Source organism: Numenius arquata, chromosome Z (assembly GCF_964106895.1).
Source record: "Numenius arquata chromosome Z, bNumArq3.hap1.1, whole genome shotgun sequence".
Lineage (NCBI taxonomy): Eukaryota > Metazoa > Chordata > Aves > Charadriiformes > Scolopacidae > Numenius > Numenius arquata.
In genome coordinates this window covers 11,365,621-11,492,344 of record NC_133616.1, presented here as the reverse complement: position 1 = coordinate 11,492,344, position 126,724 = coordinate 11,365,621, and the positions used below count along the sequence as shown (strand labels likewise).

General features: G+C 46.0%; 1 protein-coding gene across 1 annotated transcript; it reads right to left on the bottom strand.

Moving 5' to 3' along the window:
- Positions 1-45,020: 45,020 nt before the first annotated feature.
- Positions 45,021-120,175, bottom strand: LOC141477545 (phospholipid-transporting ATPase ID-like). The gene is made up of 28 exons (XM_074166754.1): positions 119,678-120,175; positions 112,547-112,625; positions 100,336-100,394; positions 90,194-90,307; positions 87,384-87,482; positions 86,270-86,331; positions 84,634-84,706; positions 84,373-84,443; positions 83,098-83,180; positions 78,919-79,077; positions 77,861-77,949; positions 71,933-72,129; positions 70,579-70,787; positions 68,377-68,420; positions 66,638-66,803; positions 65,652-65,840; positions 64,680-64,795; positions 62,885-63,049; positions 60,374-60,485; positions 59,464-59,569; positions 58,512-58,659; positions 55,211-55,394; positions 53,489-53,712; positions 53,051-53,134; positions 51,908-52,153; positions 50,895-51,033; positions 48,863-48,993; positions 45,021-45,242 (listed from the first exon to the last, which is right to left on the bottom strand). Exons 2-28 carry the CDS (start codon positions 112,587-112,589, stop codon positions 45,021-45,023), a joined length of 3,534 nt encoding a protein of 1,177 aa, XP_074022855.1. The 5' UTR covers positions 112,590-112,625; positions 119,678-120,175.
- Between the last annotated feature and the right edge of the window lie 6,549 nt (positions 120,176-126,724).

Below are 126,724 nucleotides of genomic sequence, written 5' to 3'. Positions count from 1 at the left end.
CAGAAAGTGGCATTCACAGTATCTGTCTTTGCCTACCTTACCCCATCATTTGTGACTATGGGATAAAAATGGATTTTTATCCATTTTTGGATTTAAAAAATCCATTTTTTTTCTTGTGCCTTGCAAAGCTGCAAAGGCACATGGGAACCCAAGAAGGAAATTGAGAAATGTGGGATAACTGAAGTTAGAACGACAGTATAAGCAATGAGACAGCTCCACAGAAAGATCAGGAACTTCACTTCTTTCAGCTTCATGGCGTAAGAATAGCAATTAAAGGATGCTAAAAAAAAAATGATCAAAAGCAGTACTTTCCTCCCACGCATAGTAGTGCTTCTCACAGACACAGGATGATGCCGGCAGAAAAAAAAATTACAAAGATGGAAACGGACCTAGTGTTTACCGTAAACACCCGATGATGTAAAAGTTAATGCTAAAACCATACCAGAAATCATCATGAGACCTGCATGAGGGGCACACTCACCCTCACGTCTGCTTCTGCTAGAATGTTTCACTCAGGATTAGGCTCTGAAGTAGAGAGGTCATAGAATCATAGAATCATAGAATGCGTTGGGTTGGAAGGAATCTTTAGAGATCATCTAGTCCAACCCCCCTGCAGTAAGCAGGGACATCTTTAACTAGACAAGGTTGCTCAGATCCTCGCTAAGCCTGACCTTGAACCTCTCCAGGGATGTGGCCTCCACCACCTCTCTGGGCAACCTGTTCCAGTGTCTCACCACCCTCATTGTAAAGAACTTATTCCTAATGTCTAATCTAAACCTACCCTGCTCTAGTTTAAAACCATTGCCCCTCGTCCTATCGCTACATGCCCTCGCAAACAGTGACCTGGACCACCTGGACCACGTCCAGCTGGACTACTGTGTGACCCTCAAGTCTCCCCCACCCTTCACTCCCCTTCCAGTGACTCCTCTGCCTTACAAGCCTCTGGCTCCTTTCCCGCAGCTGCTGCTGCAGAGGCTGAAAGGAACGAGTCTGTCCTCAGCCTGGTTTGTGGGGAGATCTTTTACATCAGGGATTCTCAAGATCACACTGTTGAAGAACCACCATGGGTAACAGCATCTCCTCACTCTGTGCCTAGCACACACACATACACACGCTGAACGCGGTGTTCAACAGCTGGAGCAGCGTTCGTTTTGCACCTTGTGCACCATTGACAGTACATGTAGCAGCAGGAGACCCTTTTGATCCTGTGTCCACCTCAACATCATGCAAAAAAAGCTAGCCCCCCAGTGCCTACCTCCTCATGCAGGCCTCCCCTGCCCTTCTTACTGCCTTTGTAGCCCATTGTAATGCTTAGATCACATCTCTCCAGGAGGCTTTGCTATATTTTGAGCCTTGCCACAACGCGACCACTTGAGTAGCATCATTTTGAGGATACAGGCCGTGATGACAGCACACTTCACTCCTCAAGCACCGGGTCTCCGCTGCCTCTGGGAAATGGCTGCTTGGAGCCGGCTCCCAGCACCGGCACCGATGTTCCAAGCAGCCCCCGCCAACCAGCAACGCACACCTCACCCCACGTCGGTGCAGAAGCCGCTGCAGGGGTCCAGGCTTGCACAGGCACACACTGGCATTTGACAGCAAAATGCCAGGAGAGCTGACATGCAGCCATTTCCCAGCTGTCCCTCCGGAGCCCTGGATGCAACATGCAACTCTGCGGTTGCACATTTGGTTCCAGCGGCCGCGCAGGCTCCCCAGCTGGACTGGGATCCACTGGCTGCCACAGATGCTGCAGCAGACAGATGCCCCCTCTGCCTGCTCCCAGCACAAAGCTCTGAGGTCCAATATCACAGGCGGCATGCAGCCATCTCCTGCCGGGAGCCATTCTCACAGCTTCCCCACGGATACATATGACTTTTTTTGTGCCCTAGATACCCCTCCGCTCTGCCTTGGGACACCTCTCCTGGCTTCCTCCTTTCTTAGGCATGCAGGGAGGTTGGTAATGGCACTACCAGCGCAGGGATTATTCAGTTCCCATCAGCAGAGCATCCTCCCTGGCTGTACCTCCCCTTGACTCTCCCTCCCCGATTCTGGAAGACTGTAGAAGGATCCTCCCTCTTCCTGCTCTGGGTCTGGTAGGCTGGGGTTGACAATAGGGCATAAAATTCAGCAAGCAGAGTTGTTTCAGATTCTGCTGGCTTTGATCAGCTTTTTGTAAAGCTCTGACGCCGCTTTGCATGCGGAAATTTCCAGACGTGGATAGGCAGTCTGTACCCGAACACTTTTTGCCAAATCAGTTCATTCATTCTTATTTATCATTTGGAATAGCACAAGCCCACAGTGTGCTGAGTCCTGCTCAATCCTACGCACACAACAGCAAACACAGCACCCAGCAACAACCCCTGCCCAGAAAAGCATGTTGTGGAGTACAAGGCAGGGGGGCAGGGAGAACCATGACTGAGCACCAGCTGCATCAGTACAACAGCCATTTTATTTGCAAATGTCATAATCCTTTGCCTTCTCGATACTGACACCATCTGCTGCTACACGGGAGATAGGGGTTGTTTATTCAATCTTGAAGTTCTAAGGGTTACCCGGAGGAGAGGGCCAGACATTTCATTACCTGTGGATGCTTCGTTCCAGACAAGGTAATAGAGGAAATGGCCTCAAGTTGTGCCAGGGGAGGTTTATATTGGATATTAGGAAAAATTTCTTCACTGAAAGGGTTATCAAACATTGGAACAGGCTGTCCAGGGAAGTGGTGGAATTGCCATCCCTGGAGGTACTTAAAGGATGTGTAGATGTAGTGCTGAGGGACATGGTTTAGGGGTGGTTTTGGAAGTGTTATGTTGATGATTGGACTCGATGATCTTAAAGGTCCTTTCCAACCTCGACGATTCTATGATTCATACCCTGTAAGTCCTTGCTGAGCACTATATAGAGGTTCCCAAATCCTTCCTCTATTGTACTGAGGACGCTGTGCTAATTTAAGGGTGGTCAGTGCAGGTCCATGGCTTCTGGAGTACAACCTGCTGCCTCTGCAATGCTGCTGAGAAGGCGCAGAAGCCATCAGAGCTGGCCCCAAACTGCCCTGCAAGGCTCTGCTTCAACTAGGAAGGGGCTGGTGCAAACACCATCCTTGCCTCCAAGTGCTGACACGTTTGATGTGGTGGTCACGTACCACCAGGCATACCCTGCTATCTGTTACCGCTCTGGCCACGCTTTTGGAGTTCCATCACTGATTGATTAATACCCGGCTCTGGTCCGCGCTGTCAGCTGCACACGTGGGGCCACAGGATTCAACACGCAGCGATACAAGTTTCCTCATAAAATGTAATGTAACACTGGGGGAGGCATGCAGAGATTTGATATATAAATTTGATTTAAATGCAAGAAGATTGCACATGTAGCACGGAAGACGAAGATGCAGGAGCAAAATCATCAGAACTGTCAGCTGGAGGCGATGCGGGCTTTTTGGAGGCTGGCCTTTCTGAACACATTACTGATTCTACAAATCTCAGTCACTTCATCTATGAAACTGAAGGCCCAGTAGAAGCCTCTAACGGTGAAGAGTTCTTGCTGCCTCTTTCTGGATGGCTATGGTTTCACTGCCATCATCATCTTCCTCAGATTGACCAAGATCCATCATGTCACTCAAGGGTGAAAGATGGAAAAACAGGGTTAAAAGCTGTGCATTCAGCTTCATAGAGGAACCAGCAAAAAACCCTTTTGTATTGGAGCTGCTTGTTCTTTGAGGGTTGTTCCATGTGAATCCCTGACTCTTACAGAGCGTTTGCATTAACACGCCTGAAGAAACCACAGAACTCTACAAAAGAAGCACAAGCAGAAATGCTTCAAAAAGCAACGGTTTGTGTGAGCTTGCAGGCAGGGCCACAACACAGGCGTCTCTTTGCTCCGCAGGAAGAGATATATTCAGCTTACTCCCTGTAAGTGCACCTCCAGGCAAAAGGGCTGGGAGACAAATCCAAACTGAAAGCCACTCTTCAGACAGAGTGGGGGATCTCAGGGCTCACTGGTTCCAGCATCAGTTTCCAGCACCCCAGCAATGCAGTTCATCCCGGCCCCACCTTTGTCACTCCAAAAGCTGCCAGAAAGTACTGAATGTTTTTTAAAAAAAAAATTAAGAGGAAAATTCCAGAAAGCTGAAGAGCATTCAGGGAGCAGTGAGTGAAGAGGATGGGGCGAGGGGCACAGGATGAGTGGCCTGGGGACCAGCTTGAACCATTGGGGTGAGTAATAAGAGGGTGGAGATGAAGAAACCTGTAAGTTGTTATAGGGTGGGACTAGCTAGTGGTATTTGTTTGGTCATCCATTTATTTCTCGCCAGCTAATACATCTCTGCCAAATTCACACCTTCATTAAATGCTTTAATGAAAGAAAAGGTGTAAAAGGAAATACTAGCTGTTTGACTCATTCTAAACCTCTAGCTCTCCTTCCCTGCCTCAGGGAAAAGGGAGCACAGTGAGGGTGGTCTGCCTGGTCCCCGGGTGAGTATCCCAGCACTCAGTGTTTAAAGGGTGCTGCAGCGAGATAGAAAGACTAAATACTTCCTAAACTTCTGCCTTATCTCAGGCTGGTTCCTCTTGTGATGCTGAACAAACAGTGATTCCTGAAAAGATCACTTCCCTTTTCTTTCCACAATGAGGTGCTGCCTGGGCCAGGGCTTTTTCCAGAGGTTTCCAGGACAGCCTGACTAAGCCCATGATTAATGTATCATTACACCCCAGAACTATAGAGGACTATGATGTGTTCCAAATGGAAACGGCAGCACGTGACCATCAGTCCCAGCCCTTGCGCTCAGGGCAGCACGGGGCCGTGCAGGTCAGGGGCGAGGAGCTTGCCAGCAGAGACCAGAGGGCGCATGAGACAAAAATAAGCAGTAGGTAGTATGTGTATTGCTGCCAGTGACAAAACTAGCATGAAGCAGGTACTGCCCCCTGGTTAGAAGAAAAGAAGCCCCAGCTGTTTTGTGCATTTTGAGATACACAAGACATGAGAAATAGCTCAAGCAGCAGATCTACACCGGCTAACACAGGAGCCGGACAGTGACCGAACCAGTTTCTCCCAATTCTGTGCTCTCTTGCTCCGTGACTCATCATCTGGCATGTGGCACTCAGCAGGAGCCACTTATAGGCCATGACTCACGAGTATCCACCGAGGTGATCTGGGTTGGAACCTGCTCCTTCGCCCAACCAGCCGTCCTCTGCCCCAGCCCCCACTGCATATGCTCCTCATTACTATATGCAAATCCGCAGAGGAGAAAAAAGTCTCTGATGTTTCTAGCTGCTAATATCACACCAAAATTGCTGATGAATTAAACTGCAGACACAATTAATCCTTTCTTATCACAGACACTCTAGTAGCAGCAGCAGCAGGAGGAGGGACTACATTTCCATAGCACCTTTCTGCCTGAGCGCTCTGGAAGCCTACTGGAGATCCTACAAGAGCAGAAATCACACAATTCTTTTCTGAAACATCCATCTGCCTGGGTGCTGGACCCTGGCTGTTTCAGAGTTCCCAGAGCACTCAAGAACCTACACACTGGAGAAAGGAAAAAAAAAAAAAAATCCTACAAGCAAATGAAATTGCCAGGCAGAGTCAGTAGCTGAAGATGCCACACTTAACTCCTCCTTAACTGCATGGCCTTGGCCAGCGCTTAGCTGCAAAGCAGGGCCATCAGCTGGCTGCCTCATCAGCCTGCTGCTTTTACAGACCTGCCTAACTCAGGACCCCAGGAACCAGAGGCTGCAGTTGAGTAGTGACAAAAACATAGGCAGCAGTTGTGGGTGAACCAGAGTCAAAGCCAGCAGAAGTGCCAACTGAAGGTTCTCCCACCAACTTCTATGCCTGGGAGCTGTAAGCTCAGAACTCTCCACCTCAAGAGCCACAGGAGGGCAGGGAATAAAGTGTTCTGCTGAGGGAGTCGGGCATCAAACTCAGCACAGCTTTGTGAATCAAAGCCAGCTCTCTGATCTGTGCCTGCCAGCATACAAGGTGGCAACACTGCTCCCAAAGTCTGTTATATGGCTACAAGCAATGGTGAATGAGTTGCCATTCTTGCTCAGGTGTGCACTGCACAGGTGAAGGCTCACAAGATGACAGCAAGATATGAAGAGGGCACAGACTCTTCATACAGATGGAGATATTCTCAACAGCACTGGAGATTTCAGGAGTTGCTGGGGATCTGAAGCACCCCTAGAATTACTATACTTCGCAAAGACCTCTCAATGAGAGGTCATGAATAACTTCCACTGGGCCCTCAGGGCTTTCCTTGCTAACATTTACTAGACTCTGGCTTCAGACAACTTGGTGCTGCCCAGACCATAGGAAAGGAGAGGCTCTGCTTATGCAAGGTTTATGGGAGGACAATTTCAGAAGCAAGTTTTGTCTGCACAAAAAAACAAACACAAGAGAACAGCTCCATCTCAAGTAGTTCTAGATCCTCCATCACCTTCACAACCTGGGGAAAAGAGATGAGCTAAGCCCTGGAAGGGACAAAGGTCTGTCTTCACAGTGAATAAGATCTCACCCATACATACTCCAGCCACTCCATGGCTGCATATCTTCACTGCTCCTTTCTTTCCATCCAGATTAAAAGTGGTATTGCATTTCTGTCCAGACCACCCCTTGCAGGAATCACAGCTACAAAATTATCCAGAACTCTCCCTGTGAAGCAAAAGCATCAGTGATCACTGGAGAAAGCCCAACAAATGAGGAACTCAGTCTTAAGATAACTCAGTTAAAGAGGCTGTAAAACCATGTTTGCTGCCTATTCAGCCTAGAGCTCCATGAGTGCAGGAATCACTCACTACCAAGTGAAAAACAAATATTTCTGGGATGGAAGATTACAGATGTACATCCCCATGTAGCAACAGAGGAAAAGCAGAACAGGCAGCAAAGATGGCTACAGGAGAGAGTGAAGTAAAACCACAGCAGGGCCAAGTTCTTGAAATAGCTGAAATATCACCCCATGAGCCACTGTAAATAAAGCAGCTAGAGATGTCAAAAAGCCCCAGGAGGATTATTTTCAGGCTTGAACACAGCGGTGGTTCAGTGGCTTGCTGCCAGGAGTAGGTAGCCATGTTCCAGTGAACAGGAGAAGCAATGCAGGTATGGCATTATCTAGCAGCGATGGGCATCAGCTCTGCCAGACAGCCGGAATGCCTGCATCTGCAGAGCTGTATTATTTTTAAATGATGGAATCCTACATGGAATTTAACACACACTGTGTGCAACCGGATCAGGAGCTCCAAAATCAAGCACAAACAGAATACATACCAGCAGCAGCCTGGTTTTATCAGATGTTCCTCTTCACAGTGCACATCCCAATGGTTTTTCAAACAGCAGCTATGTCCAACAGCTGACTCTTGCTAAGACTGCAGGAAACTTTAACCCTTCCTAGCTCTAGGTAGTTCTGCCAAGACCAGAAGCAATAACTAGATACACAGGAAGAAATTTTGTGTCTCTCCAAAGCAGGAACACGCAATAAGCAATTCAATGGTTTGGAGGCTGGCAGCACCCTGATTTGGGGATGATAGCATGCTAGTAAGCAAAAAGGCTGAGTAACAGCCCAATAAAGGCAGCATCTGATGAGACTAATGCATCAAATTTATCCTGCCCTCTGAAGGATACCAGGACCATGTATATCTTTGCTGCTGATATCCTTAAGACCAAAGCCTGGATTTTGCAGTCCCTTGAAGGTAGTTGGAGGAAAAGACCCTGTAGCACAGGTTTGAAAAGGGAATTTGCCTGATTACTGTTAAGACAGTGCATTTCTTGACCCTTTTTTGGCCAGGTTGAACAAATAAGTTCTCTGTAATCAAGGCCAAATGCTGTCTGAATCTCACTTCAGCAGAATTCGGGGTGGGCGAAAAACAAGGCAGAATGATTCCCAGGATGATGGGACAAGAAGCTTCTGAACTGTGAACAAATCCTTGGACCATAGCAAGACCATGCAAGATTAGAAAACACTCTTTGCACTCCACAGAAGGTCTTGACATGACCTCCCTGGCCAAAACATGTCTATTGAGAATGTTTTTCTGAAGAAAGACAAAATCAAGGGCAACTGCTGCTACTAGCTCAGAAGTAGAGAGAGGAGAAAGATGCAATGGACAGATGAACGCATTTAGTCTTCGTGGATCAACTGCTACAGGGAAGTTTTGATTTTAGCACAGGAACACAGATGTCTGTGGACTGAATCAGAAGGGTGAAGCTCCATCCTCCATCTTTGCCAGCAGAGTTCGGATGCTCTGCATGGGGTGTAATAACCCCAAAGTGGGCAAATGAGTGACTGGCTGCTCCATTCTCCCCACCTGTCACAAGCAGTCTCCTCCATAGGGGAACAGTTTACGTATAGAAGCAGGTTTCATAACCCACCCACAGGAAGTTAGGAGCCTATACAATGATAGTGCTACATATTCTTGACATGCCTTATAGTGTCACTTTTTTTTTTTTTTCTCTGAATTCTTGCAAATTTCAGGGCTTGCAACTTCCTGAACCAGTGAGTTCCACATCAAATTACACGCTGCAGTAGTAGTTACCCGTCAGTCCTTTTGAACATATGGGCATTTAATTTCATTGCTTGTCCTTGGGCTAGGGCAGGGAGAGTATCATATTTTCTTCTGCATTTGCCACCCCTCTGAGCAGTCCCAAGCTCTTCATTCTGCTCACGTACAAGAGTATTCCCAGATCCTCCGTCTGGTCCCCAACCTCTCTCCAAGTGTCTTTGTGATGTGTGGGTGTGTTTGTGCGTTCACATGGCCGGCAGCAAGGCAGAACTCAGAGGATCTGGATGAAACCGCAGCATCGATTTACGTAACAGAATATTTTCCATGCAACAGAACTAACAAAAGGGAAGCCAGAACCTTAATAAAATACTTATGAAGCAGCCCAGGCTCTCCTAATGATTACACATACTTTTCTTCTGAGAGGAGAAACTTATCCCTTGCAGGGGCTGGCAACCCAAACCAAACTCGGCTTATAGAGCTCTATTCGGGACAGTTTATTTTAGAATATTGCTCCACAAGACAGCTCATGTGCTAATTAGGCTTGGAATGACTGGGCTCAACAGAGCATTAAGGGTCTAACTAACTAAATCTGATAACCCTGGATTAACCAAGGTCTTCTGCTAAGGAAAGTCTCGCTGGGCTCCAGCGAGAAAACCTATTCACTAGGAGAAAAAAGAAGGTCAAATGGGGATGATCCTTGGCTCTGTACTGGGAGAGCAGGTCAGGGTCCCAGAGGACACACCAAGACTACCGGAGGAATGACCACACTTCAAAGGTGTTCGAGAGAGCTAAGGAGAAAAACACTTTAAGACTGCAGGCTCCCAGATCTTCCTTCCCAGCTGGGACATGCATACATTTGGACCCCTCTTTTCTTGAAGCTGTTGTGTCCTTTCTGCCCATGTCTTGGAGATAAGATTAAGTACCTGCAGCAAGTGGTGATGAAGAATTTACCTCTCCCAAGCCCTTGCACTGAGATGGGCCTCAACTCAACCATGAGGTCTCAAAACTCCACAACTTTGGAACACATACTATAAATACACTGGATAGTCTTATTCACACAAATGCCAAGCCATTTAGGAATATTGCTGGGCTTTGAAGTTTGACAGCAAGATTTGTGGACAGTCACAGTATGTGAAAGTTATTCCTACTATCAGTTTCAAATAATCCTCCTTAATTTCCTGGACTACTTCCATGTTACAAGTAGGGCAGCAGAGAAATCATTATTGTCTTTCTCTAGAGTGTTCATTATTTTGTATCACGAATCCTACAGTTTCCCATTTAACACAAATAATTCCCATTTCTTCAGTCTCTCCTCTTACAAGAGTTTTCCAGGACTTTGTGCAGTTTTATGGGCAGTTTCTCAATTCTCTCCAACTCCTGCAGTCATGCTTCTGAGTTGGGGTGACTAATGGCACACAGTTTCCCAATCAACAATGGGATGTCTCCTGCTTTCTGTATCAACATTAGAAGACTCTGTGCCTTAATTTACATTCCATTTCTTATGCACCCTAACATTCATATGTAGATGTACACTAAGTAAAGTTCCTTATGACCAGGGTGACACCCAGGTACTTTTTGCAGTCTAATGACATCAGTTTAATGACTTGAAATCAATTTAATCCATTTAATGATTTGGAACCTGACAAAGTGCACTTTTGTGACTATCCTATGTTACACACATTTACATAACATAGCATCAAGTTCAAAAAGTCAAGGTATGCAACAAGACTAGGCCAGAACAAACCAGGGGATTTTTCTTATGTATCTGTTCTCTGATGAGAGGAGTTTCTTTTTGCTGCCTGTCGGTTTCCTCCTTCAGGTTACACAAATTCTTGGCATAGGAGTGTGGGGAGAGGTTTTCCATGTTTCCATGCAAATTCTCTTTGTGGTGCACCAAGAGATAAGAAGGTCCTCAATGTCTGACTAAGGTCTGGACTGAAGAATATTTTCCCCAGTAAATTTGCCTCATTAAATCAGTGAGATCTGGTGGCTTGCCTCCATGAAAGAAGATTCCCCTTTTGTTTTGATGGGCAGGCCAAGATGTTGTTGTGGTTTTTCTTTTCAACCTCAACTCATGCCAAGGAGAAAGTAGACAACAAGGCAGTAGATCAAAACACTGGCTGTCATCGAACACACTGTTGTACAAAGGGGAATTACCTTCTGTTACTGTGCCATGAACTGGCTAGCCCTACTGCACCAGGGTCTAAAGACCTCCAGGAATGTCTCAGGTCCCCCTGTGCTCCATCTGCTTCACCTTTCCCCTGATCCAGTCCTACCCCAAAACCCACCAGTCTAAGAGGAAACAGGGAAGGGAAGCACATGGGAATGAAAAGGCTATCAGGCTTACCGTAGTAAGTCATCATCACCACCTTCAGAGTGCCTTATAAATACAGTAATTATAAATAGTAAGTGTCTGCAGAAATGAAAATGAGGCATATGAGATGCAGCTGAAAGCAGGAGGAGATGCCTGGGTAAAGAAGATGATCTCCTCAACAGCCATTTCAAGCACTATGACCTGCAGCTGGAGACAAATCTCTGCAGCAGGTTAAGTTAAATGACACTGACTGTGGACAAGAGAGAACAGCTTGTTGCCAACAGAAAATGGCTAAGTGCAGATGCCTGCTGAAATCCACTTGCTGTTTTTCTGAAGGGTCAAGCTACAATCACTGCTCATGATAAGCCACATCCAGGCAAGAAATTCCTTGGAAATGACCACAACTACTCACGTACTAACAAGAGATGAAGGAGAGGTCAACCAGACTGAGCCAAACCCCAGGACTGATGTGTCACTCCAGGTATTGACCATTATAATAAATTAGGCAAAGCCAGGGAAGACATGCTGTGTGGGCCAACAATATTTTGTGACCACAGGTATGAATTATTTACACCTCCTATTGGATCTTCTCATATATGGGCTTACGACTCTACTACCTGAGTTAGTGGGAAAGGTCTGGGAGTGGAACTAGAGGGAAAAATGCCACGTAAGCAGGCTCTGGAACTACCCTCACTATTAAGAACAGAAAATTGCACTGGTGCAATGGTCCAGATAGTTCATTCTCCCTGCTGAGAGGGACATCTGTGAGGACAGCTATGCTATCTGAGCTACACAGAAGACACATGACAATGCAGCATGAGGCACATGTCCCTGCTCTTCACCATGGGAACCCTAGACAGGCACCTGGTAAACAATTCAGGTAAATTGGACCTACTAGGCAAAAGGAGGCTAAGTAAGGATGCAGTTGCTCCTGAACCAATGCAGGCAGAGCAGAACAGAGAAGAGCCTGCCCACTGAAAGCATTTAGGTTGGATTTTTCCAGAAATGATTGCAGCTGGTGCCAGTTTACGAAGAACAGGGCACAGTTCTGGAGTTTAAACAAAACGATGAGATTAGCCTAACTATGTAAGAAGCAAGGATTCCCTGCTCCCTTAAAGAGTAACACCTGAAGAGCCCATTCCCTAAGGGTCAGAAGGCACTGAGAGAGATGATGTAACTGGTCTGTATTAGACGACGCTCAGGAGCACAATTTTTCCCCAGGGTTGACTGCATTGCAGTTAAGCAACTCATCAGCTCAAACCTCATATGACAACCTGAGTTCTCATGAAAAACTCGTTTTCCTGCAACTGTATGCAGGTCTTTTTCTGACACTGGTATGCAGGAGAGCTCCTGAGCATTTTCCAGAGCCACAGACGCTCAGGTGAGTCTCTTGCACATCTGGGAACCAAGGCGAAGGCAGACTCTCCTAGTCCAGTACCCATCTCCTGTCCCTGTGTCCCACCCTTCGTCAAGAACAGAGCATGGTCTAGTCATGGAGGTGACAGGGGCTCTCAGGGAAGTCTCAGGTGAAAATTTGATGTATATTTGCCAAGGTCTTCCCTACAGGCTCTGATTTTTTTTCCCCCTGTAACTCCTAGCGGAGAGAATCCCCTCTTGCCAGAAGGAACTGCTAGCTCTTATCACTCTGAGGTATCTGTGCCACTGGCCCAAAAGGCACAACAGGGGCATGACACTTGGGCTCTGCTTCCAGGGAACATCTTGCGCTGGAGCAGGGAGGAGGTTTGGTGGTTGTGCCAGTTTCCCATCATTTGCTAAGTGTCAGTATGAAGCACTGCTGCCACACTAATTTTTAATTTATTATTATTTATTATTTATATATTATATATATAATTATATATTATATATTATTATATATTATATATATTATTCTTATATTTTATTTTTTATTTATTATTTATCACTCAAAGGTCCTGCCAGCCCCACACCCTCAGCACTGCACAAAGACCAGCACAGGGTCTCCCTCCCAGCATACTCAGAGGGTGATCCTGAGGCAGAAGATGCCACCACCTTCATTATGGCCATTCACCTACTTTACAGCTGTGTCTCCTGCCTTCCTTCCATTTACCAGAGTTAGCAACCACAGCTGTTTTGTTTTCTTTCTTTTTTTTTTTTTTTTCTTTTTTTCCCTTTCTGCTGATATAACCACCAGCAGCCTCGCCCAGTAAGAAATTAAAAAACACTGTCTGCACGACCCTGGGGCTGCAACACAACTGCGGTGGGGAGAGGAAGAGTCTATGGACGTGCGTGTTCTTGTGCTCATCTTAACAGGTATGTCCCTCCTTTGACCCACTTCTTTCAGAAAACGAACATTAAAATCACTTTCATCAAGAGAGAAAACTGGAGCAGAATCAGGGACCAGAGCCATTTTGACAGCCTGATTCTTCCTCTTTGGAGAGTAACCAACTTTCAGACGAGCGCTGGGGCAGGCAGGGAACCTGCTCAGCAGATAACACGACAAATCCCCTGCTAAGGCTAGTTACCAACACAGCTGTCATTGATCATTGCTATGGATTTCACCCCCTGCCAGCCAAGCTCCCTCAGCTACTTCAAGCATTATCCCGCAGCCTCTCTCATAGCTCTGGAACAGGGTGAACTCCTGGCTCTTTTGGACTTAAGAGACTGAACCACCAGAAATACTTCATCCACCACAAAGCATCACAGGTAGCAGACAACTGAGCTTTCCCACTGCCAGCTGGATTTCAATGGCTCCCACAAACACGGGGGAAAAATCTCATCATCCAGTACGATCCTGAGATTCCACAGCTGACAGGAGGCACCTCCACCTCCAGTCCTCCACCTCTCAACCACCCTCACAGATCTCCGCATCTCTTCTTTTGGTCTGCTTTTCTTGGGCTGAACCATCAGAACCATGCCTACTGAGATGAGTTGTCGCCCAGCACCTACGAAATAGAAGTGACTTTGGCCTGAATGCCCCTTCCCTGAAGGTGTTCAAGGCCAGGCTGGATGGGGCTTTGAGTAACCTAGCCTAGTGGGAGGTGTCCCTGACCACGGCAGGGGGTTGGAATGAGATGATCTTTAAGGTCCCTTCCAACAGCAGAACCACAAAGATGATTAGGGGCCTGGAGCATCTCTCTTATGAGGAAAGTCTGAGGGACTTGGGTCTTTTTAGTCTGGAGAAGAGAAGGCTGAGGGGGGATCTGATCAATGCCTACAAACACTTAAAGGGTGGGTGTCAAGAGGAAGGGCTCAGTCTTTTCAGTGATGCCCAGTGACAGGAAAAGAGGAAATGGGCACAAACTTGTACATGAGAAGTTCCATCTAAACATGAGGAGGAACTTACTCACTTTGAGGGTGGCAGAGCACTGGAACAGACCGCCCAGAGAGGTGGTGGAATCTCCATCTCTGGAGATGTTCAAAACCTGCCTGGGCAAGTTCCTGTGCAACTTGCTTTAGGAGGACCTGCTTTGGCAGGGGGGTTGGACTAGATGATCTCCAGAGGTCCCTTCCAATCCCATGCCATTCTGTGATTCTGTGTGATTCTGTGATTCTATGAATATCTCAAGTTGACCCAATTTGTATTAAACAGAAGGGTAAAAAGAAAACAGCTCTTTAATGAAACCTTTTTAATTTTTAAAGAGCAGATCTCTGCCATATCAAGGAAAACAGTTATAAAGCCAACAAGAACAAAGAGCTTGTTGGAGAAGTACTGAAGAAAAGACTTTGAATCTATATCATAAGTAAATAAAACAACATCTGGAATCACCAAGCAAGGTGAGGAAATTAGAAAAGCATAGCTCCTGACCAACCTGAATGAATAACCGCACCAAGAAGGATATTAGAGGTAAGTAAAACAGCATCTTTGTTGCTCTTTTGGCAAGAACAAGAATATTGAAGCTGCATGAATGACAGGTTAGATAATACAGAGGAAAGAGGGTGAAGAAAAGGAAATGAGCTTTTGAAGTGTAAACCAGTTCAAGAAGATGAATGTCCCTCAAGTCATAGGGACAAAATATTCTTGATTCCAGAAAAATGAAAGAATATCTCCATGATGGCAGTTGGCAAGGGGGCTTTTGACATAATTACCCGTGAATAAAGAAAGGAAGGAAGGGGAGTTGTGTGGCTGGCAGATAATAAAGGTAAGGTATGCACCTGTTCCAAAAGAGGAAGGAAAGCAACCCATGTTAGATTTATCAGCCTGCCTTTAGTACTACATAAGGCTTTCACAAAACATTGGGAAAGAATAATAAGACTGGGAGACAAATGAAAAATGGGGCAAAGCACAACATGGGCTTGCAAAAGGAGGGCTACTGCCTGGCTATCAGGAGTGATACCACAGTGAGATCTTGACTCACCAGGAGTATCAGACTAGAAGAAAATGAAGATGTCTGGGACAGAGAACTAATTTTTTTCTTTGCTATCAGAGCCTCAGACACCTGAGAGGCGGCCAGGGAGCTGTGGGCAGGCTGTTCCTGAGTTCACGGCATATTCTCCTGGGCCACCTGCACTTTCTGCAATGCAGGTCCAGGTCCCTTGGATACAGAGAACCACCTGCATTTTATCTCCAGCATTCTGCATCGATGCAGCGAGGAAGACACACAGCAGCAATAATACCTCCTTCCTCTGAATCATTTTGGTCAGCTCCAGTTGCCAGAAGCTCTCGCCCATCTTTTAAGCATCTCAAGGCAGAGATTATCTGTGCACTCTCACTGCTTAACAGATGCTCTGGTAAGAGTGGCACCTAGGAGTGAGGCACAGCTTGTATGTCCTGGGAAGCGTTCCCACCGCACACAGCCAAGAAGGCTCCATCACCTTCTTTTTATTCCTTTAGGCAAGCATTGTACACACAAACTATACATAATTTTTCTTCCACAGCCCAGTACAAGTATGTGTATCCTGCAGAGGTACATCCTGTTGCATGTCCTGTCCTCTGGCCCACGACGGACCTACAAACACACACGTGCTGTTGTTACCCCCCACCAAGCTCCAGCAGGAGCCTGTTCTGCAGTAGCACCACAAACACAGCATATTCCACTCCCTGCTCCCATCGGGCTGAATGGGACAGAGACCTGCAGACACAGAGAGCATTCCCAGGTCCCAGGGCAAGATTGGGGTGAGATGGATGCCCTATGGTGCTTCCAGGACATTGTCAGAGAACTGTGAGCAGAACACACTCTGCTCCATGCTTTGGCTGGAAGCCTTCTCTTTCCCACCTGGCACGCTGCACCAAAACACCGGGTTTATCTTCTTCACCAGGTGTAAATGCCAGAGAGCCTCGCCACTCCTTAGGGATGGAGAGGGAGCATCCAACAGAGAACCGGCAGCAGCAAAATGGTTCCTTCAGAACATTGCTGCAGAAAAGGCTGAGCTGGGGATCGCTTCCACCTCAGCAAACCCTTTGGGGCTGCACACAGCACTGAGCATCTTGGGGAACACAGTGAGAGGCTGAAGAATAACAGCACAAAGGACACATTTACATTCCCTGACAATGACATCCCTGAATTTCCTCCCTGTGCCCTCTACTGCTGGTGCCTGACCCACAACCCCCTGTTCCTCCAGCTCTGCAACGCCCCTCACACCTCCCTCTTTTGCTCCATGGTTTCTCTACAGCTCTCTGAAACATTTATCATTTTATCTACATTTTTCCTACCATCCTGTAGTCTTGACAGGATAAAGATGCTTTATGTGAATTATTCTTGGTCACTGGAAAACTACAGAAAGCTTTTGTGAATAGGTTAAACTTGCCAAGCTCGCTTTTTAGCAACACCGTTATACAAGGCTGTAGATGTCTGGTGGTAAAAAAGCAGATTTCTGCTTCCCCCATACTCCATATACCCCCATATACCCATGAATCCAGTCCCTGTATGATCTGTTCATCAACAGCCAATGCTAGTCTAACTTCTATTAACACCACATTACCCCAAAACACCTGCAACTGAAACCCCACATGCTCAGCATCTTCCATAAGCCCAAAAGATTGCATTTGGTATTTGTTTATCCCCTTTATATTACTACATTCCCATGTGTACATTCCCCTACAGCCACATCCCTGTACCACACATATTGAAATCTCATTCTTTTATACCTTTGCCTTATTGTTCTCACTGACTGTCATCCTGAACATTGCCCCTCCAGCATTTGTACCCCTGTACCATCATATATCCTCCTCTTTGTTCTTCTGAAACCCTTCTCCCTTTGCATTTGCAGACGCAATTTGATGGAAGGATTTGTGCAGAGGGTGGGGGAGGGAAGAAGAAGGAAGGTGGGGAGGGAAAAGAGGGATTTGGCTATAACAAGACCATGTAATTAAGCTCTAGTAACTGGTACCCAGCCTGGACCACTCATTTCCATAATTAAAAGTAGTAATTCCTCCATTCCTAGATAACCTTTCTCATCTGATCTGTGAAAAGAGGCAAGCAGAAAGCATCCATTTACACAGCCAGCACAGACACACCCTGGAAAACACAAAGGACTCCAGCCGACACAGAATCCATCTATCCGTTAGCAGAAGAGCAGGGTTTTACATGCCACAATATTTCACCCTAATGCCTTTTGAGCAATTGATTTACCAGTATTTATAAAAAAGCCAAAAAAAAAAAAAAGAAAAGCCAAAAGCCACACTGACAGCAGCCTTTCCTCTGTCCGAGTCCTTTGTTTCTGGCTTTTCATGGAAGCGCTGCCTGTCAAAATAGCTTTTGAGCTGCACAGCAGCATCACCGCCAGGGATGCACAGAGAGCATGGTAGCTGGCGGGACCAAAACAATCCATGTGGGCTCGTCTGTCATGGCAGGCACAATGGAGAGCTGTGCGGCGGCATTGTCGGGGCGAAGCACGGCTCGCCTCTGCACAACCAGCCCCGGACATGACAACTGCTATTTCACAGCTACAATGGACAAACACACATTCTGCACAGCAACAGCAGCCTCCTCACTCACTCACTCACATCCCTTATAATCACAGCAGCTCCCAAGCAACGCAGCCTCCAAAGAGACAAAGCAATCCTAAAATCCTTCAGCTTCATCGGGTAGCTGGCAATCTCTACAAAAAAAAAAACAAAACAAAACCCAGCCACTTTGCAGGACAACGAATGGCCTGAAAACCATCCATATGACTAACGCCCACCCCGATCATTTCTCAATCTCACCTTTCCACAGATCCTCTGTTCCCCGTCTCCTCTCACGGAACACGTTCTGCTCCAGCACTGCCGAGCACTCGGATTCCAGCGGGCTCCGTGCTCTCTCACCAGGATGCTGTGGGAAACACAGTGTCGATTTTTTTTTTTTTTTCTAATTTTTTTTTTTTTCTTCACAGCTGCATCCCTGGCAATGCAGAGGGTCTGCGCAATCACATCCCCAGTGCTCCTGCTGCTGCTGCTGCTGCCGCTGTGACGTTGCTGCGTGTGAAGGAGCAAGCATGCCCACAGCACCGCCGTGCCGGCTTGCAATCAGTCCCTGCGGGACCTCAGGCCAGGCAGGGGATGGGAGGGAGCAGAGAAGGAGAGGAGGGGAGAAAAGTCGAGCTGGAAGATGGAGGACGGATTCTCACAGGAACTGAGAAACTGGGAAGGTAGCATGAGGAGAAATATAAGGACCAAAGCCTACGGCATAAAACAGAGCTGCAGCATCTTATTCTGTGATGAGCTTGGGTTTCAGATGCTGTGTGGTTGCAAGCTGTCTGATCTCTTCTCCTGGCTTTGCAAAGGAAAGGAAAGGGAACAGAAGTGCTGTGTTCCTACCATTGGTAATGGCAGCCAGAGCTCTTGCAGATAAAATGCTAGTCTGCAAAGGAACGCTCTGGAGGAGGAGGATGGGAGGACTTATAACTGAGAGATCAGGAAGACTACAAGAAGCTTCTTGAAGCTTCTTTGACGTTTCTATAGTGCCTTGTCCTAAAGAGCTCCATCAACAGTATCTACACAGCATCCCTGAAACACAGCCACCCCCAGAGTGAGACGCAGCCACCGGCACCTCCCCTGGTGCCAAACCCAACTGGCAGGGACAGGATACTGGCAATCCCACAGGGAATCTCAAATCAAGATCCCAGCAACTATTAACTACAGCTTGTGATTAAAGTGCTGCCCATTACTGGTGCTAAATCCCGGCATCTCTGCAAGAAACCCACAGCAGATCTTCCTTCCCAAAACCAGGGATCACCACCTGCAAAAGCCCAGGCTCTCTTGCTACCCTGGGGCCATGTGAAGGGATTTTTCCATCATCCGCCTTTCTGTTCCTGACAGGGCACAGGTAGCTTCACCAAGGGACACTTGTGGCTACTTCTGTTTTTTCCACCACAGCCTGAGCATAACCACACACCCTGGAAACTCAGCTGTGCTCCAGGCAGTGCCAGGGGAAAGGTTTCTAGCACTGGAGCAGCTGCCCTGAGACAACCGTCCCGGAGGAACCACTCACATTATTGCACTTTGCCGTCTACCCTGGCTCCTACAGCCACCACCCTGTGCTGAGCTCAGAAAACGGAGTGTCCACATCGGAAAAAGCAACTCCTACGAGCCCAAACCAAACCCCACCTCCTAAACCAAGGCTCCACGGGGAGAGGGTAGGTCAGAGAAGAGGTAAAAATGTCACAAAAGCACAGTTCAAAGAAATGAAGAACCGTCACATGCCTGAGTGCTTTTTGCTCTATGTCATGATGCACCCAAAGCAGCAAACAAATAAAATAAATACAACAGCCCAGACAATACAATGCTTTGCAGAAGCTTCTGCTGCTGGAGAGGCCAACTTAAAAAGCTTTGCCAGAAAAATGTTAGACTCATTACTGGAAGCAGCTGCCAATTGTCTCAGAATCCCAGACCACTGGGAAACCTTTAAAGTATGTCTTCAGGTAACGTTCAAATAGGATTTCTGACTGAAAACCCAGTGGCTGGTGGGTGGATCCCACCAAGGGCTCCAGAGGCAGGAGGCCAGGGCTATCCCTGGTGCGGAGAGACCCTTCCAGTGAGAAAAGAGAAAGGGCCTTGGACTGGCTGTTGTCTGTGCAGCCCATTCACCATGCACTGGAGCCACCATTGGACATGCGGCTCTGCTACTCACCTCCGAAACACTGGGAACCATCCTTCAGCCCATCCCAAAGCTCAGGCTCTGCAGGTGCCCCTCAAGAGGCCGATGCCTATACCCTATTTGTGGTACTTCATGCTCTCCAGCCCACTGCTTGCCTTTCCTTGGATGCTCAGGACCCACGCCACCACCTGGTCCTGCTCAAGCATCAGGGACAAGCCCCAGGGGGGACACAGGAGTGAGGGACGTACCTCCACGCCTGGCCATTACAGCAAGCAGAAAGCTAGTCCTGCTGGGCTCTGTTCCACTCGAGCTGCTGTAAATGAGACTATTTACTGTACTCCCATTAGCGTGCAGCCCCTGGACCCCCGTAAGGCCAGCCCCATTGTACTGTCAGCGTTAATTAAGGCAGGCTCAAGCAGACATCTCTGGCCTGTTCAGCTGGGACAGTCAGGGAGCAGCAGCGAGGAAGGAGACAGAGAGTCTCAGCTGTGGAGCTCTGTGCAGAACAAGGAGTGTTTGTTACCCAGGAGACTTGTTCCCACAGCAGAGAAGAGAATGGAAACTATTTTGGTGCCCTCCCCAGTCCTCCACGAGCATTGCCAACGCTGACGCCAGGAGGTATAAATGCTGGCAGGCGGAGTGCTTGCCTGCATCCCGGTCCCTGCCACAGGACACTGGCATTAACCACTTCACGGACAGCAATGCCTGCCTTGTCGGGCAGACACACACACTGGAGCAGATGGAGTCAGGGGGCTGTTCTGTTAAAAATCCAGACGGAGCAATGCAGCAGACAAGGGGCTCCTTCAGAACCACTCCGATTCACATAGCTGTTACCAACATAAAGATTTGTATAGAATCATAGAATGGTTAGAGTTGGAAAGAACCTTAAAGATCATCTAGTTCCAACCCCCCCACCATGGGCAGGGACACCTCCCACTAGACCAGGTTGCTCAAAGCCCCATCCAGCCTGGCCTTGAACACCTCCAGAGATGAGATTCTTCCTCCTCAAAACAGTTATTCAGCACCTTCCCCCCACCCCAGGCTCACGCTGCCTTGCACCTCTGCAGCGAGCATCCCTCTGCTGCACCCTCCTCCCAGGATCTGCCCCTCTCAGCAGCATCGGTGAAAACTGACGGGCTGTCCCAAAGCTTTGTATAGGCAGCAGGAGATTACAGGCACTAATGAGAAAGAAGAAAGCAGGGGACTGTCTTCCAGGAGATGACTTGTCTTTGATCGCAGATGAGTTGGTGCGAGAAGTGGAGCTTGGCTGACTCCACAGTCTCTTGCAAGGAGGGGAGCAGGGATACTGCAGTCTGGTGACTGCGCTCCTTAGAGAAGCAAGGCGAGGGAGATGGAGGTGCCAGAAGACGCTTGCCCCTACAGTATCGGGGTCCCTGTCCTGCCTGGCCCAGATAGTTAGGGATAGGTGCTACTGGGCACTGTGGGGTGCAGGTTGGCAGGAGAAAACTGCTTATCAAGCAACGTTGGTCTCATTACCCACAGGCACCCCAGCTGTAGGGCAGGCGTTTTGCCATCTCGTTTCCTTCCCCCAAGCTCCAAGGGTGTGAAAATTCAATGCACAATACATTCTCCCACCCATTAATTCCAGTAAGGAGGCGCATCCTGTTCCCAGTGCTGCAGCAGAGCTCACCACTTCAGGGGAGCCCCATGTGCTGCACTCACACTGGATACAAGCCGTGTGTGTACCTGGAGCACCTGCTGACAACAACCAGGACAGAAATAGATCATATAGGTGGAAAAAAGCCCAAAATATTTCTGTCTTGGCCTTGGGCTCCTTCCTTCACCTGCCTTCATATACCATTGGTTGCTAAGGTCAGCACATTCCCATATACAAGAAGGAAGAAACCCTTCCACTTTTGCTGGAATTGTACAGCAAAATCATCCGCCAGCAGCCCAAGCCTCCCACCTATTTGCTGCAAATCTGCTCCGGTGATCCATGAACTGGAAACAGCTCAGCCCCAGGTCCCAGCCAGCTGCCTGGGCTGTAGCTCTGACACCAAGCACCAGGCTGGAACAGATCTTTAATCACTGTGACATGCAACTTGCCCACCCTTGCAATGGCCAGGCAGCCCCAGGGCTGCCGCCTCTCCACCACAGCTCATGGCTATAACTCAGCACAGGGAGCTGCCTACCACCTTCTCCTAAAAGATGGATATTTTGATGTAGCCCTCAGTACCTTCAGCATCTCCCTGCATCTCAAGAAAGCAAGCTGATCATCCCAGCAGCCAACCTGTGCCCAGCTGTCTGCAGGTGAAACACCACAACCATGCCTAGGCTACAGCTTCTGGCTCATCATGACCCATCTGTAGCATGGCCGTGGGAGGGATGGACATCCTCACTCTTTCCCACATGCTGGACCACTCATGAGCAAGGTGGGAGACACTCAGTGTCTCACTTTCTGATGGCTCACAGCAGAAATCTGAGTCCTTGAGACACAGCAACCCCATCCACCACTGCTGAGGCCGCTTCAGGAAAGCCAGAGAGATGGATGTGGGTCAGAGCTGAACTAAGAGCATGGTCCTGCTCAACTGGAGGAAGGGGGACCAGAACACAGAGGCCATGAGGAAAAGCAGGAGGTGCTGAAAACTTTATAAAAATCCTCAGAAAGAAAACCCAAAATCATTCCCCATCCCTGCCAACCAAGTCTTGCAAGGTCAAACAATATCCCTCTTTCAAACACACAGAGATCAATACAGGCTGATCGTTACCAACATGCGCTTGACAACTTTTCTATTCGGTGGGAACACACATGGGAGTTTTTGAATGAGAGGTCAGAATCAAAGAAGATTGAGAAAAGCAGACATCAGCTTAGTGGTAATGGCTGCCCTGAGTCCTCACATTTCCTCAGAGGGTCACTAACTGATCTCCCCCCCTAAGCCTGCCTGTTGAGGGGATCTGAGACAGAAGCACAGGAGTCTGTGGGGTTATGCCAGCTGCAGACACCTTTCCAACAGCAGGATTGACCAGCCCCCCATGATGATCCTGCCCCAGCAAGCCCTGCCCACTGCCCAGAGCAGCAGCACTGATTTCTTCAGGGCTAGCAACCCAAGGCACAACACCAAATAAGAAAACGGGTTGTGAAGAGAATGGTGTTACTGTTTTTTCCAAGAAATGTGGATATTTCTTGTTGTTTGCTAACCATTTTCTAACAGAATTAATTCCCCAAATTAATTCCTCTGATGTTTAAGAACATTCTCTAAATTTCCAGCTTATCTTCATCCAAGCACAGCTCACCCCTACTCACTCATGTTCCAAAAATGAGCTATAACGTCAGCGTTTATCCAGTCTGTGTTTAAAGTTGTATCATCTGAGTTCTTTAATCACTTCACATTAGGTAGGCTCTTCATTTCTTTGATCATACCAATACCCCTTCTCTGGACCTGACCCAGTTTGCATACAGCCTTCAGAGAGAGACTGGAAATGTACGCAGTCTTCTAAGCAAGGTCTCACCATGCCTTAATACACTAAAATTTCCCCATCTCTGCTACAAATATTTTGTCCACCGTATGACATTTACTTATGAAAATCATAGCTGCACCACACTAGCTGCTCGCCATTATTCTGCACGTCACTGATAGGCCTTCTGTTTTCCCCCCATATCTCTCACTTTCCCCAGTGAGCTCCCAGTTGAGTGGAACTTTTTACTGATTTCTCATGCACGCAACCGTGCAACTTTGAACTATCCAATTCTCATTTGTATTATTCCTTAGGGACAGCCAAGCTGTTCCTGCTGAATAACCCTGAACTGCCTGTGACAATGTTTCCTAGCCTTTTGTCTTCAGGAAACATGACTAGCAGAATCTTACTTTATAATGCTCAAAGCATTATTTGACGTATTGAATAGCTTCCATTTTGAGACTACTCTCTACTAACAACTTCCCTTCAGACCAGTAGTTCCTCTTTCAACATTCCTGTTATCTGCTCCTTAGGATGTTACAGATGCAAGAAGTCTATGTGGGTTCAAGGGGAGGCAGGACAAGCACTTGAGAGATCCATTTCAGGTTACTAAACAGATAAAATATAATAGACTTAGCAAATTCCATGGGGAAAAAAAAATTAAGATATGATATCTGCTTACCCTGCTTCCACTCTTCCCTAACTGACCACCTGTAACCACTTTCAGAAAAATAATACTGGGATGGGTGGTTCCTTCATCCCAATCACTATCTTGATTTCCACCTTCCTGTATTAAGGTCAAAACCTTCCTATTGCTAACGGCTCATGCCTCACTGCCCAGGAACAGAGGCTTTCACAAGCTCCATAAAAAGGCACAACTACCAGATAGGGCCGGTGCTGGCATGGCTTCCCACAGGGCTGGGCTGAGTTCCACATACCTCTACAATACTGAGATGTCGATGGGAAAACCAAACCCAGCCCACAGCCAGCTGTCCATCTCCAGTCCCTTCCAGCCCAGGATTCCAGCATGTTCGTACTCTTTTGTCTAGGAAAGTGCTGCTACCAACATACAGGAAACTGGGGCAACAAGGAGATGTGAATTGCTTGGAAGGCTGTGGGAAAGGGAGAACCAATCCTACAGCCCCAGTGCCGCTCTTTTAGCCCTAATACTTAGTACTGCCCAAGCAAGAGCACAAAGAAATAGCTGAACACTTTTAGGCAGAGGGAAATAAGGACAGAAACAACAGAGCAGCTCCTGAATCACGCCTGAAGTCTCAGCTTCAATCTGATAAACCAAGCTCATAAACCTGTACAGAAAACCCTGAATTACAGCAAAGCGTGGACATAACTGATCCAGCCTGAGATTTCAGAGTATCTGAAGCAGGAGCTCAGCTCTAAAAGCAACCCTGTTTCTTCAAGCACTTGCTCAAATATTGATGATAACAGTGAGTGGGAATATAAACTCTTTCACTAATCAAAGCCTTGGCAAAAGGAACAGAAAGGGTATTATTACAAAAAATATATGCCTTCTAATCTGGCAATCAATTGCTCTGAGCAGTCCATGGTAAAAGTGGATATTAAGGTGTTACTGGCTTCACTCCTGTTAAAATTAGTTTTCAAAATGGGATCAATGCTGCCTCTACAGCACAATTTACCTAAACTATTAGTTTCACCATGACCTAATAGTTCCCCACTGCCATGAAGAAAGCCTTAAGTTGCCACATTACATACTATATTGGAGCTGATGAATTTGGCAGCTACAGTTCTGCTGTATTCACCGGTTTGTATTCTGACCTCAAATAAAAATTACATATTTCCAACTAAGCAGCTGAAAAGCTGCAGGGCTGAGCTGAATCCACAGCCCTGAAATGGTTCACTGCCTACACACAACCACAGCCTGCTGTGTACACAGCACATAGGGATCAAGGAAGGTGACTGCCTGTGGTTCCCATGATGTACACCAAAGTGACATTCCCTGCCCAGTCCGGGGGCATCGCCTGGCTGACTCCAAGTGAGGGTGACAGCACCGCAAACCAGCCTCTGCTCACAGAGAAGGGATGCAGCAGGGAAGGGGCAAGCCGAGGAGAAGAAAAACATCATTGTTGGACAGACGAGAGGCCACATCCAAGAATGGAAAAAGCCTCCTGCCCTCCTGCTTCAGTACTGAGTCATAAATATTCCAGTTTTCCAAGGCAACGGCAAGTATGAAAACTGCTCTGAGTTTCAGGCAGCAAACCCACACTCGCCTCCCTCCGTGCATGCCCAAGCACTTCCCCGCCATCATCGCTCCGAGCAACAGCAAAAGTCAGGCTGCGAGACCTGTCAACTCACCACAAAGCGAGTCCCCAGCAGAACCTCCCCATTCTCAAACATTCCCACCTTTGCAACGAAGCCCAGGGAGCACATAACCACCAGCTGACTTATTAGAGACACGTGATATTAATTATGCTTGTTTACACTGATTTTTTTTCTGAGTTTCTCCATTTACCACCCAAAGTGGACATTGCAGTGCTGCTCTGCAGTGTTACCTGCCCCAGCTGGCTGTGTCTTAGTGGCAAATAAAGCAATGTCAAGACAGCTTGTGCTTCTGCAAAGCAGCTTGTGATTAAAAGAGACTATTGAAGGTACACTCAAACAACAGCCACCAGCAGCAATTGACAAGCACAGGATTCCAGTGCCACCCAACAGACTGCCTGTTCTCCTGGGCACCCAAACCCTAGCAGGCATCTAGAAAAACTGCAAAGGACAGCGAAGGGAGAGCCATCGAAAACTTCTGCTAAAAAAGCCTCTCTAATGCAGGCTAGTAATTAAATCCTGGAGACCCCCATCCACCACTTGTGGATTTAACCTGCTGGCTCTCGGAGCATTTTTTTTTCTACTCTTCATCTCTATCGTCTACAGTACCGGTAATGTTGGCTGGAGGGATAAGGTCTGCACACAAACAGCAAAGTGACATAAGTTATCATCATTACCATGACACCTCACCTAGCACAGATTGCACATCCCCACCCATAATCACCACGTGTGACCGGCTTATTTGGAAGGGATCTGTGGCTACCGCTGATCAAAGGCTAGACTTCAGTAGTTGTGGCATTTTGCTTTGAAGCAGGCAAAAAGTATGTAGGGCAAAAAGTATGTAGGGCTGTATGAACTGGCATGTCATATGCAAGACGTGGAGTAATGCTTCCTCTCTGCCCAGCCCTGGCACATGCCTCCTGGACGTGTCCTGTATGGACAAACTGGTGGGAGTTGAAAGAGAGCAAGGCAAAACAGAGAGGAGAGAACTGCAAAGCAAGAGGGTTAATTCCCAGCAGAAAACTAGGGGGTACATGAAAGCAGTTCTGAAATGTATAAAAGGCTGCTGCCGAGAGCAAGTCAATAAGCTGTTCTCCACATCCCTGACAACAGGAACAGGCTCCCTGAGGGGCAGCCGGGGAAGTTTATGTTAGATACCAGGTATAACAGATAAAACTAGCCATTCATTATTCCACCAAAAAAGCACAGCAGCCAGGAAGTAAGACTGGTTTTCTTAATATTTCACACCGTCTTGTCTGTCTCAGAAACCCTTTATTTATTTAGAGGCATGCATTCCTGTTAATTTTCACAGGCCCTTAGTGTCAGAAATTGGCCAACAATTTTTTTTTCTGGCTTTGCTGCTGAAGAAATGCCCATCTTAGGTTCTTGGCCAGCCCAGTGTGCCATGGCATCAGGAGATACCGATAGAGGGAAGGGACTGGACTGCTAAAATGCAGGATGCAGCAGATAATGTCCCAGCCACTAGGAGCTTCTAGAGAGATGAAACGAAGAAATGCAAGGAATGGCATAGCCTGAGTCCACTACACCTGGGTCAGGAAGACGTAATTATATGGCTTCTGGAGGTCATATTCTTGTATGATTTCTGTTTGACTCAGAGGAGCAGGAAGACTTTAATGCAGGATTAAAAGCTGAAAGTAGTTTATTCTGTGAGGTAGAATACCTGAAGAAACAGAAACACGTTCCTGGACAGGCACAGCAAACCAACAGGTATGGCCTGAAAGTTGAAAAACATGCCATGCCAGCTGATCTGGCAGCTAATCTACCTGGCTGTTAAAAACATGCTCCAGGTTAGGGTTTTTTCCCTAAATGGTATACACTGAGCATCAGCTTTAGAATCATAGAATCATAGAATGGTCAGAGTTGGAAGGGACCTTAAAGATCATCGAGTTCCAACCCCACTAGAGCAGGTTGCTCAAAGCCCCATCCAGCCTGGCCTTAAACACTTCCAGGGATGGGGCATCCACAGCTTCCCTGGGAAACCTGTTCCAGTGTCTCACCACCCTCACAGTAAAGAATTTCTTCCTAATATCTAATCTAAATCTCCCCTCTTTCATTTTAAAACCATTACCCCTCATCCTATCACTACATTCCTTGACAAAGAATCCCTTCCCATCCAGTTGATTCATTCTCCTTTCATCCACCAGAGCGAAGAGACTTTTTCCAAGGTATTCAGTTTTGTTGAAGATGATACTTGACCACAGCTGAAAGCCCTCCTATCTTCCTCCTTGGTTACTTCTTCCCATCTGATTCTGCAGGCTGTCCTGGATCATCAGTCAGCTGTAGGCAATGTCTCCATGTCAGGTCAGCCCACGATTAAACAACGTTGGGCTGTATGTGCTTATCAGTGTACGCTTAATCGGCGCAAAGAGCCTAATCTGCAGCACCTAGCTGCTGTATGGCCAGTTGTGCAAGGTCTACCTCCTCCAAAAGACATGTTCAACCAACGGGCACCCACCCTGTACCCAGGCAGGCACAGAGAGAGACAGAAATGGGAAGTACGTGGCTGCCCACGGCCTGCTACAGTTTTGTCAAGGTTGGAGAAAGACCTACAGCAAAGGAAATGCTATAAGGGATAAAGGGGATCCATGTGTGGGAGGAAATCCTGCCATGTTCTTTAAAATAGAAAATAAAAGCTGGCTGAGGCAAAGCCTCTGGGCACCAGTGAGGAGGCAGGCCATGAAGGCAAAGCAGGTCACAAGGAGATGCGTGACAAACACACCAAGTGGGTGTTCAGTCCATGCTCAGCCTCATGTGAAGCAGAGGAAAGAGCTGGACCACACTGCTCTACAGGGTTCCCCATGGAGACATCTCAGCACTTCAGGAATTGCTGGAAACCATGGTGTGGGGCTTTGGCACCACACAGAAGATGGTGCCAGAGCAAAGTCCAGCACAGAGGTGCTTAAAGATGACAAACAAGGTCATTAGGTTCCCCATGCACCTCAGACACCTTCCAGTCAGGGGAACAAGAGCATGTCAGGGTGGAAAGAGCCCTGAAAGAGCACTCAGGAGTTCTGTAATGTACAACGATACACAGAGCCTTGGCTCAGGCCTAATAATAAGCAGAAACGATGATGACTCAGAGAGCTCCTTTGTTGACTGGACATGGGAGGAGAGCAGGAAGGAGCAGAGGAACAGAGCAGCAGGAAGCCCCTGATGAAGGACTGATTGTCCAGAGCATGTTCCTGGACAAACAGAAACATGCTTTTCATCTCTGTGACATATTTCCATCTCTAGACAATTCTGAAGTCTGTGCTTTCAATACACACCTAAGAAAGTGCTCCATCCTGTGCACAGATCCAGCATATGCCTCTCGAGGCAGGAGAACAGAAGGACTAGCAAGGAAAAGAGAAGACTAGCTAAAAGGTGAGATGGGGAGGAGGGAAGCAAGGGCTGAGCATGTGAGATACAAGGGTCCAAGCCAGAAGACAAGTGGCTGCTCTGCTCTCACCCATTCTCAATGCAATGGCCAGAGAAAACTCTCGGTCATGATGTTCTTACAGGACCCGCTCTCCATCCCTGGGAACATTTGCCAGAATTAGTAATCCCACATCAGAGGAGGTGAAGCATGGAGCGCCAAACAGCACTTGTGACCTTTTTAGCAATTTTTGCACGCCTGCTGCTTTCACAGCAACTTTCTGTATCAGCTTAAAATAAAGCCAGCCATTCTGAAAGAAATGCAGAAGCATCTAGCCCTTCCTCTACACAGACAGAAGCTAGCACAGATGTATTTGGGGATGCAAACGTAGAAGCCAAGGAGCTACAGAGGTGAATTAACACTATGGTCCTGAATTCCAGCATCTGAAAGAGAAGTGTGGTCTCCCCTACCCATGATGCTGTTCCTTTCAACTCAGAACAAATAGATAAGCCCAAGCGCTGTCCCCAGATTTGCAGCCAGGAGACATCTCAGCTCTTTTCCTCTTCTTCTGCGTGCAAGGCTCCATGTATTAAGCCAGGTAACAGCAATGGGCGCCCCACTCCCACGGGGGTAACTTCTACATCCCATATCAGACACGGCAAGAGTGGAGCCACATCATCTATCTGCAAGAGAGAGCATCTCTGTCTTCAGATGGGGCTTCTTTGAGGATCGAGTCCTCCAAGAAGCATTTCTGTGGCCTCTGGGCCCCACACACTGAAGACAAGGACTCATTGGGTTCTACTGCTATTCAGTGGGATCTCCTGTTCTCTAGCACACAGCATGGGCTGATGCTGCAGCAGCATAGGAGCAGCTGAATTGCAGACCTTGCACAAGACTTGACGAACAACAGGCAAAACCCAGCCAGAGGGAAACAAACTACAGCTTCCAGCTTCTCAATGGGATGGTGCATCCAGAACTGGCTACACAGGCCAAGGAGCGTAGCTCCCCAGCAATCTCTGCAGGGTGGTCCGGTTTTCAGCTATAGGCACCGACCACACCGTGAATTTTGGAATTAGACTTTTTAGCGAAGCAGCTAGATCTGGCTACCTTTAATCTACCAGGCTAGATCAAAGCTCAGGTTAACCCCTCCTGGCATTTCCTGTACCTCTCATTAGACCTAGTGATAACGCTCAGAACACACAGGGAAAGCTCAGTTAGCAAATAACCTAATTAGCAGTGAAAGTATCACATCCTCTTGGTGACCAGCACATCAGCTGAACCTGAGAATCACTGTCCTCTGGGGTCAGCAGGGCAGCAAGAAGAGGCAAACATGGGGAGCCCTGCTGGACCCCCTCCCGCTGCCCCCTCCCAGGGGTCCAAGGCAGCTTTCTATGGAAGATTCCCAACACTTTGGCTGAAACGGCGCCAGCATTTGGGCAGGGCTTGGTGTTATTTTTAACACTTGCTCACATAACTCTTTGGATGAATCCTGGGAAGAGCTTGTCACCAAAATAGTATATTGTGGGCACTATTTATACACCCACTGGCAGCACAGCAGGATATGCTAAGGGAGGGAAAGCTAGAGGACCCCCTTCCCTCCTCACAGCTTAGCAACTAGGGATATAGGGGGGCCTTGAAATATAGTTTGTTGTTTGGGCTAGTCCTCAGAAGTAAATCATCACCTGTCTGTCTTGTTTAGGAGACTCTTGTCCACATGGGAGGGAAGCCCAGGTACAGCAAGCTTGGGGAAGATGGATGGCTGTGTGTACAGGGGTAGGCACATCCCAGCTGCTGTGGACTAAAAAAAGGAACGGTTGTGCCTAAACACCAGCTGGGTCAGAAGAAAATGCTTCTGCTGTCTTATTTTATCTATCCGTGGCTACTGCGGGGAAATTCAGCAGGGATAGGATTTCTTGGCCATCACCTCTTTTCCCTGTACGGTTCCAGTAAAGGTGTGCAGCGGTGGGGGAAGGTGAAGCATTAAATGCCAGTGAGGTTCGCTGGAAAGATGGCACTGGACTAACGAGACACACTCTCCTTCATCCCTAGGGACATCCCAGCAGCCTCAGGCCTTTTCATATCAAAACACCTTGCTCTAAGGGACTGAAGTGGGGGGCGGGGAGCGGGGGAGAAGATACCCTTTTGAGACTCCAGGGAAAGGAGGGTCTTCCCCTGTCTGATTTTCTGGGGTAAAAAATAATTTCTCTCAAGCCATTTCCATGCCTATTAAACTTCCTTGATTTTTGTCTTCCATGAGTTTCTTCTCCCTCCTCCTTTCTCCCAAGGCACATTCAGATTGCTCTCTCTACTTTCATGTCACCTGGAGAAGCAGATGACGTGACTTGCAGAACGTGCACAGGATGCTGTACAAGAGCAGAAGGACAGGCTCCAGAGCCCCAGCAGACCACCCCAGAGTAGAAAGGGAGCCAGAGTTTGATTCTCCAGCGTGTAGGTAAAAGCAAAATGGATATATGCATTTTCCTTCCATGTAATAGAAGCTGCAGCCTGAGCAGCATACTGGCTGTTCACCGGAGCCACAGAACAATACAAAATAAAACCACACACACACTACTAATTGCAGCAAGCTCTCCAGGCAGGGGCAGGAACGGCCACAACACTTCTAGCAGAAAAAATGGAAGGGAGCAGCTCCTACCTTGCCAGACACAATCTCCCCAGCCTGCGGGCTCAGCTCACTGCAGCTGGGAGGCTGGCGCGGCAGCAACGGCATGAGAGCAGGGGGAAGAACCCAGCAGGCAGAGCCAGCGATAATCCAAAGGAAAACCAGCTTGTCCCCGTGTCGGCTGAGGGATCAGCGAGCCGTGCCGCAGGCAGGCTCCGCGGGCAGCTCTCCCGCTGCCGCAGGAGGATGGCGGGCAAGAGGCGACATGACGAGGCACTTCTCCCAGATGGGAGCTGGCTCAGGGACTGCTCCCACTGCCCGTCACCTCTCCTCGGGCACAGCCGTGCCAGGCTGCTGGTCCCTCTGGCAGAGCGTGTGGGCAGGAGAGAAAAGCGAGGGCTGTGGGCTGCTGGCAGCGCAAGGGCCAGATTGCTCATGAAAGCCCCAGTGTAAATACGGATGCACTCGGGGAGAGGGCTATGGCAGAAATGCAGCTCCTGACACAGAGAGCCCCATTTACAGCAAGCTGGGAAAGAAGCGAGGGTGATGGGGCTGTGAGGGCAGCTGCCTGCCAGGGGAAGATGTGGGGTGAAGGCACTGCTGGTGAGGGGAGACCCCCCCAGCTCCACGCTCCCTTACATCTCCATACATAGCACCTGGTAATGCAAACCTATGCCATTTTCCATCCCATGCCCCACCTGGGACAGCCCCACACCTTCTCTGGTGCATAGTCCATCGTGCCTGGAAGAAAGGTTGGTTGAAGCATGGCTCCATCCATGTGTGTGAGCAGCTTGTGGTCCACGAGCCCATTCCCATTTTCTCACCATGCTCAGGGGCTCCCCATCTTTGGGACTCACCCTTTCCTTCCAGTTCTCTGCCTTTGACACCACCTGCTGGGACTTTTCTTTCCCTCCCATTCCACGACAACTTACAAGCTGTATTGGAACGGGATTCACACCACATCAAGAAGATGGGGGATGGGGACTGGGCAAAGAAGCAACATGTCAAAGGGTTTGAGGGCTTTACCTCCGTTGTGCCCACAACTGGAACCAGTAGTGGAGGGGGTTTGTAGGTTCCAGCTACTGCCCATTAAACCAGCAGTGACAGACCTCAGCAAGAGGCTGAGAAGGAGCAGTTTCAGGATGCATACCACAGTGGGAACAGCCTATGTTCAGTAAGCTCAGTGCCAAACAGCCATCTAGGTCACGCCAAGGACCTCTGGGTGCAGCCAGTGACAAGGAACAGGAGGTTCATGTAATTACGTAGCAACTAAGGCCTCTTCCATAGAGGCTGGGGCACCTCCTTTGAAACAAATATTGCCTAGCTTCAAAAGAAAAAGCTTGAAAACAATTGACTTAGGCCAATTGCATCAGGGGGTGCTGTTAAAAACCTAGCTTCAAGGAGAGCACAGGGACCCCAAAGTAATAGGTGTATGTCCTGGTGATACCTACCAGAGGGGTAAAGCCACCGGGCACTAAGCCAGCCTGAAATGCTCCCTGTTAATGGGACTACCCAAATTGTACTATCTATTGTCTCCTACCCTTCCACACATCTGGGAAAGCAAGCTTATTCCTCTGTAGTGACAAGCTGGGAACAGGTCTCTCCTGGGGTGAAGCCACTGTACTGACAGGCTGGTTCACTGCTAAGCAAGACAACACTGAAGCCGCATCTTCAACCGCGCTGCTTCTGCAGCCAAACTGGTCCCAGACAGGGAATGGCTAACCACCAGATGATCCCAAAGGGTTCAAAAAATCACTCACAACAGCCCAGGCTCAAAGGAGGCAGCTGAGAGCGTTTAGATCAAGGCTGCAATAAGGCTCACCACATCGGCAGCGACAGCAATCCTGCCACGGCACAAGTGACAGCCCTGCGGCATCCACAGCCTGCCAGGAGCAAGAGTGCCGATCCTGCCCCGGGAACCCTGTCTACAAGCTCTCCCCCTGTGCTTTCTGGCCACACCTGGAGAGACGGAGGAAAGCGATACCCACAGAAAACGGGGTTTAGCAATCGGTACAGCCTGCCCTCCTCTCACTTCGGGAGTTGCCCGTCCCTGCAAGCACTGCTCCACTTCAGCCTGACCCTCTGCCTGCGTTAATCATTCACTGGAGGGATCCAGCCATTACGGTCTGCACCACGTCACGGAAGTTTACTTTTCTAACTCTGCAGCGTAAAACCTCAAGCAGACCACCTCCCTGTTCAGTGCCTCAGTGTCCCCCCCCACCCCTACCCCCACCCCCCCGGCGTGAAATAAGAATCATAACACCTACCAAGTCGCTGCAGATGTTGTAAAGCTAACTTCATTACAGGATGCTGGCAGTCCGTAAACATCAACGAGCATCCTGCGCCACTCGTTTTCCACCCATGGAGCAGAGACTCCTGGCGGCTTTCCCCGGCACCCGAGCTGCTGCGCGAAGCTTTCTCCAGCCTCACCACGGCAGGTACGCTGCAAAGACAAGGATCCCCGTTACGCCCAAAAGCGGGAGCTTCGGTCCCTCCACCGGCTGGGTGCCAGCCATCTGCCAGGCGGGAAGGCGACGCACCAGCCCGAGCCCCAGCCGAGCTGTCAAGGCAGCGGAAGGGCTGGGGCTGTGCAGGGCTCTGGAATTCCAGCAACGCACAAACACCCCTGTCAGCCAGCACCAGGAATGACTCCTCCCTGCCCCGGACCGGGCTGAATCACTGGAAATACCAAAACAACGATGAGGTCACGTTCCCTGCACAAGGAGCCGGAGCCAGATATAGCCGTGTGGAGAAGCCTGCTAAAAAGGGACTGGGCGTACAGGCGGGAGGCTCTGGCAGACAGGCACCCTGGGCATTTGTCTCGTTTAAAAACAGCCTGAGGCTGCCGGGAGACTTCTTTTTTTCTCCCCCCCCCCCCCCCCTTTTTTTTTTCTCTGCAGGGAGCAGGGAACTGGGCAGCACAACAGCGGCTTTAAACTCTTTATCCATCCCACTGAACGAGGCACAAACATTTGAGCTCGCCAGGGTATAGATTTGGGTTGAAGCAAAAAGGCAGAAGTAAAATTATGATCGGATTCTGAGGCCAGTGTTCCCAAAATCTCACTGCAATACCATGCTCAGGCTTAAGCCATTAAGAATACCCCTGCAGCAAGCAGAATGGCAGACAAAAATCATACGCCTGTTACTGCCTGGTTGCTTTTGCTACAGCCTCAGTCAGCTTCCACAAATAAAAAACCATTGGTTTGGTAAATTTTCAACAGGGTGAACGGCAAATAACAGTGCTATAGCTCCTAAAATGAGCATCTAAGGCACTCCATTATCAGAAAATAGACTTCTCAAGGCAGTGGAGTTTCAGCTTTTCCCAGTTCTGAGTGGAGGGAGACTGGAGACATTTTGTTTCTCAGACTGTGAAGGAAATTGCAACATAGGACTTGGAAAGGACAGAGGAATTCACAATAGAATTCGCAATAGCTTGCTCTTTCCCCTCTCTGTAGGATGAGACATTTGGATGGATAACAATAACACCCACAGTTATATGAAGAAGAGTCTCTAAAAATCCAGATTTTGTTCCATTAGGACATAAACCAGACTCCAGTCAGAAGCCAAGGGCGAGCACCACCAGATAGCTAACACCCCAGCATCTCGCCTGGCTGGCTGGGCAGCGGTCACCGGGCTGGCATACTCTGCAACAACCCCATCAGCGTCCATCACACTGAGCTGCTGGCCTCTGCCTGCACCAGCCCCTTTCTCTTCAAGAGCTTTCAGATTTGCAATAAAAGATATAAGAAAATCAGCGGTGGCCTGTGTGTAACTCCCACAGGAGAGCCATTAGACCAGAAGTGCTCGAAACCAAACCAGTTCATTTTCACCCCACTGTTTCAGCACGCTCTGGTGACAAGAACCACCATATTGGGTGACAACAAGAATTATTCTGGTCTAGTGCCCTATCCTTGACATTTTGGCACCAGCATGTACATATCACAGAGCACGGTGTGATCCTCCTAAGGCCACACTCTTCCAGCCTGCAACAATCAGCACTCAAGGAACTTTTAGAGCTGGAGGTTGCACACCGACTACCATGCTTAACAGCCACTGAAACGCATCTCTGCCACCGAGGTGTCTGGTTCCTTTTGCAATCTGTGTGTATTTTCAGCCTTCATGCCATCTCGTAGCAACATGTTCTGCAATTCAACTGTGTTGAAAAAGGACTTCCTTAACTTCCTGCCTAATAAATAATCTTGCTGGATGTGCTGCTTCTGTGCTGTGAGAAATAGCAAAGTTGAGTAAGGTCCTTCCTTACTCAACTTCTCCCCACTGTACACTATTTTATAGGCTTTTACTCTTTCCCACTATCATCTACTTTTCCTTGTTCAATCTCTTTTCCTACAGAAGCTATCCCAGTCCCTTAATCATCCTCATTCCCCTTTTCTGTATCATGTCCAGGTCTATGCCACTCTTTTTGAGAGAGGGTGACCAGACTGTATGTGGTACTCAAGATGCAGGCAGAATACGACTGTATAACTAAGTATACAAGAAGATACACCAGCATTTTTGATTCTTTATTTTCAGTATGAGGTCTGCCTTTTTGGCTACAGCTGAACATTAACCTGATATGCCGAGATAATGATCCACAGTGACTCCAAAGGGCTTCTTGTGGGCAGTGAAAAACTGTTCACAGATCACCATTACATGCATAAAGTTGTGGCATGGAATCCCATTTGCTGTTTTATCATGCTAATAGTTCTGCAAGATACTCCAGTAACTCTTCAGGCAGTTTTCAAACTGACTACCCTGACTAACTTAGAATCATCAGAAAATTGTAGCCCTCACTGCATCTTCCAAACGTTAGATAGCTGGATGTGTTGCACAGCATGTGTTCCACAGAGATTCCCACCAGACCCAGGCGCTGCAGGTACCAGAGCTTTCATGCACTGCAAAGCCTGGCGTTTGACAAGGAGTGCTCTCAGCACAGTGACCAGGAATGCTCCATCTCAGTGGGACATTCCACCACAGCCTTATGCATGGAGCCGTGGAGCTCTAACGCTTGTGGTTTGCACATGAACTTGTGCTGACACAGGGCCATGCACAGCTAGACACCTGTACCAGATACTCCACAGGCTTTGCCAAGCACAGTGTCAGTGCTGTGTGTATGGCAGCACAGCCATTGCAGCAGTAGGATGGCCACACTTCACATCCCGTTGCTGGGATGAGATGAGGAGCAAACCAAATTTGATCTCACACACCACTGTCTGAACCAGTGCCTTGCCCTGACATTCGTGGAGGATCCTGGTGCAGTTTGAACCAGCCATTGTGAAACCAGCCAACAAGAAGTTCTTCTGGTGAAGGTCGTGAACAAGTCGCTCAAGAGACACCACCGCTGTAGTGCATCATTTTCTGCAACGCAATTGGACTAGCAGAGAGTTTGAAAGCATCCTAAGGCAGTGTCCTCCAACAGCAGCCTTTACAGGTTGTGCCAGACAGATGCTGGTGCCAGCAGAACATTTGTGACTGCAGCCCAAGAGTTGTCCATGGGGAGACTGTTGAGACAGGAGCAGTGCTGAGGAGGACACTGAGACTGGTTCCCCCTGCTCCCGACCCCTGGCAATGTGGTTAGCACAACTGATGCCATTTTATAGGTCGAGCAGCCATTTCCTGTGGCCAAGAGGGTCACGTATTCCTTCTCTTCCCCTCATTATCAGGCCCTGAAGGTCCTGTGCACCAACTACACAAATCAGATTTCTTCTTCCCCTTGCTACTGGCCTTAAGGTTCCTGGGTGCCAGGAACCTGTTAAGAAAATAAAAGTTTAATTGTAACTATGATTTAGTGCCACCATCCTTCTGCCAAGGATCCCTAAAAGAACCTGTAAGTGCCGGGTGATGGACACACACTCAATCCACAGCTCCACTGAGGGCTTAGTCGGAAGTGCAGAGTCCAGGGCAAGGCATAAGGGCTACAGAGATGCTCAGCAAATACACACCCCAGGCACAACAGATGTGAATTGTTGAAACCAGTATTCCCAGTCCAGGCAAGCACACACAAGAATGGGAAGAGGAGGGGAAGAAACTGTGGGCTTCAGATAAACAGCAGATATCACAAGTAAAACCCCAACGAGGCTTCTCATTCCAGAATCAGAGGAACAGACGCCTATAGGCAGCAAACCTCAGAAAAAACCCTGCTCTGTGTCCAGGGCTTTGATGAAGAACCAGGAATTAGGTGTTGAGTTGAGCAGAAGGCAGATTGCATAAGGCCATGCAGAGTTGGGGTAACCAGCCTCCCTGAACATCTGGGATGGATACAGCAAGCAGAAAAACTCCTCCCAGTCGAGTTTACCCTGAAGCACTCCAGGTCGAGCTGGCAGACCAGCAGGATCCAATGCCTGGCCCAGATTCCACAGAGCTTACCACAGGAGATAGCATCAGGCAGCTCCAAGTACACACAATATCTTCAACTTCATTTATTCCCAGAGCTCAAAGGTACCCTTGCCACACAGCAGCTTGATGGCATGGGGAAGGGTGAAGGAGACCCTTCATCTATCCCTCGTCTGTTTCACACAAAATACTGCCTGTAATCTCAGCAGAAAGACAGAAAGGAGGTTTCAGTGAACCACTATGTAGTATCCTGGGCTGGAATATTACATTCTCCAGGTCACATGAAAAGAGAACAGATATATTCCTGCACTGCCCAGTCAACAGCTCCACCAACCCATCCAAAAGGCAATACAACCAAGCTACTGAGTAGAGAAAACTCAGGATACCAGTCATCCTGCACAGGAACAAGTGACAGACAGCATCTGCTGCCACAGCAAAAACTGAACCAGAAGCAGAACTGCAGGCAGAATACTGACCAACCATAAAACAGGCTTGCACCTTCTGAATATTCTATGCTCTCTTATCCACAGCCTGAAGGTTTTTGAGGGACGATTGCCAGGAGGTAAGGAAGGCTCTGAAGCAGCTGCTCTAGGTATTGCTGTCTAAGCCCAAAGGATGCAAATGCGAAAAGGATGCTGCCAGCGAAAAGTCACCAGACTGGAACCTGGCCCCACAGCTTCTGTGAAGCACACGAACTACCAGACTCTCAGACTACAATTTTTCAACATGAGAGTACAAATTAGTTTTCTAAATACAGACCTGCACTCTACATGGAATGAATGGCCTGGATGCCTGCAGGGCTGATGGAGGGTAGCACTCTGCTCTAGACGACACAAAAGACTTCAGTTTAAAATTCAGGGCAGCTGCTGACGCCCTGAGTCACCTTGGTCTGCATCCTTCAGGCTCCAGCTCCCTGCTGAACCAGAAGATACTGATCCTCTCTCCCTCTCAGGGGAGGGAGAATGCAATAAAGCTTAGAAGATCCCAGGATCTCTGCCATAAATCCCAAAGTTAAGCAAGGAGAGTGGGGATTGCTCATTGTGTACAAAAGCCAGGCTTCTTTTATGAAGTGCCTAATATGGATGTGGAAGCAGGATGCAGTCAGTAACAAAAACACTGGCCTTCCCTTGAGACACAACCGCTCAGATCAGGCGGCGCTTTGTTGGTGGGGGCGATGCATGGAGATAGCACCTATAGGTCTGCCCCAGCTCCACCTTTGGGTCTGGGAATAAAACCCTCTGGCAGCACAAACAGCAGCACAGCCCTCGCCGGGGCAGAGGCAGCTCCCTAGAGTCTGCATGACGCTTCCAGAGAACCTACGGAAAGCCAGCGGTTGGGTCGTATGTTTTCCTAATTCAGAGGAAGCCTGGCCCGGCTCCGATTTCCCGCAACATCTCTTGGTGTCGGGGCGGGGAGTGGGGGGCCAGAGGGGGTTGGGAATTGGAAAAGGCCAGATCCATTTATAGCTGAAAAGTCTGGCAGAGGACTTGGCGTTGTGCGGAAAGGCAGGGAGCCGACGGCTCGGAACAGGCAGCTCCACTCGGCAGGAGAGGCAGGCTGGGGAAAGAGACAGGGGGTAGGAAAAACCGCTTCCCTTCAAGCTGGGAGCGGCGGGAGGGAGGTTGCTCCTCCGCAGTGCCAGGCAGAGAAAAACACTCTACTTCTGCGTGAATTATAAAAAGTAGGGCAGCAGAAGACTCGCCTTGGAAAAACCGAAGAGCAGCTGAGCGGCAGCTACGGCCAGAAGCGCTGACAGGTCGAGCTCAGGCTGCAGGGCTCTGTGCTCCTCTTCTGAGCCCTGCATCACGTCCACCCTCGCAGCTTACCCAGTCCCCGATCATTGGGACAGGGCTGGAGGTGGCTCCTGGAGAGGGAGCTGAGCTTGGGAACTCACCTTCGCTAGGAGGAATGGCAGCTCCCTCACTGCAGCGTATTTACACCAGCTGACACATCAGTAGATGCAGTAAAAAGCCCTTGCCAGCCCTCATGGAAAAAGCTTGTCCCTGAGGACAAGGCAGCAGTTTAAAGCATCAACACATAAAGACTTATGCTGTGATGACTTCAGCTCCTCCCCACGTTGTCAGGCATGAGAAAGTGAGAGACGAGGGGTATTTATTTAGATCTACACAATTTAGCTATCAGTTGTGCATATTCACAGTGAAGTTTGGAAAAATAACCCCTAAAGCTGCATTAGGGATCACAGAGAGGATGAGGCCATAACAAAAGCACACGCAGCCCAGACAAGGCAGTGGAATACCAGTGCCATTGTACAGGCGCTGACGACAGCAGCATCATACAAAAAAAAATCTGGTCACCCGTGTTTAAAAATGATAAACTCAAGTGAACAGGTGCAGAAAGGGCCTGGGGGAAAGAGAAAACCTATCAAACAAGAAGAAACTTAAGAGCCTGGCTTGTTTAGTGTAGCCAAATGTAGGCAGAGAGCGGATAGGATTGCTCTCTAAATATATCACAGGAGACAAACAAAACTGCTGAAGCAAAAGGATAGTGCTGGCACGACAACAAGAGAATAAATGCACTGTGAACACATTTAGGTTGAGAATTAGAGGGAGAGAAAAAAGTCAACCATCAGAACAGCTTTATCAGTGGTCTGATGGGGTTATCGGACACAGCACCTCTGCCCACAGGTATCCCTTATGCTCCTGGTTTTGTTCCAGCTGGTAATTATCACAGGTCATTATTCAGACGGCTCCTTTCTTGCAACAGACCTTGTTGAGGATCACTCCAGTTGCAGAACCTAGGGCACACATGCAGCGCTGCTTTGCCCTCCCATTCCATAAGATCTGTTCATGACTAAATGACTTCCAGGCTACAGGTCAGCTGAAGAGAGTTGCATGGATGCAAATTGATAAAGTGAGAGCCACTGGGCAGCCTAGCAGGAATGCAGGTGTTGCAGTTAACCATGTGCTTGAGGTGCCTCTGCCCAAAAGCACCTGATTAACACAGTATTAGCAGGAGAGGTTTTGACATGTTACCTTGTTGGATTCAGGGGAGAGAGAAGATGCTCTAAGCCCTCCTCTGCTAAAGTGTAAGAAAAGTAACCATATCATAGAATCATAGAATAGTTTGGGTTGGAAGGGACCTTTACAGGTCATCCAGTTCAATCCACCAGCAATAAGCTCAGAGCCCCATCTAAACTGACCTTGAATGTTTCCAGGGATAGGTATCTACTACCTCTCTTGCCAACCTGTGCCAGTGTTCCACCACCCTCATGGTGAAAAATTTCCTTATATCTAGTCTAATTCTACCTTTTTTAAGTCATCATCACTGGTTATCACCAAAGCATTATCATTCTTGATCCTGAAACTTCTGCCCAGTCTGGCCAATCTTTAGAATCATAGAATGGTTTGGGTTGGAAGGGACCGTAAAGATCGTCGGTTTCCAGCCCCCCTGCCATGGGCAGGGACACCTCCACTAGAGCAGGTTGCTCAAAGCCCCATCCAGCCTGGCTTTGAACACTTCCAAGATGAGGCATCCACCACTTCTCTGGGCAACAAATTCTGCTGGTGCTACAGCAGAAGCACTATATGACCTTCTATATTATGGAAAAATGAGAAAAAAGGTGGGTGGGTTGGGGTGGAAAGGCAAAAAAAAAAAAAAATTCAGGGATTAATTTTTGATATATTGATCAAATCCAAGAGTTTCCTAAATTATCACCATCAAGCATCTGAAACCACCACCACCACCCCCGCGGAACCGAGAAATATCGTGACTCCCCCGCCCACCCCACCCCCCCTGGGCAGTTACCACCCCCTCCCCTGGCTCCAGCCATGGACAAGCCCCCCCATCCCACCGCCGCCCCGTTGTCCCTTACCGGCCGCTGGCCCCGCTCCGCTGTTTACAAGCCGGGCGATGGGGCGGGATCTCGGCATTGTCTGCCTTCCCCCCCCCCGCCCCCTCCCCGGGACTCGGCGTCCTCCCTCTAAGGATGCCTGACGTTTCCTCTAAGTTTCCTCCTTAAAACGTCCCCAAAGAGGAGGTCAAAGTTTGGGAATTTGGTTTGTTTCCCGGCCTGAAAAGCATTAGCGTCTCAGAACCAATACCCCCCACCCCGCTCCCGCTTTCGGAGGTCCAGGATTGACACACACATCTGGTGATAAACTCCTTTGATGAATTAGCAGGCTGGCAAGGAATCAGTCATCCCAATATTTTTTATTTTTTATTTTTAAATTATTTTACAAAATCAGGAGTGATGTAGGACAGACATCACTGTCAGCTGATATGTCTCAAATGCTGATCTTGTCAAACCACTGAAATATTTGTATCTGGCACAAGTTCACGAGCAGATCTATTATCCCCTAGTTGTCCTATGCAGCATTTGCAAGTTCCCTTTGGCCAGAAGGTGAGTGCTTTGCACGTAAACCGTAATGGGGAGGAGAGTGACACAGTCCCAGAGTTGCCGGCAGAAGGTCTGCCCCTGCTGCTCTGTATTACATTCTGCTGCATTACCTGCTAGAACAGCTTTGATTGATAGGGCTTTCGGTCCAGCCCAGTCTGGGTATCCTGGGGACATCAGCCTACCTGCATAGAATCACAGAATCATAGAATGGTTAGAGTTGGAAGGGACCTTAAAGATCATCGAGTTCCAACGCCCCTGCCATGGGCAGGGACACCTCCACTAGAGCAGGTTGCTCAAAGCCCCATCCAGCCTGGCCTTGAACACCTCCAGGGATGGGGCATCCACAACTTCCCTGGGAAACCTGTTCCAGTGCCTCACCACCCTCACAGTAAAGAATTTCTTTCTGGTATCTAATCTAAATCTCCCCTCTTTCATTTTAAAACCATTACCCCTTGTCCTGTCACTATGCTTCCTGACAAAGAGTCCCTCTCTGGCTCTCCTGTAGGCTCCCTTCAGATATTGGAAGGCTTCTATGAGGTCTCCCCGGAGCCTTGTCTTCTCCAGGCTGAACAACCCCAGCTCTCTCAGCCTGTCTTCATAGGGGGGGTGCTCCATCCCTCTGATCATCTTCGTGGCCCTCCGCTGGACCTGTTCCAACAGGTCCATGTCCTTCCTGTGTTGAGGACTCCAAAGATGGACACAAATTCTCCTTTTTCCTCTAGCCCCAGGGAGACTGACTGTGGAAGGGATATAATCCTCATCAGAAAGAGGAGCTGACTGGTAAATCAGAGGGTGGTGACAAGCACCAACTATCACAGTGGTTTCCTCAGCCAGGGCACAGGCTCTCACTTTCCTCAGGTGTCTCCTTGCAGGGGAGATCAGTGGATTAGAATTTGCTCTTTCCTTAGCAAGCAGCTCCTGGCTGCTGAGGTCTGGATCCAGTCCCAGCTCCAGTTTTGCACTGGCTAAGCTGAAATGTAATACCACAGTTTGCAAAGCAGCAGGTGCAACCAGACTTTTTTTTTTTTTTTTTCCTGTGCCCAATTAAACCCAGGGACATGAAACCTTCTATTAGAATTTAAACAGTGTTATACAGCGACTGCCGAAACTGGGACCATGGGCAGCAAAGGTGTTATTGGCAGACGGGATGAAATAGGGGCATGGCTGGCTTGTCGCCATCGTACATTGCCTGCACCGAGAGCTCAGAGACTCAAGGCAGAGAGTTCCCAACAAATAACAGATGGTTACTGTGCAAAAAGAAATCCAATTCAAAACAAGGAAAGGAATCTAAATTTGTATAAAGGAACCGAAAAAAAAAAAAAAAAAAAAAAAAAAACAAAAAACCAGCCAGTGCTGCTCAGTCCTCTGCACAACAAAGCTGCATTTAGACAGCTCAGCATTGCTGGCAGGACAGGCTCCCAGGCTGCCACGCTGGCCTTCCACCCAATAACCCCGCTGATTGTGGAGCTGGTGTAACAAAACAGTGAGCAAATCCCAGTCTTTCGGGATCTACCATGTCTTTGGCGGCGTCTGTGCATCTCAGGTCCCTCTGCTGGCAGCCAGGCTGGTAGGATTTTCAGCTCTCTGCAACTCATGACTGACAGGCGAGCCGTTCCCAAGTGAAGTGTTAGCCTGCACAGAGAAACTCTGCGGAGGTTCCTGAGCCCTAAGTTCCTTCTAAACTTGACTCAAAAACAGCTCATCAACAAGAGGGAGGGACCCATTAGGTCATGCTTTGTCCCTTGGGCTGAGCAACGCACTGGCGGAGTAAAGGGCAGGACACCCTGAGCTAGCCATGAAAAAAACATCTCTGCCTCTGATACTGCTTGCGTGATCTCCATTAAGTCACATCTGCCAGTACCTCAGCCTGTTGTGGTGGGAGAGACACCTGGTGCTGGCAGCTGAGATGAGCCCTAAACCAGGACACGGGCATCTCAGGGCCATATTTTATGGCTTGATCTACATGGGAGCCTGAGCTGCTCCTGCCCTTTTGGTTTAACTCTAAATGAAATGGCTGGTGCCCAACTACAAAACCTGAGAGGGCTCTGAGAGCAACTATCTTTTACAAGAGCAGATTTGCAATGCAGATAAAGCAGGGCAGGCTGATGAACATCAAGTCCTTGTCCCTTAGCCGACTAAGGGTTTCTCTGAGCTTGCAGCACTCTCCAATTGAAGATGAGGGAAGAGGGTGGTGTTTGGGCACTGTCCATCTCTTGAGAAACTGGATTAACTGTTGGTTTGGAAGAAGGTTATTTCCAGCTCATGCTTTCCAAAGTGCCTGGGTACAGTGAAAAGGCTACAAAAGTACCCAAATTACAAAGGTTGGGGATCTGGGGGTTGTGTGGCTGGACCTAAGGCACACCTGGGGTCAATACTGTCACCACAGTAATACGGCCCAGAGTGGACTTATGACAGAAACAAAGGCACGTGAATGAGAAAGATATCGACTTCTCTTTGCTCTGAGGTATGTAGTTAAAGGGAGAAAAAAGAAATTAAAAATAGCGTTATGAACAATCTCAAGGAGCGGAGGTGCCTCCTGCAGCATGCTCTCTCTTGTTCCAGGGAGGCCTTCTGAGATACCATACAACAGTTCTAACTCGCCCTGCCCGCCTTCCCTGGCAGCAGCACAAGTCTTTGGAAAAGAAGCTGGAGTCGGAGCATGCATGTGGGTGAAAGGAAAGACCCAAGTCCTTGATTTGCTAGCCTGGATGACAGACCTCTAGGTGACCACCAGCCTGGTGCTTTACAAGGAGCACAGCCTCCTCTCCTGACAGCCCTTTACTTTGGTTTGCTGTGTTGGGTTTTTGCCTTTTTTTTTTTTTTTTTTTTTTTTTACAGTCCTTTGTGTTTGTATTTCTCACTATTTGGTGAAAATGTTCCCGTTGTGGCAAAAGGTGATTTTGGCCGCATGTTTCTCCCAGACATAATGAGTGCTCCAAAGCCGTGCTGGTGGGAGAAGGCATAGCCGGAGCGGCGAGTGCTGGTTCGGCGCAGGCGTCTCTTTGGTGAGGGTGGAGGTGGCCTCTTTTTGGCTTCTTTGATCTTAAGCAGGACCTGAAGTCAGAAAATAGGATGGAAAAAGCAGGAAATGCATCGTTATTCACAAGCACAGCAAAAGAGGAGCTAAGAAAGGGAAACAGAAGCAGGGGTCCAAAGCCAAAACTGACTGACAAAACAGGGGGGCGTCAGGAGAGGCTGCAGAGCAAGAATGGAATTTACAACACAGGATGGCAGCCTCAGCCTGGTAAAAGAAAAAGCAAATCTTATTCTAAAAGGCGTTAACGGGAGCATCATCTATAAGACTTGGGAGGAGATGATTTTGGTGTATTGCTCCTCACAGCTCTCCGCTGCCTTGGTTGGGGTGTTACTGTAGCTCTTTTAGTCAAACTTTGATTAAAAATATTCTTTTCAGTCAAATAACCCAAAGTGTGATAGTCATCTCAACAACAGTCAAAAGTCCGGAAAACAAATAAGGAAACATTTAAAAATTGGCTTGCTTAATCTAGAAAACAGGCGATTAAAGGGGATCTCCGATATGTAAAAGCTTTTTATGATAAGAATGGTGATCAATAGATTATCATAATCCTTGGCAGAATGGGAAGAACTAATGTACTTTACTTGCAGGTACTGGGCTTTCTGGTCCCACATGGCCACTGAGATTGTCTGCAGACAAGCATCTTTTCAGAAAGGTACCGTCAAAGGCAGGAGGCCAGTACTGAGTGCCAGTGGCTCAGCAGAATCCCCAGCCACCCCTGTCCTTCCTGCTTGGAACAGTGGCAACTGTAGGTTTTTAGAATCACAGAATCATAGAATTGTCTAGGTTGGAGGGGACCTTTAAGATCATCAAGTCCAACCTTCAACCTAATACTGCCAAACACACCACTAAACCATGGCCCTCAGGACTACATCTACCCGACTTTTAAATACCTCCAGGGATGGCAATTCCACCACTCCCCTGGACAGCCTGTTCCAACGCTTGGTAGCCTTTCAGTGAATACATTTTTCTTAATATCCATACTAAACCTCCCCTGGTGTAACTTGAGGCCATTTCCTCTTGTCCCGTTGCTTGTAACTTGGGAGGAGAGACCGATCCCCACATCGCTATAGCCTCCTTTCAGGTAGTTGTAGAGACCGATAAGGTCTCCCCTCAGCCTCCTCTTCTGCAGGCTGAACAACACCAGCTCCCTCAGCCACGCCTCATAAGACTTGTGCTCCAGACCCCTCACCAGTTTTGTTCATAGAATGGTTAGAGTTGGAAGGGACCTTAAAGATCATCTGGTTCCAACCCCCCAGCCATGGGCAGGGACACCTCCACTAGAGCAGGTTGCTCAAAGCCCCATTCAACCTGTCCTTAAACACTTCCAGGGATGGGGCATCCACAACTTCCCTGGGCAACCTGTTCCATTGCTTCACCAGCCTCACAGTAAAGAATTTCCTCCTAATGTCTAACCTAAATCTCCCCTCTTCCAATTTAAAACCATTACCCCTTGTCCTGTCACTACATCTCCTGACAAAGAGTCCCTCTCTGGCTCTCCTGTAGGCTCCCTGCAGATATTGGAAGGCTGCTATGAGGTCTCCGCGGAGCCTTGTCTTCTCCAGGCTGAACAACCCCAGCTCTCTCAGCCTGTCTTCATAGGGGAGGTGCTCCCTCCCTCTGATCATCTTCGTGGCCCTCCGCTGGACCCGTTCCAACAGGTCCATGTCCTTCCTGTGTTGAGGACTCCAGAGCTGGACACAGTACTCCAGGTGGGGTCTCATGAGCGCAGAGTAGAGGGGTAGAATCACCTCCCGTGACCTGCTGGCCACACTTCTCTTGATGCAGCCCAGGATGCAGTTGGCTTTCTGGGCTGCCAGTGCACATTGCCAGCTCATGTTGAGCTTCTCATCCATGAGCACCCCCAAGTTCTTCTCCTCGGGGCTGCTCTCCAGCCATTCTCCGCCCAACCTGTATTTGTGCCTGGGATTGCCATGTCCCAGGTGCAGGACTCTGCACTTGGCCTGGTTGAACTTCATGCGATTTGCACGAGCCCATCTCTCAAGCCTGTCCAGGTCCCTCTGGATGGCATCCCTTCCCTCCAACATGTTGACCATGCCACCGAGCTTGGTGTCGTTGGCAAACTTGCCGAGGGTGCACTCTATCCCCCTGTCCATGTCTCTGACAAAGATGTTGAACAGCACTGGTCCCAGTACCAACCCCTGAAGAGCTCCACTCATCACTGGCCGCCAATTGGACATTGAACCATTGACCACAACCCTTTGAGTGCGGCCATTCAGCCAGTTCCTTATCCACCAAGTAGTCCATCCATCGAACCCATGACTTTCCAAATTTGAGACCAGTGAACTCCATTCACAGTTCTTTGGGCCCAGCCATCCAGCCAGTTTTTTACCCAGAGAAGAGTACTCCCATCCAAGCCATGGGCAGCCAGTTTCTCCAGGAGAAGTCTGTGGGAAACGGTGTTGAAGTCTTTACTAAAATCCAGGTAAACAACGTCCACAGCATTTCCTTCATCCACTAAGCTTGTCACTAGCAGTTCTGGGCTTCTCTAAGCTTCAGGCTTGAACTTGGGTTCATTTTGTACTTCCAGCTGGGGATCTTGATACAGCAGGAAACCCAAACACTCCTCTCATGACAATTTACTTCCCACAGGATGTAGAAAAGTAAAGTAATTTTGCAGTAGAGAGAGATGCTCAACCCAAGCACTTGAGGCTGGGATTCTGGGCCACAGCTGTGTTGGATTTCAACTCAACTGAAGGGTAAACAGCCCATTTTTACATATTTGAGCTGCCTCTAACTGTGTCCTGAGGACCTCCCTACCCTGCAGTCTTCTCTAGCACCCACCTACTCCCTCTGAAACGGTTGGGAATTCCCCTTCACTCATTCCCCACCAGTCCTGGAGTTCCTGGGGAGCTTCACAGGTGCCCCGAGGATGATGACGGCAGCCACTGTGGAGCAGTGAGGAACACGCCCTTGGAAGATGCTCGGAGACACTTGCATCTCGCAGCTCGGTGCAGGAAGAGGAAAGAAGCACCAGGTGGCAGCAGCATTTAGCAGATGCTCTGGTTTGAAAGCCGGCCCGGGGAGCTGTGTTCATACTGATCTTCTGTAGGGGTCCCTTGGCTGTCATGAGCTCTATGCTCTCTGCCCACTCCATCTCTCCCGGCCTCTCTTTGCCCTAATGGCCTCACCTTCGTATTCCTGGGGAGGGCAGGTGGTTTCAGAGCGGGGGATATAACCATTGGCTACAAATGAAGTAAATCCTGAAGTCAAAAAATCCTCAGCAAACACATATACCTGGGTGGAGGGTGAAGGGCTGTGCTCTGCCAGGCTGAAAACCGTATAGCAGCAGGGTAGGAGAACTGAAACTCTCCACTGCTTTGCCACCAAGCCACAGCACTTAAACCTTGCACCTAAAAATAGCGTGGCTTCCTCGGTCCGGTGCAATCCAATCCACATCTAAATAATCTCAGCCCTTGGTCCCAGCTGCAGATGGTTTGCACTGTGCCAAAACCCAAATTCAATCCTCCTTCTCCAGGGAATAGGGGACAGAAGGATGGCAGCACTTTCACCTCCAGGGACATACACTCTGAGCAATGCCAAGCCCCTGCAATACGCCTCCACGGTAAGCTTAGGTGGTAGTAAGCAGGATTTCTGGTTTAATAAGGTATCTCCTTACTTTATCGCTGGGAGTTGGCTTTAACTGAGCCTTCAGGAATCGAAAGCCGACCACAGGCAGCACACAGAGGGTGATGCTGAGGAAGATTGCGAGCCACACGTTTGGTTGGCTGAGGGTGTTTCGAGCCGTACCTGAAAAACAAAAGCATGATTAAAACCCCCGTAACAGCAGCACTCTCACCATCAATAACCTGAACCTTTCAGCCCCTGTGATTCCAAAGCACTTGGTAAACAGGCCAAAATTCAAAGTAGACACCATCTCCAACACTGAAATCAACTTGCCCTAGAGAAGACAGCGATATGAATATGACTGTCTGAGATGAGCAAAGAAAAATGTGATGTCCAGACTCAACTGCAGCGACTACTTAGGGAGACAAGTATGTCAGAGTGAATGACAATTAGACTCCTTACAAAGAGTCAAATCACTGCAAAGGATTGATATAAATGTTCAAGAGACCTTCTTCAGCAGCAGCCCAGCTCTTTCACCTTTTGCCAGGATTCTAGTGCAAAAGGAGGAACACTATTTTCCTACTTTCCAGCATCATTTCCTGAAGGATATGGAGTACTGACTCTGACCGGCCAGTAGACAATAGGATCACAGCCCTCTGTGAGAGGAGCAACACATGGTCTGCGTGTCTGCATGGCCTAATTGGATGCACAAGAAGAGAAACTGCCGTGTGCTGGCATGACACTGCCACCTTCTTGGAAACCAAAGTGCTCACTTCTGGCTCCTCCAAAACTGAAGGAATGTTAAGATAGAACAAACTGTCTGCAAAACCCTCGTTACAAGGCTTACTGACGCTGTTGTTGGCAATAAAGTTGCTGAATGTTTTCTTTCCAGTTGGCCAAATTCTGCTGTAATACAGCTCCACTGACATTAAAGTAAACAAGTTGTCTGAGTCCAGACTAGAAACACTTTCCTTAAAAATGGTTTCAGACTGAGACCTTATTAAGCAGTGCTAAGCATTATGGCTAATTTGACCTATGTGGTATCAAAAGAGCAGCAGATAGAGATATCCCTGGCAAGTGAGTTGCCACCTGTCTCTGGCAATTGAACAGACACTGCCTTCTCTCACTCAGCACTTTTGATACTAAAAGCCATCTTACAGTGGATGTGACCATCTGCCCGGAAAATACATTGCAACTGACCTGCAGCTCAGATATTTCTAAAATGGCCAAGCACCTTGGTATTGCGTTGAAGATAGGCAGAACAAGTCTTGGCTTAACAATTCATGCAGAAATAAAGGCATTGATTAATACACCAACCTGACACTTGAAACAAAAAAGCTCTGGGATTTAAAAAGTAGAGTCTCATAACAATGATCTATTAATATTGGCTATGGATGCACAGAGCATGTTTTTAATAAACATCTGAATTACTTTGCTAAGCTTTCATCTTCCTCCTGGTCAAAGTCTCAGGAGACAGGCTCATGTTATCCTTCCCCTTTTGCATGCATTCAGAAATCTGTCATGAGAGTAACTCCAAAGACCTGGTCATCACTGGGTTTTGGGGTTTTTGTTAGGAATTTGCCATGTAACCTGTCTGAAGGCAGGCAGGCATCACATCATAATCGCATGACATGTTTCTCATGTCTAACTAGATGTTGTACTTGTATGCTTTCCTATGCAAACATGTTAACTTACTTACAAAAGAACACACATCCTTCTGCAAACAAAATGCTCCTAGATATCTGTAAGCATTAGACACCTGGAAACAGAATATAAAAGAGCAGCAGAAAGCATTCCAGCCAGCTCAGTAGGTTTATTTAAAGGATCATTCCTCTGGCTGCATGTGAATGTGCATTCTTATGCACGGAAGTGAACGTGGCACACGTTCACCTGCATGGATGGGATTCAAAATAAGCATTCCAAGCAGCCCTCAGAAATACCCTGGCAGTTCTTGTAGAAAAGGCAAACAATATATTCTGTTATTGCCTCAAGACAGGCAGTAACATGTACTAGAAATACTTGACAGATTTAAGCCCCACAGTATACCCATTTTGAGTGCAATCCAGACTTGTCCCAGAGCTTACCAACGAATGGAAAGGAGGCTGTGAAGATCAGGTACATGCCGTCACTGTACATGGTGAAGGTGATAGCAAAGTAAACAGAAAGGCTGCCCCAGATGAAGAACTGGTTCACGACTGTCCAGTAAGAGGTGTCCAAGCCAATCTGAAAGAATGGAGCAGTACAGCTACTGTCAGTGTCTTAATTATTTATCAGATCTGTGCTGAACAAAAGTGGATATCTTGTTCTTTTCTTTGTACCCCTGCTCCCAAGGCTGTTATTCATTCAAGTCTCAAGAGATACCAAGACATAGATCATAGGATGCTGGAAGACCATTCAAGGCAAGCATTTCTACATTTTCCCTGTTGTTGCAGTCTTCTCAAGGCTTCACTGGTGGCCAGTACTGGAGACAGAATACTAAATTCCAATAAGCCATGCTTATGTCCTCACAACTAAGCTGTGTTCTAGCATTGAAAGTTAGGAGAAGGAGCCTGCAAGACCTCATAGAGCAGAAACCTTTATCTGGGGAGCTAGGATCGATTTATCTTTTCTTGTAAGAAATTTCTCTTATCCTGCTAGTACCTTCTGAATTTTGGACCACCCAACCCTTAGCTATTTCTTCCAGTGAGTGCAGTTCTACCATCTGCATCATGCATGGGGCCAGGCTACAGAGACAGCCTCACAATGGAGACCCTATAAATAACTGCCTGATAGCAGACACTCCTGTGCTACAAATCCATTCCGTAAAACTGGAATGAGTCCTTCTCTACTCCCAGTCTTTACTTTTTTGTCTGCTATGACTGTAAACTTCCCAAGGCAAAGATTCTGCTTTCCTGCCACTCTGATCTTTCATAAAATACGAATCTGTGGTTCTGTTGAACTGAGAAGGGGAATCTGGTGTCAGGAGAGTTTTTTTTTTTGTTTTGCAAAAATGCAAGATGATACAGCAAATACAATGCTATTGAGATCCCAAGTGGCCTTCCAGATGTTGCCTTCAAAAAACAAGTAATTCCTAAAAACACTACCTGGGGTGCCTTACCTGTACAGACACCACAATCAGTAAGCAGGTCTGGGCCATCAGTGCAAAGGACTGGTAGTCAGCAATGGCCTTCCCATCACTTCTCATTGTGTTGTACATGGCCCCATAGGGGATGAAGAAGAGAATGAGGGAGCTGTAGATCCCTTGCAACATGCACTTGACAAACACCATTTTGTTGAAGTAGAGGTTTTGCTGGCCAGGCACATATAGCTGTGGAAACAGCATGCTCCAACGATCATCCACATCCTGAAAGAAGACAGGAGATGGTCAGATTTTCTGGCACCTACCTGACCGACCACACAAGACCACTAGAGTTGCCATGTCCCTGTGGCATGCATTTCCATGAGCAAAAGGCTTAATGCACAATTCACTCGGTTGTGCTGGTGAGTGTGCCGTATCCCAAGGCCACCTAGACACATTTTCCATGTTGAATTTCACCTTTCTTGTGCTGAGAAAGCTGACAAGTGCTGCCAAAAAAAATGCAGGTACACTTCATCTTAAGCAGACTGCATGGTCTGCTCTTCTGAGAGTTGCCTGGAAGCTAAAGAATAGAAAATACCTCCACTGGGTCCACACACGAGCATCGCTGTCCATCTTGGATCCCTTAGGTGTTCAGACCTGAACACTGTGAAGCAAGTCCCTACTTACTTAACTAGCAAAAGGCATACAGGAGCAGATTTATTTCTTCTAGGCCTTGCTAAACAGTAATAGCATAGGAGGTAAAAGTATGCACATGAAATTACTTCAGGAAGACTTCCCCTAGAAAGGTTGAACCTGGAGAACCTGGCTTCAGAGTTCAAGCTCATTCATCGTTCTGTGTGGTCATTAAAATGTCAGGCTTCAGTAACACAGCCAGTAAGATGTGTCTACTTCAGGGGAACATTGCAATGGCAGCTTTTACTGTAGTCAACAGCCTAACTCAGGAGTCTCATCACGCGCTGAAACCCACAGGCCAAATAAGACAACATCTGCTCCCTGGTTTATCCTTTTTTTGTGCTCTCAGGTCTCACTGGCTGGAAACTATGTTAGGAACAACCACAACAGCTAGCCAAAAAGTTGGCTGCTGTTGCTTCATGGAACCAGCTCACAGCACCTGAAGAAAAAACCCATGTAAAAAAATCCATGTGGTGATAGAAACAGTACCTGATCAAAGAGGCTCATTCCTAGCACTGGGAGGGAAGTATATACCAAATTGTAAAGCGTAATGAACCACTCATCATAGACAGTCTGAAAAAAAAAGGAAAAAGAAAAAAAAAAGAGCATGAAGGTAGCAAAAAGTTGCCTTTTCCATCTCTTCAAAAGTGTACACAATTACATGGTGGAACATCTTGGTTCGAGACGCTTATTGAGACCAAAAGTATAAGGTGATCTTAAGCAGGATCCGCCCTCTGGCTCTGGTCCCTTGACTGGCCGCCAGTGTGGGGGAGATTTTCTTTATACTCATACAGCTGAAGAAGACAGACCTGTGTGCCATCCAGTGAGGTTGGGATGATGGCCTAGTTTATTTCCTTTTAAAATGTTTCCAGACACTTTACTTGAAAATGCTGGACATGACCATGAGAAAACAGAAGCTGGACTTACCTGTGCCGAGAAGCCAGAGAAGAAGCCGTACCAGAAATGCACTAACGTGAAGGCAAAATTCTTGTAGAAGAAGTATTTGAGGAACTTGCACATGCGGATGTAGGACCACCGGCCGTGGACCAGGAGCAGGCGCTGCAGGTAACGGAACTGTGCGAAGGAGAAGTCACTGGACAAGACTGCCTGCATGCCCTCCTGGCCACTGATACCAACCCCAATGTGAGCAGCTGCAACGAGAAGGTTATTCATCATGTCATTACAGTGAGAGTTTTCATCACCCCATTCTTTTAAGAGTTCCCTGCACTGGGACAATGTGTTAATTCCTTCCCAGCCTTCATAAAAAGTCACACGTAAAGTTATTTTTTTAAAAAATAAAAATATTTTGTGGCACTAATTCTTTCAGCAGCGTTATGTTTTTGGCTGAGGTGATACATTGCCAGTAACTGTGTTTGTATTATTTGCATGAAATTACACCCTCAGTGACAATTCATGTTTTCTTTCTGAATGTTTTCGAACAGCATAAATGATGTTGTTGACAAAAAAAACCACTTTAATTTATATTTACATGTGAATTGTATTTACATGCATGCATGTCCTTCCAGCTGCCTTAAAATATCACTTCAGACAAGCAAAATCTTCAACCCCGTTATAGATTTCTCAGACACAGTGCTACAAGGCTGACTGTAGCCTTTTTACATTTCCTAGGCTTTATTAGTTCAATCAAATAATTAGATAGAAGAGTCACGTCTTTTTTAATAGTGACTTGGGTTTATTAAACATGGACATAAGTTTAATGTGACAGCTAATTATACAGCTTTAACTAATGAGAACAATCTTCATGGCTGGAGGTTGGTTATATTCAGGGGTTTCCACGGAACAGTGAACTGATAAAATCCCAAAGTCCCAACCCTCTCATGAGGGGCGAGGGGGTAGTTTCTAATTATCATGTACACTTTAACTTGCTTTTCTTATCCTTTCTTTACTGACTGCCTGACTTATCTCCCTTGAAGCTCCCTACTTAGCCTTTTCTTTCTTAATTAAAAGGCTCCACTTAATCAATTCTTGCAAATTAACACAAGGAAGATTAGCAATAGGCCCTTCTGAATAATCTTAATTTAATTATACCTAGTTAGGGGATTTTTTTCATAAATTGAGTGAGGTAACGCAGCATCAAATGATGCTCAAGGACAAAGGGGCCTAGAAGCCCATGATTTATAACTCAAGGGAGATAATTGGTCCTACCACATGGAAGTGTTAAAAAAAATCTTCTAACATTATACAAACTATTTACAGGCAAGAAAATTTTCTTTCTGCATTGTGGACAGGCCCTCTCTGAAACATACTTGTTTGTTCTTTGTATTGCCCTTGTGATGGTGGCCATGCAGAGACATGGGCGGACACATCATAGCCCCGGTGGGCTTTTGTCTATTCTAAGGTAGAAACAGAGAAATAGGCAATAAGTGCAGCCTTAGCTTCCTGCGATTCTGGAGGTGGGAGCAAAGGAAGAGCCCTGCTGTGTGTCCTAGAAGGCAGGAGGCACACGTAGCCTATAGTGGCAGGGCTGTGCAGAAACTGGACAAAACTTGGGAGACAGCCACTTGGTGCCACAAAGAGGGTGGTACAGAAGACACTTAGATACATGTTCCCGCTGCTCAGCCACCTCAGATAGCAAACACATCAGAGAGTCAGTGTGCTAGAGCGTGTCAGCTGTCGTCCATCACTCACTTTTGATCATGCTGACATCGTTGGCTCCATCTCCAATTGCCAGAGTCACAGCCTTCTTGTACTTCTTCACCAGCTCCACCACCTGGGCCTTCTGCAGTGGAGTCACCCGGCAGCAGATCACCACTTTGCACATGCAGGCAGTTCTCACCAGCTCCAGCTCCAAATTCCCTTCCAGCGCATAAGCCTGCAAAGAAGGAGCAAAGGGGGTGTTCAGGTCAGACCAGCAGCAGCTGGAGGCCTGACAAAGAGGATGTAGGTGAATCCATCCATTTGGTCACCAGGAGCATCCCTACCCCACAACATCATGCTACCCAGCGTACACCTACCAGGTCCAGCTTGCACCTTGTGCGTATCACAGCTGGATTTGCACAACAGCTGCCCTGGCTGATGTAACCTGACAGTGCATTAAAAGTGCCAAACAACAGGAGCACTAAATTAACGAAGCTGCTGCTGGGCCTGAGACAGCCCTGCGTATCTCCATGCGAGAGAGTCTCTGCTTATCCCTCTCTGTTTATTTTTTAAGCTCTGGGAGATCTGTGGTTTAAATAGAAGAGACTTCAATTTGGGAGTACTTAATTAAAAAAAAAAATATGGAAAAGGCTGAGCTCAGGTGGGCATGACAAAGCAAAACACACAGCCGGGGAGAAGGCAACTTTGCTCTGAGTGCTGAACCTTTAAATCAGTCAGCTGTGTTATTTCTATTCAGGAAGCACAGAGAAAAATTTGATGTCTGGTCACCCCTCCAGGGAGGGAGCAGTGTTAGCTTTTCATTTTTCTTTCAGATCATGCTTTTCGGCTCTGTTCTTTGGTGTCTCTTCTCAGTGGACATGCATGGAAGGAATCTACAGGGCTCACTCCTCCTCAGAGCCATTAGAGCAGGCCTTTCTGCATAAGGCAGACAATCCTTAGGCCAGATACCCTTTCTTCTTGAAAGGGAGAGCTGTGAGTCACCAGCTCCCCCACTTCCCTCCCATCAGTGGCAGGCAGGCTTGGTCAACAAGAGAGACCTTCTCATGGTTTAGCTTTAGTACCGGCCCGTCACAGCTATTAGAGATGGCTTTTCCCACAACATCCTTGCTGCACAGCACTGGCAAAATGTTATCACATAGTCTATTAAAGGTACTGGACACAAATCATCTAGTATGATGCTGCCGTTACAGATGCTGATGTGCTTCTGCTCACTCGTTTTGTTTAAGCGAGACTACCATCCCACCCACCTGCACACAGGGGTACGGCACTGAACAGATGCTGCCTGTGAGTGGGACAGTATCAGCACTGTCACCATTGTTGAGGGTCTAGGTTCATATAAAGAAATAACATATAGTTTTGTCCCCACTGTCCTTGTGGTCCACACCCAGGAGAAAGCCATGGTCTGGGTGAGACTGGCTGTGTCCACTCTGTTGCAGCCCATGTGGGCTGGCTGCTCCCACACAGCCCAGATTTGAATTTATTTGTGTGGGACACACCTCCTTGCCAGGGTGTGGGTGAGCATGTGGTTTTCCAGGAGTGTAAAGAAAGCTTCGTCACCACTGCCAGTGGTGCTTTTATAGCACAGAACATGGGGTCTGTCCTGCAGGCTGAAGGGATGGAGTAGGAACAGAGAAGGTCATCCCATCTTCTGGCTGGGATGTCAGAGGATTCACCCATGCAGACACACCGAACTTGATAGAGCTCTTATCTGTTTTGCAGAGGGGATCTAAAGGGGATTAAGGCCCTGGAGTTAAAGAGGGAGTGAGAGTAAAAGAGGGATAGAGTTTGCCTGACAGTATAGTCACTGCCTGAAAGTGTCCCCTATAGTCCAGGATCTGTATACCTGGCACACAAGACAAAAATAGAGCAACATGATATTTTTTTAATAGTAGTTTGCAGCGCTGGTATAGAGTTGGGAGTCAAATTTTCTGGACTGCTACCAAGTAGCAACCACAGGGAACAGAAGCGTCTTGTCTGTGAAAGGCAGCGCCTCCCAGCTCTTTCGACCTCTTTCCTATTTGCTTCCCCGTCAATCTGGGAAAGCAAAATACAACAGACAAATAAGCCTGATGTAGTCTAAGCCTTCCTCCCAGACAGGCTGAAATTTAACTAAATTGTTTTTTTCTCTAACCTGTTCTAAAAAATTTCCAAGGATGGAAAATCTGTTCCGGTACTTCGCTATTCTGACCAGGAAGAACATCTAATCCCAAACTCTCATGGCTCAGTTAAATTCCATTATTTTGTTTACCCATTATTATTTGAAGAGTATTACCAACTCTGATCAGTATTCTCTAGGTTCAGAAATCCCAACTCTCTCAATTTTCCCCTATGCTCCCTATGGTCTCCAGATCATGCATGACCACTCTTAGAGTTTTCTTTGTAGTCTCTCTAGTTGGTCTGCATTTTCTCAAAGAAAACGGCCAAAATAAGTTGAATTATTTCAGCTAAGACTTTACCATTGCTAAATGAAGCAGGAAGCTTTCTTCACAAGTCTGACAGATGATGCTCTTAAATACCTGTCTTTGATTTTGTATGTGTGTAGTCAATTATGTGGAAGTGGAGTAACAATGCATTTGTACTTACTGAATCGCATCTCCATTTTTCCAAAGTATTTATCCGATTTGCTAAAATTGTTTTCAAACCTAATCTTGAACTCCATCATGCCTGCAGTTTCTCCCAGCCTGGTGTTATCTGCTCTCTTCTCAAGCAGTTAATGAAAACAGTGAATATCAAATAGATGTGGGATAGCCCTCTGCAGGTGCCACTTCACTGTTGTTTAGATAATAGTAAGCCCTTAGGAACCATACTTTCCAAACAGTCTTGCCTCTGACACTTAACAATTTCATCTATACCATATTACTTCAATTTGCTTGGAAGAACATCATGGGAGAGAACATCAAACCATTTATTAGTTAAGTTATAAGATATATATCCTATCTGTTACATACATCAGTTATCAGATAAATTTTTTAGAATGTGTTCTTGACACACTTGAAACCCAAGTCTGATGTTATCTTCTTGCTGCATCCATAACCCACCTGATTATTTTTCTGGTATCTTTCTGGAAATGAAAATTGATCCAGCTACTCTGCCTCTCCTCTAACATTTGTTCCTCTAACATTAGGGCCAACTCTTCCCTGTTCAGTCTTCTGAAACCTTGTCCATCACCTTTGATGTCTCACATAGCTACTGAACCTGATCTTCAGTTAGGAAAAAAAAATCCAGACCTCTAGAGCTACATTTTTAAAACACTTTCAGAGTTCCAGCATGTCCCTATCCCATTAAGTTCTTAAGAGAACTCAGCCTTAACCTGACTCTGAACCTTCCTTACCAGGCTGTGGCCAGTGATAACCAGACCATACGCCCCATTTGCTTGCTCATCAGGTACAATTTTTGGTTTTTTTGAAGACTTTTCAAACTGAATGTTGATTTCATCACTGTCCAGAAAGGAGTCAGGCTTCATCTTTTTCCTCGCATTCCTAAAAAAAATGCAGAATAAAAATGAAAAGCTTGTGAATATTTGTTTTGTTAAATCAACTTCATGAAAATATGAAATTGATGCTTCCCTTTGATAGTTTACTTCCATTTTCTCTGTACCCCTACAACAACATGCATACTTTTGCTGCTGTTTATGCAGACCACCAACATGTTTCTGAAACTCTAAGTAAATTTGTGCTGAACCTGTGCTGATTTAAAGTTGAACAAACCATCTGAATGCCATGAAGGACAGTATCCCGAAGGGCATCCCAATTTTCTGTGCCTATTGCCTGACAACCACCTACTTCAACAGAAATGAACTGAGAAGCTATTCCATTTTCCACCTATACGTAAGGACTTGTGTCTATTGAGGAGGTTATGGGGTAGCACAGATTTCCAGATAATGCTGGAAAAGGACCATATCCAGACAAAGGACTGCAACGTGGAGGAATGGCAATAGCAGTAGAGCAACAGCATAGGTCAATCCTGGGGCCAAAGGCTTTGTGGCTGCAGATCGCTTGTTGGACATCAGCTGATATTGCCTGGCTGACTCTGCTTTCTTACACATTTACATAGACTTGAGCTCTTGGATCAAGAAACTTCACAGTTTATCCTCAGAAGAGATTTGTGTACTATGTTGCTGCTGGCTTTCCCAGGGAGCCAGATAGTCGTTATCTAAGGTCCCTGAATGAACTGCACCAGGTAAAGCCCACAGGAAAAAAAAGGTGGAATAGCACAAAATACAAAATGCTGTTCCATTCCAGTGTCATTGCACAGCAAGGAAGCTGTATATTCCAGCCATTTACCTCAGCTCATTAAGTACGTCATCAGATGTGCGGCCTTCAATAACGAAAACATCTTCCATGTCATCATTCAGCAAGTTGCAGGAGTAACCGATATTCATTGCTGTCTCTGTGAAAGATAAACCAGGAAGATGACCTGTTTTAGCAGCCCCAAACTCACACAGCATCTCTGTGGCCTTTTTGCACACAAGACAAAAGGACAAAAGCTCTCTTTCTTACTGAAAAGAGCTCTGAGCCTTTCAGAGTCAACAGTTTTAGAGAACCAGGAGAGTCACCTTGGTGGACATAGCAGCAAATCTCCCTTAACTTGGTTTTACAAGGCCACAGAAAAAAATAATTCTACTAAAATGAAAAAGCTCAAAACACCCTTTGTCCAAAATACTTGGAGGAACAAAAAACATTTCATGTTGATTCAAAATTTTTTTTCACGATAATTTGGCTTTCCCTTCTCCTACCCCTAGAAAAGCCCCAAACCATAGTTCTGAAGAAGCATATCAAGACATTTTGTTCTGAAATTAAAAAGTATTTTGGTATTTCATAAGCAAAACTATTACATTTCAGAACATGTCAAAATGAAACATTTCATTTTTTTCAAAAATTCTCTGCTTATTTCTTAGATGAAAATATTTGCAAACAGTTTTGGCCTCCCTGGAGCACCATTGTTTCAGTGAAGCTGCTATTTCTCCAAAAGAATTTATTGGAGTCTGTTCTCTTTTCTTTCCAATTTAATGTTTTCTCCAAAAGCCTATATTTCTTCCATTTCTATTCTGGATCATTAATGCTAGGACCAAATTGAAACAAACCCACCATCCACTTTAGTATTAGAGCTCCTGAAAGAATGAGAACATGGGTCTTAGCAGAACCAGCCACTGGTGGGAGAGAAGAGAAGCATCCGAATCTGTAGCCTCTTTACCTTGTTTGTCTCCAGTAAGAACCCATATTTTAATATTGGCTTTGGCAAGAGTCTCAATTGTCTGTGGGACTCCGTCTTGTAACTTGTCCTCAATCGCTGTGGCACCTAGCAGCTTAACAGAAAACAGCAGGGAAATGGTTAAATCTTCCCATTGCTAGCAAAGGAGAAAGCATTAGACCTCCAGGTAAGTACTCATGCAAACTCAAATGAAATCCAGGAGTAAGGTTGTACTGATTTTTCACTCATCCTCAGCATATTTAACGTACAGAGTAGAGCCCTGATCCTGCAAATGTTATAGTCTCTAATCCCTCAGGCTCAGATGGATCATGAACATGCATGAAATTATTGGCCAACGTGTTTGCAGACCAACAGGTTGTGTTCTTCCACCTGTGCCCTTCACAGCAGATAGAGTTCTCACTGAGGGACCGAGATGGCTGTGGATCCCCAAACCTCCATACACATCCTCTAGTGCAGACCTTGATCCCAGCCATATTGCAATGCAACAGTCATATGGCTGCTAAGCATCTTCTCAAGCCCACAACAGACCTGTCCACACCCCTGCTCTACACTGTCGCACAAACCTTCACTATTTTAAACTTACTGCTTTTCCTGCATTTTGGAGATATCTGGTGGCTTTAACCTACTGTCAAAGGGACATGAAGGTTTCACTGCTAGCTCTGATTTAGACAGCATCTGCTACCACCTACCTCCTGCTGTTGGGAGACTAAATTGAGGGGTTGGCTTTAAGCCCAAGATCCCTTTTGGCTTCCTGGAATGTTCGTCATTCATCAACTATGACTGCTATCAGCTCTGAGGGAACTTCTCCACAGGGTCCTCAAAACTGCACAATCCACATTTTACAGCAGTAGTCCCTGGTCCAGCTAGTGAGACCTTAAATGCTTGTAGTATACAAAGTCCCCTCCTGGAATAGCTGCTTGTCCTTGGCAGCCTGAGCCTGAGCTGGGAGACCAAAGGTGGACACTAAGGTCAAATGTGCCCAGGAACAGAGAACAAGGGCATGTGTTCCCCACAGCTGCAGAAAGGCACAATAGTATTGTTGACAGGCCTTTGCCTGTCTGCCCATCACCTGGTGTAAGAGCAGCTGGAAGGACAGTCATGATGCCTTCCTGACCATGGATCTTCCTTAGACTTTAGGTAAAGCAATGATAAATAGTATTTTCACTAATCTTCACTGAATATAACCACCTTCCAGTCCTATTCCCCCTTGTCCTTATATTCTTACTGTCCCTAAGGACCCTTATCAGGAGTCTGCCACACAGAGGGACTTCTGCTCTTGCCCATCAACCTGACTATGATACTTGACAGTCCTCTGCACCTCCACAATACCTTTCTATTTCCTTGCTAACTCTGGCTCTCACACCCATTCTCTGTCACAAGCCAGGCTTTCCTACACCCACCCTCTGTCTGTCCCTCCAGCACCTTTGGGAAGTAAAGTCACTCTGTACGGAGTACAGAGAAGGGTCTGGTGTAGAATGCTTTCTTCTGAGCCACACTTCTTCCTACTGTGAGCCTATGACCTCTTCTCTACTCAGGCCAAAAGCTTCATAAACCTTCCTTGCAAACACCTGGCTCCTTTACATCCTAAATCTCCATGTCTTTCCTGCTTTAGACATAGTCCACGCAGCACTTGCACGATCCATTCTCTGGACTGGAGGATTAGCATTTTTCCACACCAGACCTGGAAGGGCAGTAGGCTCAGCTCCATGGGCTCTGCAACTTCCAGGGGTGATCAGCTCCTCAACTCAGGCTTGCTTCTTCCCAGGCCCTGCTGGCATCCTGAGCGTGGGGCTAATGGAAGTGCAACTGTGTGGCTCCCAGGGTTTCTGAGATTTCAGAAACACGGTGCTGTGAGTGAAAAAGCTGAGTTGCTTCCCCTCAGATCCCACACATCCTTTTCATTCATTATTCACAGCTCTAAAACACAGGCAGACCCCCAGGGCATTCAAAAAGCTGTAACAACACTCATGGAGAAAAGAATGACTTGAAGATCACAGTTCAGTCCTATTTCAAATTGACACAAACATGCTCATGGACATCATCTCCCCATCCTGCCCAGGGCTGCAAGAACAAAGAAGACACTCTCTGATATGGAGGGACACTGGGGATTATTCAGTGCCTGCCGTTTCAAAGACAAGAAAATAAATAGATCAGCCATTTGCACATGCAAAGGATAGCGATGAAATATTTGTGTCCACGTCATCTCCCTCAGGCTCTGATATGTCACTTCATCACGAGAAAGCTACCCTGACACCCACATTAGTTAAAATAAAACCATTCCCCTGCACTGGTGGGTGACAGCCCGGTTACGGGCTCCTGACGGAGGTGCCAGTGAAAACCCAGGACTGCCATATTCCTAACTGCTCCCATCACACAACCCACTGAGATGTTTGCAAAGCAACGTTTACCGAAGTCATACTGAGCTGTTTATTGACAAACCAGCAGCCTCACTGCCTCCCCCAGAGCTTGGCCCAGATTCCCTGAAAAACCAACCATTAGATCTTTTTCAATCTCTTCATATAACTCCGACAATTTATCTTCCCGTCCTTCCAAGGCAGTGCTTGCTTCATGGTGACGCCTGATCCAGTCCTGAAAGTAGTCTTCGTCCAGGTTTTTATAGGCCACCACGAGTGTCCTCAGAGCTTCACCAGCAAACTCCTGTGAGAAAGGGGCGAGGCAGAAAAGGTCAAAAAAGAACAGTCTGCTCACGTGGGCTTACAAAGGACCCTTGGAAAGCAAACGGCTATTTGTAAAAGCTTCTTGCCTACAGGCTGCAGAGAAAAAGTGAAAAAAATCACACTTTAGACCACAAACCTCAGGGTACTTTTTAAATACTAATTCCAGACCATTTTATCATTGCCATCCACAGTCCTCACAAAGAACATATTCAAAAGGGCTTTCCTACTTTCTGGCTTTAAAGCTTGACATTGACCAGGTAGTTGTTTCCCAGGTATGTATTTCTCAACATAATGTTCAGAACAGTAAGACTTGAATAAACACTGAACACAGCCTTGAATTTTGGACCTGGGCTCAACATTTTTAGGGCACAAATGCTGGCTGAAATGCACAGCGTGAGCACAGTCGGTCATGACACCTCAGCAAGCCCTTCTAAGCGTGCCTTCTGCAGATGCATGATTGACAGTTTCAATCTCAGTGTTTGGCAGGAAAACAGAGATCTCATTGAGAAAAGTGAGGCATTCCCTCAGACTTGAAGTAAAGGTGCATCAGGAACAGGTTACATCCACTGCTCTGCTCTGCCTTCTCCTTCGCCAGCAACTTTCTCTGCTTCCCCCAGGCAGTGAGCAAGATGTTTGTGCTATTGCACAACCCCTCTAGCAAAACTTTCTGTTATCTATGCTGTTATCTCAGCATTGCACCAGCAGGATCTGGCACCACAAGGGGGAGCAAATATTGGCCAAAACATCCACTTGTGTGAGCAACAACTGCCCAGTGCATACCAGCAACAACACAAAAGACCACAAGTTTGCCTGACGCATTTTCCTTGCTGCCCAGTCAATATGCCCTGACATGACCTAGAAGAAGGGGAGGTGAGCAGGTCCCAGCAGAGGGATCACAGTCACTGCAGATCTGAATTGAATTCAAGGAGGTGAACAATTCTGTGGTCCTTTGCTGATCAACTGAGTTATTCTGATCCAAGGCATGCTGGAATGCATCAGGTGCCTGGGTTGTAGATCAACAGCAGAATCACAGAATCTTCTTGGTTGGAAGGGACCTTTGAGATCATCGAGTCCAACCACAAAAAAAAAAAACCAAACAAAAAACCAAACACCAAAACCAAAACAAAAACAAAAACCACACAAAACAAACACCCACAACCACACACCACACCCACCCACAAACAGACGCAAACCAACAGTCTCGGGCACACAGCAGACCTGGATGGAAATTTAGTTGCTAAAACACAGATTGTGTAGTGCCATTTCAGGTGATTCATCTCTTATACTTGGCCTCCAGCTCCTGCTCCAGAGGAATACAAAGCTTCTGAATGTCCTGCATTGTATTTGCCATTGGTGTCCAGATGTCCCAGATATCCTAGAGCAGTTCAAATGGCACCTGGTGCGCAAGCTTAGGCAACTGATTTGAGACCTGAGGCTATATTAATTTCTCCCTCCATTCCCCACCAAAAAAAAAAAAAAAAAAATTAAAAAACTTGTGCTTGAGTGCCACTTCTAAAACCTGTTTTTTATCTCAATACAAAGTACATTTCCATACCTGGAGAAAAGGAAATCATCAAATGCAGAGATGTTGTGCAGAAGGAAACACTTACATTCAGGTGTTCCGTGGTCTCCTCTTTGAGAGAGTCGCAGGATGAATGAAGCAGTTCATAAAGAATGGTGTCAGCTCCCTTGCAGTACAAAGTCAAGTCACCTTCTGGACTCCGCACTATGAGGAAGAGGAAGAGAAATGCTACAAATCCCAGACTGAGTCACCTGGGATTCACAGCATTTTCATCAAAACAAATAAAGGTTTTTAGAGGTGTCTAAACTCCGCCAAATGTTGGCAACCTCCCAGGAATCAAGACGAGCTTTGCTTAGAACAGAAGATAATACACCTACTCTCCACATTAGTGGTAGCAGAACAGGGAACTGTACCCAGATTGCATTGGTCTGAGCAGATGCTCTGTTCAACTACTTGGTTCCTACAGGCAACACTTCAGGCTGCATTCAAAAGTCAAGAATAAGTTGTTCTTAGGGAACTGGTCCTGTTGCTCCTATTGCTCCTACCAGTAAAGGTACTACCACTCTCTTTCTACAGTCATGAAATTCCAATTCCTGAAATATCTAAGGATATTGGGGGGTTAATAAAAGCTACACAGCTTTCTTGAATCATTTCTCCTTTTTCATTTCAGGAGAGTGGGCTTCTCTCCTCGTTCTTGTGTTCTTCTTTCCTATATTTGCAGATTTTGCTGGTAATTTTGAAGCTGATTAGAAGGCAGGCCTTTCCTGCCTTACTATGAGGGAGGTAAAATAAGCAAAAGGCTTAGCGTCTTCAGAGGGCTGCTCCATCATAGTGGTCCAGATTTTAAGATGTTCTCCTGTCGGCCTAAGTTAAATATTTATCTAGCACTGTTGCTGTCTAATTGGAAAGTCAAGGTAGCCCATCTCGAGTACTTAGAAGTAAATGTTATTCAGAAGGCATTGCAAAGGATGTCTCCTAGGAAAAGGCATCACAGCAGAACAAGGGCCAACTTGAGAGCCTATAAAATGAAGAACGAAAGAATGGAGTGAAGGGAACATACCAATAACAGACATTCGCTTGCGAACATTGTTGAAGTCAAGAATAGCCAGGAGTTTGTAGACTTTTGTTTCTCCCATTTCCACGACAGTGATGGTCTCTGGTGTGCGAGCCCGGAACACAAATCCAAAGTTTCTGGCAGCAGTGACGAGGGCTCCCTCATCAGGAGATTGTGCCTGATACACCAAGTTACCTGGCACGCAAGGGAAAAAAAGTAATGTGGCTTCTGCCTTGTTTCTGAGGCTAAACAAATACAAAATTAAAGGCATTATATATCAGTTAACACTTTGCTTATCTCTCTGTCCCCAGAGATGTAGCACTAAAAAGCACCTTATGTCCACATGTCTCCATCCAGTCCCATCAAATCATCCTCCAAGCCAGTGCATGAGGCCCCCTAGACTCTTTTTGGCTCTTTTAGCATTCTCTTTGTAGCTCAACAGATCTTACTGAGAGGACGACTTCCTTAGGTTTAACCCCTTCTAGTTACATCTGCATGTATTTTTCTCATAATCATTTTCACTTTATATGTGGCAATTAATGGTTCCAGCCTTTAAAGCAGGGTTTTCACCCTGTCTGGGATTTGAGGAGACTGATCCAGTACCTGCAGAACACTGGGTGAGTGGAGCTAATGAGTCTCCAGTGGATAGGTGTTCTATGCTCTTTGGTTTACAGTACGTGGTGCAGAGTAGAGAAAGAGTGGGGTGAGCCATCTGCCACCTCAGGGAAGCCATGGCACCTGCTATTTCCGCACTCCAGAAATGTGGTGTTTGCAGCAGTGTCAGCTTCACCACAGCAACATACAGGGAGTGGAGGCCCTGGTCCTTTCTCTTCCCATGTGGCATCTCCAAAGACAGTGATTTATGTGTAGCCATATACTATGGAAAATCACCAGCAAGCCAAAAGGACCAGTAACAGCTTCTGTGGAGAGAAGACATACTGTGGTGCAGGGTGAACGTAACCACTCAGTTTGGTGCCTTCAACACTCCTCACCTTCCTTCTTCTCTTCTGGCATCACTGTGTGACAAAGTGAGAGGAGCCGGAAGAACCTGTGCGTGGGGACATCATTTAGCTTCACAGCTTCCACCAGGCTATGGTCATAGAAGGCAAACTTCGGGTCAGCTAACTGGTTGTATGAGAAATCAACCTTCTCTGTATTCTGCAAAAATATGGTTTGGTGTTATTTGTGGAGCTCTCACATGATCCCATCAAAGCTCCCCCCTCTCCTCCTTACAAAGGGCTCCCTCCTGCAGGGCTGTTCATGACAGGGACTGATGAGCCTAAGTAAGTGGGAGATTGTGAAAGTTACTGAATCACAGGAGAGGACAAACCCTTAAGGTGCTGTTCAAAGCAGCACTCAGGCTGAGAACCTGATTAGCTAAAGATGCTTCTCTGTACAACAGCAAATGCTCCTGCAGTATCCCAGCCTAAGGGTTTTGATAGCAGAGAAAGGCTTGCCTTCAACACATGCCTGCTGGGTGGCGTCATGCTCCTGATTTCAATGGCTGCCTGTGACAGGGGAATGTGAAAGCCCAATTTAAAACAATTCAAAAGCCTGTGATCTCCACCTTATTCTCCCAAAGCAAGAAAAAATCCTGATATGGAAAAAGATGACAAACGAATGATGTAAACGTTCAACTCCACAGGCACTGCCCATTTTGTCTAAAAACAAGGAGCCTGAAGCAGAGGAGAACATAGTGAAGAAAGGGCCAGAAGATCACAGCATGATGTGTCATGGAGGAATGCACTGCTGAGCTGACTGGGACAATTCCGACTCCCACCCTATCCCCAATGAGCTCAGAGTTTCCAGGATGGGAGTCATGCTCTTGACCTCTGCAAGCTGACATTTAGCGCTTACGACAAGAGCACAGGCCCACCCCACACACACACACTCATCTGCTCAGTGAGGTCCAGGCACTGCTACACCGTGGATGTGGGGGAAGCAGCCTTTTGACCTGCAGGACCCTGCTCCAGCGAGCACCATGGGCAGGAGGAGCTGCCAGGCAGCCAGTTGGCAGGAGACCAGCATGTCTCCCCAGGAAAGTCAGCCCTTTGCATTCCCTGCCTGAGCATGGTCAGTCTGGAGGCACAGCACTCGGCACAAATAGCCAATTTCAGTGGGTAATTTAAGTTTTAAATGGCGTGGAAATGAATCATTGGAACAAGGAGTGGGATTTTCATCATCATCTTGCTTGGATTACTGCAAGCAGTTTTCAGACATTTTAGGTAGTGAAATCCAAGACGTGGGTTTGTGCCAGCAAGCAGAGGCTAGAGAGATATGGAGAAGTCACCCGTTTTCAGACTTTCCAATGTCCAGACATTAGGGGAATTTGTCAGTCACCTTGTTATCAATATGAACTAAACTCACTGATTCCCCAACAAAGTTTTAATTAACTGCCAAAGATAATAAAATTCACCATTGTCCAGGTTTCCAACAAATATCAATGGCCAAGTACTCAAGAGGAGCTGCGCGTGCACTAGGAAGTTATGTGAAGCTGAGGGAACAGTGGGCACTCAGGCTACCAGACCTTTAGGTTTAAACCAGGCTTACTGGAAGGGAATGCAACTCTGTCAATCCTCTGACATCCACGAGAAGACACATCCCTGTTGTCAGGGTCAAGAGCATCATCACTTGTGGGGTCAAGAGCTATGCCTGGGTGGGTTGTGGCCACTGGTACCTATGCAGGCAGGTTCACAGAAAGCACAGATCCTGCTAGCACTTGAGCACATACCTCATTGATTTCTATCCTTTGCCCGGACATATCATACACATCACCTGCAAGCAAGAAAGACTGAGGTTATAGCCACAAACTCCAGATAAGTGCAGTCTCCGAGCTTATGTACCACAAAAAAAATTGTTATTTTGAAGCTAGTATCTGGTTAAATGTTTCAATAAGCATAAATGTCTTGACATGAGTACTGGAGACTGATGATTAATATCAATCAGTTTCTGTGTTAATCCATGACAAAATCCAGACACTGGCAGATGCTTGAAACACAACGCAGTTACCATAAAAAAAACTGTTGTTTAGGTAAAGAAAACTTGAGTCAACGTGAAACCAGAAAGGACGTAGAGCTAGGTAGGAAATGAAGGTGCTTTCATGGGATGACTTCTCTTATACCTTCCCTTTGGAATCTGAGACAAAATCCAGCTCCTGGATCATATTGGGTTTGCAACAGTCCCTGGACAACCACAGAGAAGGAGTTGTCAAAGTCTGTACTTCCCACATCTAGGTAGCAAGGCTGCTCCATTCATTTCCCCTGAACTGATGATCTGGTCACAGAAATGGAAGACATCTCGTCTCCAGAAAACACTATTGAAACGTCTTCTGCCTGAAGAAGATTTCACTTGGAAGATCTTAACTGTGTCCAGCCCAGACTGATTCAACACTTCACTGAAGTAAGCTTGAAATACGGTGAACTACATGGATGATAGACCCATACGTGCACCAGCAACCTCAACCGTGACGACACTCAACTCTAGGTACTGGTATTCCTTCACAAAAGCCTTGAGGGTGTAGAAAAAACTTAGAAGCCATGATTCCTGAAAACTGCAGATCAGTTGATCCCCTGGGAACTGTAACTGAGAGGCTTTTAGACCCAGTATGAAGCCTGAGACTCCAGAGTACCCTCCCCGGCAGCACAACTAATTTATCCTTTCTGGCATGGCTTTCCCAAATGCCCCAGAGCAGCAAATCCAAAGAAGTATATTCCAGGGAAGAAGCTAAGCATTTAGAAAACTATAGGCAATACGCCATCCATCTTCTTTCCGCATATTTCCCATTCATTTCTTGAACCCACATCCTATGTCTGTGTTTAGTGGTGACATCCACTTTGGAGAAGTCAACTGCAGGACACAAGAATGAACAGACTGAATATTTTTCAAACTGCTTAGCAGCACTGATGTCGGCTAGCATAGTTGCACTGTTTGAGATATGGTGGTCTCCAATTATACACAAAGCAAGATTTATAGGGAAGAAATAACTTATTTTATTAGGCCAGCTAATAGCACAGGGAAAAAAGACAAGCTTTCTGGCACAGTAGTCCATCAGCAGGTCTGACACAGGCAAAACAAGCATCAATCTACAAATAAGCAGTGACTAATTTCTCTGGGGGAATATAATGATGCTAATCAATTAGTCAGTTTGTGAATTGTTAGCACCTCTTGAGTAGTATGAAAAACACTGCCCGGGGCCATAAAACAACTGAGACTTTTAAGTCAATGGCTGGCAAGATCTAACAGAGTTAACAACCTTCCGTTTTTTCCAAGTCCCTACAAACTTTTCTCTCTTCTGGTAGGTGCAGATTGCCAGGGCTGCAGATAAACGACCAAGCCATTGACTAGGTGCCCACTGAAGGTTAAGCTACCTGAACAGAATGTGGAAAACTGCTGCTCAGGACATGAGGAATTGCTGAATGTGAGAGATAGCGGTGTGAAAAGCTGACAAAATTTGCAGATAACACCCTGAGGGATTTATGATTTCACAAGTGGTTAAGAGAGAGTTAGTTATGTGAGTTACGTGTAATGTTTTGCAGGGTTAGCAACACCCGGGTAACCATGTCAATAATACCTTAAAAGGCTGAGACTACCTAGGCAGTGATATCAGAAAAAAAACCCAATAACTGAGTACAAATGTAGTAAAACTGGGATGACCAATGAGGAAAAAATAGTGAGGTGCAGGCTGGGACAATACTGGGGCAGAAAAGGGCACATAAAAGGGTGGCAAAAAGGGGAAATAAGGGAAAGGAAAATGTTATTAAGGTATGCAAGTGATGTAATCAGGGCTGTCCAGGCATCCCTGATGAGCAGCCCTACACTTGATTGCTGTAGTTTCTTACAAAACACTCCCTTCTGGACGTCACATTTATTTTCTGTGGCCCAAGAGGCATATAATAGAATAAAACCCAGAGATTAAGACAAATAGATAACATACCATAGGATTTGCCATTGATGGAGCACTTGTTGAAACACATGATATTCTGAGTGAGAGTTCCTGTTTTGTCTGAGAAGATGTACTTGATCTGCCCCAGCTCTTCATTGAGTGTAGTGGTACGGGCCTGAGCTGGCGTGTCATTCAGCGGATAATACATTTTACGGTCCCAGTCAATGTAGAAACTGTTACCCAAGCGTATAATCTCTACACTGGAGAAAGAGAAGGTTGTGGAATACTTATTAGTTTAATGGACAAGGTCTTTGTCTTCAGCACCACCATTAGTGATTGCAATTAGAAGACAACCTGAAGGTAATGACAGGGTGTACCCATCAGGTTGTCCTCAAATTGCCTTCAATGTTGAAGCAGGTCCCACTGAAATAATGTTAGGTTTATAGCAAATGCCTTTCCTTTATTTATAAATCAACGACTTATAAATGTATTTTAAAAGTTTCAGAGGTTTTCAGACCGAAAAGCAAGGCAGGACCAGCAGGTTTCCCTTGGTGCAGCTTGAGGAGTGGTGCTCAGAGGGGGAAGGTTTCCAGCAGGAAACTCCGGGCTGGGCTGAGCCTAGTGCCAGGGAATGAGCACAGCCAGGGCTGAAACAACCCACAGCTCCACGACAAGCGAGTCATTGTGCAACTCAATACAACCAAGGAGTCGTATCAGCTGGCAGACAACATGAATTTCCACTTTGCTGCTGGTGTGGCATGCTGGGAGGGAGTGGGATGAATTTCTCATAGTCACCAACACAAAAGAGGGTCTCAGTAGCAAAGCTGCCTGAGGAGTTAGGTCCAATGATAAAACTACACAGACCTAATCAGTCTCCACCCCAGCCTCAAGGCTTTGTGGGCATCACCCCATGTTGCCTACCCTCTACCCATGCTTACCTATTGCAATAGCCAACATAGCCCTATGTTCTGTGGGAAACTCTGCTCATATAGCACCAAGTACTATGGATCTCAACCTGATTACACCTACTTACCTGGCAATCGACTCCTCACATGAGACCCACAACCACCTCAAAGGATGTGCCATTCACTTTGTTTGATGGGCAGTGCAAGGGGGAGAGAGGAAGATGCTACCAGTAACAGGCTTCCAGTCTCAGTTCTACAGCATCCTACACCTACACTTCCCCTTTAACTGCAATATGATCCTTTTCTCTTCCAGGGCTCTCTGCTGTCCCTCCTCCAACCCTGACAAAGCCCTTCAAAACCAGCAGAAAGAAGAAAAGCCTCACTGTGTGTGATTGTCCACACCAGGGTTGCATATGTGTCTCAGGAAAAAGCTGCTCCCAGCTAAGGCAAAAGCTAGACGTCTCCTCAGATGAAATATGAAAGGAGCTTCTGGCACATACCTGACGTAGAGTGAAATTGGCACCACTGTGTTTAGAATGATCACGTATGACCAGAACATGAGGAATCCGGAGTAGGAGGCAGAGTTGACACCTTCTGCCCAGGGCAGATAGACTTGGAAGTAGTAGCCTTTATCATACTCCCAGATGCCATTGCCAATGGCTAGGATAAGACACATCAGTGCTAAAAATGCAAAGATCTGAAAAAAAACAAACCCAAAGATGCTGCATTTTAGAAACAAGGATCTTATTATGTACAGGTTAATCAGAAGACCCTAATGAAATTGGGTTGGACAGCCTAAATCAATGGAAAGTTTCCTAGTGGTGAAGGAGGAAAACCAGCAAAGACATGACACTTTTATCTCAAGGACAAAGTTACACAGTGCAGAGTATGGCAATTTGGAATCAAGACTTCAAGCAGCTGGGGATTCAAGACCAGACACCTAAACCAGGGTGCTCATGAACATCAGATCTTGTTAGGGGTGAGTTAAGCTGCAGGTCCTCAAACATCTGGCTCCACACTTGGGAATAGAAACTGGCTGGAGGACTTTAACTGGCCATTTGCTGGATATATTAGAGTTTTCCCCAACATTTCTGAAAAACTACTAAGGATAATTTTGTAACACAGGAGATCCAGCACTTTGCAGGTTGGATTTCAGCACTGGATATCATTCTGATGGTTAAAGCAGAGTTAATCACCGACTCAGAAGTAATGGTTGCCTTGGTACCTACTGTCAATCTGATTACATTTCCTTTGAGCAAACAGAAAGTAACACTAATCAGTGATCACTAATCAGTGATCCTTGGACTTTAGGGAAGCCTATTTCCTGAAGCCTAAAGCAACCAGGGGAACAGCAACTGGGAAGAGAATTCCGAAGTGGAACACCTTCATGAAAACTGGCATTTACTCAGGAACACCATTTAATAGACAGAAAAATATTACATAGGGCATAAAGCATTTTTTTTTATCAAAAGAAGGCAAGAACGTAGCAGTAGAATTATCTGGGAAAGAATACAAAAAGAAGGGGAAGAGGTGAAATTAACAGAAATTAATATCAACTGCAAGGAATTACAGAACTGTGAAAAACTAATATTCATATAAAATATCAAGAAAAGAAAACAGTAAACTATTAAACAGGTGTGGAAAAAGCAGACATGTTCAACAGACAGTCCTCCATGAAAGAAGGAGGAAGGAAGCAGAAGGAAGTATGTATACCATATGTTGTAACAGATGGAAAAGGCAGATTAGCTTCTGTGACAAGGAACACTATGTGGCTCTATCTGTAATAATCAGCATTTTCAATCCAGTGGGCCCAGGTAATTTAAAGATGAAAGCTTAGAGGGACTAGCTGAGAAATTCTCCCAATCAGTAAGGTTAATTTTTAACAATGCTTTGAAAACTGGGAACCTCCACCATACTGAAAATCTGCTAACATAATTCCAATATTTTAAAAGTAGAAATGGTGATCAAGGGAAAGATAAACTGAAGTTACCCTGACATCCTTCCTGGACAAATGATAATAAGCCCATTTCTGTTGATACATGCTTCTCCAAATATGTGACTTAAAACAACCAACATCCTAATAAAAATATGAAGATATGGCATCAATAAGATGCACAACAGAGCAATTAAAAATCATCTTTTGCAAGTATAATCATTAGGGAGGAAATATCAGTAAGTTGGGCCATTATGTATAAGGCCATCCATTAACAATCACATTAAACCAGTTATCAACCTTTTTAAAAAACAGTAATTGAGGTACAAACGAAAACATAGCCAGTAAAGCTGATGTTTGTTTTGCTGAGGTAACCCATGAGAGGAAGAAGGACACTTTTATGGAGGGATTTGAATCACTTGGTGAAAAGTTCACATCCAAGCAACTCAAGTTTTAATACCAAGAAGCTGCTAAAAGGGGACTGCAGTAAGTAAAGGCACTGGGCTGAGTTTCAGGGGACATATTTATTTCCCACATCGATAGTAGCTTTTCTATTTAATTGTGGGAGGCCCAGTAAATTACTCCACTTGTGAAATGGAGACAATATTGCTTGCTGGTAAGGAATGTGGTGCAGTGTTTTTAAACCTCTGTGACCACCAGTAAAAAGAGACTTCAGTTTGGGCTGTTGTAGTCATCAGGACTTAAGGATATATGAGAGGCACAACCCAGGGACATGTATTGTCCTTTATTAAACCAATAGATACGGATGGAGAAAACAGACAAGCCTGTCTATTTTTATAGACATTTCTGTTGGTCAAGTAAAAGATATTACTTCTCTCTGCAGACCTTGTCTGTTGTGAAAGAAATTAATTAGAAGAGCCAGATGGCTCCTCTATCTTATCACTGTACCCTGTGATTCCTCACTACCCTCAGGTTAAAAATTGACAGTTTGTACACTATCACAATCCACATAGGAAATTCAACGTATTATTCAGCAACAGAAAAACACAGGGCTTTGCCATGTAGGTTTAGGGAAGTGATTGTCCCCCTGTACTCGGCCCTGGTGAGGCCCCACCTTGAATGCCGTGTCCAGTTTTGGGCCCCTTGCTACAGGAAAGATGTTGAGGTGCTGGAGCGTGTCCAGAGAAGGGCAAGAAAACTCATGAGGGGTCTGGAGCACAAGCCTTATGAGGAGTGGCTGAGGGAGCTGGGGTTGTTTAGCCTGGAGAAAAGGAGGCTGAGGGGAGACCTTATTACTCTCTACAACTACCTGAAAGGAGGTTGTAGCGATGTGGGGATCGGTCTCTTCTCCCAAGTAACAAGTGATAGGACAAGAGGAAACGGCCTCAAGTTGCTCCAGGGGAGGTTTAGATTGGATATTAGGAAAAAATTCTTCACCAGAAGGATTGTCAAGCATTGGAACAGGCTGCCCAGGGATGCAGTTGGGTCACTGTCCCTGGAGGTACTTAAAAGATGTGTAGATGTGGCCCAAAGGGACATGGATTAGTGGTGGACTTGATAGTGTTAAGTTTACGTTTGGACCTGATGATCTTAAAGGTCTTTTCCGACCCAAATGATTCTATGATTCCGTGTCACAATAGCTCTTGTCTATGACTGCAGCTGCTTTATGTACATTTTGCTTAATGTGCATTTTACATGTCAACACTCTCCTCCCTAACAGCTCCACTCGTGTGCAATACTCGTGCTTACACAAAGTTCACTAACACGCTGTTTGCTTTGAGACAAATGCAAAGGACCAAACTGTTAACAGTGGCCCTGGAAATTAATTTCAGTGTGGAGAGAGAACCGTGTGTGGGTTGTTGTAATCATAACCACAGCTCTGCAAGAGAAAGGAGTGAAAAAAAATCCTGATTGTAGGGTTGTGTGTGCTCATGGGGCTTCCGACCATGAAGTTCTTCCCTCCCTGGGTCTTGCCCGTGCACTGCCTGTGAGAGATCCTCTGCGAGACATGTTTGACTGTGAGTTCAAACTGTCTTGGTTGTAAGTCTTGTGTATTGGCACTTTGAGTTCTGCTCTAGGATTTGAAGCAATAAGTTGTTTAAGAGATGAAGGTGACAGCGCTATTTCTCTGAAAACATGCTTCCCCAAACCTGTTAAAAAGCAGGTTTTGGAGGAAAAAGCATTCCTGGAGCTGGTCAGTGTGACCCCAGTGGAGGAACATTCATTTCTCTCTCAGATCCCTGAGAAACACTTCCAAACGTTAAAAAACAGCTATGGTTGCCATCTGGAAAGGTTCACTCCTGATTAACCCTTGTTGGGACAGACCAGGGTGACATTTAACCAGGATATTGGTGAGCCCTGCTTAAACACTGCTTTGTGCCTGGAAGTTTTATGGACAATTAAACACAAAATAGCTTTGCCAGTGTTAACATGGAACAAGTTTCATTACACTTAAAATAAGTTATTTATAGCAAGCTGTGGCTGCTATGTATTTCCAAACTCAAGAGCGCAATATACTGCCTCATTTTATGACCAAGCATTGTAACCTTTAGCCACCCAGTGAGCTGGAAGGACATGATGCCACATCCGCTGGGTGTACAAAGAGCCTGCTGCTTAGGTTAGGACAGAGCTTTACTTAGACACCAAAATGTTAGGTGCCTTAAAAATGTGTGAAGGAGAAAAACACACCATTGGCTCCATCAACGCCCAAGAACCAAGGCAGAGGCTGATGCAATCAACTGCAACTTGCTCAGTTTTTTAAACCAGAGCCAGGAGGTAAATTCATCTTGTTCACATTCATGAAGAGAGGCCAAACAGACTGAAACCTCTGGGTGGGACCCTTGACTTGCGAAAGGAGATTTGGCAAACCTTAACCAAATGCTAAATCGCAAATTCCCTATTCAGTTTTTTCCCTGCTCCATTTTTGTGCCCTGTGGATGCCCCCCCCAATTCCTACCCCACAGCCAAATCCTCCTTTCCAGCTAAAACATAGCAGAACACCTAAGAAAATGTGATTTTTTTTCAAAGGCTTGCAAAATTTTGAATGTAAGAGGCCCAAACTTTGCTTGACTTTGCTGTCCTCTTAAGCACAAGGGAAGAAAACACCGAGGAAAACAAGCTGATGACAATCAAGATTTTCACTTGGCGGCGACTGGTGTAATATTGCTACAGCCAAGGGTGTGTTCTTACTGTACACAGAGCAAGGACTCAAGAGGGCTTGAAGATGGCTCTGGAGTGCCTCTCTGTGCTGTGGCCCTCCTTTACAGCAAATACGCGCACACAGATATTCAGGACATTTGTTTCACAGCTCTGGGAGTCGGGACAACCGCTGCTGCTTTGGTGTTATGTCAGTCTCACCGAGGCACAACCTGCTCTGTAGCAACTCATCCATGGGCCCACCTAAAGAGCTTTCAGGATCCAGAGGAGAAAGCAGGAGGACAAGGCCTGGGATGAAGTGGCAAGGTTGGGGAGTGGGGAATTCTTGGAGATGTTTGTGCTGCCAGCCCCAGGTCTGAGGTGGCACGAAATCAGGCAGGGCAGCAAGAGCTCAGGGCAGCCTGGCTGTTGTGGGACACCTTGAGCTCTGTCTTCCCCAGGGCTTGCTGAAACACCTGGCAATGGATCTAGGCTGTCAGGTTGGGCTGGAGAGCAAGGGCAGGGGGGGATAAGAGGGAACAGAGGCCATCGGACCTTCCCAGTGTCACAAACTGAAGATGGTGCAGCATGCATGAAAAAGCATAAAAAACTTGCATCCAAAGGAAAATAAAAGCCTAAAACTGAAGAGCTTTTCTTCAAGCAACATCGTCGAGTAAAGTGGTGTTAGAGTGCATGCCTTTCTTCCCTGAGCAGCTTTGAACTCAAGTGGTAAAATCTTGGGAGACTCTCCATAAAAGAATTACTACCTCTGCCTGGAAGTGTTTGCCATTTGTTAAAACCACCACCAAGCTTAAACCTCAAATCAGATCTGTTTTCTAACTTGAGGAGAGTGTCTGCTATATAAGATTAGTGTTCTCAAATTTCCCGGCTGCTAAAAACACCAGTTTCTGAGTATTAATGAGACCATGTCTAACATTTTACCCTAATGTGTTAAGTCAGAAGTTGGCATCATGTAAATTAAAAAACTCAATTACCAAGTCCTATGCAGATATCACCAAAGATGCCAAGAAATTAGAAAGAAGAGGGAGAACTGGTAATGTTTATTTAAATAGAAAATGACAAAATTACTAGGGAAAAAAGTCATTTGCAGGCTTCAAAGTGATTCTCACAAAAAAAAAATAAATATGCAGAGCAAGGGAGAGCAGAGCAAATGAAAAGCTCAGAAGAAAGGTCCTTAACAGTGTCAATGTAATGGCCTTGCTTTGCAAATGGGCTGGCAGAGGCGCTGTAGAGCTCAGGCTGCTAATAAATTATTATATAATTTTTCTTTTTATCATTAGTGAATTCTGATATTCCCTTATTTGTGTGGACAAAGAGGTGGAGCATCTGGAAGTGATGGATGCATCTGTAGAAATGAAGCTACATTAATCAGACTTACCACCATCACAAGGACATTCATGAGCCGATCAATGCTCGTCCGTTTAAAAGTTGTTTTTCCACTGTTCTGCATTAATTTAGTGTCTGGCCCTGGAGATGAAACACACTCATGAATTTTATTAATAAAGCTTAGCCGTTCTAAAGCTGATTCCCTCTGAGGCCCCACTGTGCTTTGCAGCATAAATACCCATCACAGCCTTCTTGAAGGCGGGTACATACAGTTTACGGTGCCAGTGGGAAACTTAGGCAGAAAAAGGTTAAGTTGCTTGCCTTAGATTATATGGAGGGAGTCACATAAAGTCATTAATTCTAGATTTTAATCCTGCTCTCTTCTTTGAACAGTCAATCCTCCCTTTCAGATTTAATTACTTTTCACAGAGTACCTGATACTGCTCTGTTATTAGAGACGAGTTATACATCATCTCACGTGTCTACAGCAGTGTGGAAACAATACCAGGTCTATGGTCATAAAAAACATAGACCTAATGGTCTAAAATAATATTATAGATCATCCTGATATTCCAATATGGATTAAAATCACATATAAATGATGTGGCATTTTTAATCAAATACACTAAAGAGTGAAGAATTTTGAATAAGCCTGGTGAGAGAAAGACTCCAATGGGCCTAGTGTGGGCCAGTAAAGGCAGATTTAATTCAGCTTTAATTCTTAAACAGATTTAATTCTTATATTCTTTCTTATTGAATGATCAAGACTACTGTCATGTACTTTGCTGCATGCATTTCTTAATTAAGACTACTTCTGCTTACTAGAGCACTTAATCAAGATGGAATTGGATGTTGTAACGTAGCATTTGCAATCCAGTTTTCTCTTATGGACCACTATAAAAAACATCTCACATTAAAATCTCCTGTAATAGGCATAATTTCTAGCCTAAAGTTAAGACAAGAAATGTCATGTATTGTTTTGCTTTTGTACCCAGTAGGAATTTATTTTGCAAAGAGGAAAATTCTTGGTTCCTTTGCGCACAATGGGTGTGATGTGCTTCCATGCTAGTGCTGCTGAGATATGCAATTCATAACAATTTTTCTACGTACCAGCATAAATAACAAGACCGAAGCACCACTCTGTGTTCCTAATCGTACAGCCCCTCAGCAACATCTTCTCATTGTCCAGGGCATACTTCTCTCCTCGAAGAGTCAGAGTTCCTGTGAACTTGTCCAGCTTGTTATTTGGTGCCTCACATTTGACTTCACCTGTAAAAGGAAAGCAAAAACACAAAGATGGTAGAAATCTTCTTGGTCCAGAAATATGTGTCAATACTGCATTCTCAGCTGTTCCCCAGGTAGGGAATATATAGCGTTGTAGCTGCAGTCCACTCCTGACCCTGTATTCCCATCCTGTATCCTCTGTTTACTGATGTTGTGGGACATTACTCCTTCCCCATATTCGTGTCATAATCCAATGGACCACAATAAATTTGCATTTATCGTGTTCTTTGAACATGTCAGTTTTGTACTGGTAGTTTCCACAGCTTTTATGCAGGTGAGAAGAAATGTTGAACCAGCAACATACTTTCAGTCCTTTCACAGCAAGTTCATAGCGGTAGGATGTTACTGGATAAGTTTAGATAAAAGCGCTGACCTCACATAATTCCTATTTCATTTTCTTTAAAACTGCAGGAGACCAAGCGAGAAAAATCGTAGCCTGAAGCCTGCGAGAGAGTAATTAAGTGAGGTGTCTTTGTTCACTGGTTTTTTAATTTAATCTGTTTTATACCTTAACTCCCAGAGGCACATAAAAAAAAGGCACTGCTACCTTTGGCCATGCAGCTGACAGTGTAAATGATTTGAGAGCCTTTTTCTATTTCCCTGCTTTATATTTATTTCTTGTGATAAAATGTGTTCACACAAAACTGTAAGCTCAAATACTTTGGTATAAAAATTATTAATAATAAATAAATAAATAATGAATTAACATTTGCACCTGAGATCTAAAGATTCAAAGCAGAGCCCTGTGGATGTGTTGAAAAGAACTGGAAAAATACGCCTCGTTGAAAGGGATTCCTGTTCATTGAAAAGGTTCAGTCTGTTCAGTTAATCAGCAGACACATTAAAGTTATTTTGGTCGCAAGCTGCAAGTATCTACTTTAAAACCAGCATTTGCAGAGAATGCAGCTCTTCCAGCTGTTCTCAGACAAAACACACCAGGCTCAAGGGACTGGAAGCAAAATCCAGAGAAGTCCAGGAAAAAAAAGTACAACTTTGAGTATTGTGGTAGTCTCCACCAATGCAAATTTTGAAATCAAGAATGGGTGTTCTTTTCATAGAAAAGCAGCTTTAGTGTAAGGCAGGCAAATCATCAGACTTGAATGATTCATAGATTCATAGATTGGTCCAGGCCGGAAGGGACCTCCAAAGGTCATCTAGTCCGACCTCCCCGCAGTCAGCAGGGACACCCCCTACTAGACCAGAATGATGAAGCAGTGAGGAAATTCTGTGGCACATGCAAATTCAGAGCTCATGCTAACAACTATGCTGATCTTCTATTTTATCATCTGTTTAATCCAAGAACAGTCAGACCTGTACTCTGTCGTTTCTAAAAGCCTATAGTAACCAGACCTCTCTCCCTACAGCCCTTTGCAGGCCCTTGGAAAGCAGAAAGACACCAGTGGCTTTGAAGTGCAGCCTGAAACACAGCACCATGAGACCTTAGCAGAGGAAACCCAGGGCATGGTCCCCCACCAGGAAGACTGAGCGTCTCCTCATTCCAGCTGTGGAACACCGTTCGAGTGAGTACCTTGCATGTCCACATCCACATCTGCTTTCCAGTAACCAGGTGGGTCCGGGTTACTGATACGCTGATTTTGAGGTCAGAAGAGATTCATCCAAATTGGACTCATCACCAAAAAGATGAGACACACTAGAGATTCACTCAATATACCTGCATTGACCCCAGTAACACTGCAGCTGAAGATATCTCAGCAAGGCACCATGCCTCCTGTCCCCTCCTCCCATTAACAGCAAGAAGATATCTGGAATGCTTTTCACCCAAAAGAGTTAAATAATGCCAAGTCTACATGTGGTAAGAAGTAAGTAACTGAAAAATATTGTTTCCTTTCTCATCTCCCAGTTCCCCAAATCAAATAAAGAAGTTCAGCGTTTTGCAAGCCATCTTCCTTATCTGAACCACTGCAATGTCAACAAACATCATAACTCACATTAAGCATTCCAGTGAGTGCCTGTATTAGCTGCTCAACCCTTTCCTCTCTTCCTGTCTTAAGAAGTAATTAGATAAAGAGTTACATAAATATTTAAATACTTCTACAGAGGTTTGCTAAGGGAAATACAAGGTTGAGTCTGATTCCAGGCACTCTTCCCAGTACTCTGCCAAATATAAATCATCCTGGGAAACATTTTATTCACTTTAAGTATTGCAAAGAGGCCACTTTTATTTACAATATAACTAAAATAGAGATTTAAAGGACAAATAAATATTTGATAAAAAAGCTTGAATTTTCCAAAATATTTTGAAACATTTTTTTAATTATTCACTTTCAAGAATGCAGTATCCTTAGATAAGCGTTGTACAGAAAATGCTTGGAAAATTATTTGAGATTGAAAAATATTTGAGATTATTTGAGACTTTGGTTAGAAATTGATATACAGTGCAACCTCTTCAGGAAAATAATTAAGGCATGTCACTCTGACTATTAACATAAAGCAAACTGCACCTGTAAAAACATATTTCTCAAGAGCTAAACCACTCAGAACCCCAGCCAGCAGTTCAGAGAAATCCTCCTGTACTGATCTGACACTCAACTGAGACCACACACATTATCACATAAAACCTCAATGTAGAAGGCAAAGGAAAAGCCCATTCCTATGGATTGCTTTACTATGGACTGTACCAGCTATGCTAACTCTCTGCCACGTCCTCACCATTTGTCCTGGAATCATCTAGTTATTTCAAATAGATTTCTTTTTTTTTTTAATCTTTTTTTCCTCTTTATCTAAAAATATTTCCTGAGAGCCTGCAGTCCTTGAGATGTTCCAAGGACAGCAGCACTCACTCCACCCATTTCCACACTGACTTTTCCTGTAATCCTGCCCTCATACTTAAGCCAGCAGGGCACTGCAGAGTGTGACTAACACCACTAGGTCTGTTCCCCCATCCTCTCTCCGCAGACAGATGGTGTGTGAGCATGGAGTACTCTGGTTTTGACAGGTCTGGCTCCTTTCTGTGGATGTGCTTCTATATATTCCCTGGTATCCAGCAACAGGATGCATGGGAATCGTTCAAAGCTGCACTAGGGGAGGTTTAGTCTGGTCATCAGGAAGCATTTCTTTACCAAGAGGGTGGTCACACAATGGAACGGGCTACCTAGAGAGGTGGTCGATGCCCCACGCCTGTCAGTGTTTCACAGGCATTTGGACAATGCCCTTAATAACATGCTTTAACTTTATCAGCTCTGAAGTAGTCAGGCAGTTGGACTAGATGATCATTGTAGGTCCCTTCCAACTAAAATAGTCTAGTTCTATTCTATTCTATTCTATTCTATTCTATTCTATTCTATTTTATTCTAAATTTGATATACAAAACAGTGCTAAGAAAGGACACGTTGCCCGCTAATGACATCAGCACTGCTAGTCTTTAAATATCTTAAAATGCAGTCTTTATTGGGGCATCAAGAGAGGAGAGAAATACTGGGAGGGCGAGGCTTCAGGCTGGGAAGTAATCACCTGTCCTGTGTCCACACAGATAGTCCTCAGGTCTGCACAGTGTCTGGAAAGTGCTGCTGCTCAGAAGCTAAAGTAATCGATGCATCAGCATGTCTGCATCAATGTAAAAGTGCATTGTGAAAATAAATTGAAATCAGAACTAAGCATGCAGTTTGGGGAAAGCAGTTTCCACTGTGCAATTTGTGCAATTACACAAAGTCTTGTATCAAGGTTCGAGGTGGGTAGTCCCAACGTGCACAGACTGGTGATAAAGAAAATGGTGCAGCCAGGAGGAGAAGTCCCACCAAGGCAGTTTCAGGTTATAGCCATGCACAGCACCAAGAGACCTGCAAGCAAAGGGGGACCTCTGTCTCTACATATGCTGTTGATACCCGTTGCATGGGCTGTGATGCCCCGTTCTGTTTTCCCGTCACTGCATCCAGAGAAGTCCCAGCAGGGAGCAGCGGACAGCCTGGAAGGAAGACTCACAGGCACTCTCTGGACTCTGCTGTTTGGGTAAATCCTCTGGAAAGTAAATTTTCCATGTAGACTCACCGTTAAACTCTGTCAGTTTCTGAAGATCTTCCCCAAGCTCTGCAGTGACTGTCAGTGCCTGCTTCACCTTCAGGTTTGTTTCACTGCAACAAATAACACCAGAGGAAAACATGAACTGAAAGTCATAGCTGAACTGAAAGCTCTCCCTGAAAGTCACTTCTGTTCTTGAGGACAGTCTTCTTCCTTAGACATCCGATGGACCATGCCGTCATGTGCCTTTTTCACCTGACCAAAGGGTGCAGTTGTCTCTTTCAGCTGCAAAGACAGGCAGTCCAGAGGAATTCGGGACATGGTAACATGGTATCAAAGAGGGTGAGGTGGCTCTGTCTTCTCATTTTCCCCACAAAGTTCAAGACCAGGCATCTCAGCTCCCTGAGCATCTCACTGTCTACCCTGCCACTCACACCACACAAGAGTCCTGAGGTGTCTGAGCATATAGGAGAGCTCTGGATCCTCTCCCACAGTACTCTGGTCCTGAAGCTTAACTCCAGTCCTAGGACTAGCTAGCTGGGGAGTTTGAACGGCAATGCCAAAGAAACACTGCATTTGTTCAGGGCCTCCTGAAAGTGTTCCCTGGTACTTGTGTGTACAAGAATAAGCTAATTTTCAGCAGAAATCAGATGGGGAAAGTCCAGCAGGCTGTCTGTAGAGTCTTGGGAGAGACACAATTTCTTGATCTCTCTGGTCTTGCTTAGTCCTTCAAGCTGATGCTAACCCCAGGCAATGCAGAAAAGGTGATGCAAATTGAGTCATAAAGATGAGGTTAGCTCCAGTTTATTCCAATTAATACAAATTAGTTGCAGCCCTCTGACTTGTGGCCAGTTGTGCCCTGGAGTGAGCAACGTTTGGAAGCCTTTGCAGAGTACATGCATTAATATTATGGTATAGCAGTCCAAAGGAGATTACTGGGGCTATTCATTGTGAATATCGCACCCAGATTATCTGGCTAAGAGGAAAGACTAAGGGAGACACAAGAAACAGAAAGCTTCTGCCAGTGACCTGTGATATGGCAGGAACACATTTCTAACTAACTCTCAGCGTTAGAAGAACTGTCACTAAAAATAAAAGGTAAAGTCCCCTCCTCATATGACATTTGTACTGAAAGAGGCAAAAGTATCTGCCAGAAGATGTTCTTTTCAAGATACCTACCCAAAGTTTATTCTGTGAATTAGGGAACTCTAGCTACCAAAGCTATGGCAGGTAAGCCTGCAGCACCCAGAGTCACCAGAGGAGACTTGGCCACAGTGAATGCACCCGAGGGCCAGGCTCACTTACCCGTCCAGTTCAGCTGTCTCGATGTATGTCAGGCTGTGGGGCTCGCTGCTCGACAGCAACAGTAGATCGGCCTGAACACAGACAGACAGACTTGGCGTGAGTTGACATGGTCAGAGAGCAGGGCACTGCAGTGCCACTTGTGGTTTCTGCACCCTGCAGGTCTCTGAGGCAGTTATCATCACTACTGACTGATTTGCATCTTACCGATAAGAGTAATTACAGGGACTAACTGTTAGCAGGATGGGGAGAAGCTATACTCACAGTCACAAAGTTGTTGTTTTCTAGTTTTATTATATCCCCAACTTGGACATTCATCCATTTTTCATCCTTTAACCTGCAAGAAAATTCCTGCTAAGTAGGCACATAAAGCAAACAGCACTTGGGAAAGCAGGATATTCTGCTCTGTTCCTGAAGCCGGACTGTAGTTGCCATCAGGACTTAGGCTGTTGATAAGATGGATCAAGTGGCACAATGAGGCCTGATCCATACTGAGCTAAGGGATCACCACAATCCAAAAAAAGCAGTAACAGTGGTCGGGGTGCCATGTGCAGGGTTGAGACCAAGCCCCACAATAGTAGCACAGTCCCTGTGCACTGTCCTCCTGTCTGGACTGACTACTCCCTTCCTTCTCCTTAAGGGCCACATTGTCTTTGAAAAAAACTCCCTACTTTGTATAACAGACTTCCCAAACACCTGGGAAAATTGCCAGTTGTGTCAGTTTTCCTAAGTGCTATTACGGGCCAGAGCAACAGATCTGGTTCTGTGTGGGCCTGGCTGTCAGGAAGGTCCATGCAGGTGCTTTGGCTGTGCATGTGCCTAGTTAAGCCTGTGTCTGCAGTGACCTTCACAGCACTAAGCAAGAAGTGCATGCAAACAGCTAGCGGAACCGCAAGCCCCAACGTTACCAAGTCACGATAGCTGTATATGCAAAATCTAGAGGTGAGAAATATCAGGAGCTACATCTAAACAGGACTGGGTGTTCAGGCTTGAGCTCAGCTCAGCCTTGCTTGTTCAATGATGGTGGGAGTTGGGCAGGACTCATGGTTCCCGGTTGTTGAGCAAAGGCAAAATATTAGAAAATTTTTATTTCAATGCATGTTTCCTAGACACAGTAACTAATACAAAGTAAACTAAGAAACTGGTTTACTTAGCAGAAAGCACAAAAAGTATGTTCCTTTTCTTCAGTTTCCAGTTATGTTTTTAACTGATCATCTGTTGGCGTTTACACAACATACTGCTATCTATAGTACGGAAAAGAAAGCCACAAGAGACTTCACAGCTGTCTACAACTGTGTCCTACACACAGTTGGACTCCCTGGAGGTGCAACGAAAGAGCACATCTGTCTGCCACAAAAGCCAAAGCCTCTGCTATTTTTTCTGCAGGAAAGAACAGTGCTAGCAGTACAATGTCCAAAGCACCCAGCTGAAATGTTTTGAGTATATCTAAGTCAGAAGTGCTACACACACTCAAAGTATTATCATGTTTATGAAGAAGCAATTCCTGCTTCTTAATTTAAAATAACTTGTTAATAATTCCTGGTTTTACTTAATGCAGAAATAAATGCTGCAAACATAAATGGACGTGGGAAGATAGCCTTGCTTGTCATTTCTAGGGTAAGGAGTAAAATAATACAATACTCTCAAAGTATCACTTCTTTAACCACTTATATATATATGTATATCTCCAGGAACACAAAGAGTTTACTTTTTGTCAGTACAAGGTCACAGCCATAATGGCTGCTCTGATTGTGGTACTGTATCTTGGGGGTTCATTAATCAGACACACAGAACTGCATGGTTAACTAATGGTGTGAAAAAATTCCATTTTAAATTGTTTAGTGACCTTTTGGGATCACACAGAAAAAAAAAAAATACAAGCAAAAGAAAAAGGACTTACATGCCATTGATCAGGACCTGGACTGGGCGGTTGTTGACATGTTTGTCGCTTTTGTGTCGATTCTGAAAATTTGATCAGTACATTAAAAGGCATTTCCAGGAAACCAAGCACACAAGAGCTGTAGGCAGTTCATTAATGTTTTAGGTTTTCACCCAACTGGCTGAATGGGTCAGGCAGGTTAGAGTCACAACTAAGTTATATTTGAGCCCACGTTTACACTAGTAACATTGGGCATAACCAGACTGCAAAGAGCAGCAGGCAACATGGGGCTTGCTCTTGGAGGGAAGAAGAAGGGTAGAGCCTTATACGTCACTTAGCACAGTCCTGACTCCACTGGCATTGGTCCTGCCCATCACAGTTTCGTAAACACCAGAGAAACCCATTCCTCTGCTCTGATATGGAAATTGGCCACAGATCATAAAACAATCATAGAATGGTTTGGGTTGAAAGGGACCTTAAAGATCATCCAGTTCCAACCACCCTGCCATGGGCAGGGACACCTCCCACTAGACCAGGTGGGCATTGGTCCCCAGGAGAGCACCTCATCACTCTCACTTGCCCCCTTGCAAAACTGCACCCAGCAGCTAGATAGATCAACATTTTATTAATAATGAGAGAAAATGAGATGCTAAACTCAACCCTAAAGTCGCCCCATGAGTCAATGGAACTTAGACCATTAGCTCTGATGGGAGCAGACTTCAGCCAAAGCTGGGCAAGTTTGAAAAATAACACACAGGTTGTATGCTTGCTTCCTTTTTTCCAGCTATATTGCAGCTAGATGGCAGAAGATGAGTTCACCAAAGTGGAAACCTACGAACAGTCTTCTCTACAAGCATCCAGATTAATTTATCAGTGACTGTATTTTCAGACAAGCTGAGCAGTTTCAGAGAAAGTCAATGGAGTTGCTGGGCCGCTCAGCAATTTGGAAATTCTAGCTTCTTTTTAGGTAATGAACTATGGATTTGGTGATCTAATCTCAAACTCCATCTTGGCCACAGACCAGTTCTCCAACTACCTGCCACTGGCTGTGTTTATTTTAAGCAGTTTGCTTCAGTCATTGCATCAAAGAATCATGAACAAACTCCAAAATACAGGTCAGAAATACAGATCTTACAAAATCATCAATGGCATCCTTGACTCCCGACACAGCCAGCACCAGCACTAGGGGCACCACTGTTGTAAACCAGGCCAGCGAGGAAATCTGAGGAATCAGCTGTAGGAAGAAAAGATCAGAGTTGAGAAATTTCTTGCCAGTTCAGCAGAGGGATGGAAACAAAACACTCTTTTCTGCATAAGCTATAGATAACATTTTTCCATGACACCCGAATACAGAATAAAGACAGAAATGCAACTCTATCACTTATGTGTGACCACACAAAGGTGGGAGAGCCAGGGAACCCATGCTTTCCTTACAAATCAAGCTGTAATTCAGATTATAAACATGGAGATGTCAGGAAGTGCAGTGGCTTGCTCTTGCTGTTTGTAACATTAGTATTGCTAAATCCCCACTGGATTTCCTGGAGGCGCTGACATGGGCAAGGCTGCTCTGAGGAATCCAGAGCTATCTGAGCAAGGCCTGCTGTGCAGAGCCTTCAAATGCTTCTACTTTTTGTCTCAGTAACACTTCACATTTTGCTGAAGTAAACTTCATATTAATAAACAACACACAGCTCTTCACAGGGCAGACCTTGCTCTTCCAAGATGAACAGAGACATTTTTGTTTCTCACATCTTTAATAGTGAGAAGATTCAAGAGTTAAAGGTGACCCTGCCATGTCTTCAGTGATCCAGAGATGGATGTCCTACACTAGCATACTTCCTTCCTTCCTCTAGAGGAAGAGCACTAATTATGACAGCAATGTAATATCAGCTTCACTGTGTCCATCAGATTGGATCTGGGCAGTGTTAACTCCATCAGCATTGTGAAGTTCATAGAATCATAGTGTGGGTTGGGTTGGAAGGGACCTTAAAGATCATCGAGTTCCAAACCCCCTGCCATGAGCAGGGACATCTTCCACTAGACCAGGTGCTCAAAGCCCCATCCAGCCTGGCCTTGAACAATTCCAAGGATGGAGCATCCACAACTTTCATGGGCAACCTGTTCCAGTGTCTCACCACCCTCACAGTAAAAAATTTCTTCCTATAATCTAATCTAAATCTCCCCTCTTTCAGTTAAAAACCACTACCCCTCATCCTATCACTACACTCCCTCGTAAAGAGTCCCTCCTCATCTCTCCTGTAGCCCCCTTTAGGTACTGGAAGGGGCTATAAGATCTTCCCAGAGCCTTCTCTTTTCCAGGCTGAATCCCAACTGTCTCCATAGTAGAGGTGCTGCAGCCCCGGTTGACATTTATGCCATTAAATCAACTGCTAAAGGGTGGAAACTGCTCTTTGCTATTGCACCTTCTGCTGCATTGTGACAACCCAGATCCTACTGGCACCACGAAATCCAGCCAGGAGGAGTGTTTAGGGGCAAGCACAGCCCTGCTCAGCTGTGGAGGCTGCAGAGACAGGTAACTAATGGCTACCTTCTCACCTAACTGGGAATAGGCACATCCTACTGGGCTGTGCCAAAGGAGTGGGAGGCAGAGTCCCCACCGCCTACACATCACATCCACTCCTGATGCAGGAAGAGATACTCCCAGTGCTACAGGGATGGAGTGAGTGGGCAGAAGAGGGGAAAAATTAAATGGGGGGATATGTAAATGTAGAAGCCTAGAAACTGCCCTCTTTAGCCTACCTTGATGCAAGTATCGGAAGAAGCTCTATACTTTTATACAGTTGCTCCTAGATGGTTCAGCAAAAAACACGGTGGAATAATTCAAGGCAAATAGTTTGAAATAGTATGAATTTGACAGACAGACAGCTAGAGTGCAGTACAAGAACATAGGAACAGTGCTGTCAGCTTAGCTGAAAAGGCACTTTCACTAGCTTCTTGAAAAATATATGTGGGCTGAAATTTCCCAAATTTGTTCCCTGTAAATAAGCAAAGAAGATTGTATATAGTTTGCTACAGGCTTAACAAAATTTTGCCTATGCTTTTTTGAGCTGAAACTGAAAAAGAGCATTTGAAAAGGTAATTTTTCAAATTGTGGGCACTGAAATGGTCAAATTTAAAACAGCATACTTGAAACAGTCAAAATTATACTTTTTTTTTTTTTTTTTTTTATAACATGTATTCCGGTATGACTCAGCAACAACAGAGTATACTGAATTTATCCATATCCTAGCAAAGTGCAAAGGGGCAGAAATCCTGACATCAATTCCTCCAGTGCATTCAGCATTCAGACGGAGTAGTATGGCCAACAGCAATGGGCAAAGTGTTACGAGCCATTACAAGCCACAGGGTTCAAAAGTGTTGCCAGTGTCTGACAAGCTCCTTATCAGCCACCCTCCTCACCCTGCTGAGCAGGGAGCAGCAATATTCAGCTTTAGGCAAACTAGCTCCAACCTTGAGCCTTCCTGAAGTTAACTCCTTCCTTCCCAGGGAAACAGTACACGTTACAAATTTGGTCGTCTTCTTGCTGTCTGCTTTGAGACTGCCAATGGAATTTGCCATTAAATCCATGGATAAGAGACAGCTTCCTTTTGTACTACAAGAGGAATAAGTAATGTAAATCCAAGGACAGCCAGGAGCACTCAGATATAGACACAAAGGGGTAGTAGGACAGGGAATGAAAAATGTACACAATTTGTTGAAAACTTTAATTACATTTTTTTCTTCATTTAGCTCAAACCCTCAAATCCAAAGGTAAGAGAGGAAATTGCTTTTTTTCCTGCCCTACTTTCTATCTACTTTAAGGTTTTACTAAGATGCTAACTCATAACAGGGATATAGCTTGCACTTTATTACAAATATCACTGCATAGACCAGCTCTAATAACAGATAACACAATCTGCTAGAAACAGCACAGTGCATTCATACCTGCAAAATCAGCAAGAAAAGAAAGTAAGCGTTGGCGATTCGCTGAAACTGCTCAAACAGGTTGAGAGGCAAGAAAGTGAAGAAGTTGTATTTCGATGTTTTAATTGAATTGTTCTGTAGGGAAAAAAAAAGGGGGAAAATAAGTAGGATTGATAAAACAGGAAACAAAATTACAGCACAACCCATTTCAACCCTGTTTTTGCTTGGTTATATTTAGCAATAGTATTGTTTCCAACAGCAGCTCAAAAAACATTTCCTTTTCCCCCACATAGTCATGCCCAGCCTGGATAAACAGACAGCATTCCTCTTGGAATTGGTGAAAACATGATGCCCGGTTTATGCCAGTGCAACTGCAAGTAGATACAGGTACATGTAGTCACTCACAAAGAGAGACACATCTTCCCTTTATTAGTCTCTCTACTTACACAACTCACAAATAGAATTTAAAACTAACCAAGATGCAACTAAGACATTTTGCTGGTAGTGTCTACAAAGCAGTGTTAGAAAATGCATCTTTGGTCAACGATCAATAACTTGTCTGAGACTTGGAAGCACCATTCAGCTGGACAACCGCACAGGAGTGATAGATCCTCCCGGGAGCAGAACGTGACATTATTATTTTCACCTGATTCAGCAGCCTCTCTCAGAGCAGTGGCTTGTTTCTATTCCACGAAGATCACTTGAATGTAGTCTTGTGCAAACAGCCACTAATACGAGAACCGGCCATTTCAGTAAGCGAGTTGCAGCTTTGTTCCCTATTTCCAGTTTCCTTTTCTAATTGCAGATGGCCCCTCCAGCCACAAGCAACATCTGCTCCCCAGTCTGTCTTCTTCAAACCAGAGAAAGACCCAAGCTTGAGATTACAGAACTGGGTATTTTCTTCCATGTAAAGCAGAGATCTCTGGTCCAATTCTTGCCACCTGATAGATGGGCCCAATCCATCACGCTGACCCCACCAGCTAGGGCTGCCCCTTCGTTATTGAGGTGTGCTAGACTTTCTTCTTATATTAAGTTTATCAAGCACTCATCGAGGTTTAGTCCTGGAAGCATGTACGCCATCTATTGCCAGCGCATCTAAAATTTCCCCCACAGATGTTCTTCAGAAGATGCCTATTAGCCTCCTCCCAGGGAACTTAAGGTGTGACAGTACAAGGAGGCAGCTATTAAATGGTGCATCTTCATTCACTAATAAATTTACTGGTTCAATGGAAGAGAAAATAGCAATGGTAGTATTGTAATAGCCTTTAGATATTGCTAAGCTAGTGGGAGCACAGGAACTACTAATTACGAATCGCAGGCCACTTGCATTCCATGCATTAAGCCAGGATCCCAGTTTCTAAACTGACACACATCTTCACGTTTCCACTATTAAATCAATTATTTAAGATTATCACCATAAGGTGTGTATGGTGGAAGCTATTCCATTGCAGGCAGTTACTGGATTTCTGGCTATGTCCGAACAGCAACATTCTTCAGCACTAACTTCATGATACAAGCCAATGAATAAGTCTTTAAAAGAGCAGAGATGGAAATCCCAAATCCTCCCATTGATTGCACTCCAGCAAGAAAAGATGTTTATCAGTGATCATCACATAATCAATATTGCTTGTCTCCCACCATCACGTAGCCATCCCTGGGTGGTTAATTCTGCCTGTGATCTAAATGTCATGACGCATCGTTAAATTTAGGTTATTTCAAAATTCCTCACCACGGAATATGTGCTGTGCATAGGCTTCACAGACAGTGCTAAAACAGAAGCAATGGAATAGCAGCATTCTCAGCAAACCCATCACACAGAGAATTAAATTACTTGCTTGACAAGCCTGTGTCCACCAGACACAGAGTCTGGCAGACTTCTTAATAAAACCTGGATCTAAAGATACTCCCTGCTCAGTAATCTAAAGAAAAATATCATGGCCACTTACTTAAAAAAAAAAAAAAAGACAGTGGCTGCAAGAAAAAGTAAGGGGACTTGACCTCTGTGCGTCAACAGATTTCAGAGGGTTACATACAACATGGGAAAAACTACTCAGTAAACACTCACATAAAGTTTATAGAATGTGGCCTGCAAAAGTCTCAGAGGTAGATAAGAAAAGAATGGGAGTGGTTTATTTCAATTCCTGCCTTCTATTTCTGTCCATTAATTACATCAGGAAAACCACTGAATGAACCAGAGCTATTCATTTTGTTTCCTATTGCCATTAGGCATGGTAAAAAACCCAGGCATAACAGCTTCCAAATGTTTAACTGCAGGAATCTGGACATCCAATATCTTCTCCAGAATATTTCAGGATCATGATATTGTTTGACACACACCATGTTTTGGGACATTGGGACACTACAGACCTCAGGGTAAGGACAGGGTGTATCACAGTGGATCTTCTCATTATTCTAAAATCTATAATTAAAACTAAGCACCAAAAAAAAGAATTTCCTGTAATCACTATGAAGATTTCTCATTCAACAAGTAACTTGTTCATGGCCCTGAGGGGCCAAGGAAATTTCAATATTAAATAATAAAAAGAAACTAGGGAAAACTTCAGCCTTTCCAATTCAGAGCTCTGCGTTCCCACATCAAGGATACAGCTGAAGCTCTGTGTAAGATATCATTTATGTTTCCGTGTAATACTCCAGGGCTGCATGCTTTGACAGCTTGGGCTCTTGACTGACTACAGAGGAATCTCAGTTGCTTTCTGCTCTTGATCTGATCCTGTTCCATGATGCTTAACACCATCACGCCCTGTCGGTCCTTTAGAGCTGTACCAGAATCTGACTCTGGGATGGGAGGGGTACTACGGTAACCTGCAGCACCGGAACCTGTGTGTGAAACAGTCCATACACAGCCATCATTCTATAAAGCAATGCCTCTAACGTATCGACCTCCTTACCTCCCCCATGCTTTGCCTTCAGTGAGGGAGGATCCCATATGGGAAAAGTGGTGGAGAGGAAATATCTTTGAAGCAGCAATTAAGAGGCCTTACAAGAGCTTCTGGTTTTCCTATAGATTTGTAAGAATCAAGCATCCAAGAAAAGCAGCTCTATAGGCCGAGCACAAAGATGGGAATTGGGAGATTTACACTTATTCCCAGGTCTGCCCCAGACTTCTGGTTGACCATGGGCAGCCCCTGCGTGTGCCTGTGTCCTAAATGAATAGGCTGGAGCATGGGTACCCACCATCAGCCTCAAGCTCTCCAGATGCAAAGCTTGACACGAGAGCAATGTTGTCTGTGGGTGAGGGATTATTCTCATCTGCTCTTTTCAGGGGCTAGATTCACACCTCCTGGAGGTGTGACTCCACCGAAATGCTGTCCCTAAGAATAGTGCTCATCGCGCCACAGTTACACAAGTCCAGATCTGGCGGATGAGCTGTTGCTTTGGGGGTGTTTTCAGAAGCCTGCCTGTGACGTCTGACCACAGGCAAATGCTCAGCAGATGGCTCCTACCTTTGTTCACTGAGCAAACAAATTATCTCCTTGCCATAAAAGACACTGCTGCTTTTGTAGCCAGATTACAGGGGCTAAAGAGTGGCACATGGAAAAGGCAGAGTATAGCAGGGTATTGACCATTTGAGTTTATTCCCCTGGCTCAGTGACATGTTAGTTTCTAGCAGCTGCACAACCTGGCTCAAAGCAAGTCCTAGTAAAACCTTGGCCGTCCCACGGGGAGGTGTTGTGCCATGACACCTGGCGACTTCACTGGTACCTGGACAGCCCAAGGTACAGACCGATGAAGCAGCTGAGAAGCAGAAATGGCTTTCCCAGGTGCTTTGAGAAATCCTTGCAAGGAGGTGGCAGGAGAGCAATTCAGTGGCACTTCATTTAACTGAAGCAAGCAATCTGAAAGCACCCAGCTGCCATGTCCAGCGATGTGACCACATGGCTGTGAATGTGCTCAAGGGCATGTTTAATAAACTCGTGTAACAGGGCAAGCGGTGCCATGAAGGCTTTGTTTTCATAGGTAATACAGAAAAGCCAGGCTAGATCAGTTTTAAGCCTACCAACTTCACTGCCTTATGCCTGACGGTGGGCAGCAGCCCCAACTCAACAGAAGACCGGGAAAGGCCAACAGGATGCTGATGGGATTCATCTGGTCCTTGTAAAGGCCTCATCCTTACTCCCAGAAGTAAAAGACTGGCTGAATACCAGAATTAAAAGGATCTACATCCAACCCACAGTCCTCTTTTTTTTTTCTTCTTTCTTCTTTTTTTCTTTTTAACAGTTTTGGGAATTTCTTACATATGTAACTCCTTGACCTCCTCCTGGCAGCAATAATAAAGTGAGTTCCAGGATTCCATCACATGTTGGGTTTTCCAGGAAAATCTCTAGGAAAATGTGGTCACTGGCTGTGTTTTCCTGTGCCGTTCCTTGTGCCTGGACTCATCCCATTACGGAGCTGTTAATCCATGTAACATTACTGTGGTGAGTATCCTCATCATGATGGTACAGAGGAAGACACGGAGGCAGATGGAGGTGGTGAGGCTTGACAACCTTGCACCATTGCTCACAGACAGGCCAATGAACAGGATCTAAAGATCTTGTCTCTTTTTTGACCACATTGCTCTCTCCTCCAGCTCAGGTCAGTACCTGAAGCTCCTGCCAGACAGGGAGGAGAAGGAAGAGGAGGGCAGAACACTGCTGAGTGGTGCAGAGGAGGCAAACTCCAAACCACTGTACCCTGTTCTTTAAGGTCTGACATAACCAGACTCCCAACCCATATGGTAGGAGTTTTGTCTCCATGAGGTTTAAGATAAGATGAAGAGGAGGACTCAGTCCAAAGACAGTCTATAAACCTCACTGCAGCTCATGTCTGGCACAGCTCAGCTTTTCTATGCCTTTCAGGGTCCTAATATGCCGGAATGGCCTTGATCTTACTTGGAGCTTCCAACCAGAACCCCTATCCAGGCCTCAGGAGCTCCACCTAAGCCCAGCCCTGGGCCTTCAGTCCTTGCCTGAGCTATGTTTCAGGAGTATCGGTCTCCAGCCCAACATTGGGCCTAGTCTCCCAGATGGGCCTATCCACCCCTTTCTCCTGGGTGGACCTTGGACTTATGGAGCAAGTTTTGTCTTTAGTCCTGTCTCCTGCTGCTCCTGACTGGGCTCCCAAGATGGACCCTAGACCTGGTTCATCATCTCACTGTGTCTGAGATGGGCCCCATTACTAACCCAGCTCTGGATGCTACCTGACTGTGCCTCAACTGGTCTTCGGATGAATCCAGCTGATGCCTTCCTAAATGCAGAACAAGCAGTGCAGATTGCTGCTGTAGCTGTTCCTTCAGGGGTTACTCAGATCACTTTTCACATGATCAGACAATGCTCCTTTCAGCCTTGAGTGTGATGAACACTGGGAAACGTCTGCAGGTTGAGATGGGAGGAGAGGGCAGCCTCTGCCACCATCCTGACCACACTGGAAAGGTCCTTGAAGGTAACCCAACAGGCATACTTTTCAGATTGAAGCATGCAAGTGGAGGAGGTGGAGCAGAGTCTGAGCCTAGTACCAGAACTCCTTGCTCTCTGATTAAATTTCAAAGAGATAAGAACCCAGCTGCGATCCAGCCCAGGGCAATGTGTATTCACCATATACATCCCTCCTGTTTCACTAGAGAAGTCGTCAGGTGACTAGGGAGAACAAAAGCACAGTCCAAGCAGCCCCCTTGCTTCTGGTCCTGCAGAAAGGATGCTGGTTTGACCCCAGATCCTGATCCAAGATGAAATTTGTCATTGACTCATGGGCCCTGCATTTCCTCTCCTATTGTCTGAAAGCCAATTTCAAAGTTGTTTTCACAGCCCTTCGTGACGTCCCAGGGCAGCTGTGCTAAATTCCAATGTGAAAGCGAAGAAATAAAAGGGAATTGGGATCAGAGCACATATTAAAAGTCTTCAGAAGAGATTTTCTTCTCCAGAGTGTTGATAGACAAAGAACCCATTGTGGTGGACCCACACCGGGCAGTCCCCTTTGCAGTTGTGCTGGGGACAGTGCAGACAGATTGAATTGCCTCAGATAAGAACCTTCATTAAAGCCCTTCAATCTTGCTGGTCCACATCAGGTACCTGGATTTGCACTTTATTTCAGTCTTTACACAGGCTAATCTCTTACTGAGGTCAGGAAGAATCTTCCTGTCTGCAGTGTGAATAAACTCAGGATTAGGGCTTGGACTTTTCATTTTTACAGACCTATATTGAGTCCATTTTTGTGCTGCATTAAGTGCCTTTGCATGCCACTCATTCACGCTTGGTTTCTGAGTCATTCCTAACTAATTTTGTGATCTGGTGGGTAGTACATACCTTCACACTCAGCCCTTCCAGTTAACTGCACAGCACTTTGTTTTAAGTTTGTTTTGTTTTTCTAAGCTACTGTGTTCTTGCTGTGCAGGATAAGGCCAAGGATGTCTGGGGCTGCAGCAGTCTGAGCGCTCTCATTTCAGCTTCAGCCTTCACACTAAGTCCAGATAAACCCTGACCTACCCAAGCACTGCCACAGCCACTGCTTGGAGCTGCTGCCCTTAACTGCAGGCACCTCCTGGTTATTTAACCACAGCAAAAATCATCAGAGGCCACATAAGAGGCTTCTTCAGATAAGAGGTGCTTCCCTTGTCCCCCTCTCAGTCTCTACTGCCTCTGTCCATGCAGATGAAGGAGACATCCAATCTTCCATGACGTATTTCATGTGCCCATGGGGTGCATTCAGTTCTTCTTCTGACACTGTCCCTCTGCCTCACCACGAACCCTCTGCATTAAGGGGACTTCTACCACGTGCAGCTCTTTTCCCCTTCTCCTCATCCCACCCCACCAGGCCAGCCTCCCGCACTGTCCAACCCTTCTGCCCGGTGGTGCTCAGCTAAAGAGGCTGCACGGCTGGAGCAGCATGGCAGGGACACACTGCAGCTTGGCCTCTCGCATATTTTCTCTGGGAGGCAATTTGCCCTCCAAACTCTCCTGCAACTCCAAGCATGATGGATCTGGACGTGCCCTCGCACGCGTTGGCAGACTCTGCTTTCCAAGGTGCAGCATCAGGTTCCTGCAAAGCTGGTTTGAGCGTATTCATGAGCCTTGCTTCATACCAGGAGGGCCAGCTTTCAGCAGCTGCCAGAGCTGATGTCAGACTCCACACACAATAGAGTTTTCAAGTTTTTCTCAACAACTCTCTCCTCCCTCCACAGATATCCTGTAGACTTTGCACCGGGAAGGGACGATAACCACCAGCTATTCAAGGACAACACACCCACCTCCGACTGTAGGTTCTCACTTCCCTGTTCTCACTGAGACTAAACAAGGACAAAGCATCTCTGTACCTTTGATCTATGCCTACATAATGGAAACTCTCTTTTTAGTGAAAGGGTGAAACCTTCACACTAGCTGCAACATACAGCCTGGCTGTAGCAGTAAGGCAATACACAACGCCTCTGCTGGCATTTCCCTTTCTTTTCCTTTCTAGCCTTTCTCACTGCCTCACCCTAAAGAAACATTTACTGCCTCACCTCCTTTGTTACAAGAACCTGTTCTATAGGTTTTATGGCTAACGTGGTCTTAAGTTAACAAGAAAACTAAATCTCACTTTTGTGCTTTCACTGTCTAAAATATTTTCTAAGCCTTGTTACATTGCTGTGTTTCCTTCCAGCTTCTCCCAGTGTCCCTTTTATCTGGCTGGAATAGCTATTGGTACAACCTTCTTTGTGCCTTGAGAGGACACAGGACAACTGTGCAGGAGGACAAGGACTAATGGTCCTCATTGTGGGATCGAGAGCTGGAGGACGGCTCTTCTGCTGCTGGCTCTGTAAAGAAGACTCAAATCACCATGTGGCTGCCCGTGTATGCCGATCCTCATGCCTCAAAGAGCTGAGCACCACAATGAAGTCCAATGCTTCTGTCATTTGCTTGTACACGGGTCAAATTAAATACATGAGGATGGGAAGTCATCTTGAGGGAGGACTGTGGCTGAGGGAGACAGAAGTTACTCTGTCTAGAAAATTTCAACACACTGAGAGACAACTGCTGTCCCTGAGCATCCCAGGCCAGGCTCTGGCATTTGGACAGTCTTGGTTCCCCTGGACCCCATCCTGATGCTTAGCAGGCAGACAAATCTGAACATGAGGAAGGGGCTCAGATTTGACCCTTGCAATGGACTACAGGACTGGAAGAGATACCTTTCAGGGCACCATGCACATGTTGATGGGAGAGTACCAGGAGACTATCTCCCTTTTTGGGCGTCTCCAGATGCACCGAGCAATCCATAGCATCGGATCTGAAGTAACCTATGGGCAAGGTTAGTCCATTTCATACACCATGGTAATGAGGGTTTAATAAATTGGACTTTTTTTCCAGGACTTACTGAAAATAAGCAGCCCAGGATTGATATGCAGCCCTGTACAGTTAAGGCAGTGCTTCCATCACCACTTAGAGTCATTTAGTACCTCACCACTCACTCACCAACTCAAGGCTTGGCTCTTTCTGAAGAGTTTTTTAGATTTCCTAAGCCTCAGTCTACACTGGACTGCAGAAATCATGAGCCACAGTTGACTAAAATGAGGGGTAGGATTACTGAAGTTTACTGCCAAGTTTTAGCAGATTATATTGAGCTGGCTTTTTGGCTGCCTCCACTTTCATACCTGATCAATAGAATCTTACTGAAACTCTCCAGAGGTCTCACAGTCCTTAATTTTGGTTGCTTGCAAAGCCTTGGGCATATAAGCAATCATCTGGGAAGCAGTGACGTGCAAAGTCAATCTTATGAATGGCTTTTCACAGAAAGAGGCTCCGAATCCGAATTGTTGCTTGTTCTCTCTACCCTGACATCATTGTACATCTCCCTCCTGCTTTCCTGCCCCACTACTGCACACAGTCTACATTGCAATCGTTCAACGGAAGATCACAAATCCATACATAGTGGGAATACCCACCCCAGTACTCTACAGGCAGGTTCTGCGCAAATGAAATGCACTTTTCTAGTCTCAAATCACCAGGCTTGATAAGGCATTCATGCTGCATAGTTCTTTACCTGCATTAACTGCAATTCATTTCATGTTCAGGACCCGTGCAGCAGCTCTGTACCTAGGAAGTCTCTAATCTCTGTTGTTTATCTCATGGGTGCAAGGTGACCACTGAAAACCATCCACTTCACGTTGCCAATGGATCAGCTACATTAAGATCTTTAGCAAAGGTGTTGGCAAGTAAGTCAGACTTTTTATCTGACAAGAAATTAAAATGTTCTGAATGTTGAGTTTTTCCAGTTCTTACTGAGAAAATACTTGTAATATTGCTAAACCAAAATATGATTTAAAGGAGCTCCTGAGTAAAACCGAAGGATGAAAATTTCACCACTGGAATTCAGACATGCAAAGGACAAAAACTGACAAAATTCATTTCAATATCAGTTGGCAGCTGCAAACGCTGTGAAAGAATGGAGCTTCAGGATTGCCTGAGGGAGGAGATGACCCTGCAGCCAGGCAGTACAGATCTAGCAACTGAGCTGGCCCTCCTCTGCACACAACGTCAGCAAATGGTCCACAGGCTTTGGAAATCAAGTTGCCCAATGGGTTGCCTGGCAATGTAGCCTGGCAGACCTGGGTCACAGACAGCCCGTGTCATAGTGCTCCTCGGAGTCACAGATTTCGTGGCACAACATGAACCTAAGTAGGCTGTTAAGGAGCTGGAAATAAAGCTGGCAGGAAGCCACAAAGGCCAGATTGAAAATTTTCCTGCCAGAGAGGATTTCACTGCAAGAGCTGAGGAACTGACACATTTCCTTTCATGTTTTACTTTAAATGGAGACACGTTTCCAACAGAAAAGTCCCGTCCCCCCCCCGCCCCCGGTTCCGTTACTGAAAGGCCTCGGAGCCTGGTCCTGCAAAAGCTTTTGCCTTACAAATAATTTTCTGGAAGTGTGTACAGTCACTGCATTGCACTCTTCCAGCACTAGATCTCCTTCCACTGCCCATTCGCAGGGTTGACTCCAAAGGCAGAACTCCTTTTGGCTGACTCAACGATGAACCACCTCTGATGGTTCATCTGGCATGTGCTTGCCGTGTTGGCAGACTCAGAGCTAGTGTGTAGTCATGTCACCCCCTTGAAACAACACTCAGGACAAGAAGCAGATGCAGCTACATCTGCGACTACATCTGCATGAAACAACATACGCTGGTTACTTACAGCATATTCAAACTGCAGATTAAAATCCCGGTTGTTTGCTTGAAGTTGTCTCTCTTGCTCTGCAAAGAAGAGGAAACACATCAGACACACTTGAAGGTAAACATAGTCAATACAGTCATGAGTGAAGCATCAGAAAAAGCAAGCAGAGCTGCCAAAAGGCACTGTCACCAGGAATCTGTGCTCTGTTTAACCACCCCTAGACAGGGAAACAAAGAGGCTGGTGACACCAATAGAGCAGCGCTGCGGACTGGTACCATAGGACTCTCAGCCCATACTCCGAGTCTCCTCAGCACACATCCCACTGTGATGCCAACACCGGTTTTACAGGTTGTTCACCTTCTCCTGGGCAAGAATTATCACTCAACTAGTGGTTCTCTCTACTCCTGCCATGCTCCATCTCTTCCCCTTGAAGTCTCTGGGGCTGTTGCCCTCACTCTACTGTTAGTGACCTTTCCCCAGTACAAGAACATCTCCTAGCATGATCTCACAGATGGGACATCACCACCATAGCTATCATGAAATCAAAAACTATTGGAAGGGATTTCAAAAGTCATCATATTGATCCTCTACGTCAAGATAGGGTCACACTCCCAATAAATGTCCTAGAAAGCTCCAGTGATGGCTGTTCTTCAGACTGCCTATTCCAGGACTGCAGTATCCTTCACCTGGAAGAGTTTTTTCCCCACTATCTGACATTAAACTCATAACTTCAATTTAAACAAATTGTATCTTCTACTGGGATGGTCAACAGTGCTCCTCTGTTCCCCCAGTTCCTTGTTCTACTTGCCAAGGACTCAGGGCACAGACAAGCTCATTATGTATTAAACGCTGTTATGCCTTATTGTAATTTTCTCTTCCCAAGAGTAAGCAACTCCAGTTTCTTCAGTCGCTCCTTATGGGTCAGTCTGTCAGAAGTAGCATCACTCTTGCTGCTCTCCAGTGGGCTTCCAGCTAGTTCACATTGGTCTGGATGTGCAGAGCCAAAATGGGCCATGGCTTGCAACTAAGACCTTACAAAAGCTGACTGGAGCACAGGGGAACACTCCACCTGTCTTGTAGACAATGCATATTTGACATGGGAATTCACGTACAAGTAACAAAATAATATCCTTATGCATTACCAGCACACAGCTGATGCTGTTCCAGAATATGATCCATTTTGGCAGATCCTTTCTGGCAGAGCTGATGCCTCATCTGGCAAGGCGAATCTTTCATTTGTCCTTGCTGAAATGCATCCAATTTCTTTCAGAGCATTTCTTCAACTAATCAACTCTAATCCTATCTTTGAGCGCGCTTGTAGCTCCTGCCAGCATGGCACCACTTGTAGATTTAATAAATGTGTTCTTTATTCTGCCAGCCAAGATGTAGAAGAAAATATTGGATACCAGACTCAGGATACATCCCTCATGAATCTCTCAAGTTTCATAATCAGTCATTGATAACTATTGTCAGGTGTTGGGTTTTTTTCTGAAAAGTCTGGCACTCACTGTGTGGTGATTTTATCTTGAGCATGTAACTCCAGTTTACTTGTAAAAATGCCACCAGAGTCAGTCAAGATACATGACAGCTATCCAAAGCTTTTTCACTAGCCCTCTGGCTATCACTAACACAGAATTAATTTTGGTTTGATGCAGTTTTTCGGGACTGCTGGCTGTTAATCCTCTCTTTCCCACACAGAAACTTCTAGCTACTTTGATGTGGTTTGTTGGATTACTTCAACCTTTACCCAAGTGGTGAAGCCAATATATCTATAATCTCCCAGCTTTTCTTTTCCCCTGTGTCAAGACAGATGCTATGCTTGCTCTTTTCCCAGTCTTCTGAGCTTTGCTTATCTGTGCACTAGAAACTCTCAAAGGCAGCATTGCTCCAGGCCATGCTCTACCTTACTTAGCCAACCCATTCCCTCTCTGTTCCAGCCCAAAACCTCCTTCCTTCTCCTCTGTTTCTGGCAACTATTAGTTAGATGTCTAAAGAAAAAACAAACAAAACAACAAACCCAGATTTCTTAGCGTTATTGGCTAGGGTTTTTTTTCACTGAGTAACAGACATAAACCATCTTTGATCTCACTCTTACTAGAAGGGTTACAGAACCCCAGAGATCCTAACTCTTACAGAACATCTTTTATTGCCTTTTAGGTCCTCAATAGCTTTTTCTCACTTTGACCCTCTGCCACACAGTTTGTGCTGGATAAAACAACCTGTGTTGCACCTTCTAGAGGCATCCTTCCTCTGCCTGAAGTGAATAAGGAAATGATTTCGTCATTTCACTCAGTCTTTTGTGCTTTTTCCTGAAAGATGATAACTTATACCTGTGCCCTTAATATAAATTATTTAAGGAAACAACAGCTCTGTTTAATTCTCCCTCCACCACAGATTTCCTTCCCATGAGGTCTCACTTACTAGTTCTTCATATTTACTGAAGATTTCCTTCTTGAAGTCCATTTTAAAGACTTTGCTATTGTCACTTTTTCCTAAGTGTCATACCATCATTTCATAATCATTCCTGTTTACAATCCCTCCTGCTTTCACAGGACCAGCCAGCTCCTCCCTGTTGGAGGGAATCAGTTCTGGAACAGCCTCCTCTCTGGCTGTAAAAAATTACCCACCTCTGCACCAAAATGCTGTGCTGGGTGAACAGGTCATGTTCCCTTATGGTCCCCTCCAACTCTGCCCCTGCATAGTTAGAATGCCTCATTTACCACCATGCCCTGTCACTCAGAAAACTTTTTCTTTCTTTTTTCTTTTTTTTTTTTTTTCCCCCAAAGACAGCTCTTCTTGGTTTGCTGTGCCTGTGTTCTTTACCCTTGTAGCATTACTCAGAGATCTGCAATTTGTTCTTCTCTTTCTTCACACTGGATCTCAAAGCACATGAACATAGAAGGAAAACATCTCTTCCCTTGCCACCTCTGTTATCCTTCCAGAATAAGGATATTATTCTTTTCTATTAATATTCCAGCCTCATGAGTTATCCCAGCACGTGTCTATTATACCTATTAAATAATGTGTTAAGACATCTAGTTCTTCCTGTTTATCCACTCTTGCATTAGCGTCTAAGCTATTCAGTGCTTTTAACTGTTACCCTTCCCCTCTTCCCTCCAATAACTCTGTAAATAATACAGCATCCCTAATTTTTAATTTTTCAGATCACCCTTTTTTTGGTCTCTGCCTGTGGACTGTTTTCATCAAGAACTCTAATTACTAACGAAACTGTGTTAGCAGGTAAATGTGCTTTTCCCTTTCTTCAAACACATCTAGCTGTGCCAGACATTTCCAAATCAGCTCCCATCTGTCCGACTGGGTGATTCAGAACAACCACAGAGGCTGCATTCAAGACCCTCAAAGTGCTTAATCCTTCACTGCTTTCCTCAGACACATTTTTCTCATCTTTCACAATGGGGAGAACAATGTACAGAGAGATCAGAGTAACTAGTCTGGTGTCCCATAGGAAAACAGAAGCAGAGCCCAAGAGGTCCAGGCTTGCAAAGCTTCAACTATTGTGTTATGTGCCCCTTCAGGAATTTTCCTGAGAGCAACCAGTATTATCAAAGCAGACGAAAGATAAAGCTGTTTGTTAAAAGCAGAACTTCCCAACACTCGCACATTTCCTCCCATACAGTAAGTGCTGCTCCGGTCACCTCCCCTGGGGCTCCAAGTCTGGTCCTGGAATAAATGCCACAGAAAAGATAAATGGTTTTAATGTAAATAGGAATAGATGACAAAGCCCGAAACCCTACCGGGCTACAGAAGCATGGTCACAGAGCCCGTGCTGGTCCTGGGAAGAGGAACCGGCAGGCAGGGGCAGAGCTGTCTGCACGCACCACTGGCTTACGCGGAGCAGCAGAGGCCAAAGACCTGCAGCAACCCTGAAACGAATGGCTTAGCTCTCACAGGGGATGATGTTGTCTGTCCTGCTCACAGCAGAGGACATTGCCCATGCTGCTCACCGCCAGCAGGCCTGCCCGACTGCCTTGCCAGAAGGAGCGATGGAAACGCAGGATGGACAGAGAGGCACGTAGACATCCAGAACTGCTAATCTGGGCTGGAGCCCTCTGGGTATCCTCTCCCTTGCCAGGACACAGGGTACACAGCAGAGCTCAGGGTCACACGGCAGCTTCCAAGAGGCTCTATATACCTCAATGACTTTCTGGTTTTTGTAGGCAGGGCAGCCCTTGAGGGGACAGAAACAGAAAGCTGAGTGCTGCTGCTGGTAGCAGCTGGAGGTGCTGTGAGCTCCTTTGTTCTTCCCAGGGTTGGCTGGGGGAGTCAGGAGCAGTCCCACTTTCTCAGCCTGACTCCAGGGTCTGTGCAGCCAGGGATGATGCACTTGACACGTGCTTTTGAATTCTAGGATCTCAAATGCTCCTCAATGCTCCGAAAATGAAACCGTGTGTGCACCTGCTCCAGCAAGGAAAGGAGCCTGGCTTCTCATCACAGTGAGAGATGCAGTTTCCAAGAGGAATGGCTTTTATGCGAGCCACAGAAATAGCTGCAAACAGCTTAGGGATGGCACAGGAACATGAAACAGTGGGATATAAAACAGCAAATGAAACTCACTCAAGGCATTGCTCTCCTGTCCCTGATCATATGGTGGTACCTAAGGGCAGGCTTTCTTGGACAACTCATTTCTGAAGGCCAGCTAAGAACCTGGTTCAAAACTGAATGGAAGGTCTTTGGCCTGCCATAGCCATCTGTCCCTCTCAGAGCTGGTATCCCTAAAGGCCAAAATACGAGGCTAATTTCTAGAGGCAAGATTTTCATTTTCCTTCCTGGATAACAGCCAATACCTTTGGCTAAAGCAAGAACAACCACAACTAGTTGCAAAGGGTGCCTCATCCAACAACATCAGCAAACAGAACTTTCTCTCCTCTGGCTACACCAAAGGAGAACCACCACTGACCGCATGCACAGGGCAACGGTGCCTCAGTGGTTTTATTTTTACCAACAGAGGAGAGTGACGTCCAACTGCTGTGTCTCCTAAACCAGCGGTTCTCAACTATGACAGACCAGACAACTGTTACTTGTTTCTGGAACTGTTTGGACAGAAATGAAGCCTCTTGGATGACCACAATAAACAAAAAGTTAGGTCAAGTCAAGCATTACCCCAGCTATGCCTGGAAACCACAGCTCAGGGTATTTTGGCTGTAGATCCAAGCACGCATGTCTTATCGTGTCCTGTTGATACTAAAAGCATTGAGGAAAAAGGCAGGGGAAACCTGAAGGAAGGGCTATCAGATGAGAAGGGTTTTTTTCTTGAAACTTTTTTATATGTCTCAGAAACCCAAACTTTCTGCTTCTGCAAACTGCAGTCAAAAACCACTGGAAAGAAGGAACGGGATTTGTGCTCCAAGTTATCATTTCACTGCCACTGAAAACTATTTTAAATTATTCATCAGTGGAAACTCAGCGTACATAAATATGGCTGAGTGCCCAGTCCTTGGTCTAACCACTGAGACCAAGTCACTGGGAAAGTGGCTGTTTTCTCAGGCAGACAGATTTAGGAGCTAAACCACAGAATAACATCTGTATGTAATAAAATTAAAACCATGCCAAAAATCAGCTATAAATGTAGCTGGCCAGCCTACCAGCCTTCTCCATTTAGGACTGCTGCATGGAAAAGTCCTGCAAAAGGTTAGATTCAAGATCTGGTCAGACAGCCTGGAAATTTGTTTCTGCTTTATGCTAAGGAGCATGTGCCAAGAGCAATGCTTTCAACAGGCTGTTGGAAAAGTTTTGTAGGTATTAGATCTTGTGGCTCCAAGAAGCAGGAGGTTAAGATCTGCCTGGTTTTGCCAAGTCATACACAAACTAGGGCCTGATACCTCATGCATGAAACAAACACAACCCAACTCGGGGAGTGTCGGCGTAACTGAGCCTGACAACAGAGCAGAGACAACATAAACTCTGTAAAAATAGTGATCTCTACTCCACCCTTTAAACAAGCGGCCTCAAGAGCATGAACGCTGCCCTGGACCAGCTACAAAGAGTGGCCTCCAGGAGATGAACTCCTCTCCCCAGCTTCCCTTGCAGCGTGGCTCTCAGCAAAGCTATTAACCTTACCAGTACCAAGTTGTGAAAGCTGTAACACGGATATTCTGCTCCCAAGGGCACGTATCTGACCCTCCTGAGACTGTAATTCAGGTCTGCCCTGCAAAAGGCTGCAAGCAGTCTCAGGAGATCTCCAACAGTCGCAGCACATTTTTTGTTTCAAATCTCAAGATGTGCCTCCCTCTGCTGTGTCCCACTTCCTACCTTTACTGACTCTGCTTTGGTGCACCTCACTATCATGGTGAGACCCAGCTTTGGTATCACCTCCCAGAGACAGCACAAGTGCCACCCAGCATCCAGCACCCGGGCAATCACCCACCTCTTCACAGCCAGAGGAATCCTAGCCCTTATTTCTGGTCTCTGCTGGACTCTTACTCTGTCTGCATAAGTAACTGAAGTCTGTCATGGAGCGCTGGTACCTCCATCCTCCCTCCAAAAAAGAGATTTACAGTGTCCACTGAAAGGCAACTTCATGGGAGTTGGCAAGTCATTGTATACTGTATTAGGCAACTAAAATCACTGCTTCTGGGAAGGTTATTATACAAGCTATTAGCCAAAATCTCCTTTCACCTTAATGCAACAGTTGCTGCTTTCTGCAAACATGAGAGATGAACGAAGCACTCAACAAGTTTCTCGATTTGCAGGCACTGTACCAGGGCAGAGTCACTAGCGTAGGGTCAAAGAGGACAGGACTATCTATATTTTATAGCAGCGACCTCATAGGATTTCACATTCATAATACAGCAGTGCCTTGCAGAGTTCAGAGCGGCACCAAGCAAACTCTACCCAAAACCAAAGCCAGGGTTCTCCACCCAACAAGCTCAACATTCAACATGGATCAGAGGATAGGAGGGTGGAGGGAAGAGCCATATGGCAGATCTGAGGCTCACGCTGGTTAAATATCCACATTTCACACATGGGACACAGACAAAAGCCGAACCCTCGTCACCTGAGTGTCAGCCTAGCGCTGTAACCTGCCCGCAGCCGGCGTGCCAGCTGCTCTGTGGCACGAAACCCAAGCCCATCCCTGCCCTGAACCCCAGCCAGAAACTGGCAGGGTGCAGTGAGCGTGGCTGGGGCAGGAGGAGCGGTGAGAACCTGGTGGGATGGGAACAGGGAAGGAGAAGGTCACAGCCAAGCCCTGCTCGGAGCAGGAACATGCCCAGCTCTCCTGGCAAGCAAATGTGTTTTTTATTATTGACTCAAAGGAGGGGCTCTCCAGGGCTCCGTGCTACCAAACTGCACGTTTTGGACGTGTAGATGCCACTTCCTCTACAGAGCCTCTCTGGCTGCTGTGGCTGGAGAGGATTTATGCTGGCAATCACATGCATTTTCATTTCTGAAATGGACTGTCTTGTACTGTGTGAGAGAGATTTAATTTAAAAAAAACAAACAACTGCAGCCAGACCATTCAGACACACCACCAGAAATGAGTCTAGCCCTACTCCCTCTTGCCTGTTTCTCCATTATTAAGTAAAAATCTTTATCATGTCTTTTTGCCTCAAAAGACCAAGAATCCTCCTTTCTACTGAAGAAATGAAATGCAAGAAATGTTGAGAGATATTAGTTATTTGTCTTAAATAATTCATTTTTAATTAGAATAAATTATGTAGGGTTATAATGTTATGCTGTTTGCCGAACTTTACTTAGCATGAGTCACTAGATTTGCTGAAATGTTTAGGCTGCAATAGATTTAATTTTCTTAGTAATTTTCCCAGTGTTGTGTTTAGTCTTTTAGTATGAGGAAAATGTCAATAACACACTTATGTTTTAGTAGTGTTTTTCCCAAGTCTGGGACTTTTCAGTTTTCCAGAGCAAATGCACAAGAAGCACAAGCCAGGAGATCAGGAGGCGACAGCCCTCAGCAGAGACTGCACATCAACAAGGTAAGAGCAGTCAACAGCCTGGACATGGCAAAAGATTCAAATCGGGTGTTGGAAGACCCCAGATCAAAAATCATGGGGGTCACCTGCTGTGAAGGGTCCCTGGTGTGAGCTGTGATAGACTCGGGTGGTGTGTGTGCAGTTCCTTGGATGGCCTGGGAATGCTCTGGCAGCAGCTTCTCCTTTAATGAGAAATAGACTTTTGTGCTCATGGATTGTGTCTGCTGTGCCTGGTACTGAGCTCAAGCCTCCTGCTAGTGCTAAACAACACTACAGGGCAATTGGAATTTGCCAACACAGGTAAAACATTTCACACCTCCCCGAACCAGGTATTAATACAAAATGAATTTTGTCTCATTCTAACAGAGTGCCTGTGTAGGAGATGCACTGACATATCTCCGTTTTCACACATCAAATGTAAGGTCTGAAATCAAAAATCTTGAGGGTGAGCTGGAATTATTTCTGCCTCAGGTACAGTAAATTTTTAATATGAGGATAAAGTTCAATATTAGATCCTGCCCTTTTCTAAACACAGTATTTGATACTATCACCACAAGGAGAGAGAAAATAGGAAAAGAGGTCTCCAAAAGGATGCCTCGGCTTTGCCCAGCATGTACTACAGCCGCAGTCTAACAGCACTCTTGGGACACAGCCCTGGAAGAAGTGCTAGATAACCTTAAAACAGAAAATATTCCCTTTTAGGTTATTCTGGGAAGGAACAGAGGCTGCCTCGTCTCTCCCTTTCCCCATCTCCTGCAATAATACCAGTTCTGGTTTTCCTTCGCTTCCTCCTCCCAGCGATGTCTCACTCACCTGCCTTGGCTCTGGGCAAGGGGTGCGGATTCACCATGTCTCAGAAATGCCTTGCAACAGATGATTTCTCAAGAAGCATCTACCTCTTTTCATGTTTGTTTTCAGTCTGCTTTAGAATGAAAGTGGGCATTTTCCAAATATGTTAGCAGTGGAAATTCTGTCTCCTCTTCATTTTGGAGAACTTTAATTTTGAAAATTTTATTCTTTTTCAAGTTTGGTTGAGAATTTTATATCACTTTCTATGCTGTTTTTTTTGTAACAGTAGCTAACAGTATTTCGACCAATATCAGAAAGCCAAATAAAACAGCTGAAATAGTAATTTATTTTTATTTTCAAAACTAGTCTGACAGTGACTGCCTGGCACATACAATTTCCTTTACTAGAAAACAGTGTCTCCTAGACGTGCTGGTAATGCCACAGCTTGACACGATTACACATGTTGTTAATAACAGCGATACGCAGTGATAGGAAGTGATGTAAAAATCATAAAAATAAATACAGCTCTGAAACAAACTTTGAAAAGTTTCTCAATTCACAGTTATTTCCCTCATGGGAAATTATGTAAAAATAAATATATTTTTCATACTCAATGTCTGTTGTGGTGAGATATTTCCTATCAGATCTGAATGGGAGTCCCTGAAGGCAGCCAAGCTCTGTGTCTGTAAGGCCAGTCTTGGGCTGCCTTCTCCATAGGGAGCTGCTACCCCTGCCAAGCCCTGCCCAGAGCCTGGCTGCTCAAAAACCAGCTGCCCTGGAGAGCAGGCTGTCCCTAGCAGCAAGAAGGAAAATCCAATGGAGCTTTCCAAAAGCCCTGGCTCAATTTATATCCTCCCTCTTCCTCTCGCAGTGCCCCCAGGCTGGGCTTACAGAGACGAAGCAGCAGCAACGACTGTTCTTGGCATTGACTGGAAGCACACACCCTGGGGTAAGGTTATTTGTGTAGATGAGTCCTCCCTGTTCCCTATTTCTGTTCATTTCATAGGTGGTGCTTGACCATCCCCATCTTCAAGGTAGGAGGATCCAGTGCTGAGTGAGGTTGCCATGGGATCACACCAGTGACCAGAGAGATGTTCCACATTTATCAGCCATCGCCAAGGCACGATCCTTATTTCTTCCCACACACTCCATAAACCAAAAGTCTCCTCATTCCTCTTTGTTTAATTGGTGTCCATTGTAGGTTAAAGCTCAGCGTAAAAGATCTCAAGCATCTTTTCCACAGAAACATTACTGCTACTTAGATAAGAGATGTGCTTCCCCACTTCGGCTTGAAGAGCTTCACTAAGGTTCAGTTGTCTAGGAACTGGTTTCCTGCAACAGGTTTTGTATGTCTGACATGACACCACATATTACTGCTCAGCGGAGCTGAGTTTTGGTTACGTTCCTGGTTCCTTGTACATAAACTTGGACATAAAACTACAAAAACCTGATTCTTATCTCCAAGAAATTTAGACCACATACCTATCCTGAAAAAACTCTCCTCATTTTGCTGGCAACTCAGCTCATGTGAAAAAGCCATGTCTTGCTAGGGAGAAACTGCAGAATATTACTGTTTCTCATGGGAGCAATCCTGATCCCAGTTTCAGCAGCTGGTGCCTGAGGTAATCCTTTCCCTCCCATGAAAGTCATATCACAGGCACGGCTCTTCAGTGAGGTTAGCTGTCATCCAGCTTTGTTTCTGGAATGGAAATTCGGTCTTTCCACAAGCAGTACTGTCCCTCAGAGATAAGTACATGGGATGTTCCCCACAGAACAGGCCCAAGGACTTCTACAAATACAAAGGCTTATAAAACTGTTGGATCAAAATAGCACTTCAACCCTGGCATTTACCCCAGCGAAATGTTTGCAAGGAGCAATCATAGCCCTTCCAGATTTTGGGCTGCAACGCAAAAGAATTAAAAATAAAAAGGGAGGGAAAAAATGCTCTTTTAGCTTCCTGTTATGAAAACGCCTCATCCCCTGATCACCCCAGCTTCCCTTATCCTTCTCTGAACTTCCTCCAGTTTGAATTCATTGGTTTTGAACTGGTGATCAAAAGTGCATAAAATGTGATAATAAATTATCTTTCCCTTTAAAGTAGGGTTTTTACATCTAGAAAGATTTGAGTTTCTTAGACACTTGGTTGAAGGGGGAGATGAACACTTCTCTGCTAAAACCTAGACACAAGGCCAGGCAAAACATGAATTATTCCTATTACAATAACATAATCTTTTTGACAATCAGAACAGCTACTTCTTTACAAGTGAGGATGCCCTGGGTGGATGGCGGCTCACAGGCAAGCCTGTGCTCCCTCATCTCTAAAGCCAAGACTGAGAAAGAGATCTCGGGCTGGCAGAGACCCTCCCCTGGCAGCAGTCGCAACCTCCCCTCCTGAGACTATCAGAGCAGCAAACGGATGCCCCTGCCTTAACACCAGGGCTCACGGTCTGCCCAGCACCAGGAAGGGGAAACAGCAGCACAATTACAAAAATAAACCCTTGGGAAAAAGCTATTCAGTCTTCTGAGCTCAGGGAGGTTGGGAAAAAAACAATTTCATGTCAAAATATAAGTAGGGCACTAATCTCTGCATTCCTCAAATACAGGGAGAAGCACCCTGGAAAGGAAAGGCTAGAGACTTTCTCTCTTCACTGTGCCTCCAGACACGGACTCCTGACCAGACATCACACACTGGGCCTGGAGGTGAAGTGATAAAACAGGAGACTCAGGTCAGTGGCTCCTGCTCCAAAGCCCTGGTACTGATGAAGATGCACCCTTTAAGGTACATGGCTGGCCTACTTTAAGGGTACGCTAGTAGCTCTCCAACTGGACTTCTTCCAAGAATTCAACTCTGCAGGGATTTCTGCTGCAAAGTCCAGTGAGGATCGTGCTGTAGAGGATGGCTGCTCCCTATCTCCGTGCCCATTTATTTGGGCTCCACGTGGAGCTCCAGGGAGGGAATTATGTAGGCTCCAGTTCCACCTCCAGCATTAATGTTCCCCTCAGCAGCTTCTAGGGTGCTCTCAGGGTCTTTTCTTCCTACCTCTCATTGTAGGGAATATCCGGACATTGCCATTAACATGTTTTGTCATCAAAAGTCTGCATCAGACCTTCACACTGCCTTGCTTCTGGTATATTTTATAAACTGCTTGAGAGAGGGTACTGTGCATTGCTCCTCCGCCCGACTCACCAAGAGGTCCCTTTAGAAAGGATGCCAAAACCCAGCTTCCCCAAGCCAGACATGTGCCGTGACAGAGCACAAACTTTGCAGCCTGTTCTCTTTCAGACGTCCCCCCGTTCACTGGCACACAGGTGGCCGCAGCTCTCCCCCAAAAGTAGCACAAAATGCAGGAAAAGTACAGACCGTGTGCCGCCCCCCCGCCTGCCCTGCAGGTGTAGGACGTGCTCCAAGCATGCTCTCAAGGGCTCGCACGGGTGCTGTATTTACATTCCCCAGGTTGTCACCCGTGACAATGGCATCACCAGACCGCACTCACCTTTCAATTTCTTCTTGCCAAATTTTAATCCGAATAGAGACATCCCCAAGCTTTATTTTAGTCCAACTCCATGGAACTTCTGCAAGAGAAAAGAGAAAGCAATTCACGATGGGGGTTTCTAGTTCCGCAGCACGACGCGATGCAGCACATACATGTAATTCTGGGTCCATAAAATGGGAGAACTGAACTCCTAAGCACTGTCGCCAACAGCTACAGTTTATCACGTAGCATGTTTTAAAATGCAAAACCATCTCAGGTTTGCAAGTTGCACTGCATCTGTGTGAGCTACCTTACCTGGGACGTTTTGATCTGTTCATCTCCTGACACAGCACAAGGAAGAGGCCAGTGGAGGAGAGACAGAAAAGGACATTCCTACTACCTTGGCCCTATATGAAAAGGAAAAATGCACTTACAGGGCTTGTACTTAAGGCACAGAGGAACTGTGTGACTATCCAGAGCAAGACCAGCCTCCCTGAAGAGGGGGAAGCAGCGGGAAACACCAGTTTCCTGTACATCTGCCTGTGCTCGACATGTGCTGGCTCACGCTGCCATCCATCTGCTGGTCACCCTCCATGTTTTGGGGTGGACTAGCCTGTACAGCTCTGAGTAAAATTTCCCCCCCACTGGCTGCAAACTTCCCAGCCCAGAAGCCTAAAGCCAGGCACCAGGAATGCATTTAAGGCACTGAATGTATCCTGATACGCAGAGGAATTGAGCTTTAAACAAAATCACATCAAAACCTGTCTGTAATGGAACTTTCAGTGTTCCAAGCATCAGACAGTTTATTTAAAGTGCTTAATGGTGATGTTGGTGCTGACAGCCTGTGAAGATCCGTGAGCATGGGAAAAGCCAGCGCTGCCTGGCATGCCTGGCTGACGGGGAGCCTGAATCAACAGGAAGGCTGTACCAGCTGCTTCACTGGCCAGCAGAGCCACACTGAGACATTTGAGGGAATCGTAATCTATCTAGAACAAGTTTTCTAGGTGACAGAAGGGAGCTTTTGCCCTTTACTCTATGCTATCTGTGCAGAGCAAGGGTGCCTGAGGAGACAAGTGGAGCAAATACGTGGTATTTTGGAAACACGCAAATGAGAATACAGCCTATGCCGGTGCCCAAACGCAAGCCTGGTGCAACATCACTGAACCATGCCCACTGCAAGCCTGGGCTCAAGTCTTTTCAGAAAATGAAGGTAAACCCGAAGGAAAAGCCTACAATCGTTGCACAGGTCAAGCACTTCTGCGCAGATCTCTATTCCAGATGCTAAAGCAAAGTTATATTTAGCAGCTGCAATTCAATGAGCCTGAGATAAGACAAACAGCAGCAGGTAAGCTCCGGCCAGCCAGCCAAGTGCTGCACGCCCTGAACACAGCGCAGCCCTGGCACGGCTCTCCCTGCCCTCTCCACCGCATTCAGGGACCCCTCTGTGCCCACTCTGCTTGACAGAGATCCTTTTTCTGTTCACTCAAGCAGATCCAATTAATTGGACTCACCAAAACAAATGCTTTGGCAACACCTCTCCCAAAAATTTCCTCTGTCCATGGAGCTAAACCACTTCAAGTTACAATAGTCAATGTCACAACCTAAAGGTTTCTCAACCCTGCTGACCAACCTTACTCTCCAGCCCTACCTGACCTCAGCCTATCATTTTCAACATATTTCTTCCATGTTTTAGAATTGTTATTATGTCTTACAACACCCTCCTGACTAGGACTGAGAGCTCCTGTAAGATGGTGGGAGGAGCAAGACACGCTGCCCATGCAGCCGGAGGTGAAGACCTCAGATTTCCTAGAGCACCAGGAGGCACGGATCTGAGAATCGCTGTCCTCCGGCAGCACAAGGATGCAACAGGCTGGCTGGTTGTAATCATCATATGGCTATGCTGTTGAACTCTGGATTTTGCTATATTTGCCAAATGTTTTAGAAAAACTACCCGCAGCTACCAAACCTCTCCCAGCTGTGTACTCAGTTGACAAGGCGTGTAATTTCAGCAGAGGGGGAAAAAAGGATGTTTATATTTGTGGGGAAGCAGAGAAGAGAGGGTGGTTATAAGTCTTCTTTCAGCAGTAATAACATGAAACAAACAATAGAGTTAAGATCCGTGTCTCACAAACAAAAACGTGAAACTTCCTTCAGCTCTGACACATGGCTTTTGTTAATTACTGTGATTCTTTAATCACTGGTTTCTGCAGTGACTGCAGTATGACAACAAGACTGCAATAATACACTATTTTGGCATGGAGGGCATCTTTAATTCCTTCAGCTTCTCAGTGCATTTGATTAGGATTGCATTCATTGAACATCTTCACTCAGCAGCAAATTTAAGCTACGATCACCGCCAGCATAAATATCCTGGCAGGCTCACCATCCCCATAAAACCTTGGCCTTTGGGGCAGACAGGGGTGATAACTTGGCCATGCCCATCTGTACCAATAACCTCTCCGGTACATCATTTCCATCACACAGACTTGGCAGAGTTGCTTACTTGGTTGAAGCCCAGGAGTTCTAAGTCCTTCCTAAGCTGACCTGACCATTTATGTAAAACTCAGTTCCTGGGTTGCCCAAAACCACAGTGTCATTTGAGAGTGTGTCAGCATTCAATGGGCACACACACGATGGCATTAAGGGCTTGACACACCCCTATTGCACTGAACTGTAGCCTTAATTTTCATAATATTGCAAATATATCCCTTTGCTGCTTTGTTACTGACTCACACATATAATCCCCACACTCCTTTGCCTAGCAAGCCACTCTCACGCTGGCTACAGCTTCTGTGGGTGCCTATCTGCTCACACCCCTACCTGTGCCAGTATCTTCATACTTCCAGGAGTCTGCTTTCAGTCTGATAGTTCACTGGCTGCAAGTGTGAAAACAAGCCTAAGCAAATCATGGTGGAGTTGTCCCTTTTGGTGGTGCTCCAGGTCCTGCTCCTGTTTGTATTACTTATCACAACTTCCACAGATAGATGTGGTCTCTTGGCTGAACCTTAGCTCTGCCTGCCTTCCAGTCCCATGTCTTTTTCTTGTGGTATTTTGGGTTCTCAATCCTACCTGCAGGGTACAACATCTTTGCAACTGTATCTATCAACAATCTCCCTCAAGATATTTTTTTTCCCCCAGATTCCACTGGTAATCAAAATGCATGCTCCTGTTTTCCTGTTCAGTTTTCTTGACTCTATTTTTTTTTTTTTTTTTGCTTTACTCGATCTCTCTATTTTTCATATCTGAGATTCAGTTTCTCTTCCAAAATTGCAATGATGGGTCTTCAGCCTCATATCACTCACAGACACTGCTATGATTTTAATTTCCCTTTGTGCTTTCTGGAAAAAATGAAGTCTCTTATGTTTCATTTTCATGTGGCATGAAGTACTTTTCAGATTTTGGTAAGACACTTTCACAGCCTCCTATTCCTGAATTAATAGAAAACCCATAAAACACATGAAAACTTTCTATAGTCAGAAAAAAAAAGGCAATTTCCTGCTTGCCTTCATTTTCCCTGGCACAAGCTATTTTCAGAGACAAAGTGAAACGCTGCTTCAACCTCCTCAAGTTGCCTTCCACAGTCTGTGTCAGCCCCTCTGGACTTTTCCTTTTTTTGTTGTTCCATTTTCCACTTGATTATTTTGTGGGGTTTTTTTTTCATTTCTGTTTACTCCAGGTACCCTGTACTGTTCAGTAATCAACGGGGGCTCATATATTTGAGTAACCACGTAGGTCCAACTCCTCAGCTTAACAGGACACATGTTACTTCCCCATGTTTGAAAGCCTATAGCAAAAAATTATTTAAAGCTCAAATTCCCAGTTCCTCATTTTTGGGGATTTGGGGATATAAGCTATGAATAAATTGTCCCATTTCACTATAGAAGGCTTTTCATAGTACCTCTTTTTGTACCTACAGTGCTCTACAAATTCTCTTGCTAGGGCTTACACTTCTGCAAAGACAACCCACCTGCTTTATGGCTACTGACAGTTTAATCATGGGCTCTGAGCACTTTAATATCCACAGTGAGAAGCTACTTTGATGGGTCTTGAATAGGGAAGGCAGGCTTTCCCGCACACCCAGCTCAGCCTTATTTTAGAGAGACAAGAGCCAGGTTTGGCTTAAGAACGCAACTGCAAAGCTCCTCCTGCACGAGGGGCAGGTTGCGATGAGCTTCAGCTCGTGGAATTTGCAAGGTCTGCAGCCAAATCCAAAACCATGGCTCGCCAAGGGCTGCGCTGCAAACTGGAGGTGGAGGGAGGCACTTCCCACCACCGCAGTGACGAGTAGCAAAATGAGAAAAGACATGGCACAACTGGGATGAATGGGGAACAGATGTTGGAGATTGAAAACGTGGCTAGTCTCTTGGTCCTGTTTCTCTGGATGTAGCTAGACGATACATCAGATTCAATGATAAATACGAATTAGAAAATACTTGATGCTTCAGCTCCCATCACCTTGTTCCCAGACTCTGTTAAATGATCCGTGTTAAATACAATCATTTTTGGAAGGGTTATTTTAATCCAGATCATGGGGTTCTGTACAGACTGAAATTCCTGCCCAAGCAGTGGTTGTACCACATCTGAGGGGGCAGCAAGTTGTGCCAAAATACTAGAAGCAAGCACCCAGCGTCCCAGAGAATTGGGCAGGAGAACAAGAATTCTCCAGTCAGTTTTGCCACCAAACATAGTGTGCTATTTGTACACCCTAAAGAGCTTAAATAGTCCTGTCTAGGTAAAAATTCAGAAAACATACCATGCCTCCACTCACCAACTTTCTGTGTCAGGTCAGTTTTTGCACATGAGCAAGACTTATAAATTACATTTTTTTACATCTATGTTCAGCTGATATAACAACCACAATTACCCACAGGTCTTAGAACTTTTTTTTTTTTTTTTTTTTCAGGTTAAAGTATTAAATATCCAACCAATATTTAAGTATATGAGAAAGTAGATCTCAAGCACTGGGCATCATGACAGCCAATGCTCAAGACGGCCTGTGCTGCCTAGTGCTCTTGGTGGAGCAATGCTGTTAAATACCATGAGATGAACGAAATCTAAGCCCCTAAATTCTGAACACATATCACTTCAAACTGGATTTGGAGACACAACTGAGAAAATGCTAAGGGTTTAACATTAAGTCCTTAAACTCCCTGTTTTCTCCATGCCTTAGTTGCACACCTAGGGGGGTGTACATGTATCATGGTTTCAGTTGGGATAGAGTTAACTTTTTTACTAATGGCTGGTATAGTACTGTGTTTTGGGTTTGGGATGAGAAATATTTTTGATAGCACACTGGTGTTTTTGGTTGTTGCTCAGCTCTCAAGGCCTTTTCTGCTCCTCACACCACCCCACCAGTGAGTAGTTGGGGTGGGGGTGGGGCACAAGAAGTTGGAAGGGGACACAGCCAGGACAGCTGACCCCAACTGACCAAAGGGATATTCCATACCATATGGCACCATGCTTGGCGTAAAAAGCTGGGGGAAGAAGAAGGAAGGGGTGGGATGTTTGGATTGATGGTGTTTGTCTTTCCAAGGAACGTCACAGGTGATGGAGCCCTGCTTTCCCGGGGATGGCTGAGCACCTGCCTGCCCGTGGGAAGCAGTGAATGAATTCCTTGTTTTGCTTTTGTGCAGTTTTTGCACGTGCGGCTTTTGCTTTACCTGTCAAACCGTTTTTAACTGAGAATAAACCCACGAGTTTATTCTCACTTTTACTCTTCTGATTCTTTTCCCCATTCCAACTTGGGGGGTGAGCAAGTGGCTGTGTGGTTCTACTTGCCAGCTGGGGTTAAACCATGACAACATGCTCAGGAGCTAGAGCAGGAGAGTCAACGATCACTCCCAGGCACCACAAAGAAGGACATAGATCACAGTTGGTGCAATGCTTGCGAACGCTCAAGGCAAGAACAATGTAAAGGCCTGGCACACCTGGCACGGGCTGACCACACAAATGTAATGTGCCACACAAAGGCAGGTTTGCGAAGAACCCCCTTTAAACTGCTGGTGTATTAACTACTTCAGACAAATTGCTCGATTTTTGGTTTCAAAGAGTACAATTCATTTGCTTTCCCCTATTAAAAGCAAACACAAAAATTTGAGCCATTAGAAATAATTAGTACTAATCATCTTTCAACAATGAAATACATTAACATTTGTATTTCCCCGCCCCTCCTTACATCCTCTTGTGTTTGAACACCTCAAGAACAAAAGAGGGAGTAGCATGGGCTGTACTACTCCCAGATTTGCGAGTGGGAAACAGAAAGCAAGCTGCAGGATGAACATCGAAACGTGTATTTTTAATCCCAGAAAAGCACTCTTATGGGGCTGAAACTGGATTTATCTGAATTTAACTTGGAATAAGTTTAAGAAGCTATAAATGGTCACCTTTGGCATCAGGTTTTGCAAAAGGAGTGATGACTGGTTTAAATCTACTAGCTCAGTGCAAAGAGTTTGAAAGTATCCCTAAAACTTCCCCAGCTTTTTAAATACCTGGATGAGGTGAGCCAGCCCTCCAGCTATTTTTTGGTGCTGTTCCAAGCTATACATACAGAAACCCATGAAAATGTGTGCTCCTACCCCCTTACACTCAAACGTGCCAATGCAATTAACTATAATTGCTGGGAAACAGCCCCAGTCTGTTATCCGCCACGTTTTAAAGTAATGATCCAGTGCCCCCCATCTGTCTTCATTAAGGCACCCTTTAAAACTGACACCAGAACGGCTGTCAAAAATTTGCATTCGGCTCCTTTGGGCGAAGCCAGCGGCAATGCTCAGGTTACGGATGAAGCCAGCGAGTTCCCGCAGGGGGACACGGGCTCCGTCCCCGCTCCCTCCCCAACAACCCGAACAATAGCAGCTTCCCCGGGTGGCCACCGCCACCACCGCCGCCGCTTGAAACCCTGCACAGCTCGGCTCACACTCCACCCAGAACTCTATCAGCTCGCTGGCCGGAAAAAAAAAAAACCAACCTCAACCCCCCGAACGCTTTGATTAAGCTTCACAAAGCTCTCGGGTCTGGGGAAAATGAAAAAAAAACAAAACAAAACAAAACAAAACCAAGACAAACCAACAAACCAAACAACAAACGCAAGTTTTCTGCCCCTCAAAGCTGAGAGAGAAAACAAACAAGCGGAAGGAAAGCAGTAGATCTTACCCTTGAAGGCTTGTAAAAGTCACAGCAACTAAGTTGCTGCCCTCCATAGCACTCCGGTATGCTCCTGTCTTCTCATTTACACGCAGCTTTATCCCCTCCCAAGAACCAACAGCTTCACTCGGAGTCGCAGCGCCAGGACATTCATCTAAGAAAGCAAAGCTTCTTTGCCCTGTGAAATGGGCATCGAGTGCTTGTCCCCAAGCCCCTTAAAATCCACTGTGGACCCGCTCTGCCATGCAATGTCCTGGTAACTAAACTTACTCCAAGTTCCCGACTTCTTACTTCAGTCAGTGGGCCTGGCTCCTTGCCAAATTTTTCCTTTTTTTTTTTTTTTTTTTTTTTTAATTCTGTTTCCTGTAGATAGGGAGAGTGTAGTAGCTCCCTTAAAAATAAAAAGCTTCAGCACAACAAGCTGCAAAAGAGTAAAGCAGAAAAGCAGAACACCTAGGCTTGGGGGACCCCAATTAATTCCAGAGGCAACTGCTGCTCGCCTTACCTACCTCCTGCCGATGCGGAAGCTTTCAAAAGGAAACCAAGCAAGTAAAAGAGTCCAACATATCAAATTGCTTTAAAAAAGGATGAACCTGGTAAGGGATCTATTTCCCAGCAGCAGCCCCTCTCTCTGTGTCCGTAATGCTGGAGCTGGTCAGGACTCCTTAAACCCAGAGACACTGTCCTACAAGCTGATCCCAAGGCTCCACCTCACCCACTCTCCAATAGTTCCGAGTAGCACAAAACTTTGCAGGGAAAAAAACCTCATTGAGCACAATTGCACAACTCAACCACAGAGCTTCCTCCAGCCAGCCGGAGGATCGCTTCAGCACCGAAATGTCAGGGCTTGCTCATCCCTGAGAGCATGACCTCCCCTTGGCCTCAGCGACACGGATTAGATACCAGGAAGAAATTTTTCACTATGAGGGTGGTGAGGCACTGGAACAGGTTGCCCAGAGAAGTTGTGGATGCCCCATCCCTGGAGGTGTTCAAGACCAGGCTGGATGGGTCTTTGAGCAACCTGCTCTAGTGGGAGGTGTCCCTGCCCGTGGCAGGGGGGTTGGAGCTAGACGGTCTTTAAGGTCCTTTCCAACCCAAGCCATGCTATGGCTCTATGATACCCGCCAGGCCTTGCCACTCTCAGGGGGCTCCTACTCACCAAAACCCCTCAGCACTCTCATGAGCCTCCCCACCTTCCCATTCCTTCTCCCACCTTCAACAAACCAAACAATCACTTTTTTTTTTTCCCAAATTGTAGCACCCTTCATAATACAGCACCTCCTATATGCCAGTCCCCTGGCATTTTACCTGCCGGGTACACTACAAGACTCAGACTGGGCCAACTACAGCTTTAATCCACCTCCTGCTTCCCTATTCCTGTGAACTGTAATTATTCTAAAATCACCATATTCTTTCCCTAAGTTGCACTGACAGTAATGCCTGTCAGGAACGTGCCAATTTATTGCACACAGCAAGAGAAAGTTCAACATAAAAGATTTCCATATGTATTTATTTCTGGTTTTTTTCTTCATTTTCTGTGTTTTTCCACTGGATTTACATGAACACTGATAGAATTAACCTACCCACAAACACTTGAATGTATAGATCAGTTGATTAATTATAGTCACATGGGAGCCAAGGCATTGCCAAAGAGTATTTTCTAGAAGGTGAAATTTTCTGAAGTCATGTTGTTGAGAGATATTAGTTGTTTAGCTTAAATGAGTACGTTTTAAGAATAAATTATTTAAGTTAATGAGTTATTTAAGAATAAATTACTTAGGGTTATAATACGTTGTGATTTATGCTGTTTGCTTAGCTTTACTTGGCATGAGTCGCTAGATTTGCTGAAGCCTTCAGGCCGTGATACAGTTAATTTTCTTAGGAATTTTCCTAGCAGCTGGTACAGTGCTGTGTTTAGTCTTTTAGCACAAGGAAAACGTCGATAACACACTGATGTTTCCATAGCATTTTTCCCAAGCCCCCAGACCAAAAACCACAGGAGTGGCTGGCTGTGGAGGGGCCCTGGTGCGAGCAGTGGCAGACTGGGGTGGTGTGTGTGTGACTCCTTGGATGGTATGGGAATGCTCGGGCAGTGGCTTCTCCTTTAACACCTGTCAAGAGAAAAGCTATGGAAGACCCCGGATGCTGCAATGGCAGTACTCCAGTGGTCATGAAGGTTGACATGCAGAGTGGCAATGAAGAGGATCCTAAAGCACCATAAGGAATTTCTAAAGGAAGAACAAGACCTATGCCCCTTTGCCTTGACTCCAGGATTATTCTTCCAAGCTACACCTGTTTGAGACAGCATTCTTTGAATTGGCTTCGTAATTCCAACACAAAGTATCCATACAAACAGCCAACATGGGACATGGCACGTAGGACTAATCTCCTCAAGACCCAGGTCATTTTCAGATCATTTTAAGATGAAAAGCATCTAACCTGAGCAGGAATTTCCCCTGCACTATCTATTTCTCATGTTCTCACCACACACACCCCAGCTCAGCAGCAACAGCCACAAGTATCACATTTTTTTCCCGTAACCAAAAGTACAAGGATCTGGATTAATTTCGATCTTTCTACATGTTTGGAGAACTCCTTGGTCTCACTTTCTTTTCTCACAGAGGAAAAGGAGTTTTCCTCTTTCTTAGAACTTTCTTCTGCTTTTCCCCCCCATTTTAATGTTAGCTAATGATGATTCATTCCACACTATTCCCAGTTTATTGGCTGCTGTCTTTATACTGTATGTCTTGTTACCACTTTGACCTTGGCCACAGTCATTTCTTCCTTCCTAGGGTTAGGTTCATCTCCTTCTTTTGACATGAGAGTGGACCCCGCCATAAAATCAGCTGGCCTTGGGGTTTGTTTAGACTTTAAAATAGCTAAAAATTGGGTAGGCTATTTTGCTAATGATTTTTCTTGGCACTGGAATCCACCTCACATACATTGACAATGAGTTTTTCCCTCAGCTATGCTTTCCCCATGGACTTCAGTGAACCTGCTTATGTAGGGAAGCTCAGCACATGTGGAAGCACTTGGAAGAGCCGGAGTGACTCAGTGTTATGAACTCAGCTCTCTTGTCCTTGCCTTACACTTTGGCCCCGGGGTAGCATCTTCCCAGTAATCACACCATTCGCCTCCTCTTTTACAAATTTCAGAGCACATCAGGGAGGGCTGCAGCCTCCAATGTCTGTTGTCTAAAGTTCAGCACCTGCATAAGGGTGGGGGTACATACATGCTGGGTGCCTGAGCTCCCACTGCAGCCAGCATGGTTTGGGCAGAGATTCAGCTGACCGGCTGCAGCAAGGCAGCAGTGAATTTGCTGTGAGCCATAGTTGTGGGAAGAAGAAGTTCTGTCTGTCGCTTTTCCAATAAACAAGCTGTTTTCTTGGCCAGGCAGCTGCCTCCAAGCCATGGTGCTTCACTTTTTAATCCTTCACTTTCCCCACTGTCCCCTAGTCACAGAGGGCAATCTTTGAGTGGGATGGATTTAAATTCATGCCATTAAGGCAGTCCTTTTCCTGGGACTGTATCTGGGAGAATGACTTCCAGTCATTCAGCCTGTGCTGCAGTTCATCTATGAACAAGGTGCAAAACTGAAAACTTACTGACGCTGATGCTTAAGGGATGCCTTCAGCCTACTCTCCAGACCAGATCCACTCTCCCTCCAGACAGCAAAGCTGAGAGAGTAGAGGACCATTTCTGGAGCACACAGGACCAAAGACGCCTGGTGACCTAGTAAGGCTTTAAATGGCTTAATATGCCCCCAAGTAACTGGAGAGGATAACTAGAGGAGAGAAACAGCAGAGAAACACACCCTGGAGCATCCCACAGTGTAGATTTGAACTAAATGTCAGTCATTGTGAGAAGCCCTCCCTATGTCAATGCTATTTTTAAAATTACTGTCAATCTAGATGCTTTCCCAACTATCCTACATATTTTTAAAGGAGGACTGATGACCTTTGTTTTCCCTTAGCATCTTGTAACTGCAGTCTGCTACTCCTGAACCACAAGGTTTGAAGTTCTACCACAACTGGTACCTCTTACTGCAGAGAAGTGGCTGTGGCTAGTTGAGCCAAGCTGGGGTCCCCCCACACCCAGAACTGGTGCAATATCCAGGGATCATTTTCACCCAAACAATCAAAACTCCAGCTCCCAAACCAGCACGAGTGCATTGCTCATACTAACCATGGTAGTCACAACTCCAGAAAAGTCTTTCTATGTAGTGGTGGAGGGTTTCCTCACAAACCCCCAAGGGTCAGCCTTCGATGACCAAATCTCTTCCCACAGCCTATGCTTTCCTCATCCCAACTTTTTTCCCCTCTGATGGCTAGTCCTGCCAATGAGGAGCTCCTTGTGTATAGGAAGGACAAGGAGCATACTTCACTTTGGGAAACACTGACACATCTGTTGCTATGAGCTACAAAGTCAAATGGGCATCTTGTCCCAACTGCCCTTGTAGAGATTTTCTGCAGCTTCTTGCTGTGAAAAGTCAGTGTAGGATGCATAAGGAATAGAGGACTGAAAGGGACTGAAATTGGGAAATTGATGCCCACTCCGTGGATGTTTAAAAAATATAGTGTAAGAGGAACATCCAATTTGCAAATTGCTGTTGTCTGGGAAACACCAGCACAATCATAAAGTGAATAACGAAAGACCAAAGGTCCTAAAATACACTGTATCACAGGTGAGGAAGGCTGAAGTGTACTGGCAGTGTCCTGGATCCCTGCGGAAGATGTGGCAGCTGAAACTGTCCAACTGGCAGCAGAAAGCACATCAGGACACTGCACAGGAAGGGAAAAAGAAACCCTACATGTTCCTGTTATCGTGGCCAGACTGTGGGAGGGAAATGAAATGGACGCAGGAAGGCAGTGTCATGAAGTCACCAGTTGCTCTAGGGCTGTCCTTGCCTGCTGGGATCTACTCAGCCAAACTCATTTAACTGCTTCTCCAAGGAACTGATAAGCTGGTAGAAATCCAAAGTAACTCAGTGCTCTGGATTCCTACCCCTGTGCACCCATCTCCCTGGGTGTGATCTGAACTCAAGCGTGCAGCTTTGGCACTGCGGGTCCATACAGAAATATTCCCATACCTCACCGGTTACTCCAGCAGCTGGAAGCAGACGCAGTGCTGTAAGGTACATGCCAAATGGAAATGGTCAGAAAATAGTTTCGGTGGGTGTGTGCAGAATAACGTGACTCATACTGATCAGGATTCGGTGGAGTGCCACTTACCTGCAGCAGGGAAGGAAGGGTGCGTGGCTAGAAATTCCCTTTCTCCATCAGAGCCCCTTGCACAGCACTCCAGGCCCTTAACAAACAATGATCAGCTGGGGAAAACCGTAAGACATCCACACAGGCACAGCCTCTTGCCTTTAAATAAAAAGCAGCAACTTGCTCTGGTGACTATTGATCTCATCTTCCTGGAACCAACACCTGAAAATTTGAAACCTCCTGATGTTTTAAAGCAGAAATAAAAATAGTCTCTCTCAATCGTTCCCTTTGCAGCTCATAGGAGACGGAGCAGAGCTAAAAAACCTTTCGGTTAAAGAGCTTTCATCTGGCTTCAGCTGCTCAGATTACACTGAAGGGGAGATAAAGCTGAGCTCAGTTCTGCAGGGAACAAGGCCCAAGAGCATCTCTCATCTCTGAGGTCATTCCCACCAGATTTGGGATCTTGTGTTTACGAACTCCCTTCTGGCCAAAAATTTCATTTGATAGGCAAGGGGCTGTTGCAAGGGGGGAGGTCTCCTGGGTACCTGAAAAGTTTGCTGTGATCCCATGAGAAATTAGGTGATTCGATGAACACAGAATTCAGTGGGAGCTGATGGAGATCCACCTGTCTCAAGATTATGCTCTTGGACTATAAATCTGTGTCTCTTCATCTGCCTATGACACCGCATGTGCCCGACTGCATGGGGAAAGCACCGGGATTAATCAGCCACTGCTGCAAACCCCAGATGTGTCCACACTGCTTTTAGTACGTATTTCCTAATCATCATCAGCGAACAAAGTGGAATCTCAGGGGGATGCTTGGGAGGGCTCATTAAAAGCTAATCACGCCTACGTGAATAGAAAAATCAATAGCTGAGGGCAAAGCAGCAGCTGAGCTCGTTAGAGCCTCTGACTAAAGTGCCCTTTGTAACACGGGTATTACACAAGACCTCCTGCAGTTACTTGCAAGGCAGTAGCTGCCACAAACACATATGGTGTATCTGGTGACACTTCAAACACTGTCACATGCACGCTCCTCAGATACACATCAAAAAACCCAGCTCATACCACTGAGGAATTAGGAAACCCCTCAGTGGGACCCCGTGATTGAACACACAGCGGAAATCCAACCCATGTAGAGCCAACAAAAAGCCTCAGCATCTTACAGAGTCTTCCCACAAGCTGTGCATATGGGAAAAATGGGCTGCACTCATGGGAGAAACAGCACTTTTGGCACGGTGTAACATCACCCGACAGGCCGTATGATGGCTAGACGGTGCTTAATCTCCTGTAGCTTCCCAGGGATGCTCTAGGTGCTTAGCCTGTGTACTGTCTCTGTAAACTCCACTGCTGTGGGAGACCAAACACCGCTGCCTGACAGAGCTCAGCAGCCAAAGGAAGGATAGGGCTGCAGTGGACCTGCCTTCAGTTTTTCAGGTGGTCATCACAAGGGACACTGAGGAGCAGTGTCCACCACGCTGGAGAGGCTGTTTCATACCGTGGCAATGCAGCCCTGTCCCCCATTGCCATTTCCACAGTTTTCTGCACTAAGCATGTGTGGATGCAGGAAGCAGTTCGCCTCTGTATTCCCTACAGCATCACCCAAGAGATCTGGGATTTATTTCTTTAAGCCCGTCATGGTTTGCTATATATATTGCTCTGACAGTCGATTATCCTTCACATGAAAAACTCAGTGGCGTTCTGAGAGGATTCCTTTAAATATCATGTCACATCCATTATGCTCATAAACACTTTAGCCATAACTCCAAATTAAATACACCATGTGCATGTATATCTGCACTCTGTCTTTTCCAGGTTACAGTTACATCTATCCTGCCAGGAAAAA

Coding starts and splice junctions, on each gene's coding strand:
- LOC141477545 (XM_074166754.1), bottom strand. CDS start 112,589: ATGTCTCTATTCGGATTAAAATTTGGCAAGAAGAAATTGAAAG. Junction 84,707..86,269: donor CAGGTCCTGATCAATGGCAT/GTAAGTCCTTTT, acceptor ATTTTCTTGCAG/GTTAAAGGATGAAAAATGGA. Junction 72,130..77,860: donor TGAATGTCCTTGTGATGGTG/GTAAGTCTGATT, acceptor GTTTTTTTTCAG/ATCTTTGCATTTTTAGCACT.